The 144,179-nt window shown below is 39.1% G+C and overlaps 1 protein-coding gene and 1 long non-coding RNA gene across 2 annotated transcripts; both read right to left on the reverse strand.

Annotated features, from left to right (window-relative positions):
* Positions 1-24,683: 24,683 nt before the first annotated feature.
* Positions 24,684-116,386, reverse strand: LOC105493776 (uncharacterized). The gene is made up of 3 exons (XR_011618461.1): positions 105,128-116,386; positions 89,422-89,508; positions 24,684-27,443 (listed from the first exon to the last, which is right to left on the reverse strand). It is a non-coding gene; the product is annotated as an uncharacterized lncRNA (long non-coding RNA).
* On the reverse strand, positions 73,105-75,915 carry LOC105493775 (phosphoglycerate mutase 1-like). The gene has a single exon (XM_024796555.2). It carries the CDS (start codon positions 74,993-74,995, stop codon positions 74,570-74,572), a length of 426 nt encoding a protein of 141 aa, XP_024652323.1. The 5' UTR covers positions 74,996-75,915; the 3' UTR covers positions 73,105-74,569.
* Positions 116,387-144,179: the final 27,793 nt, after the last annotated feature.

Consider the following 144,179-nt stretch of genomic DNA (forward strand, 5'->3'; position numbering starts at 1 on the left):
ATCTACAGATTTAATGCAATCCCTATCAAAATCTCAATGACATTCTTCACAGAAATAGAAAAAAATAATTCTAAAATTTGTATGGAACCACAAAAGACCCAGAAAAGCCAAAGCTATCCTAAGCCAGAAGAACAAAACTGGAGGAATCGCATTACCTGACTTCTAATTATACTACAAGGGTATAGTAACCAAAACATCATGGCACTCACATAAAACATACATATAGACCAATGGAACAGAACAGAGAACCCAGAAACTAATTCACACAACTACAGTGAACTCCTTTTCAACAAAGGTGCCAAGAACATACATTGGGAAAGGAGAGTCTCTTCAATAAGTGGTGCTGGGAAAACTGGATACCCATATGCAGAAGAATAAAACTAGACCTCTATCTCTCACCACATATAAAAATCGAATCACAATGGACTAAAGACTTAAATCAAAGACCTCACACTATGAAACTACTACAAAAAAATTTGGGGAAAATCTTCAAGGCATTGGTCTGGTCAAAAATTTCTTGAGCAATATCCCACAAGCACAGGCAACCAAAGCAAAAATGGACAACTGGGATCGAATTAAGTTTAAAAGCTTCTGCACAGCAAAAGGCACAATCAGCAAAGTGAAGAGACAACCCACAGAATGGGACAAAATATTTGCAAACTACATATCTGACAAGGCATTAATAACCAGAATGTATACAGAGCTGAAACAACTCTATAGGAAAAAAATCTAATAATCCAGTCTAAAAGGACAAAAGATTTGAATAGACATTTCTCAAAAGAAGACATACAAATGACTAATAGACATATGAAAAGGTGCTCAACATCACTGATCATCAAAGAAATGCAAATCAAAACTACAATACTTCAATATGATATCATCTCACTCCAGTTAATATGGCTTTTATCCAAAAGACAGGCAATAACACGTGCTGATGTGGATGTAGAGAAAAGGGAACCCTCATACCCTGTTGGTAGGAATGTAAATTAGTACAACTACTTTGGGGAACGGTTTTGAGATTCCTCAAAAAAATAAATATATAGCTACCTTATGATCCAGCAATCCCACTGTTGGGTATATACCCAAAGGAAAAGAAATCAGTACATCAGGGGTGCGTCCAAGATGGATGAATAGGAACAGCTCCACCCTCCAGCTCCCAGCATGAGTGACACAGAAGATGGGTGATTTCTGCATTTTCAACTGAGGTACCGGGTTCATCTCACTGGGGCATGTCAGACAGTTGGTGCTAGTCCACAGGTGCAGCCCAACCAGCGAGAGCTGAAGCAGGGTGAGGCATCACCTCACCTGGGAAGTGCAAGGGGGAAGAGAATACCTTTTCCTAGCCAAAGGAAATTGAGAAACACAACACCTGGAAAATCGGGTAACTCCCACCCTAATACTGCACTTTACCAAGCGTCTTACCAAACAGCACACCAGGAGATTATATCCCACACCTAGCCCAGAGGGTGCCATGCCCACAGAGCCTCCCTCATTGCTAGCACAGCATTCTGAGATCTAACTGCAAGGCAGCAGTGATGCTGCAGGAGTGGTGCCTGCCATTGCTGAGGCTTAAGTAGGTAACCAAAGCCACCGGGAAACTCGAATTGGGTGGAGTCCACCACAGCTCAAGGAGGCCAACCTGCCTCTATAGACTCCTCCTCTGGGGACGGGGCATAGCTAAACAAAAAGCAGCAGAAACCTCGGCAGAGGTAAATGCCCCTGTCAGACAGCTTTGAACAGAAGAGTCGATCTCCCAGCATGGAGGTTGAGATCTGAGAACAGACAGACTGCCTGCTCAAGTGGGTCCCTGACCCCTGAGTAGCCTAAATGGGAGACATCCCCCGCTAGGTGTAGATCAACACCTCACACCTCACACGGTGGAGTACACCCCTGAGATGAAGCTTCCAGAGCAAGAATCAGACAGCAACACTCACTGTTCAGCAATATTCTATCTTCTGCAGCCTCCGCTGCTGATACCCAGGGAAACAGGGTCTGGAGTGGACCTCAAGCAAACTCCAACAGACCTACAGCTGAGGGTCCTGACTGTTAGAAGGAAAACTAACAAACAGGAAGGACACCCACACCAACACTCCATCAGTATGTGACCATCATCAAAGACCAAAGGCAGATAAAACCACAAAGATGGGGGAAAAGCAGGGCAGAAAAGCTGGAAATTTAAAAAATAAGAGTGCATCTCCCCTCCAAAGGAACCCAGCTCATCGCCAGCAATGGAACAAAGCTGGATGCAGAATGACTTTGACGAGTTGAGAGAAGAAGGCTTCAGTCCATCAAACTTCTCAGAGCTAAAGGAGGAACTACATAACGAGCACAAAGAAACTAAAAACCTTCAAAAAAAAATGGATGAATGGATAACTAGAATAATCAATGCAGTGAAGACCTTAAAAGAACTGAGAGAGATGAAAACCATAACCTGAGAACTATGTAACAAATGCACAAGCTTCAGTAACCGACTCGATCAACTGGAAGAAAGAGTATCAGCAATTGAAGACCAAATGAATGAAATGAAGCTAGAAGAGAAGTGTAGAGAAAAAAATGGTAAAAAGAAATGAACAAAGCCTGCAAGAAGTATGGGATTATGTGAAAAGACCAAATCTACGTCTGATTGGGGTGCCTGAAAGTGACGGGGAAAATGGAAACAAGTTGGAAAACACTCTGCAGGATATCATCCAGGAGAACTTCCCCAACCTAGTAAGGCAGGCCAACATTCAAATTCAGGAAATAGAGAGAATGCCACAAAGATACTCCTCAAGAAGAGCAACTCCAAGACACATAATTGTCAGATTCACCAAAGTTGAAATGAAGGAAAAACTGTTAAGGGCAGCCAGAGAGAAAGGTCGGGTTACCCACAAAGGGAAGCCCATCAGACTAACAGCAGATCTCTCGGCAGAAACTCTACAAGCCAGAAGAGAGTGGGGGCCAATATTCAACATTCTTAAAGAAAAGAATTTTAAACCCAGAATTTCATATCCAGCCAAACTAGCCTTCATAAGTGAAAGAGATATAAAATCCTTTACAGACAAGCAAATGCTTAGAGATTTTGCCATCACCACGCTTGCCCTACAACAGATCCTGAAGGAAGCACTAAACATGGAAAGGAACAACAGGTACCAGCCATTGCAAAAACATGTCAAAATGTAAAGTCCATCAATGCTAGGAAGAAACTGCATCAACTAACGAACAAAATAACCAGTTATTATCATAATGGCAGGATCAAGTTCACACATAATAATATTAACCTTAAATGTAAATGGTCTAAATGGTCCAACTAAAAGACACAGACAGGCAAATTGGATACAGAGTAAAGACCCACCAGTTTGCTGTATTCAGGAGACTCATCTCACATGCAGAGACACACATAGGCTCAAAATAAAGGGTGGGGGAAGATCTACAAAGAAAATGAAAAACAAAGAAAAGCAGGGGTTGCAATCCTAGTCTCTGATAAACCAGACTTTAAACCATCAAAGATCAAAAGAGACAAAGAAGGCCATTACATAATGGGAAAGGGATCAATTCAACAGGAAGAGCTAACTATCCTAAATATATATGCACCCAATAAAGGAGCACCCAGATTCATAAAGCATGTCCTTCGAGACTTACAAAGACACTTAGACTCCGATACAATAATAATGGGAGACTTCAACACACTACTGCCAACATTAGACAGATCCAAGAGACAGAAAGTTAACAAGGATATCCAGGAATTGTACTCATCTCTGCACCAAGCAGACCTAATAGACATGTACAGAACTCTCCACCCCAAATCAACAGAATATACATTCTTCTCAGCACCACATCACACTTATTCCAAAATTGACCACATAATTGGAAGTAAAGCACTCCTCAGCAAATGTACAAGAACAGAAATTATAACAAACTGTCTCTCAGACCACAGTGCAATCAAACTAGAACTCAGGACTAAGAAACTCAATCAAAACCACTCAACTACATGGAAATTGAACAACCTGCTCCTGAATGACTACTGGGTACATAACGAAATGAAGACAGAAATAAATATGTTCTTTGAAACCAATGAGAACAAAGACACAACATACGAGAATCTCTGGGACACATTTAAAGCAGTGTGCAGAGGGAAAATAGAGCACTAAATACCCACAAGAGAAAGCTGGAAAGATCTAAAATTGACACTCTAACATCACAATTAAAAGAAGTAGAGAAGCAAGAGTAAACACATTCGAAAGCGAGCAGAAGGCAAGAAATAACTAAGATCAGAGCAGAACTGAAAGAGATAGAGACACAAAAATCCCTCCAAAAAATCAAAGAATCCAGGAGTTGGTTTTTTGAAAAGATCAACAAAATTGATAGACTGCTAGCAAGACTAATAAGCAAGAAAAGAGAGAAGAGGCCGGGCACGGTGGCTCAAGCCTGTAATCCCAGCACTTTGGGAGGCCGAGACGGGCAAATCACGAGGACAGGAGATAGAGACCATCTTGGCTAACACGGTGAAACCTCGTCTCTACTAAAAAAAATACGAAAAACTAGCCGGGCAAGGTGGCAGGCGCCTGTAATCCCAGCTACTCCAGAGGCTGAGGCAGGAGAATGGCGTGAACCCAGGAGATGGACCCTGCAGTGAGCCGAGATCGCGCCACTGCACTCCAGCCTGGGCGACAGAGGGAGATTCCGTCTCAAAAAAAAGAAAAAGAAAAGAGAGAAGAATCAAATAGACACAATAAAAAAATGATAAAGGGGATATCACCACCGACCCCACAGAAATACAAACTACCGTCAGAGAATACTATAAACACCTCTACACAAATAACCTAGAAAACCTAGAAGAAATGGATAATTTCCTGGACACTTACACTCTTCCAAGACTAAACCAGGAAGAAGTTGAATCCCTGAATAGACCAATAGCAGGCTCTGAAATTGAGGCAATAATTAATAGCCTACCAACCAAAAAAAGTCCAGGACCAGATGGATTCACAGCTGAATTCTACCAGAGGTACAAGGAGGAGCTGGTACCATTCCTTCTGAAACTATTCCAATCAATAGAAAAAGAGGGAACCCTCCCTAACTCATTTTATGAGGCCAACATCATCCTGATACCAAAGCCTGGCAGAGACACAACAAAAAAAGAGAATTTTAGACCAATATCCCTGATGAACATCGATGCAAAAATCCTCAATAAAATACTGGCAAACCGGATTCAGCAACACATCAAAAAGCTTATCCACCATGATCAACTGGGCTTCATCCCTGGGATGCAAGGCTGGTTCAACATTCGCAAATCAATAAACATAATCCAGCATATAAACAGAACCAAAGACAAGAACCACATGATTATCTCAATAGATGCAGAAAAGGCTTTTGACAAAATTCAACAGCCCTTCATGCTAAAAACGCTCAATAAATTCGGTATTGATGGAACATACCTCATAATCATAAGAGCTATTTATGACAAACCCACAGCCAATATCATACTGAATGGGCAAAAACTGGAAAAATTCCCTTTGAAAACTGGCACAAGACAGGGATGCCCTCTCTCACCACTCCTATTCAACATAGTGTTGGAAGTTCTGGCTAGGGCAATCAGGCAAGAGAAAGAAATCAAGGGTATTCAGTTAGGAAAAGAAGAAGTCAAATTGTCCCTGTTTGCAGATGACATGATTGTATATTTAGAAAACCCTATTGTCTCAGCCCAAAATCTCCTTAAGCTGATAAGCAACTTCAGCAAAGTCTCAGGATACAAAATCAATGTGCAAAAATCACAAGCATTCTTATACACCAGTAACAGACAAACAGAGAGCCAAATCAGGAATGAACTTCCATTCACAATTGCTTCAAAGAGAATAAAATACCTAGGAATCCAACTTACAAGGGATGTAAAGGACCTCTTCAAGGAGAACTACAAACCACTGCTCAGTGAAATAAAAGAGGACACAAACAAATGGAAGAACATACCATGCTCATGGATAGAAAGAATCAATATCATGAAAATGGCCATACTGCCCAAGGTAATTTATAGATTCAATGCCATCCCCATCAAGCTACCAATGAGTTTCTTCACAGAATTGGAAAAAACTGCTTTAAAGTTCATATGGAACCAAAAAAGGGCCCGCATCTCCAAGACAATCCTAAGTAAGAACAAAGCTGGAGGCATCACGCTACCTGACTTCAAACTATACTACAAGGCTACAGTAACCAAAACAGCATGGTACTGGTACCAAAACAGAGATATAGACCAATGGAACAGAACAGAGTCCTCAGAAATAATACCACACATCTACAGCCATCTGATCTTTGACAAACCTGAGAGAAACAAGAAATGGGGAAAGGATTCCCTATTTAATAAATGGTGCTGGGAAAATTGGCTAGCCATAAGTAGAAAGCTGAAACTGGATCCTTTCCTTACTCCCTATATGAAAATTAATTCAAGATGGATTAGAGACTTAAATGTTAGACCTAATACCATAAAAATCCTAGAGGAAAACCTAGGTAGTACCATTCAGGACATAGGCATGGGCAAAGACTTCATGTCTAAAACACCAAGAGCAACGGCAGCAAAAGCCAAAATTGACAAATGGGATCTCATTAAACTAAAGAGCTTCTGCACAGCAAAAGAAACTACCATCAGAGTGAACAGGCAACCTACAGAATGGGAGAACATTTTTGCAATCTACTCGTCTGACAAAGGGCTAATATCCAGAACCTACAAAGAACTCAAACAAATTTACAAGAAAAAAACAAACAACCCCATCAAAAAGTGGGCAAAGGATATGAACAGACATTTCTCAAAAGAAGACATTCATACAGCCAACAGACACATGAAAAAATGCTCATCATCACTGGCCATCAGAGAAATGCAAATCAAAACCACAATGAGATACCATCTCACACCAGTTAGAATGGCGATCATTAAAAAGTCAGGAAACAACAGGTGCTGGAGAGGATGTGGAGAAATAGGAACACTTTTACACTGTTGGTGGGATTGTAAACTAGTTCAACCATCATGGAAAACAGTATGGCGATTCCTCAAGGATCTAGAACTAGAAGTACCATATGACCCAGCCATCCCATTACTGGGTATATACCCAAAGGATTATAAATGATGCTGCTATAAAGACACATGCACACGTATGTTTATTGCGGCACTATTCACAATAGCAAAGACTTGGAATCAACCCAAATGTCCATCAGTGACAGATTGGATTAAGAAAATGTGGCACATATACACCATGGAATACTATGCAGCCATAAAAAAGGATGAGTTTGTGTCCTTTGTAAGGACATGGATGCAGCTGGAAACCATCATTCTTAGCAAACTATCACAAGAACAGAAAACCAAACACCGCATGTTCTCACTCATAGGTGGGAACTGAACAATGAGATCACTTGGACTCAGGAAGGGGAACATCACACACCGGGGCCTATCATGGGGAGGGGGGAGGGGGGACGGATTGCTTTGGGAGTTATACCTGATGTAAATGACGAGTTGATGGGTGCAGCACACCAACATGGCACAAGTATACATATGTAACAAACCTGCACGTTATGCACATGTACCCTACAACTTAAAGTATAATAATAATAAATTAATTAAAAAAAAAAAAAAGCTCATATGGAACCAAAAAAGACCCTGCATTGCCAAGACAATCCTAAGTCAAAAGAACAAGGCTGGAGGCATCATGCTACCTGACTTCAAACTATACTACAAAGCTACAGTAACCAAAACAGCATGGTACTGGTACCAAAACAGAGATATAGACCAATGGAACAGAACCGAACCCTCAGAAATAATACCACACATCTACAGCCATCTGATCTTTGACAAACCTGACAAAAACAAGAAATGGGGAAAGGATTCCCTAGTTAATAAACGGTGCTGGGAAAATTGGCTAGCCATAAGTAGAAAGCTGAAACTGGATCCTTTCCTTACTCCTTATATGAAAATTAATTCAAGATGGATTAGAGACTTAAATGTTAGACCTAAAACCATAAAAACCCTAGAAGAAAACCTAGGTAATACCATTCAGGACATAGGCATGGGCAAGGACTTCATGTCTAAAACACCAAACGCAACAGCAACAAAAGCCAAAATTGACAAATGGGACCTAATTAAGCTAAAGAGCTTCTGCACAGCAAAGGAAACCACCATCAGAGTGAACAGGCAACCTACAGAATGGGAGAAAATTTTTGCAATCTACTCATCTGACAAAGGGCTAATATCCAGTACCTACAAAGAACTCAAACAAATTTACAAGAAAAAAACAAACAACCCCATCAAAAAGTGGGCAAAGGATATGAACAGACAATTCTCAAAAGAAGACATGCATACAGCCAACAGACACATGAAAAAATGCTCATCATCACTGGCCATCAGAGAAATGCAAATTAAAACCACAATGAGACACCATCTCACACCAGTTAGAATGGCAATCATTAAAAAATCAGGAAACAACAGGTGCTGGAGAGGATGTGGAGAAATAGAAACACTTTTACACTGTTGGTGGGACTGGAAACTAGTTCAACCATTACGGAAAACAATATGGCGATTCCTCATGGATCTAGAACTAGAAGTACCATATGACCCAGCCATCCCACTACTGGGAATATACCCAAATGATTATAAGTCATGCTGCTATAAAAACAGCTGCACACGTATGTTTATTGCAGCACTATTCACAATAGCAAAGACTTGGAATCAACCCAAATGTCCATCAGTGACAGACTGGATTAAGAAAATGTGGCACATATACACCATGGAATACTATGCAGCCATAAAAAAGGATGAGTTTGTGTCCTTTGTAGGGACATGGATGCAGCTGGAAACCATCATTCTCAGCAAACTATCTCAAGAACAGAAAACCAAATACCACATATTCCCACTCATAGGTGGGAATTGAACAATGAGATCACTTGGACACAGGAAAGGGATCATCACACACTGGGTCCTATTGTGGGGAGGGTGGAGGGGAGGGATAGCATTAGCAGATATACCTAATGTAAATGACGAATTACTGGGTGCAGCACACCAACATGGCACACGTATACATATGTAACAAACCTGCACGTTGTGCACATGTACCCTAGAACTTAAAGTATAAAAAAAAAGAAAGAAATCAGTACATCAAAGAGATATCTGCACTCCCATGTTTGTTGCAGCAATATATTCTCAGTAGCTAAGATTTGGAAGCTATGTGTCCATCAATAGATGAATGGATAAAGAAAATGTTGTGCATATACACAATGAAATATGATTCAGCCATTAAAAAGAATGAGATCCTGTCATTTGCAATAACGTGGATGGAACTGGAGGTCATTGTGTTAAGTGAAATAAGCCAGGCACAGAAAGACAAACATCACATGTTCTCAATTATCTGTGGGCGCTAAAAATTAAAACAATTAAACTTGGAGATAGAGAGTAGAAGGATGGTTACCAGAGGTTGGGAAGGGTAGTGGGGGGTTTGGGGGGTAAGTGGGAATGGTTAATGGGTACCAACAATAGTTAGAGAGCCTGAATAAGACCTACTATTTGATAGCACAATAGGGTGACTATAGTCAATAATAACTTAATTGTGCATTATATAATAATTAAGAGTACAATTAGATCGTTTGTAACTCAAAGGATAAATGCTTGAGAGGTTGGATACCTCACTCTCCATGATGTGTTTATTTCACATTGCATGCCTGTATCGAAATATTTCATGTACCTGATAAATACATACACCTACAATGTACCCACAAAAAATTAAAAATTAAAGAATACAGAGACTCATGGATACACAATAGAGTGCAGAGATTCAGGGGCATGCAAAGACTTGGCGATGCCTAGAGACAGAAACACACAAACTGGAACACAGAGCTTCATGGACATCCAGACACAGACAGACACTGCATCAGATGCAAAGACTCAGGGACATGTAAAGGTTCAGGGATATGCAGACTCAGGGATGTGCAAAGATTCAGAGACATGTAAAGAATCAGGAAGACACAAAAATTCAATGATATACAGAGAAAGGGTGCACAAACATTTGAATACAGGGGCTCATTGGATTCCCAGATACTGAGGCAGAGATTCACAAGCACACAGAGACAAGGAGACACAGACACTAGAACAGAGGCTCAGGATATACAAAAACTCAAGTACGTTCAAGGACAAGGATGCACATACATGAAAACATAGAGGTCAGGGACGTGCAGAGAAAATGGCAAAATCAAGGGACTACAGAGACCCAGGGACATCCAGAAATGAGGATGTACAGACCCTGAAACACAGAGATTAATAGAATGTATAACATAGGAATGCATAAGGAATGGGACACGGGAACTCACAGATTTACAAAGAACAAAGGACATGCAGGTACTGGACAATGATATACAGAAGAAACAGAAGACACCAGAACACAGAAACACTGGGACACATAGACCCTGAGAAACTAGAATATGTAAACATTGGAACACTGCCAGACACTTGCCATACAGATATTAAGATGCATACAGCCGGCTGGGCACAGTGACTCATGCCTGTAATCCCAGCATTTTGGGAGGCCAAGGAGAGCAGATCACCTGAGGTCAGGATTTCAAGACCAGCCTGGCCAACATGGTGAAACCCTGTATCTACTAAAAAATATATATAAAAATTAGCTGGGCATGGTGGCAGGCACCCGTAATCCCAACTACTCAGGAGGCTGAGGCAGGAGAATCGCTTGAACCCAGGAGGCGGAGGTTGCAGTGAGCCTAGATCGTGACATTGCACTCCAGCCCGGGCAACAAGAGCGAGACTCTGTCTCAGAAAAAAAAAAAGATGCATACAGCCATTGGAAAACATAGACACCCACTAAAACACATAGAGGCACTGGCATGCACTAATATTTAACACACATAGACATTAGAACACATGTCAGAACACACAGGGACACTGACATACAAAGATAGTTGGACCATACACTAGTACACAGGTACAGGTATACACAGACACTGCAATACACAGACAGAGGAATATACAGAACCTGAGACACACATGCCACTGGGATGCCAGAAACTGAGGTACAGAGACTGAAGCACACAAAAACTGGAACTCAGAGACACAACTACATGCTGACGCAGAGACACACAGAAACTGAGTCCCACAGTGAGAAGGGCATGAAAAAAAAACACTGAGATACACAGACACTGGGGCTCACAAAGAGTGGAACAAGCAAATACTGGGATATACATACAGTGAGGTACACTGGCACTGGGGCACACAGAAACTGGGACGTACAGTCATTGAGGCATATGCAAACAGTTATGCATGCAGACTTGGGACTACATAGAAATGTGCTATACAGATACTGGGGCAAACATACATTCTGACGCAGACACTGGGATACAAATACAGAGGAACACAGAAACACTGATACTAAGAAACACAATGCAACATGCAATGGTCACTAAGGTATACAAACACTGGGACATACAGACACTGAGGAACATAAATACTGGGGCAGACACAGACATCAAGACCCACAGACACTGAAACATACAGTCATTAGGACATAAACATACTGGGACACCCAGGTATTAGAATACAGAGAGGCTGTGATCTGCAGACACTAGGAAATATATAGACATTGTGACACACAGGCACTGAGACCCATAGACACTGGGACACACAGACACTGGACACATACACTGAGACTCATAGATGCTGGGACACACAGACACTGCGACACATGGGCACTGAGAGCAGATACTGGGACACACAGACATTGGGAAACATAGACACTGGGACTCATAGACACTGAGACACACAGACACTGGTGCACAGTCAGGGACAAAGACAGAGCTAGAACTGATAGACATCAGGGTATACAGACAATGGGATACATAAACATTGGAACATATAGGTGCTTGGGTATATAGACACTGAGACACATGGAGACTTGAATGTACAGAAACACTGGAGTATGCAGTCATTGGGACACTCGGACAGTGGGAGAAAAAGACACTGGTGCACCAACACTGAGACAGTCACTGGGATGTGCAGACACTGAGACACGTAGACGGACACATACAGACATTGCAGCACATGGATACTGGAACATGCAAATACTGGAGTACTAAGAAACTAAGACATACAGACACTGGAAAATATTCAAACGCTGTAATACACAGTCACTAGAATACATAGACACTGGAGACACAAACACTGGGACATATAGACACTGGGGATATGCAGAAACAAACATACAGAAACTGGGGTACAGGCAGCAAGACACACAAAAACACTGAAAATACAGACACATGCTTACTCTGGAACACCCACTCACTGAAACACACAAGCACTGGGATCTATTGAAATAAAAGTAAACAGGAAATGGGACACATACAAAATCTAAGAAACACAGATACTGGGACATACACAGATGCTGAGATACACAGACACTGGCATTCCAGACACTGAGACATAGAGATGCTGGGGTCAAAATTACTGGATACACAGACACTGAGACATACAGACAGTTGGACATAGACACAGGTACACACATGTACCACTGATACTGGTACACAGTATCAGTGACACAGGCATACAAACAGTGAAGCACACAGAATTACTGAAACTAGAAACAATGCAACATGCTGCCGCTAGAATGCACAGACAGTGGGACACACTGACACTGAGAAACACAGATACTGAAACATACACAGACCCAGAAACACAGACACTGAAACATACACAGACCCAGAAACACGGACACTGAAACATACACAGACCCAGAAACACACAGGCACTGAAACATACACAGACCCAGAAACACAGACACTGAAACATACACAGACCCAGAAACACACAGGCACTGAAACATACACAGACCCAGAAACACAGACACTGGGACATGAGAGAGACACCTAAGACGCAGACACTGGGGTACATCGACACTGATATATAGAGGCACTGGGACACAGACACTTAGCAACATTGACACTGAGACATACACAGACACTGGGACATGGAGTTAAATCAACATTGGGAGATATACATCTGGTACACATAGACCTTGGGACACACAGATACTGGAATACACAGATATGGAGACACACAGACACTAAGATGCAGAGATGGAGACATACAGAAACTGAAGCTGAGACTTCAGTTGCAACATGCTGACACTGGGGCACACTGATAATGAAAAATACAGATACTGTGACATACACAAGCTCAGAGACACATAGGCACTGGGACACACAGATGCAGGCACAAATGGTCTCTGAGAAATACACAGACACTGTGACTCACAGCCAGTGGAACATGTAGACACTGGGCCATACATACACTGAGGTACATGCACAGGCACTGGGACACATGTAATCTAAGGAACACAGACACTTTGACACACACACCAAGAAATGCAAGCACAGGGATATACATTCATTGGGAAGCATATAGATTCTGAAACATAAAGACACTGTCATATATACATATAAAGATATGCAGGCCAGGTGCAGTGGCTCATGCCTGTAATCCCAGTGCTTTGGGAAGCTGAGGCAGGTGGATCACCTGAGGTCAGGAGTTAGAGACCAGCCTGGCCAACGTGGCAAAACCCCATCTCTACTGAAAATACAAAAATTAGCCAGGAGTGGTGGTGCATGCATGTAATCCTAACTACTCAGGAGGCAAGAGAATTGCTTGAACCTGGGAGGTGGATGTTGCAGTGAGCCTAGATCATGCCATTGCACTCCAGCCTGGGGGACAGAGTGAGACCCCATCTCAAAAAAAAAAAAAAAAGATATACACACTCTTGGGCACAAAGATGCTAGGATATATAGACACTGAGACACAAAGACCCAGAGACACACAGACAGTAGGGCACACAAACATGGGACGTACAGATATTGACACAGGCACTAACTGGAACAGTCATCGGGACATGCACAGATTCCAGAACACATAGACACTGGAAGTTACAAACATGGGAATACACAGACATTGGGACATACAGACACTAGGACACACAGACTAAGATACAGATGCTGAGGTATACAGAAACACTGAAACTCAGATCCACAGCCCAAATGCTGCCACTATGACACACACATGCTGGGGGCACACAAACTCTAGTGCACTCATCTACATAAAGAGAAATTGGTATACACAGACACTGAGACACATACATAGCCCTTAAGACAGATAGGCACTGGAATATACAGAGACATGGGGATCTATAGTCACTGAGACCCTCAGACACTAGGACACAGGTACTGGGATATACAGGCTCTGGGACACACAGATAATGGTGCACACACACGGGTTCCACAGGCATTGGGACACACCAACATAGGGACATTCACAGACTCTGTGACACACAAACACTAGGAAACACGGGCATTGGGATGCACAAATAATGGGGCATACAGACACTAGGGCACACAGGCTCTGGGACACGGAAACTCACACACACAGACACACACACTTGGACTTGCACAGACACCAAGACACTCAGACACGTGGACATGCAGTCACTGGGAAATAACAACACTGTCACATACAGAAAATTGGATGTACAGACTCTGGGAAACAGGCATTAGGAGATACAGACAACGGAATGTATTGACTGGAACATACAAACCTCACCACACATAGTTAACAGACACACACAGACACTGTAACACACACAAACACTGGGGCACACAGACACTGAGATATGCAAACATGGAACACACAGACTGGGACAAACAGTTATTGAAACACACCCAGACCCTACAATACACAAACACTCAGAAACAGACACTGAGATGCACAGTCACTGGGACATACTGAAACTGGAAAAACAAAGACACTGAGATATATACACAGACGTTGAGACACCGGAACACTGTCCAGTACAGTCACTGGGACATCACAGACACTGGGGCACAGAGACATTGCCACCTACACATAGAGGTAAATATAAAGACACTAACCTGACCCTAAGACACATAGACACTTTGGCATAGAGAAAAGCTAGATCATACAGTCACTGGGACACTGAGACGCTAGAACACAAAGACACTAGGATGCACAGAAGCAGAAACATGCTGACACTTGGACACACAGTCACTGGGATATACTCAAACATTGTGATACTCAGACATTGGAACACAAAGACACTGGGATACACAAACAATGGGACATACAGACAGTAGGGTGCACAGACAGTGGAACACAAAGAATCTGAAATACTCTTGATGCCAAGCCTGACAGAACCAGAGTGCTCTACCATTATCAAAGAGGAGAAAAGGAGAGAATAGGGAAGAAAGGGGTCTCATCCTGAGTCCTGAAACAGGAGGGCATGAGAGTGTTCTGTGTGAGGAGAGTGCTGGCTGAAGAGGAAGACGGATGACAGGGAGAAACAAGTGAAGTGGAAGGAGGGAGTATCGATGAGAATGTGAGCTTTCTTCCAGTTCCAGTAGAACCAGTAAAGCCTGAGGCAAGAAGTGGATGTATTTGGAACTAGACTTGAAGAAGAAAAGATAAGGGAGAAGGCTGGGCTTTGCTGAGGAGTCAGTGGTTAGGAATGAATCAACACAAAGCCTCCATTCTTGACTCACATGTACACCTTTCATTCAATAAACTTTCACCACAGGCTCTCTGTGCCTGACCTTATGCTGGGCCCTAGGAATAAAACAGATAATGTGACCTAGCTTCTGACTTCCAGGAAAACCGTACCTACATGGTGATACAGATGTTGAAGCAATGACAATACAATATGACCAGTGCTAGCACAAAAGTGAGCACAGGGATCTGTAGGAGCCCCAGATATTCAAGGAATCCAGCCTGGGAGTTAGAGGGCAGGCTTTCCAGAGAGGGTAATATCCAAGCCTAGTCTAAAAGGACAAAGAATTAGTCAAAGAGGAGACAGCATCAGAGAAGAGCGTCTCAGACATAGGGGTTATCTTGAGCAAGGGCTGAAAGATTCATTCTTTTATTCATTCATTAATTCTACTAACATTGTTGAGCTCCTAGCATGTACCAAGCACTTTTGTTGCATGCTGGGAATTCAGAAGGGAACACCTGGACATGGTTCCTTCACTCATAGAGCTGACCTGCTACAAGGGAATAAATAAAACTGCCAAATTTTGTGCAGGAAACAGTTCAGCATAGCGAGAGTAGAGAATTCAAGGGCAGGAGAGGAGGATGAGATGTGAGGGGAGCAGGAGCCAGATCACGGAGGTTCTTGTGAACCATGGTATTAGGACTAGAACAGTGGCAATGAATTGGAGAGATGAGGGCAGACTGCAGAGATAACAAAGAGGTAAAAAGCAGATGTTATGATAACTGATTTGATTAGAGGTAAGGGAGAGAAAGGAGTCTAGCATGACTTCCATGTTTATTTCTGGCTTGGGCAGCTGAGTGAATGTTGGAGCCATTTCCTAAGATGGAGGAACACAGGAGAAACAAGCTTTGGTAGGGAACATATATTAGTGTAAGATGTCTGTGGGCCTCCCAAAACATTTATTCATTAATTAATCTCACCTCTTTCTCCAAACATCTTGAGATTTTATAGATCTTTTTGTTAGGATGCTTTTGATTGCAAGTAACAGAAAATCCAATTCAAATTGCTTTAGTAACGAGAATGTATCAGCTTATGTAACTGAAAAGGAATCCAGAAGTACAGTGGGCTTCAGATGAATGCTAAACAAGTCCAGCTGCTTAATCATGTCATCAAGGATCCAGCTTCTTTCCATCTCTCCATTCTCCCTTCCACAAAGCCACTCTATATTAAGCTTGACACTCCTGATCACAGGGTGACTACCATTAGCAACAACCACTGAAGAAAAGTTGATGTTCACTCTAATTTGGGTGCATGTCCATTTCAAAACCAATCATTGTGTCCTAGGATATGAGTTTGTGCTAACTGGCTTAGGACAAATATGGGCCCATTCTTGGATGTAAGGGTTATGTCAACCCCACCTAACTGCATAGCTGCTGTATATTGGATGAGGGGTAAAATTGATGCTGGATAGACCACCAAGCATGTCACTACATTAGAATAAATGGTTTCGCTATAATAAACACTGTAAACCAGTTCAAAGGAATAAGTACCCAATAATAATGGAGTAGCACTTGTACCAGAAGATCAAGTCAAGATAAAGCTATTGCAATGCAGCCAAAAATCTTGACCTTCCTAGAAGCCATGGCACAAAATGACAACACAGTGATGAGCTCTGACAGATCCTCATGTAGCTGTTTCTTCACAACAATCAATGATAGATGTCAAAACAATCACATCCCCTTCGCCTTTATGTAAGTCAGGTGGAATCTGCAATTTGGCAACGCCATTGTGAACAGACGATAAAAATGAGGCTGGCCGGGCGCGGTGGCTCACGCCTGTAATCCCAGCACTTTGGGAGGTTGAGGTGGGCGGATCATGAGGTCAGGAGATCGAGACCATCCTGGCTAACACTGTGAAACCCCGTCTCTACTAAAAATACAAAAAAAAGTTAGCCAGGTGTGGTGGCGGGTGCCTGTAGTCCCAGCTACTCGGCAGGCTGAGGCCGGAGAATGGTGTGAACCTGGGAGGCGGAGCTTGCAGTGAGCTGAAATCCGGCCACTGCACTCCAGCCTGGGCAGCAGAGCGAGACTCCGTCTCAAAAAAAAAAAAAAAGGCAAAGAAAGTGTGCACGATTTAATTTGGAGGACAGAACAAGTCAATGGCAGAACCAGGACTAGAATCCCCAATGTGTCAGTTCTTGGTTATAAGCAATAGAAATAAGCTCTGACTGATTTAAGTAGAAAGGAATTTGCAAAACAGGTATTAGATAGTTCACAGAGTCTGAAAGAGCTGGAGAACCAGGTACAGAAGCAACATAACCAGGAATGATGCCCAAAATCTCACCTCAGAAGTTTCCAAGAGGAAACACTGTTCACAACACCACTAGAAACTGGATGCCACCATTTGTAGTGGTGGACTGGACACTTCCATTGCCTCTGGAAACCAGATTGTCCCATCTTCAGCTGCATTCACCCATCACCAGAATAGATTCCATGCATTCCCTCCTTCCTTCAGCATCAACTCCTGATTCCAAGGGATATATTAATGTAACTGGTGGAGTCTGGTCATGTGCCGAAGCCCTACTTTCAAAGAAGTTTGAGTAGTGAATAGGTGGCTTTTTCAGCTTCTCTGGTGGCAGATAGGCTCTACCTCATAAGATAGTGTATTACCAAGCACAAGAAAAGAATTGGTGACCAAAAATAGAAGTAAAATACCCACTATATCTGGCCTTAGTATCACTCTATCCAGGGCTTCTACAGTGGAACCACATACTCTGCGACCAGTTGCTCAATAAGCATTTCCCAAGTATGGTAAACTAGCAACACTAGGAGAAAAATGTGGAGATTACAAGAGAGATGTCCTCCTCCCTGTTCTCCTTCAAGGCTGATTGGAGTGAGTGCTTCACCCACATAGGAATGCTTAGGAAAATAGCACCAAATCCTCTGGAACAAGTTTTAATATTGGGAGGGATTCCAGAGGAAGTGAAGCTTCTGGACCTTCAGAGATGGATAGACTTCAAAAAGCAAGAGAAGAGGAAGAGAGCATTGCATTCAGTCTCTACCCTTAATCCTCTTCTTTCTTATCTGGTCCCTACGTAGTCACTAACTGTCTGTTCACATTAGACCCAGAAAATTCTTAGGATGCATAGGAGATGGTTAAACCTGTGCCTCCAGGGTTCCAGGGCTACAGCTCAAGGACCACTAGGGCTAAGAGCAAACAGATATATGGTACAAAAGACTGATGGTACAAAAGACTGATGGTACAGAACAGAGTGTCCAGTCTCCTCTACTGTCATCCACTTGAGTAGGTGTGGGCACACATCATTTCCTTCTCCCCTGCTGTGTGACTCAGTCAGCTCTCCCTGCTAAGTCTGTCTCTGCTTTGTAAAATGGAGAGAATCAGTCCTATTTTGCAGGGTTTTAAGGATGAAATATATGTATTTATATGCACATATACATATTCATAGTACCCAACTCAAGTTCCAATACATAAATGGTATTTAATGTTATTATTATTCCTTACAGACAAGCAGAGGTAGGAGGTACCTTAAAGACTCTCCACTCCAATACTCTCCTTTCTCAGATGCAGTAGCTGAGGCCTAGAGAGGGAAAAGACTTTGACTGGGATCTCACAGTAAGTTAGTGGCAGAGAAACTTGCCAAGTCCTTCTTCAAGGCTGTTATTCACCCTGTCTAGCTGAGTCATGTTGGGGATAATCCACACTGTGGGGGTAATGTCAGTGGGTCACACCTCCAGTGGGTCTCTTCCCCAGTTGGTGGATTCATTCATCTTAACATTTACAGAAAAATTCTCTGTGCTAGGTTATTGCTGGAGAAGTTTGGGAACCAGAGAGCACTCAGACCTCGTCCCTAGGCCTGAGACATTCCAAGACCTGAGAGGAGATGGATATAAACAGACAATAGAAAACAAAAAAGAGAGATTTGTGTGTATACCAGGTAATATAGGGGCTTAGCGGTGGCTTTGTGGAATATTAGCCTTTCCCAGTATAAGCTCCATCAACTGCTCATCCATCCCATATAAATTGAATGATAATTAATTAAATTCTTCAACATAAATAACTGCAGTTTCTCAATTTTATGTAGTGTGACTAAAATAATCCTGAGAAATTTCCTGCTATGGCTAAATAGGGAGATCAGCAAATCTTGCTACCAAAAAAAGTAACTATAAAGCTAGACAAAATTGATAAAACACAACTTTTTCAGAGCCCAAAGGCATACGACAATCTAAGAAGTGTTTATACTTTAAAAACTGCTGAACTTGGAACAAGAACAGTGAGAATCTATCGCATTCTGACCTTGGGTTGCTCCTATCCCCATCCCTTAGCTAGACAAGTGAAGAAGTTCTGCAAGGGTGGTACAGGCAATGAGCACCTGCAGTTTCCCTACCACTGTCAATGGGAGCTCACTTGACTTGGAGCAGTAGACAATGCCCATGATGAGCATCATTGTCAGTGGAAGTGACTGCTTGACAGTGGGCAAGTGGGTGAGAACCTAACAATTCAGGCTTTACTATCCTGAGGTTGTAGTCATGGTTGGGACAAGCATATTCCTGGGTGGAACCTGAGAGGTCACAAGCCTCCTGCCCTGTCCTGAGGCTGTGTGCATGTGCCTAGGTGACTCAAAAGAGAAATTAAAACCTGGAGCAGCTTTGGAAACAGTCTGAACTTTGCTTTATCTAATTAGTTTTTACATGTATAATTGACACGTAATAATTGTACATATTCTGGCATACAGTGTGATGTTTCAATGCATGTATACATTGTATAATGATCAAATGGGAGTAATTATTGGGGTAATTACTATATCCATGACTTTGAACATATATCATTTCTTTGTTGTGAGAACATTCAAAATCTTCTCTTCCAGCTATCTTGAAATACATACTACATTGTTATTTGCTATAGTCACCCTACTGTGTTATAGAACACCAGAACTTATTCTTCCTGTCTAACTGTAAATTTGTACCCATTGACCAACTTCTCCCGGCCCCGCTCTCTACACTTCCCAGCCTTTGGTAATCACTAGTCTACTCTCTACTTCTATGAAATCAGCTGTTTTAGGTTTCACATGAGTGGAATCATGCAGTGTTTGTCTTCCCATGCCTGGCTTATTTCACTTAACATAGTGTCCTCCAGGCTCATCCATGTTGCTGCACATGACAGGATTTCATTCTGCTTTATGGCTTAATAGTATTCCATTGTGTGTGTGTGTGTGTGTGTGTGTGTGTGTGTGTGAGAGAGAGAGAGAGAGAGAGAGAGAGAGAGAGAGAGAGAGAGTGTGTGTGTGTGTGTGTGTGATATTTTATCCATTCACTTCTAGATGGGGATTTGGGTTGATTTCTTATCTTGGCTATTGCGAATAGTGCTGCAATAAACATGGGAGTACAAATGTCTCTGAAATACTGATTTCATTTCCTTTGGATACACACCCGTAATGGGACTGCTGGGTCAAATGGTGGTTCTATTTTTAATTTTTTGAGAAACCTACATACTGTTTTCCATAATGGTTGTACACATTTACATTCCTACCAACAGCGTGTAAGAGTTCCCTTTTCTCTGCATCCTCACCAGCATTCATTACTTTTTGTCTTTTTGATAATAACCATTCTAATGAGGGTAAGGTAGTATCTCATTGTGGTTTTGATTTGCATTTCCCTGATGATTACGGATGTTAAACATTTTTCACATAGCTCTTGATGATTTGCATGTTTTCTTTAGAGAAATGTATATTCAGGTATTTTGAACATTTTTTATTTAACTTTTAAGTTCAATGGTACATGTGCAGGTTTGTTACATAAGTAAATGTGTGTCCTGGAGGTGTGTTTTACAGATTATTTTATCACCCAGGTACTAAGCTTAGTACCTAACAGTTATTTTCTGCTCCTCTATCTCCTCCCACCCTCAAGTAGACCCCAGTGTCTGTTGTCATCTTCTTTGTGTTCATGAGTTATCATTTAACTCCCACTCATAAGTGAGAACATGCTGTATTTGGTTTTCTGTTCCTACATTGGTTTGCTAAGGATAATGACCTCCAGCTTCATCCATGTCCCTACAAATTACATAATCTCATTCTTTTTTATGGCTGAATAGTATTCAATGGTATATATGTACCACATTTTCTTTATCCAGTCTATCACTGATGGGCATTTAGGTTGATTCCACGTCTTTGCTATTGTAAAAAGTGCTGCAGTGACATACATATGCATGTGTCTTTATAACAGAAAAATCTATATTCCTTTGGGTATATACCCAGTAACGGGATTGCTGGATCAAGTGGTATTTCTGTTTTTAGGTCTTTGAGGAATGGCCACACTGTCTTCCATAGTGGTTGAGCTAATTTACATACTCACCAACAGTGTATAAGCGTTCCTTTTTCTCTGCAAACTTGCAAGCATCTGTTGTTTTTGGACTTTTTAATAGTAGCCATTCTGATTGGTGTGAGATGGTATCTCATTGTGGTTTTGATTTGTTTCTCTAATGATCAGTGATGTTGAGCTTTTTTTTTTCCATATAATTGTTGGCTGCATGTATGTCTTCTTTTGAAAAGTGTTGGTTCATGTCCTTTGCCCACTATATAATGGGGTTGTTTGCTTTTTCTTGTAAATTTGTTCAAGTTCCTTGTAAATTCTGGATACTAGACATTTTTCAAACGGGTAGATTGCAAAAATTTACTCCCATTCTGTAGGTTGTCTGTTTACTATATTGATAGTTTATTTTGCTGTGCAGAAGCTCTTTATTTTAATTAGATCCCATTTGTCAATTTTTGCTTTTGTTGCAATTTCTTTTGGCATCTTCGTCATGAAATCTTTGCCTGTGCCTATGTCCTGAATGGTATTGCCTAGGTTTTCTTCTAGGCTTTTTATAGTTTTGGGTTTTACATTTAAGTCTTTAATTCATCTTGAGTTAAATTTTGTATATGGTATAAGGAAGCAGTCCAGTTTCAATTTTCTGCATATGGCTAGCCAGTTATCCCAGCACCATTTATTGAATAGGGAATCCTTTCCCCTAGCTTGTTTTTGTCAAGTTTGTCAGATATCAGATAGTTGTAGGTGTGAGGTGTGAGGTCTTATTTCTGCGTTCTCTATTCTGTTCCATTGGTCTATGTTTGATCACTTTAAATTTGATTATTTGGTTTTTGTGCTATTGAAATGAGTTTCTTATATATTCTGGATATTAACTCCTTGTCAGAGGCATAGTTTGCAAATACTTTCTCTCATTCTGCAGGTTGTCTCTTCCCTTTATTCATTGTTTCCTTAGCTGTGCAGAAGCTTTTCAGCTTGATGTAATCACATCTGTCCATTGTCTATTTTTTGCTTTCATTGCTTGAGATCTTACTCAAAAAATCCTTGCCCAGTACAGCAATTCCACTGCTTGATATACTGAAAAGAAGCTAAAGCAGGTTCTTGGAAAGATATTTGACAGCCATGTTCACAGCAGCATTATTCACAATAGCCAAAAGATGAAAGTAACCAAACTGTTCACTGACAAATGAATGGATTAACAAAATGTGATATATACATACAATGAAATGCTATTCAGTGGCTAGCCATATGCAGGAGAATAAAAGGGGACTCCTACTTTTCACCATATACAAAAATTAAGTCAAGATGGATTAAAGACTGAAATATAAGGCCTCAAACTGTGAAAATCCTAGAAGAAAACCTAAGAAATACCCTTCTTCACCTCAAGCTTGGCAAGGAATTTTTGGCTAAGGTCCCAAAAGCAATTGCAACAAAACCAAAAATTGACAAGTGCGTTCTAATTAAATTGAAGAGCTTCTGCACAGCAACAGAGTAAACAGACAACCTACAGAATCGGGGGAAAATATTCACAAACTATGCATCCAACAAAGGTCGAATATCCAGAATCTATAAGGAATGTAAACAAATCACCAAGCAAAAAACAAATAACCCCATTAAAAAATGGGAAAGGACATGAAAAGACACTTCTCAAAAGAAGGCAACCAAGTAGCCAACAAACGTATGAAAAAATACTCATCATCTTCATGTCCTTTGCAGGGACATGGATGAAGCTGGAAACCATCATTCTCAGCAAAATATCACAAGGACAGAAAACCAAACACCACATGTTCTCACTCATAAGTGGGAGTTGAACAATGAGAACACATGGACACAGGGAGGGGAACATCACACACCAGGGCCCGTTGTGGGGTGGGGGCTGGGGGATTGATAACATTAGGAGAAATACCTAATGTAAAAGACGAGTTAATGGGTGCAGCAAACCAACATGGCACATGCATACCTACGTAACAAACCTGCATGTTGTGCACATGTACCCTAGAACTTAAAGTATAATAATAAAATAAATAAATAAATACTCATTATCACTAATAATCAGTGAAATGCAAATGAAAACACAATGAGATACCATCTCACAGCAATCAGAATGGCTATTACGAAAAAGTTAAAAAATAACAGATGCTGTTGAGGCTGTGGCAAAAAAGGAACACTTACACACTGTTGGTGGGAATGTAAATTAGTTCAGCCAATGCGGAAAGCAGTTTGGAGATTTCTCAAAGAACTTAAAACAGAGTTACCTTTAGACCCAGCAATTCTGTTACTGGGTATAAATCCAAAAGAAAATAAATCATCCTACAAAACAGACATATGCACTCATATGTTCATTGCAGCTCTATTCACAATAGCAAAAACATGGAATCAACCTAGGTGTTCATCAATCATGGATTGGAAAAAGAAAATGTGGTACATATATACCATGGAATACTATGCAGCCATAAAAAAGAATAAAATCATGTCCTTTGCAGCAACATGGATGGAGCTGGAGGCCATCATCCTAAGTGAATTTAAAAAGGAACAGAAAACCAAATACCACATATTCTCACTTATAAGTGAGAGCTAAACATTAGGCATTCATGGGCATAAAGATAGCAGCAATAGACACTGGGAGGGAGGGAGAGGGGTAAAGGTTGAAAAACTGACTATTGGGTATTATACTCATTACCTGAGTGATTGGATCATTCACATCCTAAACCTCAGGATCATACAATACACCCCTGTGACAAGCCTACACCTGTACCCACTGAATCTAAAATAAAAGTTGAAATTATAAAAAGGAAATACTATTCATCAATAAAATAAATAAAGTACTGATACACACAAAAGATTACATATTATATGATTTATACAAAATTCAGAGAAAGGGCAAATTTATAGAGATGAAAATCAGATCAATCATTGCCTTGAGCTGGAGGTGGGAGTTCAGATTAAATGTAAACAGACAGGAGGGAATTTTTGGAGGTGATGCAAATGTTCTGAAACTGGATTGCAGTAATAATTATACAACCCTATAAATTTACTAAAATTTTTGCATTGTACATGTATAACGTGAATTTTATGGCATGTAAATTATACCTCAATATAGCTACTTCTTAAAAGTCATCCTAAGAAGACTTGGCTGAATTTTCAAGTCAGTAATATCCCAGATGAGTAAATCTAGTGGCTTTGGTGTACATATACAACTATAAGAAAGTCTTAACACACTCCTCCTGCCAACTAGATTGCTGTTCATAAACCACACGGTTCTCTACAGTCAGGAAGGAGGAGGGGTTTTCTCAGTGCCAAGGCAAAGGAATGGTATCCCAGGCAATGGAAACAACATGAATGAAAGTATGTGGGCTTTCAAAAGCCTGGAGGATCCAAGAACTGTATGCATTTTAGTACGTCTGAATTAGAGGGTTCAAGTTGGGGAGAGGGGAAGGGAAGTCAAAAACAAGCTGTGGACTGTCCATACCCACAGTTCCTAGAGAGCCTTGTACACTGGACTGAGAAGCTTTGACTTTATCCCAGGGACAGTAAGAGAGCCTGTAAAGATTTTAGGCGGAAGATTGACATCGGATTTGCAGATTAGGAACAGCTCTTTGGAGGCTGCTGTAGGTGGATTGGAGGGGACTAGCCTGGAAGCTCCTAGCATGTTCTGTGCATTGTGCTAGCCTCTGGGGTTAGAATAGTGAACCAGACAAACAAAAGTCCTGTGCTTATGAAGCTAGTGGCAGGGAGAACAGTAAATAACCACATAAGAAAAATAAAGATAATTAATTTCAGAAAGCAATAGATGTTATGGAGAAAATGAAATAGGGTAAAAGAAGAGTGACTGCTGGGGCTTCTTTGGATTGGTAAGTCAGGGAAAGCCTCCCTGAGGAGGTGATATTTCAGTTGAGACCCGAATGAAACAATGGGCCCACCCACAACTAGATCTGGGGACAGAATGTTCTAAGCAAGAGAAAATAAATAACTAAAGCAAAAACCCTGAAGCTAGAACCAAATTGGAGCATGATGAGTTTGATCTGTTTTAACAGTCAATGCTTTAGAGGTATTAAGGCCTAATCTGGAACAAGGACAATGGGATTTAAAGAAGAGAGGAATACAAGAGGTATTAAGGAGGTCGGATTGCCAGGATAAACAGCTCAAAATTACAGAGTGGAACCTAAGCCGTATTTACATTTAAATGACAGGTCAAACCCTGTTAACAGGACACCTGGCAGAGTAAGTGATCGCCAGTAGCCATGACAGGTAGTAAGTCCTCCAAGCCTTGGAGTTCAGCAATTTTTTAAAAAACAACAATGTCTCAAGCTTTCTAGAAGCAAACTGGACGAATGTCAGGCAACAGTAGGTATCGATTGCTTGTTATGTATCAGGTACTGTTCTATGTGTTAGGGATATATTAGTGACAAGACAGAAAAAAATTCCACCTTCATAGAGCTTACATTGCAGCCAGGGAGACTGAAAATAAGCAAACAAACAGAGCTGAAATGGAAAAATAAAGTAAGGTAAAACAAAAGAGATTGTGGGGAAGGAAGTGTGCATTATTTTAGATAGAGTGGCTGGTCAGGAGAAGCCCTCCATTAAGTAGACAATTGAGCAACTAGAGTGATCAACCATCTGGTTTTCCCAGCACTGTCTTGGTTTTGGCACTGAAAATCTCATGCCCTGGGAAATCCCTTGGTTCTAGGCAAACCAGGGCAGTCACTCACTCTAGGAAAGAAAGGAGCTAAGGAGGGGAATCGCTCAATTATCTGAGAAAAAAATGACCCAGATAAAAGGAATAGCCCCATTCCACCTCACACTTTCCCTCTTCCACTGCAGCAGAATGTGGAGGTAGCTTTTCCCTCACAGCACTTCTACCTACATACAACCCAGCTAAAAGGGAAGGAAATTGGAAGGAGTGAGTCTGAAAAGATTGGTGAACACAAATGGTGCCTAAGCTCAATGTAATGTGTTTGTGCCCTCTCTCCTTACACTGGTGCTAGAATAGCTCAGAATTGAATAAATGCATAGCAAAAAAAGAGTGCATTCATACACCTGATGTTCAGCAAATCTATAGATAATTACTCAATGCAATGTTGAAATAAATTATTGGCTGGCATCTTTGTGGCACTTTTGTAAACTTGCATCCATGGACATATGTTCTCCCTTTGCTATGCCCTTGCATGAATGCCAGGTTAAAGAATGCGGATATTACTCTGTCAGCAATGAGTCACCACTAAATGGTTCTGAACAGGGGCAGGCTGTGATGGCAGAGAAGAGTTTTCAAGGGAATCAGGTGGTTTTGTGGATGACAGGATAAGGACTTTAAAGCTCAAAGAAGACAGATCAATCAGGAAAAATCATAGATGGGAGTTCTCAGTTGGCAGTCTGTATTACTGGATCTAACCAAACACAAATCTGGAAGCCAACTCCGTGTCAGCCTAAGGCCCTGACCCCTGGAATGATGGTTTCCATCCACGGAGCTATATAGAAGTATGGATTATTCCTTGACTGGAACCTTGCGGGAGGAGTGGAAGGCAGTCCTTCTTTGGGTAGGCAGTTGGTTTCACATAAATTCCAAAGTCTTTTCCAGTCTTGAGATGCTGGACTGATGATGTTGTCAATTGGTCTTTCCTCCTGTCTGCCCCTAAAAAAAGATTGGAAGCTCTGTTATTGATCTTGATGGGGTCTGTTAACCTACAGGACCTGGCAGAGGTTTTGAGTTGTTACTCCCACTGGGCTATACCCTACCTGGGACCTGGGCTCATCTTACTACACCATCTGCTACCCTTCTAACCTCTGATGCCGTTCAACTTCCTTGAGGAGCCCCTGGAGCAAGAGAGGGAAATGCAACTGCATGACTGCTGAATACCCAGAAGATACTCTATGATTCATGACTCTGACATGGGGGATGGGGTGGGGCAGCTCAAGGAATGGATTAATTAATATATTTGGAGCTTGCTTTCCCTGGTACCTAAGTTGGAAGGGACCTCAACAAGTAACTGAATATTCTCGTTATCCCCACTCCAGAAACAGAACAACTGGGAAAGAAATGATAGGCTATATCCAAGGCCAAGAGAAAAGGAAAGGAAGTTGTAGATGATGCCTCTGGATGCAAAAACTTGGAAAATGATTCTCAGCTATAAAAGGGAGACTTAATATAAATTATAAATAGTGCATTGGATCAACCTATAGTGCTATTGACTCCAATAAATTATTTGCATTTATTCACAAGATTTGCAGTTACTCAAGCATCATGCATTCACTCAGATTTCATACATTCTGATCTTACACACACTCCTTCAGATGTCACACACACACACATTCTTACATATTACTCACACTTACTTAGACATCACACACATTCATTCAGACTTAGTCGTGCTTAATCAAATGTCATGTCATTTCTCCCTTATCTGGTTGTCACCAATGATCACTTAAATTCCACATATACAGACCTTGTCAGATGCCACACAGTTACACAGATGGTGCCACATCCAAATGCTACCTGTTCTTCATCATGTATCATAAACACTCATCCAGGCATCCTCCAATCCCTTGCTATTCAAAGTGAGGTCCCCAGACCAGCAACATCGGCATACCTGGGAACTTTTAAGAAATGCAGAATCTCAGATCCCACCCAGACCTGATGAATTAAAAGTCTGCATTTTAACAAAATTCCTAGGTGATTCATATGCACATTGACATTGAGAAGCACTGACATCAGGACTGAATCCCATTAACTGTCATATTCCCGGTGCCTAGACAGCAGCTAGGCATATTAGGTGCTCAATAAATGTGTTTTGTTTTGTTTTGTTTTGTTTTGTTTTGTTTTGTTTTGTTTTTGAGATGGAATCTCGCTCTGTCGCCCAGGCTGGAGTGCAGTGGGTGACACATCCTGACATCTTTCATGCTCATCAAAATGTTTCTTCATGCAATACCACTCTGAAGTACATTTTCTAAAGAAACCCTTGCTCATATATACAGGTGGAAAGGTAAAGGAATGCTCAGTACAGCAATAGTTGATACAGGGAAAATTGAAAACAACCTAAATAAGCCAGGGCATTAACAAATAGAATGTGATCCATGCATTCAGTAAACAGCAGTGAAAAATAACAAATGAAGGCTACAGGCACTGTTAAAGATAAAACAAAATTATAGATGACACAAACAAATGGAAAAACACCCCATGCTCAATGATTGGAAGAATGACAATCATTAAAATGACCCTACTGCCAAAGCAATCTATAGATTGAATGCAAGGAATGGAGAATTCCATTTTCCCTCTCAAAATACTAATACATTTTAATGATTTTCCCTATCAAAATACTAATGTCATTTTTTTACATAATTAGAAAGAACAACCCTAAAATTCATATGGAACCAAAAAGCCCAAATAGCCAAAACAATTCTAAGCAAAAAGAACAAAACTGGAGACATCACATTACCTGACTTCAAATTATATTACAAAACTATGGTAACTAAAACAGTATGGTATAAAATAGGCACACTGATCAATGGAACAGAATATAGAACCCAGAAATAAAGCTGCATATGTACAGCCAACTGATCTTTTACAAAGTTGACAAAAATATATGCTGTGGAAAGGACATCCTATTCCATAAATGGTCCTTGGAAAATTGGCTTGTCATATGCAGAAGGATAAAATTGGGCCCCTATATCTCACCACATAGAACAATTAACTCAAGATGCATTAAAGACTTAAATGTAAGACCTGTAACTGTAAAAATACTAGAAGAAAACCTAGGAAAAACTCTTCTGGATGTTGGTCTAGGCATCTACTCATCTGACAAAGGGCTAATATCCAGAACCTACAAAGAACTCAAACAAATTTACAAGAAAAAAACAAACAACCCCATCAAAAAGTGGGCAAAGGATATGAACAGACATTTCTCAAAAGAAGACATTCACACAGCCAACAGACACATGAAAAAATGCTCATCATCACTGGCCATCAGAGAAATGCAAATCAAAACCACAATGAGACACCATCTCACACCAGTTAGAATGGCGATCATTCAAAAGTCAGGAAACAACAGGTGCTGGAGAGGATGTGGAGAAATAGGAACACTTTTACACTGTTGGTGGGATTGTAAACTAGTTCAACCATTGTGGAAGACAGTATGGCGATTCCTCAAGGATCTAGAACTAGAAGTACCATATGACCCAGCCATCCCATTACTGGGTATATACCCAAAGGATTATAAATCATGCTGCTATAAAGACACATGCACACGTATGTTTATTGCGGCACTATTCACAATAGCAAAGACTTGGAATCAACCCAAATGTCCATCAGTGACAGACTGGATTAAGAAAATGTGGCACATATACACCATGGAATACTATGCAGCCATAAAAAAGGATCAGTTTGTGTCCTTTGTAGGGACATGGATGCAGCTGGAAACTATCATTCTCATCAAACTATCACAAGAACAGAAAACCAAACACCGCATGTTCTCACTCATAGGGGGGAACTGAACAATGAGATCACTTGGACTCGGGAAGGGGGACATCACACACCGGGGCCTATCATGGGGAGGGGGGAGGGGGGAGGGATTGCATTGGGAGTTATACCTGATGTAAATGACGAGTTGATGGGTGCTGACGAGTTGATGGGTGCAGCACACCAACATGGCACAAGTATACATATGTAACAAACCTGCACGCTATGCACATGTACCCTAGAACTTAAAGTATAATAATAATAAATAAATAAATAAATAGATAAAAATTTAAAAAAAGAATTCACAACTAAGAACTCAAAAGCAAATGCAATAAAACCAAAAATAAGTAAATAGGACTTAATTAAACTAAAAAGCTTCTGCACAGCAAAAGAAATAATCAACAGAGTGAACAGACAACCTGCAGAATGAGAGAAAATATTTGCAACCTATGCATAGGACAAAGGACTCATATCCAGAATCTACACAGAACTCAAACAACCCAATAACAACAAAAAACGCCAAATAACCCCATTAAAAATTTGCAAATGACAGGAACAGACATTTTCCAAAAGAAGACATACAAATGGCCAACAAGCATATGAAAAAATCAGCATCACTAATCGTCAGGGAAATGCAAATTAAAGCCACAATGGGATATCATCTCACACAAGTCAGAATGGCTATGATTTAAAAGACAAAAAATAACAGACGTTGGCGAGGATGTGAAGAAAAGGGAATGCTTATCCACTTTTGGTAGAGATATAAAGTAGTACATCCTCTATGGAAAACAGTATGGAGATTTCTCAAGCAACTAAAAATAGAGCTACCATTCGATCCAGCAATTCTACTACTGGATATCTACCCAAAGGAAAAATTCTACTACTGGATATCTACCCAAAGTATGTTTATATCAAAAACACACCTGCACTTATGTATGTTCATAGCAGCACTATGGAATCAACAAGCAAAGATATGGAATCAACCGAAATGTCTATCAATGGATGGTTGGATAAAGAAAATGTGACATATATACACCATGGAATACTATTCAGCCGTAAAAAGCATGAAATTTTATATATATGTATATATAATATATATACGTGTATATATATTATATATACATATATATACACACACATTTTTTTTTTTTTTGAGATGGAGTCTAACTCTGTCGCCCAGGCTGGAGTGCAGTGGCGTGATCTCAGCTCACTGCAAGCTCCGCCTCCCGGGTTCAAGCCATTCTCCTGTCTCAGCCTCCCGAGTAGCTGGGTCTACATGGTCTTGATCTCCTGACCTCGTGATCCGCCCACCTCGGCCTCCCAAAGTGCAGGGATTACAGGCGTGAGTCACCGCGCCTGGCTGAAGTTATATCTTTTGCAGCAACTTGGATAGAACTGGAGGCCATTATCATAAGTAAAATAATGCAGACACAGAAAATCAAATGCCGCATGTTCTTACTCATATATGAGAACTAAATAATGTGTACATATGGACATAGAGAGTGGAATAATAGACATTGGAGACTCAGAAGGGCCGGTGGGTAGAAGGGAGTGGATGATGAGAAATTACTTAATGGGTACAATGTACATTATTCAGCTGATAGGTACACTAAAAGCCCAGACTTCACCACTACACAATATACTCATGTAACAAAACTGCACTTGTACTCCCTACATTTATATTAAAAAGGCAAAAATCCTCAAAACTATAATCTTGTTTATAAGCAAGTTACAGAGTGATATATTTACTATGATACTATTTATACTTAATTATAAAACCTATAAAACAATATTCTATGTTGTCAATGAATAGGTTAATATGTAGCAAAAGTATAAGAACTTCCAAGGAAATAACAAACAACAAATTCAGAATAGTGGTGACCACCGGACAGAGAGAAAGAGAAGAGAGGAAAAGGATTGGGAGGAGTACACAGAGATTTTAACTGTATCTGTAATATTTTATTTCCTAAAAAGAAAGATATCTGAATCAAATTAGGCAAAATTCCAAGATTTGACAAATCTGAGTGGGGAGTGTAGCATTATTCCCTGTGCTTTTGAATGCTTGAAATATTTTATTGAACAAAGGAAAAACATGAACAAGGAGATAAAAGAATTTGCTACTCTTGGAAGCTTCATCTTCTCAACAAGGCAGCATTTCTTTTTCCTCTATCTTTACCAGGAACATTTCATTTTCTCAAACTAGTTTCATGGTAGGTCTTTCTTCATTTACAGGTCAGCACAAGCTCCCACAAACACTTGACCCATCTGGCTTTGAGCTTAATCCTTAGTGGGAGTAGTGGTGAGCCCTTTTGTCTCCTATTGACCCCTGATAGGCTAGCATCAACCAGGACACTGTCACGTAATTGCTAAATAAAACAGATTTCAGAAGATGTTGGTTTACAGATCACTATTTCATGACTAATAATTCATACTCACATTCAGGTCTCACATACTTATGTACAAGGCAAAGCACATAAGTTTTTATTGAACTCTTCTTTATTTTACATTTATCTTAGAGCCCTATTTGACACAACTCCTTTTTGCTAACTGCCTTTCAGCTATTAAAAAGCTGCATATCCTTTGGGTATATACCCAGTAATGGGATGGCTGGGTCATATGGTACATCTAGTTCTAGATCCTTGAGGAATCGCCATACTGTTTTCCATAATGGTTGAACTAGTTTACAATCCCACCAACAGTGTAAAAGTGTTCCTATTTCTCCACATCCTCTCCAGCACCTGTTGTTTCCTGACTTTTGAATGATCGCCATTCTAACTGGTGTGAGATGGTATCTCATTGTGGTTTTGATTTGCATTTCTCTGATGGCCAGTGATGATGAGCATTTTTTCATGTGTCTGTTGGCTGTATGAATGTCTTCTTTTGAGAAATGTCTGTTCATATCCTTTGCCCACTTTTTTTTTTTTTTTTTTTTTTTTTTTTTTTTGAGACGGAGTCTCGCTGTGTTGCCCAGGCTGGAGTGCAGTGGCCGGATCTCAGCTCACTGCAAGCTCTGCCTCCCGGGTTTTTACGCCATTCTCCTGCCTCAGCCTCCCGAGTAGCCGGGACTACAGGCGCCCGCCACCTCGCCCGGCTAGTTTTTTTTTTGTATTTTTTAGTAGAGACGGGGTTTCACCGTGTTAGCCAGGATGGTCTCGAACTCCTGACCTCGTGATCCGCCCGTCTCGGCCTCCCAAAGTGCTGGGATTACAGGCTTGAGCCACCACGCCCGGCCCCTTTGCCCACTTTTTGATGGGGTTGTTTGTTTTTAAAGGATTATAAATCATGCTGCTATAAAGACACATGCACACGTATGTTTATTGCGGCACTATTCACAATAGCAAAGACTTGGAATCAACCCAAATGTCCATCAGTGACAGACTGGATTAAGAAAATGTGGCACATATACACCATGGAATACTATGCAGCCATAAAAAAGGATGAGTTTGTGTCCTTTGTAGGGACATGGATGCAGCTGGAAACCATCATTCTCATCAAACTATCACAAGAACAGAAAACCAAACACCGCATGTTCTCACTCATAGGGGGGAACTGAACAATGAGATCACTTGGACTTGGGAAGGGGAACATCACACACCGGGGCCTATCATGGGGAGGGGGGAGGGGGGAGGGATTGCATTGGGAGTTATACCTGATGTAAATGACGAGTTGATGGGTGCTGACGAGTTGATGGGTGCAGCACACCAACATGGCACAAGTATACATATGTAACAAACCTGCACGTTATGCACATGTACCCTAGAACTTAAAGTATAATAAAAAAAAAAAAAGGCTGCATATCAGAAATGTTATGCTCCTTCCTTGGTGGCATCTCATATGCTGCAAGCCAAACAGCTTTACCTCCACTTTTCAATATACACTTTTCAGTGAACAAACATCTGAAGCTTGTCCTTAAAAGCTGTTAATACACACAAGCTCATTTTATACTGGGATGCATTTCTCTTATTTCTCTTTGTACAGTTACAAATCTCTAAATATTCCTCAGAGGTGGAGGATCAGTCTATTGGTTGGTTCATTTGATGCCATGCTCTAGTCATCTTGCATTCCTCTGCCCTCCCAATCTAAGTCCATTAATGAGGTCAGACTTACATCATGTAGTGCCATTACCCAAATTGATTTGTGTCAGAATGGTCTTAAATTATTCCCTATTATATGGTTGAGGCGAGAGAAGAAGACCTCAGTGCAAAGCTAAGAAACACTAGTATGTTACAGTGGTTTCCATTTTCCAATTCTGTTCATCTGAGTCCTGAAAATCTTAGCTCTAAAGCTCGCTGTCAGCCTATGTTATCAATATAAGCTCATGGATTATGTAGCACAACCTGAAGCTTGAAAAGCATTTCCATTTAAATGCCAACTTTCAGTCACTTGTTTCCAATGATTCTCGTTAATATTCCAATGATCCTAGTTAATATTATCTGGTTAATATTATTCCACATACTACAACTTTCCTGGTATCAAATGTTTAAGGTTGTTGATATATTTTTGAGCCAATGCATCTACATTTTCATGGCTCCTGAACTTATCTATTTTAATCAATTTATTGGTATCTAGTACATTTAGAATAGCAGAACCAATGCAATTTTCATCCAATGTCTTTGTTTTCATCCAAGAAGTTCGGATTTTGACCCAATGGCTCATAAAGCTGTACTTTATTGAGTTGATAACAGAAACATGTACATTTTTAAATTAGCATTAAGTATCATTTTTCACAGAATGCAAACAACATATCAATATAATTATAGAAGGTAAAACTTGTATTGCCTGCTAAGATCTATGCTTTTGGGAATAACTATGATATATCAGTTGTGTTCTTGGCAGAGCAGAGTGTATCTGATCAAGGACAAGTTTGAACAGTTATCTCTAGGAAGTCTTCATTGTCTGGACTTTTGTCTGCGTTAAAATTGACTCTTCATCTTGAATTTATACAGATGTTCCCTATTTGTGGCAGTTAGTTCCCATACCTTATGTTCTTTTCTCTAGTCAGGCCAATTGATAAATCCACTACAGAAACTCCTTTTGAATATAATCACTGTCAACAGAGAACAAGCGAGGATCTTCTAGGGTTGTTGGATCAAGCCTGAAATTCTACCACTTGGCAATTCTCCATCCTGTCATCTGCTTACTGGATAAAATGCTGAATGCATCCAATTTCCAGTGGAAATTAGAGGAAAAAGCCAAATAGGCTAGCTTAAGAAATTAAATCTGCCCTAGATAGCATAAAGTTGTTTACCAGGAATATGTCTCAATATAACAAAGTTATTTCTGTTCATCACAAATATTGATGATATATCCAAACTCTTCTTTAGTTAAACAAAATGCCCACATGCATCACATGCTCAGGACTCTTCACACACTATTCCTCAGACAATTGCTTGCACAATAAGTAACACTTGCATAACAAAAGTACTCCATGAGAAGCTCCCAGCAGATAAAGTTGAACCCAATTAAACCTGATAAACAATATTATACACTTTTTTTAATAGTTTGATGTACAGCCTGACTTTTTTATCATGCTTACACCAACCAGATGTGAGAAAACAAATTCTGATAGAACTTACAGAGAGTTTAATAACTGCTAAATTCAGAGAAACAAATTCACAATTCAGCCTTTTCCCCAATATGCTGTTATTCTTTTTTCCCAACATTTTTGTGATCTCTTGGAACATTCGTTTCCTTCTTTGATCCAACAAACCTTAGTCACCCATCCATGCCAGCCACTCTACTAGGCACTACAGTTGCAGATGCTGATTGGACCCACTTCCTACCCAAGCCAACTGGCCCACTGGGAATGACAAACATCATGCCAAGGGCTGCTTGAGCTCTTCAAAGGGCTCTGAAAGTGTTTGAGACCTAAAAATAAATGTGCTCACTCCAACATATGAAAAAGAAAACTGGAAAGTCAAAAGTAGTAAATGTGAAACCAAATGTTTTCAAATGTAATATTAGGTCAGTTTTATTGTTTACTTTAGAATTAATAAAATTCGGAGTATCCATTACATTTGAAAACTATTTGTAGATTAAATTTTCTCACATCACAAAAGTTCCCAAGCAAGCAGCATTTTGTATTGCTACGAAATCTTAGCCACTTGTAAGTTGAATGAGGTACTTGTAGGCAAGTATTTTCAAAAAGCAAAGTTATAACAATCCCCTTCCAATGTTTTGCAGCAAGAAGCTTATATTTAATGAGAGATGTGAAAGCATTTTAATTTGTTTGAAAAGTTGTGGGGTGGAGGTTTCCAAAAGCAAGACAGCCTAGGATCCTCTATATAGATTTTAGTGTGGTCCTGGCTCTAACTTTTAAGAGACTCATAGGCCTCAGGCAAGCATGATGCCCTGCTGACATTTTGCTTACATATGCTCCAAAATGATTTTGAAAAACTGTGTATGACTTTGCATATTTTAAAATTGACACCTGAAATTTTTCATTATGTTTAATTAGTTTCAAAAGATGTCACTTTCAGCTCACTGTAAGCATCATTCTTCCAAATCTACCCAATGGAATCTAAATAGCATAGTCATGTGACCATCAGAAATTTTGAACTTGATTTACTTTTCATTTCTCCAAAGAATTTTGTCTTAATGAATTTTTTATATTTGACATCATTTCTTTTTAAATTTTTAATTTTTGTGGGCACACAGTAGGTACATATATTTATGGGGTATATGAGATATTTTGATACAGGTATGTAATGTAATAATCACATCAGGGTAAATGGGTGTCTGTCACCTCAAGCATTTATCCTTTGTGTTACAGACAATTCAATTATACTCCTTTAGTTATTTTTAAATGTACAATTAAATTATTTCTTACTACAGTCAACCTGTTGCACTATCAAACATTAGATCTTAATCATCTTAATCATTCTATTTTGTGTGTGTCCATTAGCCATCTCCATGTCCCCATCACCCCACAATTACCCTTACCATCCTCTGGTAACCATTCTACTCTCTAACTCCATGAGTTCAGTTGTTTTAATTTTCAGCTCCCACAAATAAGTGAGGACATGTGATGTTTGCCTTTCTGTGCCTGGATTATTTAATGACCCCAGTTCCATCCATGTTGTTGCAAATGACAGGATCTCATTCTTTTTATGGCTGAGTAGTACTCCACTGTGTATATGTACCACATTTTTTTATCCACTTATCTATTGATGGACACTTAGGTTGCTTTCAAATCTTGGCTATTGGGAATAGTGCTGCAATAAATATGAGAGTGTAGATACCTTTTTGATACTTTTTTGGTATTCTTTTTCCTTTCTTTTGGGTACATACCTCGCAGTGGATTGCTGGATCAGTGGCTCTATTTTTATTTTTCAAGGAACCTCCAAACTGTTTTCCATAGTGGTTGTACTAATTTACATTCCCACCAACAATGTACAAGGGTTCCCTTTTCTCCACACCCTCACTAGCATTTGTGATTGCCTGTCTTTTGGATAAAAGTTATTTTAACTGGAGTGAGATGATATTTCATTGTAGTTTTGATTTTTACTTCTCTGATAATCAATTATGTTGAGCACCTTTTCATATACCTGTTTGCCATTTGTATGTTGTTTGAGAAACTGGCATCTTTTCTTGATTACTTTGTCATACTTCTCGCAATAAAAATCTATATATAGACTGAAATTAAACATTTTTATCTCTCAGAGCTATAAGGATCTAAGTATTAAAGTTTTCTTCAAGATTGAGTTATAATTATTAGTATGCAATTGATAAAAAACATAAATTACATATTTGAAAAACACAGAAGGTAAAATTTTATTGGAAACATATCCCCTAATGAGATCAATGGAGCTTCTAAAATTGGCTGATGTATCCACAGATCAATATAATTTACCGTTCAAATGAGACAGCATTAAGAGACACTGCTCTTCCTGTTTTTCATTTATATAGATTTAAGCACTGGGAAATAAATAAGTAGATAAGAATGAATGAACGTTTTGTTATAACAAAGTCACTCAGTTCTTTGAACTCCTTATGAATTACATGCTAAAAATCACGTACGATTCATCATCAAAATTATTCTTAATGATTTACCAGCTGCCAACTCCATTACATTCTTCTTACCCACTTTGTTGAAAGCAAAGAATTAGAAAGCATCTGGTTCACAAAAGGATTTATTTCCCAGTAACACAATCACTCACTTTCTTAACAACAGAACCAGTATTTGGAATTTCCCCTTTGTTAGATGCCTGGAGGTTTTTGACACTCTGTGACTAGTGCTCTAGGGTAGTATGAGGCTTGCCTTTCTTTTGTAAACAGAAAGGATTGTAAAAGTAGAGGTGGTGAGGGAGAATGGGTACTTGGGCAGGTCAGTTTTAGAAAAGAGTAAATATTGAAGCTGAGGATCTGGAAATTGATTCCCTTAAAATGACATGTTCCTATATAATCTCTTTGTGTGCCACCAGGAGTAACTATCCCCCAGTTCGAAGGCTGTGTGCCTAATAGACTTAGTGTAACTCCTAGATGATCAATATACTGTTAAAGAAAATGCATTTGGTTTTCCAAAGTGTTCTCTCATACATTTCCTTCTTGCCACTGCCCAGGGAGCTATTTATGGCTGGCAGGATTGACATTGCCTGTGGTAGATAAAGAACTTGTGGCCCAGAGAGAGGGAAGAGTGATTTGTCCAAAAAGTCACAGCCAATGTTTCTGATCCCTTGTCTCCGGGGTCTGAGCTTTTGGGACCACTCCACATTGCCTTGCAAGCTCCCGTCCTAATCAGTCAGACACCAGCAAGTACTTACTGAAGACTTCTTGGCTTCCCAACATCCTGCCAAGCAGCCCCATCCCCCATCCTCTGTCCTTTCCTTTTCCACTAAACTTCTCACTCACTATACTTGTCTAACTCCCGCTAATTTGCTGACATTTACTGAGCACTCATTGCCAGTCAATAGTGCTTTACATATCTTACTTAACCCTTACAAAACCACAATGAGGTTGGTACTATGTTCACACTGTTTTAAGGGTCTGCCCTTAAAATTAAGGATGACAGTCCACCATAGATGAAACACAATTTTTATTTTTTCACCACAGTGAAATAGAAATTACAGGACACCAGGACACCAAGACAGTAGGCACAAACAACTATGTGGAAGCAGGCCAGAGAGTAAGCTGACTTGATTAAAGCTGAATATGCTGCAAGCTTGGTTTATTTTACTTTTTCCCCTCCCTTCTTCCCTAATTTTATGACGTTTATAGGGGAGGTTTCAAGGGTTGAAGATTGCCTTTTCACTTTGCCTTTTGTTTTCTAATTTTGGCAACTCCAGCTATTACCCTTACTCTTTGCCTTGAGATACTCAGTCTCAGGCCCTAGACCAGGTTGGTGTAGGTCATTCTGGATTGAATACAGAGAGCTCAGTTTCAGAGTCAACCTGTGTCTGAGCACCAGCTGACCTGAGGGGGAAACATTCAGGGTGGCCCCAGGTCAAGTTTGTTATAGGGTTGTGAAATTTGTGCAGGGCACAAAGTTGCAGACTCAAAAGTACAAGTTGGGGCTGAAATCCAGGCTATGCTCTACTTGTCAAGTGTCACCCACACAGGGCTGCAGTCATCCAAAAAGGAGGCTTTTTCCATATTCATCTGTCTAAAATGGGTCACCTTTCTCTTAGGTACACAAGAGCATCATATAGGCTGTCAGATATCCTGGTAATGTTCTCAGTCTCTGTTGATTCATTTTGCCAATAATGTAAATGATGTGCACTGGTTTTCAGCTTTAGAATCAATCCGTATACAAGGCCTGGTAGACCTAGTTATATTTACAGAACAGAATAGAAATGTTATCAGCATTGAAAATGTAACAGCAAAAGAATGACTGTCAGAAAGTGATAGGTTAAAAAAAAAAAAAAAACCTCTAATATCTTCATCTTATGTAGATACTGATTCCCAGCGATGAAACAAACATAAATGAATTATGCTTTTAAATCAATAAGTTAGAAAACAGTTAAACCGCTGGGTGCAGTGGCTCACGCCTGTAATCCCAGCACTTTGGGAGGCCGAGGTGGGTGGATCACGAGGTCAGGAGTTCAAGACCAGCCTGGCCAATATGGTGAAACCCTGTCTCTACTAAAAATACAAAAAAATTAGCTGGGCGTGGTGGTGCATGCCTGTAATCCCAGCTACTCGAGAGGCTGAGGCAGGAGAACTGCTTGAACCCAGGAGGTGGAGGTTGCAGTGAGCCGAGATCACACCACTGCACTCCAGTCTGGGGGACAGAGCAAGACTCCATCTCAAAAAAAAAAAAAAAAAAAGGAAAAAAGAAAAGAAAAAGAAAACAGTTAAACATGAGAAAGCAGGACAGAATGCTAAAGATTACAACATAAATTAATTAGATGAAAAATTAAGGAAAAAAGGCATAGAATTCATAGTTACAAAGGCAACAAGAAGAAAAACAAAATAATAATATATGTACGTTACAGCTTTGCCTTTGTCCAGTGTAGAGCCCAGGGCACATCCCTTCATAAGCTCTTTTGACACCCGCTTACCCTCCACTCAGTCTCCCCTGCCTCCTTCCCTGAAGCATTCAAACAATGCAGACAGGGCCTTCTCCCTATTTTTCACTATCGTTATCTTCATTCTCTGTATCTTTATTTTCTGTCCCTTCATTATCTCTTTATTCTCTGGGTCATTATTTTCCATCTTTCTAAATATTTATATCACTCTACATCTCTGTTGCTTTTTCAATTTCTCTCTGTGTCTTTCCGCAATTTTGGCTCTACCTTTCTGGCTCCTTCCCCATCGGTTCCAAAACTGCACCATGCTGTTTGCATAAACCAAATACCTGTTCCTGGACTATGCATACCTTGCCAGCATATTACCCTCACCCAATCTCAACACAGAGCATAGCCAAATTTCCCACAGGAGAGATGTACACTCTGGAGATTGGATTCATCTCATCTCTGCTTCAACCCTTGAAACCTCCCCTATAAACGTCATAAAATTAGGGAAGAAGGGAGGGGAAAAAGTAAAATAAGCCAAGCTTGCAGCATATTCAGCTTTAATCAAGTCAACTTACTCTCTGGCCTGCTTCCACATAGTTGTTTGTGCCTACTGTCTTAGAATCACGTAGACCCTGTTACATGATTACAGTTCCTCTTAACTGCTCTACAGATAACAATTTGAACATTGTGAAATGTTGTTTTCCCTTTGAGATATTCCTTCATGTTCTGCATACTGAAGAAACTACTATTTCAGCTGGTCTGAAGGACCCCACTGACGCCAGCTGACTTGAACGACTCCATGAAAAGCTGACTCACCAAAGTATGCAGTTTCCATTTCCTGACGATTTCATCCCCCTTACCCTGACAAAAACAACCCCTCATCTTCCACGATCCCCTTAATAAATAACTCCAGCCCGGAACTCCTTGGGGAGATGGATTTGAGGTTCTCCTCCCATCTCCTGCTTGATGTGGTGCCCTGTGATGATTACATTCTTTTTTGCTGCATTTTTGCTGTCTTAGTGTAATTGGTTAGTTACTGTGCATTGGGCATATGAGCCTGTTGGTCCTATAACATCTTCATCCCACTGCCAGCAGCCTCTCCCTGATTCCTCTGCTCAATCTACTCCAGGACAGGTAGTAAGGGCTCCTTGGTCTCATACCCATTAATTCTTTCTTCCTGAGGGACCCTCTCATTCCACGCTTTTCCTTTTTCTCTCATTCTCTCTCCTTCTTTCTTCTCCCATCCCTTTTTCTCCCCCTTCTTCTCCCCCCAGCATTCTCTCCCCAGCCCCTCACCTCTGCCCAATCCCACCACTGAAGTTCCTCAGGGCCATGCCAGAGCTTCTTTTTCTTCTCTCCTCTCCCCACTCTGCACTATTCCCCTGGGTAACCTCATTTGCCCTTGTTGTCTCAACCACCAGCCTCAGCCATATTCTTACTCCTTCAAACTCCGAGGAAGCTGCAGCCCCAACCCTCTTCACCCTAAAAAACACACCTCAGGGCATTCTGCCCTCAATTTGGGTGAATCATGACCCCTGATGTTTGTTCATGGACATAGGACCACCTATCCAGCTCCTCCCTTGAAACCCTGTCTTCCTCTGCTTGCCAGAACAACCTTTGCTCCTGCCTTTCTTTTACTTCTTTGGCAGCTCCTTCTCAGGCTCCTTGCTGGCATTCTTGTTTGCTTGTTTCCGCCTTAAACATCCACATTCTCAGGGCCCTGACCTCTTCCTCTCCAAACACCCTCTGAGGGAGGTCTTAAAATTTATAGCCATGGCTTGGGAAAGGAGGAGCCACGGAGTGGGTCTTGAAAGATGCACAGGAAATTTCTGTGGCAGCTGTAAAGTTCATAGGCATGAAGCAGATGACCTTGCTGAGATAAGGCCAGGCCACAGCCTCCTGGACCCAGAGAGACGTTGGAGAACTTGGCAGGGCTGCAGACAGAGGACTTTAAATACATATCCTGCATTCAGTGATTCTATTCTGCATGCTGTATTGACTATCAAGATCTTCTAAATGTGCCAGATTCAGTTTTTTTATAAATAAATTACTAAAAACTTGGTAGTTGGAGTTACTTTTCAGCCACAGTAATTGGCTCTTAAATTGTTTAAAGGGTAATACTACTTTTTGCAATGTAAAAAAAAAAAAAAAAAATCCTACCTCTCCAAATAAAGACAATCTATAAATTGTTCAGACAGTCCCATATGGTCTTTCTGCAGGTTTGGCTGAAGGAAGACCAAAAGGAGTGAAAGAATTAAAAGTACTTTAAAAAATTTTTTTTGATGGAGTTTCGCTCTGCCGCCCGAGCTGGAGTGCAGTGGTGCAATCTTGGCTCACTGCAACCCCTGCCTCCTGGGTTCCAGTGATTCTCGTGTCTCAGCCCCCGAGTAGCTGGGATTACAGGCATGTGCCACCTCGCCCGGCTAATTTTGCATTTTTAGTAGATACGGGGTTGCACCATGTTGACCAGGCTGGTCTCGAACTCCTGGCTCAAGTGATCCTCCCACCTCGGCCTCCCAAAGTTCTGCGATTACAGGCGTGAGCCACCGCACCTGGCCTAAAAGTATTATTTGTCATATTCAAGAAAGGAAAAGACTGTTCTTTGGCCAAAGTCTTTTTTTTTTTTTTTTTTTTAAGACAGAGTCTTGCTCTGTCACCCAGGCTGGAGTGCAGTGGCATGATCTCGGCTCACTGCAAGCTCCGCCTCCCAGGTTCACGCCATTCTCCTGCCTCAGCCTCCCAAGAAGCTGGGACTACAGGTGCCCACCACCACGCCTGGCTAATTTTTTGTATTTTTAGTAGAGACAGGGTTTCACCGTATTAGCCAGGATGGTCTCGATCTCCTGACCTCGTGATCCACCCGCCTCGGCCTCCCAAAGTGCTGGGATTACAGGCGTGAGCCACCGCGCCTGGCTTCTTCGGCCAAAGTCTTAAGCTGTGAACAGTATTAATTAGTGATAACTCTGTGTGTGTGTGTGTGTGTGTGTGTGTGTGTGTGTACACTAAAAGTCAGTCAATCAGCAAGTGATAGCCTCACTTCAGTAACTGCAGTTCTGAGAGCAAATCAATGACAGCCCCAAACTTCTGAAAGTCTATCAGAAATGCCCAGTCCTACAACTCAGTCAATCAGTGATAACCCCCCAAAGTCAGCCAATCTGAGACAGCCCCACACTTCCAGACATCAGCCAATCATTGAGCACTCGATCCAGCTGCCATGTTCTAAAAGCCACTCCTTGACAGCAGCTTTAGTCCAGTGAGCACAGCAATGCACCGAAAGTCTGTCAGGCCCTCCACACTCCTGCTTATCAATGCTAGTCAGTCCATAAACTCCAAGCTTCCCATAATGTTCCGAAAGCTCTGGCTTTGTTCTGGAAGACTGTGACTTATGATCTGTTGTAGGCATACAGGAAGTTAATCTTTTTTGCATCAGATATCGAGTTCAATTTATTGTTGGTTCACAAGTTCACATCCCATTCAACAGCCCAACCTCTATATACAGTTGGTTATAAGTTACAACTTCCTAGTGACAGACCTACTTTTCAATTATTATAGTGGTTGCTTTATCTATTTTTAAAATTTGTGTATATTTGAATCTCAAAATGGCAAAACACAAGCTTAAATTCCATGATATATTTAAGAGTGTACATTTGTTAAATGAGGGAAAAGTCATTTTGAAGATCTTGGTTTAGTATACAATTGTTCATTCAATATCAAAAATGGTAGAAAATCAGATATAAACCAGCATATAACAGCTAAGCACAAGATGTATGATTTCGTGAACTGGTACCAAAGAAAATAATGAAATAGCAGACATTTGTTAAGAAAAAATCAGGTGAAAAAAATAAAGCAGAAGCTGTAATGGTCTTCTACTCTGTTTATTATCATCAATCTTGCATCTCAAATGACAATTTGAACATACTGCTACCAGTGTGTTCAAATTTTCTGATTCCAAAATTAAAAGCATATTTTCAAGTGCCAAGATGAAATCTACTGCAATAATCTAAAATGTAATAACTCCATTTAATATTACAGAGATGATCAAGATCTCAATGTCTCATCATTCTTACAGCAAAGCTACTGAAGCACCTGTTCTCAATACAGAATAAAAGCCTTTCCCTTTGCTTATGCAATATTTTTCTTGGGGTAAAGTCTTGTGAGTATAATTCCTTCCAGATCAAACTTCAGAAACAAGGGCAAATTTTTGCAGAGACTCTCTTATTGAGTTAGGAGTTAATGAGAAAAATGTTCCACTTTTGGTGGAAATGATACAAACTTTAGTGGATGTTTGCATAAAGGTGCAGACTATATTTATTCAAGGTTGGAAAAAAGCCTGCATGATTCTAGGGAAGACATCCTGCCCATATTTTGCATAATGACACTCTACTAGCATCTGATGTCCTTTCTGTTAACATTGAAGTAATTGTCATGAAATTCTTCTCTTACTTTGGCATTTACACTGTTCAAATTTAGCAAGTACAAGATTTTAATTTTTTTATTATATTTTATTTTATTTTATTTTATTTTTAGACAGGGTCTTGTTCTGTCGCCCGTGCTGGAGAGCAGTGGTGCAATCTTGGCTCACTGCAGCCTAGACCTCCCAGGCTCAAGCGATCTTCCCACCTCAGCCTCCTGAGAAGCTGGGACTACAGGTGCATGCCACTGTGCTCAGCTAAGTTTTGTATTTTTTGTAGAGATGGGGTTTCATCAAGTTGCCCAGGCTAGTCTCCAACTCCTGGGCTCAAGGGATCCGCCTGCCTCAGCCTCCCAAAGTGCTGGGATTACAGGCATGAGCCTCTGCACCTGGCCATGATTTTTTTTTTTAATTAAAAAGAAATTATTGGCATCCAGTATTCTTCAACTCTCATGCACTCAAAAATCTGTTGGCTCTCTTTTACAAATACAGTTGAGAAAATCTTCAGTTTATTTGAAGCCCTTAAACCATACTTTAATTTTGAAGAAGAGCCCTCCCCCAAATTCTTGATGCCAACTTACTTTGTGTTCATAGTTGTCAATATCTCTATAACAATAGAATTGCAAATTGAAAGAAGAGCAGATAGTGTTATTGAAGTAATACATTGCTTAAGGGATTTGATTTCATTAAATAAAAATTAATCAAATTAATCAAAAACTTTTCCATTTATGTTTCAAGGTTATTCTTGAAAGGGATAATGTTATCTATAAATAGGAAAAAATATGACTTGAAGGGGATAATTATTATAGTACTTGCCATGACTATCTTTTGAGATTAATTTCATCCCCTGAAGAATCTGATTCTTTTACATGGATATTACCAAATACTCTTCCAGCACAGGAACAAGTGGAGTCATCATATGTAGTCTTGAGGAAGGGAATAAAAATTGATGATAATGCTATTTTTATCAATGGACAACATTTTAAAAAATTGTTGATTAACACATGCCCTTTAATCCTGAAAAATGGAAAAACAAATTATGCTGTGAAAGATGGTATTATGCACTTCATACATCTTCATTATGCATGAAGTACATAATACTTCAACAAATGAAATTTGAAGAAAAATTATCAGAGTTGTTAACTTTATGCCAGTCCATGTTCAGTATACTGGTTCACAATGCTAACATCTAGTGTGTTTTCTCATTAAAGAATGTTCAATTAACAAAAGAACAAAATAAATTAGATGTGATCAGTGTAGAAGCCATTTTACAACACATACACATTTGACAAACATTGGTATAAATGTAGCTCTAAGGAATCCTTTCTAACACTATCATGGAATTATGAAAATCAATTAGGGTTACAATAAGCCTACTGTTACTAATGTAGTAGTCTCAACTTTAAGGCAGTGAGGAGTCTACTTGAATTGAAAGGAATTACTCAGGTTGGAGCAGAGATATGTGGAAAGGTTTGCGTGAAGTAATGAGTAAACTCTAGTGTGATGAAGGCTGAGAAGACACTAGTCTGGGGAGGGGTGAGAAAGATGTTGACTCTATGCACTGGCAAGAGGGCATAAAGAACAGAGTCAAAGAGAAGCAAGTTTGAGTGAAGATGAGTTGTTATACTCCTACCAAATTAAAGATGTCTGTGGGACATTCAAGCAGAGATGTGTAGCAGGCAGTTGCAGTTGGATACATGGATTTGGAGCTAGAGAAGAGAAAGGTCTTGTGTTAAGAGAACTAGCGAGAGAGGTATTCCAGGGAAGAGAACTGGCATAGTCAACACTGAATAGATAACTGTCTGTATAGACTAGAAAGACTCTTGCTTCTGATGCTTTAAGTCTTACTATGTAGTTGCCTATATGTTGGGAAGGACGCTGGCCTGAGCATGGAAGATTCTAGGTGGGCTTTTAGGAATGGAATGTATCTTGATGTGGACTCAGGTTACTATATTTGTGTCTGTTCTGCCTGTGAGGCAGAAAAGGACCTCAGCCAGAGCTTGGCTGACTAGAAGCTTGAAAGTAATGAAGAGGACCCTGGGGTATGGGTAGGGGTTTCTGCTTAAATATGTGAGGAGTGGCAGGTTGTGTCAAGCAGGGTCAGGTTAAGTGTTGTCCTTATGTGTACTGGGTGAAGTAAGGGTTTTGGTATGTAACGGTCCTGAACAAAGAGTGTGTGTCTCTGGGTGTGACTGGGATAGTCATAGATATGAGCAGAAAAGAAGTAAAGGGCCCTTGATATGACTAGAGACTGTCCTGATGCATGTGAAGAACACTTCAGGGCCAGGTTTGTATGGAAGACTAGCTCCAGGACTGAGGGGCAGGGAGGAGGATACTGTGCTGGGCAAGGGATATTTACAAACTTCTACTGGAGATTTTTCAGAAATATCTGTGGATTGATGATGTGGTGTGAGCCACAGTAGTATCCAAAACTAAGAAATTTATCTCCATCAGGTTTCACCTCGACTACACATAAATGTGTGAATTTTTATCGCCACTAATCTGCTAAAGTTCATGGCTTGACAGGGAGAGACACTTCTTACTATCTGTAGTGCTGAGCTCTTATAAGTCAATGGTTTTCAAATTATCTGAGGTAAAAGACTCATTGTGATAGGATTCAACAAATATTACATAATATTTTGCAAAGAGTATAAACATTTTTTGTGCATGCTGTGTTTTCATAAAAGAGTGAATGCTGTTTTTTATGGATAATCATATTACTATGGTACCAAGGCTATCGTGTGTGAAACTTCTGTTTCTGTGTCATCCAATCTGATGGAGTAAGAAACCGTATCTCCCCCAGCCTTAGTCATATGCAGCTCAAAGACACACTATTAAAAAAATCATGAAAATTGTCACAGTGTAGCCAATTTAACTTCTGTGTAAAGGAGGTTGATATCAACATAGACACATCATCAGTTTCCATAGAAACACAGAATGTCAGAGTTACAAAGAACCCGCAAGTTGAAACCCCTCACTTTTCAGATGAAGAGACAGGCCCAACTTCACGTGTTCTTACTTAATTGTGAGAGTTAAAAATTAAAGTAATTGAACTCATGGAGATAGAGACTAGAAGGATAATTACTAGAGGCTGGGAGGGGGTAGTTGGGGGTGGTGGAAAAGTGGGGATGGTTAATGGGTACAAAATAGAAAGAATGAATAAGATCTGGTGTTTGATAACACAACAGGGTGACTATAATAAAAAATAATTTAAGTGTACATTTTAAAATAACTAAAAGAATGAAATTGAATTGTTTGTAACACAAAGGATAATAAATGCTTGAGTAGATGGATACCCTATTTACCCTGATGTGATTATTATGCATTGCATGACTCTATCAAAATTTATCATGTAACCCATAAATATATACACCTACTGTGTACCCACAAAAATTTTAAAAAGAGACAGGCCGGGTTTAGCTTTGCTTCACAAGCATTTACTGACATCTGTTATGTTCTGGGTGGTATTCAGGATGTATGGGCGACACAGATGATGCAGAGTCCCTGCCCTTGAGCAGCTAGTTCATAATATTGAGGGGGAAACACGTGGACAGATGATTTCAATCATAGCCTTGATCAAATCTCTAACTGGTGCTGGACTCTTTACATATGTCATCCCACAAAGATCCTGAGAGGTAGGTTTTGACCTTGTACAGATGTAGACACAGCTGATGGTGGTTTGGTTATTGATCTAGTAGGAGGTAGAGCTTGGAATATACACTCAGTTCTGTCCCACTCCAAAGCCAGTCTCTTACCACTTATCATGGCAACATTTCACTCGTTTTACAGATGCTGAGCTGTAGATGTCATTTCTGTTTACACAGCCACCCTGTCCCAACATGATTCACAGTAGGACAATCCAGCGCTCAGCAAGGCAGAACATCCTTGTGAAGTACTAAGTCAGAGCACGGAATCAGATCTCAGAGGATCTGTACTGACACCAACAGGACTGGGTTCCTGTCGTCTGGCTCTTTACGATGCTATAAGGACAGGCAGCTTGGAAAATGACAGCTTCAAGGAAGATAGGATCTTTCATAGCCTGAAGGGTTTTTAAGCTGGGGCTACCCCTACTGTTCTGGCCCTTTAAGTGGGATCTATTTCTTTTTTTTTTTTTTTCGTATTTTGGGAGAGTTCCTGAGGGTGATGGGTGATTGACATATGCAAGCTGGTATCCCTTCCCCAAACATGAGAACAAAGACTTCTTTCCTGCCTTTCCCAGCACTTTGTACACATATATTTTGGGTAGCACTTTTCTTTTTCTTTTTCTTTTTTTTAATTTATTTATTATTATTATACTTTAAGTTGTAGGGTACATGTGCATAACGTGCAGGTTTGTTCCATATGTATACTTGTGCCATGTTGGTGTGCTGCACCCATCAACTCATCATTTACATCAGGTATAACTCCCAATGCAATCCCTCCCCCCTCCCCCCCCCCCCATGATAGGCCCCTGTGTGTGATGTTCCCCTTCCTGAGTCCAAGTGATCTTATTGTTCAGTTCCCACCTATGAGTGAGAACATGCGGTGTTTGGTTTTCTGTTCTTGTGATAGTTTGCTAAGAATGATGGTTTCCAGCTGCATCCATGTCCCTACAAAGGACGCAAACTCATCCTTTTTGATGGCTGCATAGTATTCCATGGTGTATATGTGCCACATTTTCTTAATCCAATCTGTCACTGATGGACATTTGGGTTGATTCCAAGTCTTTGCTATTGTGAATAGTGCTGCAATAAACATACGTGTGCATGTGTCTTTATAGCAGCATAATTTATAATCCTTTGGGTATATACCCAGTAATGGGATGGCTGGGTCATATGGTACTTCTAGTTCTAGATCCTTGAGGAATCGCCATACTGTTTTCCATAATGGTTGAACTAGTTTACAATCCCACCAACAGTGTAAAAGTGTTCCTATTTCTCCACATCCTCTCCAGCACCTGTTGTTTCCTGACTTTTGAATGATCGCCATTCTAACTGGTGTGAGATGGTATCTCATTGTGGTTTTGATTTGCATTTCTCTGATGGCCAGTGATGATGAGCATTTTTTCATGTGTCTGTTGGCTATATGAATGTCTTCTTTTGAGAAATGTCTGTTCATATCCTTTGCCCACTTTTTGATGGGGTTGTTTGTTTTTTTCTTGTAAATTTGTTTGAGTTCTTTGTAGGTTCTGGATATTAGCCCTTTGTCAGATGAGTAGATTGCAAAAATGTTCTCCCATTCTGTAGGTTGCCTGTTCACTCTGATGGTAGTTTCTTTTGCTGTGCAGAAGCTCTTTAATTTAATGAGATCCCATTTGTCAATTTTGGCTTTTGCTGCCGTTGCTTTTGGTGTTTTCGACATGAAGTCTTTGCCCATGCCTATGTCCTGAATGGTACTACCTAGGTTTTCCTCTAGGATTTTTATGGTATTAGGTCTAACATTTAAGTCTCTAATCCATCTTGAATTAATTTTCGTATAAGGAGTAAGGAAAGGATCCAGTTTCAGCTTTCTACTTATGGCTAGCCAATTTTCCCAGCACCATTTATTAAATAGGGAATCCTTTCCCCATTTCTTGTTTCTCTCAGGTTTGTCAAAGATCAGATGGCTGTAGATGTGTGGTATTATTTCTGAGGACTCGGTTCTGTTCCATTGGTCTATATCTCTGTTTTGGTACCAGTACCATGCTGTTTTGGATACTGTAGCCTTGTAGTATAGTTTGAAGTCAGGTAGCGTGATGCCTCCAGCTTTGTTCTTTTGACTTAGGATTGTCTTGGAGATGCGGGCTCTTTTTTGGTTCCATATGAACTTTAAAGCAGTTTTTTCCAATTCTGTGAAGAAACTCATTGGTAGCTTGATGGGGATGGCATTGAATCTATAAATTACCTTGGGCAGTATGGCCATTTTCACTATATTGATTCTTCCTATCCATGAGCATGGTATGTTCTTCCATTTGTCTGTGTCCTCTTTTATTTCACTGAGCAGTGGTTTGTAGTTCTCCTTGAAGAGGTCCTTTACATCCCTTGTAAGTTGGATTCCTAGGTATTTTCTTCTCTTTGAAGCAATTGTGAATGGAAGTTCATTCCTGATTTGGCTCTCTGTTTGTCTGTTACTGGTGTATAAGAATGCTTGTGATTTTTGCACATTAATTTTGTATCCTGAGACTTTGCTGAAGTTGCTTATCAGCTTAAGGAGATTTTGGGCTGAGACAATGGGGTTTTCTAAATATACAATCATGTCATCTGCAAACAGGGACAGTTTGACTTCTTCTTTTCCTAACTGAATACCCTTGATTTCTTTCTCTTGCCTAATTGCCCTAGCCAGAACTTCCAACACTATGTTGAATAGGAGTGGTGAGAGAGGGCATCCCTGTCTTGTGCCAGTTTTCAAAGGGAATTTTTCCAGTTTTTGCCCATTCAGTATGATATTGGCTCTGGGTTTGTCATAAATAGCTCTTATGATTTTGAGGTACGTTCCATCAATACCGAATTTATTGAGCGTTTTTAGCATGAAGGGCTGTTGAATTTTGTCAAAAGCCTTTTCTGCATCTATTGAGATAATCATGTGGTTCTTGTCTTTGGTTCTGTTTATATGCTGGATTATGTTTATTGATTTGCGAATGTTGAACCAGCCTTGCATCCCAGGGATGAAGCTTAAGTGGGATCTATTTCTAAGAGACAGTAGCTCCCCAGAAACTGATGTTTACTAGGAAAGAGGAAGTGAAAAGCCTGCCTCCAAGCCATGTACCTCTCTCAACTGGGCAGAGATTCACCTGCAGAGTTCCCCCGTGGGGAGAAAAATATCAAGAGACTTCAAGTAATCTTTCCGTGGAACTTGTCTCCTAATGACAGTCTAAACATTATTTTGCAGATTTTAAGAAAATAGGGGCAAGTAGAGCCACAAGAAAAGAAGGTGGAGCCTGTGAAATAAAATATACAACATTATTATGAAAGAATGTGGTTTAATGGAAAGAGTGTGGGGCTGAGGAATCAGGCAGACCTAGAACCTTGGGACCTTGAGCAAGGAACCTAACCTCTCTGATCTTCAATTTCTTCATTGGTAAAATGGGGCTAAGGAGTTTAATTAAGTTTGTAATGGGACTAAATATTAATCAAAGGCTCCATAAAAATGTATTGCTAACATTTTCTAGACTTATACATATTATAGTGTAACAAGATCTGAAGACAAAATTTAAAATCTTAAGTTTGACTCACTGGGAGGAATCACAGGACTCAGCATATAGTCATACTTGTGGCTAAAATTTGTTACAGTGAAAGGATACAAACAAAATCAGCACAGGGAAAAGACATACAGAGTGCTCTCTGGAGGAAATCAGGTACAAGCTTCTAAGATTCCTTTCCCAGTGGTGCCATACAGGACACGCTTATTTCCTCCAGCAACAAAATGTGACAATACATGTGAAATCTTGTCTGCCAAGGATGCTCCTTAGAGACTCAGTGACCAGGGTTTTTATTGAAGATGGGTCATGTAGATATCCTCTGCTTAGCATGTACCAAAATTCCAGACTCCCATGAGGAAAACAAGTATTCAGCATAAAACCACACTGTTTATACAAACAATTTAGGCACAGTGAGCCACTCTTATCAATCCTAGGAATGGTGAAAAGACTGCTGAAATCCAAGTTTTCAGATGTCAGCCAAGGGCCAACCTTGCAATACGGCCTTTCAAAGGATTGTTGTCAGACCTGCTATGTTAACTCTTTTAACTCTGCCCACTTATAACTCTTTTAACTCTGCCCAACCCTGGTGGCCACTCTGAATTCCCATATATCCAACTGCCTACTTGATAACTCTACTAAATTCTCAAACGTATTTCAGATTTGACATCATAGCTACTCATTAGTAAAAATTTACTCTGTCCCTAGTGCTACTCTAAGCACTTTACATATACTAAGTTATTTAATCCTCAGGGAAATCACATAAAGCAGTATTAGCTGCGTTTTGCAGATAAAGCTCAGGCACAGAGAGGGTTAACAACTCACCTCTAGATTATGCATGTAGTAATTTGTGGAACCAAGATTCAATCCAAGCCAATCTGACTCAAGAACCCATGTTTTGTTTTGTTTTGTTTAACTTTTATTTTAAGTTGAGGGGTACATGTGCAGGATGTGCAGGTTTGTTACAAAGGCAAACCTGTGTCATTGGGGGTTTGTTATACAGATTATTTCATCACCTAGGTTTTAGGCCTAGCATCCACTAGTTATTTTTCCAGATCCTCTCCCTCCTCCCACCCTCCACCCTCTGGTAGGCCCCAGTGTGCATTGCTCCCTTCTATGTGTTCATGTGTTCTCATCATTTAACTCCCACTTATAAGTGGGAACATGCCATATTTGGTTTTCTCTTCCTATGTTAGTTTGCTAATGGTCTCCAGCTCCATCCATGTCCCTGCAAAAACATGATCTCACTCCTTTTATGGGCTACATAGTATTCCATGGTGTATATGTACTATATTTTCTGTATTCAGTCTATTATTGATGGACATTTAGGTTGATTCCATGTCTTAGCTATTGCAAATAGTACTACAATGAACATACATGTGCGTGTGTCTTTATAATAGAATGATTTATAGTCCTTTGGGCATATACCCAGCAATATGACTCCTGGGTCAAATGGTATTTCTGTCTCTAGGTCTTTGAGGAATCACCACACTGTCTTCCACAATAATTAAACTAGTTTACACTCCTAACAGTGTAAAGGCATTCCGTTTTCTCCACAACCTCACCAGCACGTTATTTTTTAACTTTTTAATAGCCATTCTGACTGGTGTGAGATGGCATCTCATTGTGGTTTTTGATTTGAATTTTTCTAATGATCAGTGATGTCGAGCTTTTTTACATGATTGTTAGCCACATGTATGCCTTCTTTTGAGATGTGTCTTTTCATGTCCTTTGCCCACTTTTTAATGGGGTTGTTTTTTCTTGTATATTTGTTTAAGTTCCTTATAGATGCTGGATATTAGACCTTTATCAGATGCATAGTTCGCAAAAATTTTCTCCCATTCTGCAGGTTGTCTGTTTATTTACTCTGTTGATAGTTTCTTTCACTGTGCAGAAGCACTTTGGTTTAATTAGATCCCAATTATCAACTTTTGCTTTTGTTGTGATTGCTTTTGATGTTTTTGTCACAAAATCTTTGCCCGTGCCTATGTCCTGAATGGTATTGCTTAGGTTTTCTTCTAGGATTTTTATAGTTTTGGGTTTTACATTTAAGTCTTTAATCCATCTTGAGTTAACTTTTGTATACGGTATAAGGAAGGGATTCAGTTTCAATTTTCTGCATATGGCTAGCCAGTTATCCCAGCACCATTTATGAAATAGAGAATCCTTTCCTCATTGCTTGTTTTTTTCAGGTTTGTCAAAGATATGATAGTTGTAGGTGTGCTGTCTTATTTCTGGGTTCTCTATTCTGTTACATTGGTCAACATACCTGTTATTGTACCAGTACCATGCTGTTTTGGTTACTGTAACCCTGCACTCTACTTTGAAGTTGGGCAGCATGATGCCTCCAGCTTTGCTCTTTTTGCTTAAGATTGCCTTGGCTATTCAGGATCTTTTTGGTTCTGTATGAATTTTAAAATAGTTTTTTCTAGTTCTGTGAAGAATGTCAATGGTAGTTTAATGCAAATAGCATTGAATATGTAAATTGCTTTGGGCAATATGGACATCCTCAGGATATTGATTCTTCCTATCCATGAGCATGGGATGTTTTTCCATTTGTTTGTGTCATCTCTGATTTCTTTGAGCAGTGGTTCATAGTTCTCCTTGAAGAGGTCCTTCACTTCCCTTGTTAGGTGTATTCCTCAGTATTTTTTTTTTGTGGCAATTGTTAATGGGAGTTCATCCATGATTTGGCTCTCTGCTTGACTGTTGTTGATGTATAGGAATGCCAGCGATTTTTGCACATTGATTTTGTATCCTGAGATTTTGCCGAAGTTGCTTATCAGCTTAAGAACTATTTGAGCTGAGATGATGGGGTTTTCTGGAATTGGGATTAGAAAATAAAAGCCATAAACATCTGCAAACAGGGATAGTTTGACTGTCTCTCTTCCTATTTGCATACCCTTTATTTCTTTCTCTTGCCCAACTGCCCTCACCAGAACTTCCAATACTATGTTGAATAGGAGTGGCGAGAGAGGGCATCTTTGTCTTGTGCCAGTTTTCAAGGGGAATGCTTCCAGCTTTTGCCTATTCAATATGATATTGGCTGTGAGTTTGTCATATATGGCTCTTATTCTTTTGAGGTATGTTCCTTTAATACCCAGTTTATTGAGAGTTTTTACCATGAATGGATGTTGAATTTTATCAAAAGCCTTTTCTGCATCTTTTGAAATAATCATATGCTTTTTGTCTTTACAGAACCCACGTTCTTAATGACTAATCAGTATTATCTCAACATATTCAAAATCAAACTCATGATCTTTTCCCTTAACTCTGTTCCTCTTCCAGCTTTCCCTGTCTCTATGACAATCATCACCATCTACTCTTACCAGGTAGAACACATCCTTGGTAACTTTCTGTCTCTCACCTCATCACCCCTCATAACCAATCACCAGTAAGTTATGTCTATTTTTCTCTTAAACATCTGTTGAATCTATTCAGGTTTCTCCATCTTTACCTTCACTGGGCTAATCCAAGCTAACATCATTTGTATCAATACAATAGCCTCTGCACTGATCCCTAATCTTATGGACCATTTGCATGTAGTCAATTGCCTAAGGATTGTAGAGTAACAAGACAGAGGAAACCTGAGCCCCAGATAGACTTCACAGAGCCAACCTGCCATATCAGCTTGGAACTTCTACATGACAGAGAATTCGATTTCTGTCTTGTTTAAGTTTCTATTGTTTTGAGTCTTTGTCAAATGTAGTCATAGTTATATTCTTACTGATATAAAGTGTTTGTACCTTCTGGTACACATGCTTGGGATAGATCACAGGATTATGCATTAAGAGGCATTAAAAATATTATGTTTACATGATAATAACACTGATATAGCATGAAGGAGAATACAAAACTTAAATAAATTTTTAAGATAAAACACATGATCTCGAAGGAACCGAATTTCCCACTAGTATCAGGCTCCTTCTAGCTCTATCCCCAGAGTCTCCTAGGTATCAATTCACTCTGCTCATTCGTCATCATGGTAAAGTTTGAGTATCCTTTTTTGGGGCACAGAGTTATCCGTACCTGAAGGCCACACAGGCTCTTCCTCTAACCACTGATTTGGAGATAATGAAGCCACTTAAATAAGTTTAGTAAAAATCAGATTTCTTGGGTAGCATTGCTAAGTATGGAAATATATTAAAATAAGAAGAAACTGTCAGATTCAGAACAAGTACTTGTAAGAGATTCTGTGTAATCAAGCATTTTGAGAATGTTTCATACATTATGTTTCACTGGCAGAAGCAAAAATATATTGATTTGGGGGGGATTGGATGAATATGATTTGGTCAACAAGAACATGTCTCAAAGCAATAAGATGTTTGGAAATGCAGGATTGATGAAAGAATAATAACAATAATAAAAGAGCCAGCCTAGCATGGAAGTTGTCACTCCATCCTAACAAAAAGTAAACAGCTGAACAAATGGAAAAATCACCAACTCATCTTAGATCTTTCAGAGAAGTTAAGTTAGACAGCAAATCATTTTCCCAAAAATTGGAGTGACAGACAGGCAAGGACAAAGAACCACAACTTACCAAAGCAGAAAACCATGAGCTGAAACCTCCACGGGAACCAATACAGGGGTAGAAAAACCTGAATTTTAACTGACTAATTGCTAAAGTTCAACATAGACAAGTTTGAAGTAAAAAACCTGAGAGGGGCCCAGGTACAGAGAGGATTCTATACTTTTGTGAGTTTTACCTCCAGAAACTCGACTGGATTAGCCTCCATAATCACATGAGCCACTTTCTTATAATAAAGCACGCGTGTGCACGTGTGTGTGTGTGTATCTCCTATTGGTTGCTTCTCTGAAGAACCCTATTACCGATGCTAAGGGCTCTAATGGGTATAGTACAAAGCATGCAGGAATAGATGAGCAATGCAAGTACAGAAAAGGAAATTCTAAAAAAGAATTTTAAAAAGCTAAAAATAAAAAAAAAAACTATAGCAGAAATAAAAAATGTCTTTGATGGGCTCATTAGTAGACTGGACATGGCTGAGGAAAAAAATTCTGAGCTTTAGGATATATAAATGGAAACTTCCAAAATGAAAAAGCAAAGAGAAAAAAGACTTTAAAAAGAACAGAATATCGAGGAACTGTGAGACAACTACAAAAAGTGTAACATACACATTAATAAGTATGCCAGAAGGACGAGAGAAAGTGACTCAATAAATATTTGAAACCATAATGATGGAAAATTTCCCCAAAATTAATATGAGACACCAAACCACAGGTCCGGGAAGCTCAGAGAACACCAAGCAGGATAAAAAACTACACTCAGGTATATCATATTCAAACCGGAGAAAATCAAAAATAAAGAAAATGCCAGAAAAAAAATATTACTTGTAGAAAAGTTAAGAGTTATATCTGACCTCTCAGAAGCCATGCAAGCAAGAAGAGAGTAGAGTGAAATGTTTAAAGTGTTGAGAGGATAAAACAACCACCTAGAATTCTTTACCCTGTGAAATTATCCTTCAAACGTAAAGAACTTCTCAGACAAAAAGATATGAAAGACATTTGTTGCCAGTAGACCTGCCTTGCAAGAAATCTTAAGAGATATTCTTCAGAGACAAAAAAAAAAAAATGATCTAGGTCAGAAACTCAGATCAGCATTTTAAAAAAGGAGGAGAACTGGAGAGGGAATAAGTAAAGCTAAAATAAAAACTTTTTTATTCTTAATTGATTTAACTAATAAAACAGTTTGTTCAAATAATAATTGTAACAATGTACAGATGGTCCCCAACTTAGATGGTCTCATTTATGATTTTCAATTTTATGATAACATGAAAGTGATATACATTCAATACACTCAAAACATGACCCCATCATAAGTCAAGGAGCATCTTTATTTGATTATGTATGCTTGTGTGTGGGGGTGGGTGTATGTGTGTGTGGGCATGCATATGTATAAGTGAAATGAATGACAGTACTGACACAAAGAATGGGAGGGAGGAATAGCATTTTTATTTTATTTCATTAGAAGGTATTTGCACTACCTGTGAAGTGGTATAATGTTATCTGAAAATGGACCTGGATTAGTTTTAAATGCATATTGCAAAGTCTAAGGCAACCACTTGAAAAAGCAAGAAACAAAATGGTATAGCTGATATACTAAGAAAGTTGAGAAAATAGAATCATCAAATGCTCAATTAGTAGTGCAAAAGGCAGAAAAAGAGTAGAAGACAACAATAGGAACAAAGAGCAAAAGCAACAAATAGAAAATAGTTTTAAAAAGTGTAGATATTAATACAAATATATCAATAATTACTTTAAACATCAACAGTCTAAATATATCAATAAAAGAGATATTAAGCACGGATCAGAAAATAAGGCCCAACTATATGCTGTATACAAGAAACCCATTTTATTTTTTTAATTTTTATTCTAGGTTCAGAGGTACATGTCCAGATTTTTTATATAGGTAAACTCATGTCATGGGGGCTGGTTATACTGATTATTTCATCACCCAGGTACTAAGTCTAGCACTCAGTAGTTGTTATTTCTGATCCTCTCCCTCCTCCCACCCTTCACCCTCTGATAGGCCCCAGTGTCTGTGGTTCCTCTCTTGGAATGCATGTGTTCTCATGATTTAGCTCCTACTTATAAGTGAGAACATGTGGTATTTGGCTTTCTGTTCCTGTATTAGAGAAACCGACTTAATAGATTTTTTAAAAGGGATGGAGAAAGATATACCATGCTAACACTAATCCAAAGAAAACTGGAATAGCTATACTAATTTCAGACAGAAAAGACTTCAGAGAAAGAAAAACTATCAGGGATAAGGGGGAATATTACATATGATAAAGAGGTCATTTCTTCAAAGAGACATAACACAATCCTTAATATGTATGCACTTAATAACAGAGCATCAAAATATATGAGGAAAAACTGATAGAACTGCAAGAGAAATAAATGACTCCACTGTTATAGTTGGAGACTTCAACACTCATCAGAAATGGACAAACTCAGCAGATAAAAAGTCAGTAAGGATGGAGTTAAACTCAACAGCACCATTAATTAAGCTGAGCATGACTGACATCTATCAAGTTTCATCCAGCAACAGTGGATACATTCTTCCCGAGTTCACATGGAACATTCTTCAAGACAGACCACATTCTGAGCCATAAAATACATCGTGACAAATTTAAAAGAATAGAAATCATATAATATCTGCTCACAGACCACAATGGAATTAATCTGGAAATAAATAAGGAAAGATAGCTGGAAAACCCCCAAATACTTAAGAGATTAAATGACCTAGTTCTAAATAATACATAGGTCAAAGAAAAAATTCCAAGATAGATATAAAAAGTATTTTGAACTAAATGAAAATGAAAGTACCACATATAAAAATCTGTGGGGTGCAGCAAAAGCAGTACCTACAGGGAAACTTATTAACATTAAATGCATATTTTAGAAAAGAAGATCAAGATCAATAATCTCAGTTTCAACCTTAGGAAACTAGAAAAGGAAGAGTAAATTAAATCCAAAGTAAAAGAAGATAATAAATAATTAAAAATTAGAGCAAAACCAATGGAATTGAAAACAGAAAATCAATAAAGAAAATCAACAAAACCAAAAGCTGGCGTTTTGAAAAAATAAATAAAATAAGTCTCTAGCTAGGTTAAGAAAAAAAGAAAGAAGACACAAATCACTAATACCAGAAATGAAAGAGGGAACATCACTACAGACACCATGGACATTAAAAGGATAACAAAAGAAATATTATGAGCAACTCTACATCCACAAATTTGGTAGCCTAGATAAAATGGACCAATTTCCTGAAAGACACATCTACCAAAACTCACACAAGAAGAAACAGGCAATTGGCATAGACCTACATCTATTAAAGAAATTGAATAAAAAAGTAATAACTTTTTAAAACAGAAAGTACACAGATGGGTTCACTGGTGCATTTTGCCAAATAATGGTGAAAAAATTACAGCATTTCCTTACAATCTATTCCTGAAGACAGATGCAGAGGGACTACCTTCTAACTCATTGTAAGGTCAGTATTACCCTAACACCAAAAATCAGACAATGACATAGAAGAAAAAAAACCCTACAGACCAACATCTCTTATCAGTTTTATCTTATGAACATAGATACAGAAACCCTCAACAAAATATTAACAAATTGAATCCAACAATGTATAAAAAGAATTATACATCATGACCAAGTGGGATTTATCCCACATATGCAAGGCTGGTTTGACATTTGAAAATCAGTTTTTGTAACTCATCACATCAACAAGTTAAAGAAGAAAATCACATGATCATATCAATAGATGCAGAAAAAGCATTTGACAAAACCAACACTCATTCATGAGGTTTTTTGTTGTTGTTGTTTGTTTGTTTGTTTGTTTTTGAGACAATCTTGCTCTGCCACCCAGGCGGGAGTGCAGTTAGCATGATCTCGTCTTACTGCAACCTCCACATCCCGGGTGCAAGTGATTCTCTTACCTCAGCCTCCCAAGTAGCTGAGACTACAGGTGTGCACCACCATGCCCGGCTAATTTTTGTTTTTTTTGTTTTTTTTGTTTTTTTGAGACGGAGTCTCGCTCTGTCGCCCAGGCTGGAGTGCAGTGGCACAATCTCGGCTCACTGCAAGCTCTGCCTCCCGGGTTCACGCCATTCTCCTGCCTCAGCCTCCCGAGTAGCTGGGACTACAGGCACCCGCCACCACACCCGGATAATTTTTTTGTATTTTTAGTAGAGATGGGGTTTCATCATGTTGGCCTGGCTAGTTTCAAACTCTTGACCTCAGGGGATCCATCCACCTCCACCTCAGCCTCCCAAAGTGCTTGGATTACAGGCATGAGCCACCAAACTCAGCCCCATTCATGAGTTTTTTCAAAAAACTCTCAGCAAACTAGGAATAGAGGGAAACTCCCTTAATTTGATAAAGAACATCTACAAAAAGCCTACAGCTAACATTATGCTTAAGGGTGAGAAACTAGAAGCTTTCCCACTAGGATCAGTAAAAAGGCAAGGATATCCCTTTTCACCACTCCTTTTCAATATTATGCTGGAAATCAGTATTGTTGAGGCAATAAGATAAGGAAAGAAAATAAAAGGCATACATATTGGGAAGGAAGAACTAAAGCTGTCTATCTTCACTGATGATGTGATTGTCTATGTTGAAAATCCAAAAGACTCATTAAACAATCTCCTGGAACTAGAAATTGTCAAAATCCTGGGAACTGATGAAACAAAATTCATAGCAACAAGAGGCTGGTGTGACAGTAGTGTTTAGCAGTACTATTATTAAGGCATCAAACATCGTTTTGTCCAAAGCTCCCCACTGCCATTAAACAGAAGACACTGTTGGAGTACTCTGTCAAAAAGTGCTGCATAACCAGTACTCTTGACAACACCGGGGGAGACACTGTGTGAAAAAATATAGACATCAATGACTGTGGTTTGAAAAGTGAGTAAGAAGAGTTGGACTCAGAATATGAAGTTATAATTATGACTTAACCAATTTATTTCATACATTTTCTTTACATATGCACAAGATTGATGTTATAAAAATCTGTTTAACTCAAAGTGCTGTTTCAATAAATATAAAATAAATATTTTCTGTGATACAAAAAAAAGCAGTCTCCTGGAACTAATAAGTGATTACAACAAGGTTGCAGGATATAGACTTAATATATAAAATTCAATCATTTTCCTATATACCGACAATGAACAAGTTGAACTGGAAATTTAAAACACACCATCATTTACATTGGTACCCAAAAGAATGAAACACAGGTATAAATCTAACAAAATCTGTACAAGATCTGTATAAGAAAAACTGCAAAATCCATGGCCAGGCATGGTGGTTCATGCCTGTAATTCCAGCATTTTGGGAGGCAGATGTGGGTGGATCACTTGAGTTCAGGAGTTCAAGACCAGCCTGGCCAACATGGTGAAACCCTGTCTCTACTAAAAATACAAAAATTAGCCAGGCATGGTGACACACACCTCTAGTCTCAGCTACTTGGATCGCTAAGGTACAAGAATACTTGAAGCCAGGAGGCAGAGGTTTCAGTGAGCCTGGATCACGCCACTGCACGCCAGCCTGGATGACAGAGTAAGAATCCAAAAAAAAAAAAAAAGAAAGAAAGAAAAGAAAAAGAAAAGAAAAGGAAAGAAAGAAAGAAAGAAAGAAAGAAAGAAAGAAAGAAAGAAAGAAAGAAAGAAAGAAAGAAAGAAAGAAAGAAAGACGTCTAAACCCTGATGAAAGAAATAAAAGAAAAACTGAATAAATGAAGAAATATTCCATGCTCTTTGGTAGGAAGACTCAATATTGTGAAGATGTCAGTTCTTCTCAAATAGTTCCATAGGTACAAAGCAGTCCTAATGAAAATCTCAGCATTTTATTTTATGGTTATTACTAACCTTATTCTAAAAATTTTATGGTGAGGTGAAAGATCCAAAATAGCTAGCATAGTATTAAAGGAGAACAAAGCTGGAGTACTCACGCCACTAGACTTCAAGACTTACTATAAAGCTATAGTAATCAAGACTGTGTGGTAATGATGAAAAAATAGACAAATAGATTCATGGAATATAATGGAAAGCCCAGAAATAGACCCACATATAGTCAACTGATCTTTAACAATGAAGCAAAGGCAATAGAGTGGAGCAAAAAGGGCCTTTTAAACAAATAGTGCTGGAACAACTGGACACCCATATACGCAAAAAAAAAAAAACCCACAAATATAGATGTAAACCTTACATCTTTCACCAAAAAAAAATCTCAAAATAAATCATAAACCTGAAAGTAAAATGCAAATGCAAAACTCCTAGAAGATAACATAGGAGAAAATCTAGGTGACATTGGGTATGGGGATGACCTTTCCAGTACAAAATCAGAGGTATAATACATAAAAGAAATAACTGATAAGCTTGACTTCATAAAAATTAAAAAATTCTGCTCTGTGGAAGACATTGTCAAGAGAATGAAATGACAAGTCACAAACTGGGAGAAAATACTTGTAAAAGAGACTGTTATCCAAAATATGCAAAGAACACTTAAAGCTCAACTATAAGTAAATGAGTAACCCTACTTTAACAATGGGCAAAAGACCTGAACATATATCTCACCAACAAAGATATACACATGGCAAATAAGCTTATGCAAATATGCTCAATATCATAGGTCATTAGGGAATTACAAATTAAAACAACAATGAGATACCATTATACCCCTATTAGAATGACCAAAATACAAAACACTAACACTATCAAATGCTGGCAAGGATGTGGAACAACAGGGACTCTGATTCATTGCTTGTGGGACTGCAAAATGGTACGGCCACATTGGAAGACAGCTTGGCAGTTTCTTCCAAAATTAAACAAACTTTTACCATATGATTCAGGAACTGTGCTCCTTGGATTTAGCCGAATGGGTTGAAAATTCATGTCCACACAAAAACCTGCACACAAATATTTATAGCAGCTATATTTATAATTGTCGATACTTGGAAGCAGTCAAGATGCCCCTCAGTAGATGAAAGGATAAATAAGCTGTGGTAAATCCAGACAATAGAATATTATTTAGCACTAAAAAGAGGTAATCTTTGAAGTCATGAAAAGATATGGAGGAACCTTCAATAGATACTGCTAAGTGAAGGAAACCAATCTGAAAAGACTACCTACTATATGATTCCAACCATATGACATTCTGTAAAAAACACAACTATAGAAACTAAAAGATCAGTGGTTGCCAAGAGTTCAGGGAAGAGAGATGAATAGGTGAAGCACAGGGAATTTTTAGAACAGTAAAATTATTCTGTATGATACTTAATGTTGGCTATATGACATTATATGTTTGCTCAAACCCATAGAATGTACAATACAAATAGTGAACTCTAATGTAAACAATGGACTTTAGTTAATTAAAATAAATAAGCCAAAAATTGGGAGCTCATCAAAAACCTCTGCACATGAATTATTTTTGAAAAGAGGTAAAGGAAGCATCAGCAATCTGCCTTTTATCAATGGTTTGTCATGAGGAGTAGTTTAGGAAAAAAGTTTGTATAAACAGAATGGATTCCCTATAAGGGATTGAAACTAAAATCATTCCACTGATATAAAATGTTCTCTATCTCCACACATTTAAACTCTTTATTTAATGCTTTTCCAGTACAAGACTTAAAGATGGAATTTAATGGCTTGGAGGTAATAGTAAATGTCATGAGAGTAGAAAAACTTGCATATGCAGGGAGGCGCTATGAAAAAAAAAATCAAACACTGGCATTCCCCATATTAACAAACTGAGAAAAATCACATGGTTATACTAATAAATACTGTAAAAGCATTTGATAAAATCAAACATTCATTTCTGTTTTTTAAAAACTCACAGAAAAATAAGAATAGAAAGGAATTTTCTCAAACTGATAAAGTACGTCCTCGAAAAATCTGCAGCCAACATCAGGACCAATACAGGGATGTTTACTTTCACTACTTCTTTCCAACATTGTATTGAAGGTGGTAGCAAGTGCAATCGGGCAAGAAAAAGAAATAAAAGGCATCCAGATTAAAAAGAATTTAAAATGTATTAGCAAATGATGCAATCATCTACACAGAAAATTCGATGCACTTTATAAAAGAACAACTAAAACTAAGATGTGAGTTTAGTGAAGCTGCAAAATACCAGGTTAATACTGAAAAAATGTTTTTCAGAGGGGCCAAGACGCCAACTGGAAGCAGCTGCACTCTGCAGCACTCACGAAGAGGAATGAAAAGAGTGAGTGATTCTGTTGAATTTTAAAGTAGATTTTTCTAATTCTGTGAAGAATGTCAATGGTAGTTTGATGGAAATAGCATTGAATATATAAATTACTTTGGGCAGTATGGCCATTTTCATGATACTGATTCTTCCTATCCATGAGAATGGAATGCTTTTCCATTTGTTTGTGTCCTCTTTTATTTCCTTGAACAGTGGTTTGTAGTTTTCCTTGACAAGATCCTTCGTGTCCCTAGTTAGCTGTATTCCTAAGTATTTTATTCTCTTCATAGCAATTGTGAATGGACGTTCACTCATGATTTGGCTCTCTGCTTGTCTATTATTGGTGTATAGAAATGCTTGTGATTTCTGCACATTTATTTTGTATCCAGAGACTTTGCTGAAGTTGCTTGTCAGTTTAAGGATTTGACTTCCTCTCTTCCTATTTGAATACAGTGTATTTATTTCTCTTGCCTGATTGCCCCGGCCAGAACTTCCAATACTATGTTGAGTAGGAGTGGTGAGAGAGGGCATCCTTGTGCCAGTTTTCAAAGGAAATGCTTCCAGCTATTGACTATTCAGTATTGGCTGTGGGTTTATCACAAATAGCTCTTATTGTTTTGAGATATGTTCCATCAACACCTAGTTTATTGAGAGTTTTTAACATGAAGGGATGTTGAATTTTACAAAAGGCCTTTTCTTCATCTATTGAGATAATCACGTGGTTTTTGTCGTTGGTTCTGTTTATGTGGTGAATTATGTTTATTGATTTGCATACGCTGAACCAGCCTTGCATCCCAGGATGAAGCTGACTTGATCGTGGTGGATAAGCTTTTTTATGTGCTACTGGATTCAGTTTGCCAGTATTTTATTGAGGATTTTTGCATTGAGGTTAATCAGGGATATTGGCCTGAAGATTTCATTTTTGTTGTGTCTCTGCCAGGTTTTGGTATCAGGATGATACTGGCCTCTTAAAATGACTTAGGGAGAAGTCCCTCCTTATCAATTGTTTGGAAATATTTCAAAAGGAATGGTACCAGCTCCTCCTTGTACCTCTGGTACAATTCAGTGGTGAATCCATCTGGTCCTGGGCTTTTTTTTGGTTGGTAGGCTATTTGTTACTGCCTCAATTCCAGAACTTGTTATTGGTCTATTCAGGGATTTGACTTCATGGTTTAGTCTTGGGAAGGTGTGGGTGTATGTGTCCAGGAATTTATCCACTTCTTCTAGATTTTCTAGTTTATTTGCATAGAGGTGTTTATAGTATTCTCTAATGGTAGTTTGTATTTCTGTGGGGTCAGTGGTGATATCCCTTTTATCATTTTTTGTTGCGTCTATTTGATTCTTCTCTCTTTTCTCCTTTGTTAATCTAGCTAGTGGTCTCCCTATTTTATCAATTTTTTCGAAAAAACAGCTCCTGGATTCATTGATTTTTTTAAGGGTCTTTCGTGTTCTATTTCCTTCAGCTCCTCTCTGATCTTAGTTATTTCTTGTCTCCTGCTAGCTTTTGGATTTGTTTCCTCTTGCTTCTCTAGTTATTTTAATTGTGATATCAGGGTGTCGATTTGAGGTCTTTCTAGCTTTCCAATGTGGGCATTTGGTGCTATGAATTTCTCTCTTAACACTGCTTTAGCTGCATCCCAGAGATTCTGATATGTTGTGTCTTTGTTCTCATTGGTTTCAAATAACTTCTTGATTTCTGTCTTAATTTCATTATTTACCCAGGAGTCATTCAGGAACAGGTTGTTCAATTTTCATGTAGTTGTGTGGTTTTGAGTGAGTATCCTAATCTTGAGTTCTAATTTAATTGCACTGTGGTTTGAGAGATTGTTTGTTATGATCTTCATTCTTTTGCATTTGCTGAGGAGTGTTTTACTTCCAATTATGTGGTTGACTTTAGAGTAAGTGCCATGTGGCGCTGAGAATAATATATATTCTGTTGTCTTGAGGTGGAGAGTTCTGTAGATATCTATTAGGTTCACTTGAGCCAGAGCTGAGTTCAAGTCCTGAATATCCTTGTTAACTTTTCTGTCTCACTGATCTGTCTAATATTGACAGTGGCATGTTAAAATCTCCCACTATTATTGTGTAGGAGTCTAGGTATCTTTGTAGGTCTCCAAGAACTTTATGAATCTGGGTGCTCCTGTATTGTGTGCATATATATTTAGGATAGTTAGCTTTTCTTGTTGCATTGATCCCTTTACCATTATGTAATACCTTTCTTTGTATTTTTTAAAATCTTTGTTGGTTTAAAGTCTGTTTTGTCAGAGACTAGGATTGCAACTCCTGATTTTTCTGCTTTCCATTTGCTTGGTAAGTTTTTCTCCATCCCTTTATTTTGAGCCTATGTGTGTCTCTGCACGTTAGATGGGTCTCTTGAATACAGTCTGTATAGCCAAGACAATCTTAAGCAAAATTAACAAAGCTGGAAGCATCACGCTACCTGACTTTGAACTATACTACAAGGCTACAGTGACCAAAACAGCATGGTACTGGTACCAAAGCAGACATATAGACCAGTGGAACAGAACAGAGACCTAAGAAATAACACCACACATATATAACCATCTGATCTTCGACAAACCTGACAAAAACAAGCAATGGGGAAAGAATTCCCTATTTAATAAATGGTGCTGGAGTAACTGGCTAGCCATATGCAGAAAACTGAAACTGGACCTCTTATTTACACCTTATACAAAAATTAACTCAAGATGGATTAAAAGCTTAAATGTAAAACCCAAAACCCTAGAAAACTTAGGCAAAGATTTTATGATGAAACCACCAAGAGCAATTGCAACAAAAGCTAAGATTTACAAATGGGATCTAATTAAACTAAAGAGCTTCTGCACAGCAAAACAAAAGTATCATCAGAGCAAACAGGCAACCTACAGAATGGGAGAAAATTTTTGCAATCTACCCATCTGACAAATGTCTACTATCCAGAATTTACAAGGAACTTAAACAAATGTATAAGAAAAAAACAACCCCATTAAAAAGTGGGCAAAGGACATGAACAGACACTTTTCAAAAGACATACACGCAGCCCAACAAACATATGAAAAACAGCTCAATATCACTGACATTAGAGAAATGCAAATCAAAACCACAATGAGATACCATTTCATGCCAGTCAGAATAGAGATTATTAAAAAGTCAAGAAACAACAGATGCTGGCAAGGCTGTGGATAAATAGGGATGCTTTTACACTGTTGGTGGGAATGTAAATTAGTTCAACCATTGTGGAAGACAACGTGGTGATTCCTCAAAGATCTAGAACCAGAAATACCATTTGACTCAGCAATCCCATTACTGGGTATATACCCAAAGGAATATAAATCATTCTATTATAAAGATACATGCACACATATGTTTATTGCAGCACTATTTACAATAGCAAAGACATGGAACCAACCCAAATGCCCATCAATGACAGATAAAGAAAGTGAAGTAGCTCAGGAATGGAAAACCAAATATTGTGTGTTCTCACTCATAAGTGGGAGCTAAGCTATGAGGATGCAAAGACATAAGAATTATACAATGGACTTTGGGGACTCAGGGGAAAGGGTGAGAGAGGGGTGAAGGATAAAAGACTACAATTTGGGTTCAGTGTATACTGCTCAGTGATGGGTGCACCAAAATTTCACAAATCACCATTAAAGAACTTACTCATGTAACCAAATATCACCTGTTCCCCCAAAACCTATGGAAATTTAAAAAAATATATTTTTAAGATACCCTTAGGAATTTAGTTCCAAGGATGAAGTGTTGAGGATAAGGGGGAAATGAGTTGGCCTGTTACAAGGAAACTCTCAAGGAAAAGTGGAGAAAATCTCTGACATTTGTTGATGACATAGGGCCCACAAAGCAAGGAGAACTACATATATTAAAACAAAATAACTATAGAGAACTGTAAGGGGAAGTGATGAGGATAAACAATAAATGATGTTCCAGCTCTTCTGACCCTTCTTTAAAGAAGCAACGAGGTTCTTAAACTGTGACTATTTCTGAGTACTAGAAATCATTATAAACATTATTTTATTGAGAGTAACCCTGTTTTTAAAGTGTGTTCTTAATTTTTATCTGCTTGCTAGCAAGTATCTAGGTCTTCTAAGTATAAGAGTAAATATAACAGGTTCTGACATTGAGTTTGTGCCATGTACAAAAGCAATTGAAACTAATTAATTGGGTTAAAAGAATAGTGTTCATAGGCTTCAAAGTATCTACATTAATCCTTTGCTTGGAAAGGCATCTCTTAAGCAAACAATTAATAATATTTAACTGAGAACACAACATTTTCATCCTTTTTTAATTTAACTTTTAAGTTCAAGGGTACATGTGCAGGTTTGTTATATAGGTAAACGTGTCATGGAGGTTTGTTTTACAGATTATTTCATCACACAGATATGAAGCCTAGTACCCATTACTTATTTTTCCTTATCCTTCCCCTCCTTCCAGCCTCCCTCTTCCAGTAGGCCCCAGTGTGTGTTGTTCCCCTCGATGTGTCCATGTGTTCTCATCATTTAGCTCCCATTCATAATTGAGACCGTGGTATTTGGTTTTCTGTTCCTGTGTTAGTCTGCTAAGGATAATGGCCTCCAGCTCTATCCATGTTCCCACAAAGGACAAAATATTGTTCTTTTTTATGGCTACATAGTATTCCATGGTGTATATGTACCACATTTTCTTTATCCAGTCTATCATTGATAGCCATTTAGGTTGATTCCATATCCAGTAATGGGATTGCAGGTCGAATGGCATTTCTGTTTTTAGATCTTTGAGGAATGGCCACACTGTCTTCCACAATGGTTAAAGACAGTGTATAAGCATTATTTTTTCTCTGCAACCTCACCAGCATGTTATTTTTTGACTTTTTAATAATAGCCATTCTGACTTGTATGAGACAGTATCTCATTGTGGTTTTGATTTGCATTTCTCTAATAATCAGTAATGTTAAGCTTTTTTTCATATGATTGTTGGCCACATGCATATCCTCTTTTTAAAAGTGTCTTTTCATGTCCTTTGCCCACTTTTTAATTGGGTTGTTTGAGTTTTTTACCTGGTACATTTGTTTAAGTTCCTTATGGATGCTGAATATTAGACCTTTCTCAGACGCGTAGCTTGAAAAATTTTTCTCCCATTCTGTAAGTTATCTGTTCACTATGTTAATAGTTTCTTTTGCTGTGCAGAAGCTCTTTTGTTTAATTAGATCCCATTTGTCCATTTTTGCTTTTGTTGCAATTGCTTTTGGTGTCTTTGTCATGAAATCTTTGCTTGTTCCTATTCCAGAATTGCATTGCCTAGGTTGCCTTCCAGGGTTTTTTATAATTTTGGGTTTTGCATTTAAGTTTTTAATCCATCTTGAGTTAATTTTTGTATATGGTGTAAGGAAGGGGTCTGGGGTCTGGTTTCAATCTTCTACATGTGGCTAGCCAGTTATCCCAGCATCATTTATTGAGTAGGGAGTCTTTTCCCCATTGCTTGTTTTTGTCAGCTTTGTCAAAGATCCAATAGTTGTAGTTGTGTGGCCTTATTTCTGGGTTCTTTATTCTGTTCCATTCGACTTTGTGCCTGTTTTTGTACTAGTACCATGCTGTTTTGGTTACCATAGCTCTGTAGTATAGTTTGAAGTCAGATAGCATGATGCCTCCAGCTTTGTTCTTTTTCTTAGGATTGCCTTGCCTATTCGGGCTCCTTTTTGGTTCCTCATAAATTTTAAAATACTTCTACTTCTGTAATGAATGTCATAGGTAGTTTAATAGAAATAGTGTTGAATCTATAAATTGCTTTGGGCAGTATGGCCACTGTAATGATGTTGATTCTTCCTATCCATGAGCATGGAATGTTTTTCCATTTGTTTGTATCATCTCTGATTTCTCTGAGCAGCGTTTTGCAGTTCTGCTTGTAGAGATCTTTCACTTCCTTGATTATCTGTATTCATAGGTATTTTACTTTGTGTGTGTGGTAATTGTGAATGGGATTGTGGTCCTGATTTGACTTTCAGCTTGAGTGTTGTTGTTGTATAGCAGTGCTAGTGATTTTTGCACATTGATTTTGTATCCCGATAATTTGCTTAAGTTATTTATCAGCTTAAGGATCCTTTGAGCTGAGACTATGGGGTTTTCTAGATAGAGAATCATATCATCTACAAACAGGGGTAGTTTGACTTCCTCTCTTCCTATTTGGATGCCCCTTATTTATTTCCCACTCCTAATATTATTTCAGAAACTGTTTTTTGAATCTTCTTTTTGAAATATGTGTGCTTGCCGGGCACGGTGGCTCACGCCTGTAATCCCAGCACTTTGGGAAGCCGAGGTGGGCGGATCACAAGGTCAGGAGATCGAGACCATCCTGGCTAACATGGTGAAACCCCATCTCTACTAAAAATACAAAAAAAAAATTAGCCGGGCATGGTGGCGGGCACCTGTAGTCCCAGCTACTCGGGAGGCTGAGGCAGGAGAATGGCGTGAACCCGGGAGGCAGAGCTTGCAGTGAGCCGAGATCACGCCACTGCACTCCATCCTGGGTGACAGAGCAAGATTCTGTCTCAAAAAAAAAAAAAAAAAAAAAAATGAAATATGTGTGCTTGGCCAGGCGCGGTGGCTCAAGCCTGTAATCCCAGCACTTTGGGAGGCCGAGGCGGGCGGATCACGAGGCCAGGAGATCGAGACCATCCTGGCTAACACGGTGAAACCCCGTCTCTACTAAAAAATACAAAAAAACTAGCCGGGCGAGGTGGCGGGCGCCTGTAGTCCCAGCTACTCGGGAGGCTGAAGCAGGAGAATGGCGTGAACCCGGGGGGTTGGAGCTTGCAGTGAGCGGAGATCGCGCCACTGCACTCCAGCCTGGGCGACAGAGCAAGACTCCGTCTCAAAAAAAAAAAAAAAGAAATATGTGTGCTTAACCTAGAAGGGTTCTATGCATGGAAAGTTACAAAGTTATAAGCCCTACCAGTTATGCTATGATCCAGAAATACCTAAGTTATTGAAGTTGATTAATTGTGTGACAATTAAACTAAAGTGTTATCAGAAATAAAGTTGTGGAATTTTGTATTTTAGTATTTTTTTTTTTTCAGAGAAAGATTTGGCCATACTGGGATGGGAGCTAGTAGTGTGTCAACAAGTTGTGTAATTTTCATATTTGGGGCATTGATTTTTCTTTTGAAGAAAGATATGACCTTGCTGGACTGAAACTCATAATACTTCAACAGCAGATAAAAGAGAAAGATCCATAAGTGATAACATGCTCAGAGTTGGGGCTTTTAACAGTTCTTTTCCAAGGCTAGGGTTCTGAGTTTTTTCCTCCTCTCATCTGAGCCCATTTTAAATCTTTACTAGAAGTCACTGCTTCTGTGCTGAGAATAGGGCTACATAGTTCCCATATCTTTGGTAAATATCCTTTATTAAGTGATTCTTAAAGATGTACATTTATACATAGACAACTGGAAATTTTCATACTAAAAACCTTTTCTTTAGACAAAACCAATAAAGTATGAAAAAAAAAAAAAAAAACCTTGTTAGGTGCATAAATCTTTGGGGGTTGGCTTTAATTCTTCAAAAGTAACTATAGGTTTTATCCCTATGGTAAACAAATAATAATGTCTACATCTATCCACAATGCAAAGCTGGGGATACAGTTCTAGAATATTTAGCAAAAATATGGATATTTGCACCAAACCTGGAATGGCTGAGGTTCTCTATAATTGTAATTTTATCATTTTTCCATTTGCTTTCATGTGGGAAAAAAATGCCAGCCTCAGTATATGCCAAATATGACTGAAGTTTATTTGAAATGTTGTCAAGAGTTACCTGGGCATATTAAGAATGTAAAATTGTAACTGTAATGTGGATAATTCAATTGTGCTTTTGTCTTTTGCGAATTGGTCTTCATGAAGCACACCCAGTATTGTGAAAATTATGGGACGTTATTGAAATTGAGCCACATGAGGTTAGTAAGTAGATTTTAAAATTATTATTTGGCACATTTTCTTCACAATTTTGTAATTGTACATCACTCCTTTATTATACTGATCTGGAAAAAAATATTTAGTATATTTATGCCCAAAATGAGTACTGGGCCCATGTGGCAGGGCCAAGCAACTAGAACATGATTCAGAAATCAGGCAATGAAAAGGCATAAGAATGACATAATGGACTTTGGCGACTCAGAGGGGAAGGTTGCAAGACTACATATAGGGTACAGTGTACACTGCTCGGGTAACAGGTGTACTAAAGTCTCAGAAATCACCACTAAAGAACTTATCCATGTAACCAAAAAATGCCTGTACCCAAAAAACAATTGAAATAAAAAAGAAAGAAAGAAAAGAAATCAGGCCATGAAAAACACACTGGAACATGATCAAGAAGCATTTCACTGCCTCAAAACAAGGTGGTGGGGGGTGTATTAGTCTGTTCTCAAATTTCTATAAAGAACTACCTGAGACTGGGTAATTTATAAAGAAAAGAGGTTTAATTGACTCATGATTCTGCAGCTGTACAGGAAGCATGGCTGGGAAGGTCTCTGGAAACTTACAATCATGGCAGAAGGTGAAGGTGGAAGTAGGCACATCTTACACGGCTGGAGAAGGAGGAAGAGGGCAAAGGGGAAGGTGTCATACACTTTTAAACAACCAGGTCTTGTGAGAACTCACTTACTATCATGAGAACAGCAAGGGGGAAATCTGCCCCCATGATTTAATTACCTCCCACCAGGCCCCTCCTACAACATTGGGATTTACAGTTCCACATGAGATTTGGACAGGGACACAAATTCAAACCATATCAGGGAGGAATTCTAAAATACACAGCAGGATGCACTCCTATCCCTTACAGGTCAAGGAGATTATCTAATATTGGTGTGAGGAATGGCTTATTTTCTGATGACCACATGTGGGACTATTTCAGCCACCACTAGAAACCCCAGGAGGGTTTTTGTTTCATATTATTTCTATACATTTTTTTGTAAAAGTAAATGCAATAGAAATTTAATTCAGGATTGATCTCAATCTTCAAGTGGAGCCAGCTCCTCTGGGGTCAGGAAGGAAATGGGGTGTTTTATTTTTGTTTGGTTTGGGGGCTTTTTTATTTTACATCACCATGCAGGTTACATTCATCTTCCACTGGAATGACTAGAGTACCCCTGTAAGTGGCCTGACTACAGAAGAACACAAGATTGCCTCCTGACGGCAAACAGGCTCTCTTGCTTCTCCTCATCGGCCATGCCTTAGCATGGTTTCTCCCTATCCCTTACTAAATCAGGTCCTTTGCACACAAAGCCCTGGTTAAAACCCGAATCACTACCTCTCAACCCTCTTGGATAAGGGGAGCTTTCCCTGGGCTTGGACTGAGCCCCATGCCCCAGAGGTGCTATCCTGACTGGATTGTATGAAGAGAGTGGGTGCAGGAGACAAATGGCTGAAATGAAAATGGGAGCCATCGGTCCCCATCTGCATCTACAACTTCAGATGCCTACAGATGTGATCCATGTGACATGTGCAGGAAGGAGGGGCAGAAGAAGGGATGGGCAGGGAGGGTGTTTCTGGGGACAGTAGTCTGCCTGAAGGTCTTCACTTCTTGGCCTTGCCCTGGGCAGCCACAGCTTTCATGGCTTTACACATAGTCTCTTCATCCCCTAAGAACTGCATGGACTTGATGGGGTTCAAGTTCTTGGCCAATTCATAGGCAATGGGAATACCAGTAAGCAGGTTCAGCTCCATGATAGCTACTTCAGAGACACCCTCCAGATGCTTGATAATGCCTATAAGACTGTTGTCATGGGCTTCAATCAATATCCAATTCCTCTTCTTTATCTGGGGAACTATATCTTTATTCCAAAAGGCCAGAGCTCTGGCAATAGTATCCTCCAGACTCTCACAAAAGGGTAGTTGATCTCCAGTGAGGTCTGTATACCCACAATCCTTACTAATGCTGCTATAGAAGTGGTGGTAGGGCTCCATCGAAGGTGGTGAGACATCATAAGGGCATATCCACATCTTTACCTAGGCCTCACCATTCTTGCCAGCAGTTTCTGCTTTATGGAAGCTGGTCAGATCCCCATAGTGCCATTCAATGAGGCACCAAGCCCTCACTGCAGGCCACCACATTGGGTCAATAGCATGCACAGTGTCCAGAGATTCCAGATTGCTCTCTTCTGCACTGATGGGAAGCATATGTCAAACTCATAGCCAGCACCTGGCAGCACCTGCCCATCGTGATTGACCTCCTCATGGTCCGCTGGGTGCTCTTGCTCTGGAAACTGGACTGGCCATCGCAGCAGGCTCACAATTCTTGACAATGTATTTTCTGGGATTTTTTTACTGTCTTAGATGGCTTTAAAATAGGACAATCTTGAAGCCATTCAAGCCAACAAAGAAGTCAAGGTCCTATGAAAAATTGAAGTTCAGTGCTCAAACTGCCTATAACAAATAAATGAGCAGCAGCATCAGCGAAGAAAAACATGAAAAAAGAAAAAACAAGTTGAAGTAGTAAGGCTCAAAGGAAAAAAGCCAAGACTGTTTTGGCATGTGGGAAAGAAAAGCTGGAGGAAGGTTTTAGTTAAAACCTCACAAGCCAGTGTTTGCTTAGCTGTCCTTTCCATTAACTTCCATTAAGTGCATGGGGACTCTATTTTGATGCTGAGTGCCCTATACCCTCAGAATTCCCTGAGGTTCCATGGGCAGGAGGTTCAAATTTCTTTCCAGACAGCCAGTTCTGTGTTCGGATGGTGTGCTCATAAAGGATCATCTAAACTTGTATGCTTTGAAATCTATTTTGTCAGGGAGCAGAAAAGAAATAGGTATTTCTCAAGCTCAGAACAGTATTATAATTTAAACACATGGTTTGGCATGACAATATGCAGCATAATATATTTGAGTTAGTAGAAGAATATAAATAAAAGAGCATTAAAGATGGCAGCACAAATGAAAAAGAAAAAGAGAACAAATTATTTAAATTTCTCATAATAGTAAGAAAGAAAGGACTTGAAGTTAAACTGGAAACATCAACATGAACTTGCACCCTTAAAAAGTTTTCACTTTGTTACTTAAATCATTCAGATTGCCTCTCCCTACCAACAGTAGTCATGTAGAAAAATCTAAACCTCCCCCCCAAACCCCCCAGATCTACTTTTTTCTGCCAAACGGAATCAGGGTTCCTTGAGCAGAGGACAAAAAAAAGCAAAATGTTCCTACAAACATCTTATTGTCACAAAGCAAGGATGCTCTCACAAATATCTCTGGGACATTTCAAAAAGACAAAGACAAATTTTAAAGTTATATGTTGGATAGGCGCGGTGGCTCATGCCTATAATCCCAGCGCTTTGGGAGGCCAAGGTGGGTGGATCACTTGAGGTCAGGAATTTGAGACCTGCCTGGCCAACATGGTAAAACCCCAACTCTACAAAAAATACAAAAATTAGCTGGACGTGGTTGTGGGTGCCTGTAATCCCAGCTACTCGGGAGGCTGAGGCAGGAAAATTGCTTGAATCCGGGAGACACTGAGGTTGCAGTGAGCGGAGATCGCACCACTGCACTCCAGCCTGGGTGACAGAGCGAGACTCTGTCTAAAATAAAATAAAATAAAAGCTACATATTCTTTGAACCAACAATTGTACTTATAGGAATTTATGTCACAAATACACTCAAACATGTACAAAAGGTGAAGAAATTCACTGAAGCAATATTTGTAGTAGAAAATGTTGGAAACAACCTAAATGTCCATCAATAAGAAACTGGTTAAATAAATTGCAGTGTATTAATACAACAGAATACTATAAAACCACCAGAAGAAAAAAGGTAAGATCCTATGTGCATCGAAATGGAAGATCACCAAGATATACTGTTAAGTGAAAAAAGCAAGATGCATGTCAGTACACATAGAATATTGCCATTTCTGTGACAGTGAAAGGTATATATGCTTGAATATGCCTATAATATATCTGAAAGAATGCAAGAAACTGGTAACAGTAATTGCCTCTAAGGAAAGGAAGTGGGTAGCTGGGGGACTGGAGAGTGAAGGAGACTTATTTTTCAGTGAATACACTTTTGTGCTATTTGACATTTTTGTTACTATGTGCATGTATTACTTTTAAAAAATAAGATTAAAAGGTTTCTTTCTATTATGTCAATGATTTTAGTCTAGAGATATCTTCCAATAATCAAGTAGTAAACAACTTTAACATTAAAATAAATGATTGTAGTCAACAGAAACAGGAACTCTGCAAAAAGAGCCTTGAGTCCATCACATCAGCTAAGACAACTAAACCTCTTTGAAAATGATTATTTGGCGGGGCACAGTGGCTCACGCCTGTAATCCCAGCACTTTGGGAGGCCGAGGCGGGCCGATCACGAGGTCAGGAGATCGAGACCATCCTGGCTAACAAGGTGAAACCCCATCTCTACTTAAAACACAAAAATTAGCCAGGCGTGGTGGCGGCGCCTGTAGTCCCAGCTACTGGGGAGGCTGAGGCAGGAGAATGGTGTGAACCCAGGAGGCGGAGCTTGCAATGAGTTGAGATCCCACCACTGCACTTCAGCCTGGGCAACAGAGAGAGACTCTGTCTCGGAAAAAAAAAAAAAATGATTATTCATTGATGTGACCACAATCCAGATAGGTGCCAGAGCATAGTTTGTGCCAGTCACAATTTCATAGTTACATTACATTTATGTGTTTTTAATATGGCTAAATATCAATCCACAGGCAACTTTAACATAATCCCAAACTCTACTAAATGATAATAAAGGGGGAAAAAAAAGCCCATGGGGGTAAAGGGAGTGGGAAATAAAACAATAATAGATGAGATTTCAGCAAGTTCTGGAGAGATGAAAAGCAGATTGATAAGCAATAATTAACTTAGCAGAGGAAAGGAAGGAAAAATTTGAATGCCACCAAGAAACAAGTCATTCTGCTCCCATAGAACTGAGGAAGAATTAAGAGTTGGTGGCACAAAGCACTTTGGAAAGTGGAAATGGAGTGCGGGCCTGAAAACAAAGAAAATTGGTTGAAAATCTGTATACATAGCAATTGGACACTCGAATCCTGTCCCCCCAACATGTAAATTAATAAATACTATTTCCCCACTCCACAACATTCCTGAGATTTATTCTCAGAAGAAATAGAAGCTGAGAGGTTTTGGACATGGGGACATCAAGCACAGTATAGATTGGAGTGAAACACAGAGCTGCAAACAAAAGGATAAAATCAAAGCCAGCATCTGGAACAGTGGGATCACAGCCTCCTCCCATTTGCCTGCTTCCAGAATTCCAAAGCCTGGTTTAAATGGCTGAAGTAAGAGTCTAGAAGATTTTAGTCTGGTGAGATTAAAGACCTCAGAGGAAAAAAAAAAAAAAATCCTCCACATACAGATTTGAGTACTACCTTAGTGCAAAACTATCTTTTTGACATAGCATCCTCTGAATAAACCCAATAGTTGACAATTCTCCACAACTCACAAAGAAATTACGGTCAGCTTTTCAGTGCATCTCCTTGTAACAGTGACATGTTGAGGCTCTCCTAATATTACAGACAGACAAATACAGACAAACAGAAAAGTAGGCCAGGAGCGGTGGCTCATGCCTGTAAAACTTTGGGAGCCCAATCGGTCAAGAGTTCAAGACCAGCATGGCCAACATGGGGTGAAACCATGTCTCTACTAAAAGTACAAAAATTAGCCGGGCATAGTGGCTCATGCCTGTAATCCCAGCTACTCAGGAGGCTGAGGCAAGAGAATTGCTTGAACCCGGGAGGCAGAGGTTGCAGTGAGCCGAGATCATGCCACTGCACTCCAGTCTGGGCGACAGAGCAAGACTGTGTCTCAAAAATAAATAAATAAATAAATAAATAAATAAATAAATAAATAAATAAAAATAAAGCCAGAGGAAACAGGAAATTCAGGGAGCAGAAGAAAACTTTCTAAAATTTTAATAAATATCCTCATAGAGACAAGAAAAGACATTGAGCTTTTGAAACTAGATCTGAAAACACTTTATTTAAAAAAAATAAATTGTACTGTGTATATTTAAGGTATACTAGATACACTTTAAAGGAGCTATGGGGAACTAAAAGTAGAATTACCAACATAAAATATTCAATAAAAGGAAACATTTCAGAAAGTATAACAAAAGTAGTAAGTGGAAAATAGTAATAAGATCATATATTTAGGAAATGCATCAATTAACTAATAAACTTCCAGAAAAGGAGAACCAAAATAATGAAAGAAAGGAAAATACTAGAAAAGAATACAAAAAAATTTCCCAGAACTAAAGGACATGCATCTCCAGACTGAAATAACAAGATCCCAGAACAATAAATTTTAAAACACTGAAATCAGGTTATATCATGATGACATTTTTGAACAACAGAGTTAAAGAGAAGACCCTAAAAGATTCAGGTCACAAACAAAATATCATAAATTAGAATTCCATACAATTTTCCAAAACAACACTGGAAACAAAAAGATTATGCAGCAGTATCTTCACGATTCTAAGGGAAACATAATTTCCAACCCAGAATTCAAAGTGTCAATCCCATGAGAGTATAGAAACAATACATTTGTATTCTGGTAAGGTCTCAGATCATTTATTTTCCATGTGATCTATATTATTTTCTATTGCTACTGCAACAAATTATCACAAACGTGGTGTCTCAAAACAATGCAAATTTATTATCTTATAGTTCTAGAGGTCAGAAGCCTAAAATGGGGCAGCAAGACTGTGTTGCTTCCAGAGGCACTAGGGGAGAATCTGTTTACTTGCCTTTTCCAGTTTCTAGAGGCTGCCTGCATTCTTTGGTTCATGTCCTCTTCCTTCATCCTCAAAGCCAATAGTATAACATCTTTTCTCGTTTCTGACCTCCTGCTTCCTTGTGACTACATTGGGCCCACATAGATGATTCAGAATAATCACCCCATCTCAAGATGCTTAGCTTGAACACATCTACAAAGTCTCTTTTGCAGTGTAAGGAAACATACAGGTTCCTGGGATTAGGACATGGACAATTTGGGGGGGGCCCTTATTCTGCCTACCATATACTCCTTCTTATGAAGCTACTGAATCGTGTGCTTCATGAAAATGAAGGCATAAAGCAAAAAGGAGGAAGAAATTGGGTGCAGGAAAGAAGGGACTCAATAAGGAAGTGTAATGAAGACAGATCCCAAAATAACAGTGAACAACCAACTGTAGCAGGAGGAGAGATGACTGTGGGAGTGGGCTCTCAAGAAAAATTAACTGATGTGTTTGAGCATTTAAAAATATTAATAGACATGTGGCATAAATTTTGGAGCATTTGGAGTAACATTTAAGAATAAGTAGAGAAAACTTACTAGGTAAAAGAAATTCTTCACAGAATTGGAAAAAACTACTTGAAAGTTCATATGGAATCAAAAAAGAGCCCGCATTGCCAAGACAATCCTAAGCCAAAAGAACAAAGCTGGAGGCATCACGCAACCTGACTTCAAACTATACTACAAGGCTACAGTAACCAAAACAGCATGGTACTGGTACCAAAACAGAGATATAGACCAATGGAATAGAACAGAGTCCTCAGAAATAATACCACACATCTACAGCCATCTGATCTTTGACAAACCTGGGAAAAACAAGAAATGGGGAAAGGATTCCCTATTTAATAAATGGTGCTGGGAAAATTGGCTAGCCATAAGTAGTAAGCTGAAACTGGATCCTTTCCTTACTCCTTATACAAAAATTAATTCAAGATGGATTAGAGACTTAAATGTTAGACCTAATACCATAAAAACCCTAGAAGAAAACCTAGGTAATACCATTCAGGACATAGGCATGGGCAAGGACTTCATGTCTAAAACACCAAAAGCAATGGCAACAAAAGCCAAAATTGACAAATGGGACCTAATTAAACTAAAGAGCTTCTGCACAGCAAAAGAAACTACCATCAGAGTGAACAGGCAACCTACAGAATGGGAGAACATTTTTGCAATCTACTTATCTGACAAAGGGCTAATATCCAGAACCTACAAAGAACTCAAACAAATTTACAAGAAAAAAACAAACAACCCCATCCAAAAGTGGGCAAAGGATATGAACAGACATTTCTCAAAAGAAGACATTCATACAGCCAACAGACACATGAAAAAATGCTCATCATCACTGGCCATTAGAGAAATGCAAATCAAAACCACAATGAGATACCATCTCACACCAGTTAGAATGGTGATCATTAAAAAGTCAGGAAACAACAGGTGCTGGAGAGGATGTGGAGAAATAGGAACACTTTTACACTGTTGGTGGGATTGTAAACTAGTTCAACCATTGTGGAAAACAGTATGGTGATTCCTCAAGGATCTAGAACTAGATGTACCATATGACCCAGCCATCCCATTACTGGGTATATACCCAAAGGATTATAAATCATGCTGCTATACACATGCACATGTATGTTTATTGCGGCACTATTCACAATAGCAAAGACTTGGAATCAACCCAAATGTCCATCAGTGACAGACTGGATTAAGAAAATGTGGCACATATACACCATGGAATACTATGCAGCCACATAAAAAAGGATGAGTTTGTGTCTTTTGTAGGGACATGGATGCAGCTGGAAACCATCATTCTCAGCAAACTATCGCAAGAACAGAAAACCAAACACCGCATGTTCTCACTCATAGGTGGGAACTGAACAATGAGATCACTTGGACTCGGGAAAGGGGACATCATACACCGGGGCCTATCATGGGGAGTGGGGAGGGGGGAGGGATTGCATTGGTAGTTATACCTGATGTAAATGACGAGTTGATGGGTGATGACGAGTTGATGAGTGCAGCACACCAACATGGCACAAGTATACATATGTAACAAAACTGCACATTATGCACATGTACCCTAGAACTTAAAGTATAATAATAATAAAAAAAGAGAAAAAAAAAGAAAAAAATGAGGCAATCATAAGTGATAGGGAAAACGAAAAGTCCTACAAGAAAGGAGGATTATTCACAGTGCACTACATAACTCAACAGTAAACAGTATTTACATATTTACAGTAACGTAAACACAAGTTATTGACTTGATGAAAAATTAAGATACAACATTTTTGGAAGGATGGGAGGACAGGAAATAATGGGAAGGGTGGGATATACAAGCTCTTAGTTATTATGGATAAAGTCTAAAATTGATAAATCAAGAAATATAAATATACTCCCCAAACTAATACAGATTCATTGAAATACATATCCAAAACCCCAGCTGGAATTGCCAAAGCTAATTCTAAAATTCATGTGAAAATACAAGGAACACAGAATAACCAAGACAACCTTGAAAAAGAAGACCAAAGTTGGAAGACTCACACTTCGCAATTTTAAAACTTACTAAACAGCTACAGTAATCAAGACAATGTAGTACAGGCATAATAGCAGGCATATAGATCAATGGAATAAAAGTTGAGAGTCCAGAAATTAACTTACATGTTTGCGGTCAATTGGTTTTCAACAAGGATGCCAAGACAACTCAATAGGAAAAAATAGTCTTTCCAACAAATGGTGCTGGAGGAATTGGAGATCCACATTTAAAAATGAAGATGTATCTCTACCTCACCGCCTTTAAAACTTAATTCAAAATGGATCAAAGACCTAAATGCAAGAGCCAAAACTCCCAGAAGAAAATCTGTGCAAGAATCTTCACGACTTTGAACTAGGAAATGTTTTCTTAGATATGACATCAAAAGCAAAAATGACAAAAGTGAGATAAATTGCTTGGACTTCATAAAAACTTAAAATGTTTGTGATTCAAAGGATACCATCAAGAAAGTGAAAAGATAATACACAGAATGGGAGAAAATATTTGCATATTATACATATAACAAGGAATTTGTGCACAGAATATATAAAGCACATACCTTAACAATGAAGACATATCACCCAATTTAAAAATGGGCAAAGAATTTGAATAGACATTTCATCAAAAAAGATACAAAAAGATATCCAAATGGCTACAGCCATATGAAAAGACACTCAATATCATTAAGACATCTGGGAAATACAAATAAAAACCATAAAGAGATATCAGTTTACATTACTAGGATGGCTATAACAAAAAGGAGGAACATTAACTAGTATGGGTAAGGATAAGGAGAAACTGCAACCCTCATACATGGCTAGTGGAAATGTAAAATGGTGCAACCACTTTGAAAAAGTCCGGCAGTTGCACAAAAAAGTTAAACATGTTATCACCTGACCAAGCAATTCCATTCCTAGGCATATAACAAAAAGAATTGAGAACAAGTATTAAAACAAATACTTATACATAAATATCAAAGGCATAATACATGAAAAACATAATTGATAAGCTAGTATATATTAAAATTTAAAAGTTCTGCTCAGTGAAAGAAACTGTCAAGAGAATGAAAAGACAAGCCACAGACTGGGAGAAAATATTTGCAAAAGACACATCTGATAAAAGACTGTTATCCTAAATATACAATGAACTCTTTAAAATTCAACTATAAGAAAATAAACAACTTGATTACAAATTGAATGAAAGAACAGACAACTCACCAGAAAAGATACGCAGATGGTAAATAAGCATATGCAAAGAAGCTCAACATCATATGTCATTAGGGAACTACAAACTAAAACAATAATGAGATACCACTATACACCTATTAGAATGACCAAAATCCAGAACACTGACAACATGCTGATGAGGACGTGGAGCAACAAAATTCTCATTTATTGTTGGTGGAAATACAAAATGGTACAGTCACTGTAGAAGACAGTTTGGCAGTTTCTTCCAAAACTAAACACCCCATATGATCCAGCAGTTGTGTTCCTTGGTATTTACACAAATGAGTCAAAATCTTATGTCTACACACACACACACACACACACACACACACACATTTAAAAACAACAACAAAAAAAAAAACAGTTTTAAGGCCAGGTGGAGTGGCTCATGCTTGTAATCTTAGCACTTTGGGAGGCCAAGGCAGGTGGATCACTTGAGCCCAGGAGTTCAAGACCAGCCTGGGCAACATGGCAAAATCTCATCTCTACAAAAAATACAAAAATTAGTCAGGTATGGTGGTGCGTGCCTGTGGTCCCAGCTACTCGGAAGCTGAGGCAGGAGAATCGCTTGAGCCCAGGAGGCAGAGTTTGCTGTGAGCCAAGATAGTGCCACTGCACTCCAGCCTACTAGGTGACAGAGTGAGACATTGTTTTAAAAAATAATAAAACAGCTTTATTCGTAATTGCCAAAACTTGGAAACAACCAAGATGTCCTTCAGTAAGTGAATGGATAATTAAACTATAGTAAATCCAGACATTGGAATGTTATTCAGCACTAAAAGGAAATAAGTTTTCAAGCCATAAAAAGATACGAAAACCTAAAAGAAGACAATCAGAAAAGGCTATATACGATTCCAACTATACGACATTCTGAAAAAGGCAAAGTTATGAATACAGTAAAAAGATAAGTGGCTACCATGATTTGGGGGAAAGGGAACGATAAATATACAGGACACAGAGAATTTTTAGGGCAGTGGAAGTATTTTGTATGACACTATAGTGTTGGATATGTGTCATTACATATGTGTCAAAACTCACAGAATGTACAATGCCAAGAGTGAATCTTAATGTAAGCTATGGACTTTGGATGATAATAATGTGCCAATGTAGGTGCATCAGTTATAAAAATTGTACCACTCTGGAAGAGGATATTGATAATGGGAGAAGATAGGCAAGTGTGGGGACAGAGAGTAGGTGGGAAATCTCTTCCACTTAGTTTTGCTGTGAACCTAAAACTCCTCTAACAAATAAAGTCTATTAAAAAAAAAAAAAAACTAAAGTATATTAAAAACAAAAGAAAAATGGTCTAAGTACACAAATTAAATGGCAGACATTGAAAAAATGGAGGAAAATAACACAAATATCTGCTGATTACAAGAAACTGACTTGAAATATAACATCAGAGGCAAGTTAAAAGTTAAAATAGGGAAAATATAAAACATACAAATATAATGAAAGGAAGTGGTAGGATGAAATAAACAATAGAATGACAGAATCAGGACTTCCAAAAATCTGCTCACCATAAAAGCAACAAAAACTCCTCCAAAAATTATCAAAAGCAACTTTTTCTTAACTCTGGAAAATTTTTTTTTTAGAAAGGCATGCCAAGAATGATGGTTTCCAACTGCATCCATGTCCCTACAAAGGACACAAACTCATCCTTTTTTATGGCTGCATAGTATTCCATGGTGTATATGTGCCATATGCACATGTACCCTAGAACTTAAAGTATAATAATAATAATAAATAAATAAATAAATAAAAAGAAAGGCATGCCAACAGTTCGAGGAGCATTTATTTAAGAAAATAACAGAATCTTGGTAAGAACATTGAGCTGTGTGACTTTCTAACTTGCCCTATTCTCATCACCTTTCTCCAGCTCCACGGTAGCCTTGAAAACCAACAGCCTCCCAATCATTGTAGCCATGAAATTCAACAGCTTAGTAGCCATTTGATGAGAAATATAGATTTTTCTGCTCCCGAAAGCCCCATCTTAAGTGTATTGTCACTATTCAACCTGTTGGGACATTATCTGGAAACCCCAATTACAAGACTCTCTCTTATTTGACCTGACTCAGACCTTTCTTCATGTGTACAGCCTTTTCCTCAGTGTGTTTGTAGAAAACAATCAGCTGCAATTATTAAACATCATAGTTGTCTGAGGTGGAGAATCACAGTTGGGACAAACAAGCTTACTGAAAAACTTAAAAGGAAAACTTGGGAAACGAGATGTCCATGGAAGGCTTTGAGAAGCTCCAACATATTTCTGGGAATCTAAAAGGCTATGTGCATGTGCAGGGCTGCATGAATGTCCAGGAAAGACCTGAGAAATCTCTAATCTTTCACATCTGGTGTAAGTGGAGATTCTGTGTAATCAAAAAGTGAAGGCTAAGGCAGTGTTGTAAAGTGCCCGTTGGAGTGTTAAAGATATTCCCAACACTCAAACAGAGCTCCTTGGCAAGGTCTAGGAGACTTAGTGATGTAATGAATTTAAGAAAATCTCTGGTAAGTCATTACCTGACCATTAAGCTATCTGAGCAGAGATTTCAGTGGCCACACATGACAAAGAACACAAACTTTACAGAATTAGTTCAGGAAAGTCATTAAACAGACAAACAGCAACATAACCATCAACAACAACAAATAACAACAAAAAACCCTGGAAATAGGAGGGAGAAAAATCTGATTTACAGAACTGTCACTTTATTATTTGAAATGTCAAAGTTTGTTCAAACAATTATGAGACATGTAAAGAAACAAGAAAGTATGGCTCACACATAGGAAAAGGTAAAGTCAATAGAAGTTGACTTTGAGGACGCTTGCACTTAAAATTACTAAAGATTTTTAAACAGCTTTTATAAGTATGTTCAAAGAACTAAAGAAAATTACATCTAAAGAACAAAAGGAAAGAGAACAAGTAGAAAGGAAAATATATCAATAAAGAGAATTTTTAAAGGACCAAATAGAAATTCTAGAGTTGAAAAATAGAATAATCAAATTTTAAAATTCACTAGACAAGCTCAACAGCATATTTCAACTGGAAAAAAAGTAAAAAAAAAAAAAAAGTAAACTTGATGATGGGTCAACTGAAATGAACAGGAAAAAAATGAACAAAAACAAACAGAGCCTCAGAGAAATGTGGGACACCATCAAGATACAAACATTTGCATTCTTACCAGCAATATATGAGATTTCCAGAAAGATAAAGGGGCAGAAGGAATATTTGAAGAAATCATAGCTGAAAATTTCCCAAATTTGATGAAAAACATCAATCAACACATTCAAGAAGCTTCACAAAATTCACAAAATAGTCAAACTTTACAAAGTCAAAGAGAAAGAGAGCATCTTAAAAGTAGCAAGAGAGAAGCAACTCATCATGAACAAGGGATCCTGAATAAGATTAACAGCTGATTTCTCATCAGAAACTATGGAAGCTTGAGGAACTGAAATGACATATTCAAATTGCTGAAAGCAAAAGACTGTCCAACAAGATTTCCATATCCACCCAAACTATCTTTCAAAACTGAAGGAGATCAACAAACTAGGCATTGAAAGAACATACCTTAAAATAACAAGAACCATCTATGACAAACTCACAGCCAACATCATGCTGAATGAACAAAGGCTGGAAGCATTCCTGTTGAGAACTGAAACAAGACAAGGATGTCCACTCTCACTGCTCCTATTCCATATAGTACTAGAAGTCCTTGCCAGAGCAATCAGGCAAGAGAAAGAAATAAAAGGCATCCAAATAAGGAAAAAAGAAGTCAAACCATCTCTCTTTGCTGATGATATAATTATATAGCTAGAAAACCCTAAAGACTCCACCAAAAGGCTTCTAGAACTAATAAATAACTTGAGTAAAGTTTCAGGATACAAAATCAATGTACAAAAATCAGTAGCATTTCTATACACCAATAACATTCAAGCTGAGAGCCAAATCAGGAACATAATCCCATTTACAATAGTCACAAAAAAGTAAAATACCAGGAATATGTGTAACCAGGACAAAAAAGACCTCTACAAGGTCTACAAAGCACAGCTAAAAGAAATCATAGATGACACAAACAAATGGAGAACAATTCCATGTTCATTGATTGGGAGAATAAATATCATTAAAATGGCCATACTGCCCAAAGCAATCTACAGATTCAATGCTATTCCTATCAAACTACCAATATCATTTTTCACAGAATTAGGAAAAAACTATTCTAAAATTCATATCCAACCCAAAAAAGGGCCCAAATAGACAAAGCCATCCTAAGCATAAAGAATAAAGCCAGAGGCATCACATTACCCAACTTCAAACTATAAGGCCACAGTAACCAAAACAGCATGGTAATGGTATAAAAATAGACATAAAGACCAATGGAACAGAATAGAGATCTCAGAAATAAAGCCACAAACCTACAGCCATCTGATCTTCAATAAAGTCAACAAAAATAACCAATGGGGAAACAACACCCTATTCACTACTTGGTGCTGGGATAACTGGCTAGCTATATGCAGAAGAATGAAACTGGACCCCACCTTTCAATATATACAAAAATTAACTCAAGATAGATTAAAGACTTAAATGTAAGACCTCAAAGTATAAAAGTCCTAGAAGAAAACCTGGGAAATACCTTTCTGGACATCAGCCTTGGGAAAGAATTTATGACTAAGTCTTCAAAAGCAATTGCAACAAAAATATAAATTGACAAGTGGGATCTAGTTAAACCAGAGAGCTTCCACACAGCAAAAGAAACTATCAACAGAGTAAACAGACAACCTACAGAATGGGAGAAATTATTCACAAACTATGCATCCAACAAAGGTCTAATATCCAGAATCTACAAGGAATTTAAACAATTCAACAAGCAAAACAAATAACTCCATTAAAAACTGGGCAAGGCCAGGCACAATGGCTCACGCCTGTAATCCCAACACTTTGGGAGGCCAAGGTGGGTGGATCACTTGAGGTCAGGAGTTCGAGACCAGCCTGGTCAACATGGCAAAACTCCACCTCTACTAAAAATACAAAAAATTAGCCAGGCATGGTGGCACACACCTGTAATCTCAGCTACTTGGGAAGCTGAGACAGGAGAATCACTTGAACCTGGGAGGCAGAGGTTGCAGTGAGCCAAGATCGCACTACTGCACTCCAGCCTGGGCGACAGAGCAAGATTCCATCTCAAATAAATAAATAAATAAGTAGTGGGCAAAAGACATGAACAGATATTTCTCAAAAGAAGACATACAAGCAGTCAACAAACACATGAAAAATGCTCAACATCACTAATTATTAGAGAAATGCAAATCAAAACCACGAGATACTATCTCACAGAAGTTAGAATGGCTAAAAAGTAAAAAGCCAGCAGATATCGGTGAGGCTGCAGAGAAAAGGGAATGCTTATATACTGTTGGTGGGAATGTAAATTAGTTCAGCCACTGTGGAAAGTAGTTTGAAGATTTCTCAAAGAACTTAAAAAAGAACTACCATTCAACCCAGCAATCCCATTACTAGGTATATATCCAAAAGAAAATAAATCATTCTGGCAAAAACACATGCATTTGTATGTTCATCACAGCACTATTCACAATAGCAAAGACCTGGAATCAATCTAGATGCCCATTAACAATGGATTGGAAAAAGAAAACATGGCACATATACACCATGGAATACTACACAGTCATACAGAAGAACGAAATCACATTCTTTGCAGCATCATGAATGCCTCTGGAGGCAATTATCCAATGCAAATTAACACAGGAACAGAAAACAAAATACTGCATGTCCTCACATAAGACGGAACTAAATATTGGGTACTAATGGACATTAAAATGGCAACAATAGACACAGGGGAGGGGGCAAGGGTTGAAAAACTAACTGTTGCGTACTATACTCACGATTTGGGTCACAGGATCATTCGAATCCCAAACCTCAGTATCACGCAATATACCCATGTGAAAAAGCTGCACATATACCCCTGGAATCTAAAATAAAAGTTGAAATTATTTTTAAAAAGTGAAGCAGAAATTAAGATATTACAGGATAAACAAAAACTGAGAGAATTTGTTGGTAGCACACCTACACTGCAAAGAATACTGAAGGAAGTTCATCAGGCTGAAATAAAAGGATACTAAACAGCAATTCAAATCTATATAAAGAAATAAAGACCAGCTGGGTATGGTGGCTCACACCTGTAATCCCAGCATTTTGGGAGACCGAGGTGGGAGAATAGCTTGAGCTCAGGAGTTCAAGACCAGTCTGGTCAACATAGTGAGACCTCATCTAAGAAAAAAAAGAAAAAGAAAAAGAAAGACCACTAGTAAAGGTAACTACACAGGTAACTATACAAACTACACACACACACATATATATATTAGACTCGGGGTCTTGCTTTGTCACCCAGGCTGGAGTGCAGAGATCACAGCTTACTGCAGCCTCGAATTTCTCGGCTCAAGCAATCCTCCCACCTCAGCCTCCTGAGTAGGTAAGATTACAAGTGCACATTGCCATGCTCAACTAATTTTATTTATTTATTTGTTGTAGAGACAGGGTCTCCCTGTGTTGTCCAGGCTGATCTTGAACTCCTGGCCTCAAGTGATCATCCCACCTCAGCCGACCAAAGAATTAGGTTATACACATGAGCCACCATGACTGGTTTATTTTATACTTTATATAAATATACTTTATATATAATACTTATATATACAAAATTATAAAATGCCTGGTTTGTTTTGTACTTTATATATATGTATATAAAATATATTTAGTGTATATAGCAGGCATTTTATTTTTTATATATATATAGTTTATACTATCTCAATGATATATATATATAAAATATAGTATATATGCTATATATATAAAAAGGTTATATATGTTATACATATTAAAAGGCCGTATAGGCCAGGCATGGTGGCTCACACCTGTAATCCCAGCGCTTTGGGAGGCTGTAGCAGGCGGATCGCCTGAGGTCAGGAGTTCGAGACCAGTCTGGCCAACACGGCGAAACCCCAACTCTACTAAAAATACACAAAAATTAGCTGGGCATGGTGGCAGGCACCTGTAGTCCGAGCTATTCAGAAGGCTGAGACAAGAGAATCGCTTGAATCCAGGAGGCGGAGGTTGCAGTGAGCCGAGATCACACCACTACACTCTAGCCTGAGCGACAGAGCAAGATTCCATCTCAAAAAAAAGAAAGAAAACACTATGAAGAAAAATGAACAGAGCCTCAAAGAAATATGGACATCATCAAACACACCAATGTATGCACAACAAGAGTGCAAGAAGGAGAGAAAAGATAAAAAGGAGCAGGAAAAAAATACAATAAATAGAGGCTAAAAATTTTCCAAATTTGATGAAAAGCATTAATCTACGAACACAAGAAGCTCTACAAAATCCAAGTAGGATTAACTAGACATCCATACCCAGATACATATCAAAAATGTTGAAAAGATGGAGAAAAAGAGAACATTTTGAAAGCAGTAAGAGAAACGATGGAATGGTATTCCATTGTATGTATATACCACATTTTCTTTATTCATTTATCAAATGCTTTTTTAGCATCGATTGAAATGAACACGTGGTTTCGTCCCTCTGTTGATATGATGTATCACATTAATTAATTTGAATATGTTGGATTATCCTTACATCCCTCGGGTAAATCTCACTTGTTCTTAATGAATGTTCTTTTTAGTGTGTTGTAGAATTTGGTTTGCTCATATTTTGTTGAGGATTTTTGTATCAATATTCATTAGTGATATTGGCCTATAGTTTTTGTTTTATTTGCTTTTGTCTGGTTTGGGGATCAGGTTAACACTGGCCTTGTAGACTGAGTTTGGAAGTAGTCACTCCTCCTCTGTTTTTTTGGAATAGTTTGAATAGGATTGGTATTAGTTCTTCTTTAAATGTTTGGTAGAATTGAGCAGTCAATCCATCAGGTTCTGGGCTTTTCCTTGATTGGAGATGTTTTATTAAGGCTTTCATCTTGTTATTTATTATTAGTCTGTTCAGCTTTTGGATTTCTTCTTGTTTCAATTTTGGTAGTTTGTATGTGTCTAGGAATTAATCAATTTCTTCTAGATTTTCCAGTTTTATTCACATATAGTTGCTCATAGCAACCATGAATGATTATTGAATTTTTGCAGTATCAGTTGTAATATCTCTTTTTTCATCTATGATTTTATTTTATTTTATTTTATTTTTTTTATTTTTTATTTTTTTTTGAGACGGAGTCTCGCTCTGTCGCCCAGGCTGGAGTGCAGTGGCGCGATCTCGGCTCACTGCAAGCTCCGCCTCCCGGGTTCACGCCATTCTCCTGCCTCAGCCTCCCGAGTAGCTGGGACTACAGGCGCCCACAACCGCGCCCGGCTAATTTTTTGTATTTTTAGTAGAGACGGGGTTTCACCGTGGTCTCGATCTCCTGACCTTGTGATCCGCCCGCCTCGGCCTCCCAAAGTGCTGGGATTACAGGCTTGAGCCACCGTGCCCGGCCTCATCTATGATTTTATTTATTTGGGTCTTCTCTCTTTTTTTCTTAGTTAGTCTGGCTATAATTTGTCAGTTTTGGTTTCAAAATGTCAACTTTTTTTCATTTAATTTTGTATTGTTTTCTTAATTTCATATTCACTCATTTCTGCTCTGATTTTTATTTCTTTTCTTCTACAAATTTTGGATTTGGTTTGCCCTTGCTTTTCTAGTTCTTTAAGATGCATTACTACGTTGTTTTTAAAGCTTTTCTTCTTTTTTGATGTAGGCACTTATAGCTATAAACTTCCCTCTTAGTACTGCTTTTGCTGTATTCCAAAGATTGAGTATGTTGTGTTTCCATTATCTCATTTCAAGAAATTTATCCGTTTTCTCCATAATTGTTTCATTGACTCACTGATCATTCAGGAGCATATTGTTTAATTTCAATGTGTTTTTATAGTTTCCAAAAATCCTCTTCTTGTTGATTTCTAGTTTTATTCCATTTTGGTAACAGAAGATGCTTGATATTATTTCACTTTTTTTGAATGTTTTAAGACTTGTTTTTTGACTTAACATATGGTCCATCCTTGAGAATGATCAATGTGCTGAGGAAAAGAATGTGTACTCTGCAGCCACTGAATGAAATGCTCTGTGTCTATTAGGTCCATTTGTTCTATAGTATAGACAAAAGCCAACATTTCTATGTTGATTTTCTGTCTGGAAGATCTGTCCAATGCTGAAAGTGTGGTGTTGAAGTCTCCAGGCATTATTGTATGGAGTCTATCTCTCTTTTTATCTCTAGTAACATTTGCTATATAAATCTGGGTGCACTAGTATTGGGTGCATATATGTTTACAATTATTATATCCTCTTACTGAATTGACCCCTTTATATAGTGACTTTTTTGTCTCTTCTTATGGTTTTTATCTTGAAATCTGTTTTCTCTAATATAAGTACAGCTATCCCTGCTCTTTTTTGGTTTCCAGTGGCATGGAATATCTTTTCCCATCCCTTTATTTTCAGTCTATGTGTATTTTTTTTTTTAGACCGAGTCTCCCTCTGTCACCCAGGCTGGAGTGCAGTGGTGCGATCTTGGCTCACTGCAACCTCTGCCTCCTGGGTTCAAGCAATTCTCCTGCCTCAGCCTCCCGAGTAGCTGGGACTACAGGCACGTGCCACCATGCCCGGCTGATTTTTTGTATTTTTAGTAGAGACAGGGTTTCACCATGTTGGCCAGGCTGGTCTCAATCTCCCAACCTCATGATCCGCCCGCCTTGGCCTTCCAAAGTGCTGGGATTACAGGTGTGAGCCACCATGCCCCACCCTATGTGTATCTTTATCGGTGAAGTGTGTTTCTTGCAGGCAATCATATTGTTGAGACTTTTTTTTTATCCTTTCAGCCATTCTATGCCTTTTGATTGGGGGGTTAGTCCATTTCCATTCTATGTTATTATTGATAAGTAAGGACTTTTGTTATTTGTTTCCTGGTTGTTTTGTGGTGTTCTCCTTCTTTTCTTCCTTCCTGTCTTTCTTTTAGTGAAGGTGATTTTCTCCAGCAATATAATTTAGTTTCTTGCTTTTTATTTTTTATGTATCCATTGTATGTTTTTTTATTTGAGATTACCATGAGGCTTGTAAATACTATCTTATAACCCATTACTTTAAGCTGATAACAACTTAGCATTGTTTGCATAAACAAATAAGCAAAAAGAAAACTAAAAACTCTAACCCTTAACTTCATCCCCCTACTTTAGAACCTTTCGTTGTTTCTGTTTATATTATATTGTACTGTCTATGTCTTGAAAAGTTGTTCTAGTTTTTTTTATTGCTTTATCATTTAGTCTTTCTACTTAAGGTAAGAATAGTTTACACACCACAGTTACCGTGTTATAATAGTTGGTGTTTTTCTGTGTACGTACTATAATCAGGAAGTTTTGTACCTTCAGATGATATTGTTCATTAATGTTCTTTTCTTTCTGATTGAAGTACTCCATTTAGCATGTCTTGTGGAACAGGTCTGGTGGTGATACAATTCCTCAGCTTTTCTTTGTCTGGGAAAGTCTATATTTCTCCTTCACTTATGAAGGATATTTTCATTGGATACACTGTACTAGGGTAAAAGATTTTTCCTTCAGCATTTTAAATATGTTATGCCACTCTCTCTTGGCCTTTAAGGTTTCCACTGAAAAGTCTGCTGCCAGACATATTGAAGACTCATTGTCTGTTATTTGTTTCTCTTCTCTTGCTGCTTTTAGGTTCCATTCTTTATCCTTGACCTTTGGGAGTTTGGTTATTAAATGCCTTGAAGTAGTTTTCTTTGGGTTAAATCTGCTTGGTATTCTATAACCTTCTTGAACTTGGATATTAATATATTTCTCTAGATTTGGGGAGTTCTCTGTTATTATCCCTTGTTGCATTTTGCTTTTGTTTGTTGTTGTTTGTTTTGTTTTGTTTTTTCTGAGATGGAGCCTCGCTCTGTTGCCCAGACTGGAGTGCAGTGGCATGATCTAGGTTCACTGCAATCTCCGCCTCCTGGGTTCAAGTGATTCTCCTGCCTTAGCCTCCCAAGTAGCTGGGATTACAGGCGTCCACCACCATGCTCGGCTAATTTTTCTATTTTTAGTAGAGACAGGGTTTCACCATGTTGGGCAGGCTGGTCTTGAACTCCTGGCCTCATGTGATCTGCCCATCTCAGCTTCCCAAAGTGCTGGGATTACAGGCATGAGCCACCACGCCCAGCCTTTGGGATTTTATTATCCCTCTGAATAAACTTTCTACCTCTATCTCTTTCTCTACTTCCTCTTTACAGCCAACAACTTCTAGATTTGCCCTTTTAAGACTATTTTCTAGATCTTGTAGGTGTACTTCATTGTTTTTTATTCTCTTAGCTTTTGTCTCCTCTGACTGTATTTTCAAATAGCCTGTCCTCAAGCTCACTAATTCTTCTGCTTGAACAATTCTGTTATTAAAGGACTCTGATGCATTCTTCAGCATATCACTTGCATTTTTCAACTCCAGAATTTCTGCTTGATTCTTCTTATTTCAGTCTGTTTGTTAAATTTATCTAATAGAATTCTGAATTCCTTCTCTGTGTTATCTCGAATTTCTTTTAGTTTCATCAAAATAGCTATTTTGAATTCTCCATCTGAAAAGTCACATATCTCCATCTCTTCAGGATTACTGCCTGGTGACTTATTAGTTCACTTGGTGAACTCAATGAACTAATAAACCCTGGTGATTTATTTAGTTCATTTGACAAGGTCATGTTTTCCTGGATGGTCTTGATGACGTTTACAGATGTTCATCTGTGTCTAGGATTTTAAGAGTTAGGTATTTATTGTAGTTTTCAGTCTAGGCTTGTTTGTACCATTCCTTCTTGGGAAAGCTTTCCAGGTATCCAAAGGAACTTGGGTTTTGTGATCTAAGCTCTATCTGTATTAGGGGACACCCCAAGCTCAATATCACTGTGGTTCTTGCTGACTCAAAGAGATACTGCCTTGGTGATCTTGTTTAAGATCTGGAAGAATTCTCTGGATTACCAGGAAGAGACTCTTTTTGTCATTTCCTACTTTCTCCCAAACAGAATCTCTCTCTCTCTCTCTCTGTTCTAGGCCGCCTGGAGCTGAGGGTGGGGTGACACAAGCACCCCTGTAGCCACCACCACTGGGACTGTACTGGCCATACATGAAGCCAGCACAGCACTGAGTCTTGCCCAAGGCCCGCTGTAACCACTAACTGGCTACCACCTATGTTCGCTCTAGGCCTTGAGGCTCTACAATCTGCAGGTAGAAAATACAGCCAGGCCTGTGTCCTTCCCTTAAGGGTGATGAGCTCCCTCAGGCCCAGGGCAGGTCCAGGGGTGCCATCCAGGAGTCAGGGACTAGAGTCAACCTTAGAAGTCTACCTGGTACTCTATTGTATGGTAGCTGAGCTAGCACTAAAACCATGAGATGCCATCCTTCCCAGTCTTCCTTCCTGTTTCCACAGACAGAGGAGCCTCACCCCATCACCACCACCCCTACAGGCCCACAGAGAGTATTGCCAGACTACTGACAATGTTCCCTTAAAGCCCAAGGGCTCTTCAGTCAACTTGTGGTGAATACTGCCTAGCCTGAGACTCACCCTTCAGGGTAGTGGGCTCCTTTCTGGTAGAGGGTAGGTCCTGAGCCAAGAATTAAGGAATTTAAGAGCCAAGGCCAGGAATCAAGGATGCCAAAAGCCTGCCTGGTGCTTTGCACCCCCGTGGCTGAGCTGGTACCTAAGGTCCAAGACAACGTCCCTTTTCCTTTTTCCTTTGCTTTTCTCAAGCATAAGGAGTCTCTCTCCATAGCCCCACAGCTGGAAATGTGCTGAGTTTCACCTGAAGCTAGCAAGTCTCTCTGAGTCCCACCCAAGGCCCACAGCATACTACCTGGGTATCGCTGCTGGTTATTCAGGGTCCAAGGGCTCTTTAGTCAGCAAGTGATGGGTCCTTACAGAACTGGGTCCTTCCCTTCAAGGTAGCGGGTTCCTTTCTGGCCCAGGGTGTGTCTAGAAATTTAGGTTGGGAGCTACAGCCTGGAAAGGGGTCTCTTTTGGAGCCAGGAGCTGTGGAGTCTAGGGTTGGGATAGAGGGGATTCAAGTACTTTCTTAGCTGCCCAGTTGGTGTCTCCAGTAGGTCACATGCCTGCTCCCCATCGTCCACTGGCTCTGAACTCAGTTCAGCCCTAGGACTCACCTAGGAGTTGCAATGTTTGTGGCCTAGAATTGTCTTACAAGTTTATTTGGAGCCCCAGAGCACTTTAGCATGTAGTGGTGAGGCTTGCCAGAACTCAAGTTCTGACTGCTGGGATGGGCAATTCTCCTCTGGCTAGGACTGGTTTAAATACTCCCTCTGTGGGTGGGCATCAGCTGAGTGCAGCCTGGTTTTGCTTTCTGCTGTGAAAGGGCAGCACTGAGTTCCATGCAATGTCTCACAATTGTGGCACTGACCCTCTCCCAAGTGCTCAGATTCTCTCTTCATGCCATGCACCAGCTGCCAGGGGGTGGGGGATAAGTGGCAGCAGCAATTCAAGACTCTTTCCTACTCTCTTCCATGCCTCTTTCAGTGATGTGATGTTAAAACCGGGTACTGTGAGTGCTCACCTCATTTTTGGTTCTTATGAAAGTACTTTGTTTGCATAGATAATTGTCAAATCGGTGTCCTTGTATGGGGAACTATTGGTGGAGCCTCCTATTCTGCCATCTTGTACTGTCCCTCTTCCTTTCTTCTTTTTTAATATAGGCATCTACCACTATAAACTTACCTCTTAGTATAGGTTTTGCTGCATCCTATAAGCTTTGGTATGTTGTATTTTTGTTTGTTTCAAGATATTTTTTAATTTGGATTTCTTCTTTGACCCATTGGTTTTTTAAAAGTGTGCTGTTTAATTTCCACATATTTGTGAATTTTCCAGATTTCCCACTGCTACTTAGTTGTAATTTCCTTCCACCATTGTCAGAAAAGATACATGGTATGATAACAATCTTCTTAAAGTTATTAAGACCCATCTTGTGACAAACATATACTCTATCTCGGAGAATGTTCTATTTATACCTAAGAATTATAATTTCTTTAAAAATGAAACATACACCTACCATATAAACAAGCCATTCTACTCCTTGGAATTTATTCAAGAGAAATAACCAAATGTCCACAAAATGTCCACCAAATGTCTACTTGTTCATAACAGCTGTGTTTGTAATAACCCAAAGCTAGAAACAACCTAAATATCAATCAACAAGTGAATGGGTAAACAAATTTTGATATGGTCATACAATGGAACACTATTCAGTAACATGTGGAAATGAATTATTTATACACACAACAAACTCAATTAATCTCAAAATATTTATGCTGAATGAAAAAGCCAGATTATAAAACTCTAGAAAATGCAAACTAGTCTATTGTAACAGAAAACAAATTAATAAACCTTGGGAAAGTGTAGTAGAGCAAGAGGAAAGATTTACAAAGGGAAATAAGAAATTTTGAGAAATAATAATTATGTTCTTCATCTTTTTTTTTTTTTAGATGAAATCTGGCTCTGTCGCGCAGGCGGCAGTGCAGTGGCACAATCTCAGCTCACTGCAACCTCCACCGCCTGGGTTCAAGTGATTTTTATGCCTCACCCTCCCAAGTAGCTGGGACTACAGCGCCTGCCACCATGCCTGGCTAATTTTTGTATTTTTTGTAGAGACGGGGTTTCACCACATTGGCCAGGCTTGTGTCAAACTCCTGACCTCAGGTGATCCATCCCCCTCAGCCTCCAAAGTGCTGGGATTACAGGTGTGAGCCATTGCGCCCAGCATAATTATGTTCTTTATCTTAAATATAGTGATTGTCTTATGATATATATATTAAAACTGATGAAATTGCACACTTTAAATGTGTGCAGTTAAATGTATGTAAATAATACTTCAATAAAGCTGTTTCTAAAATAAACGATGCTAACAAATAACAAATAAGAACTCTTAGTCCAACATGGAAGGAGCTTGGAAGTTGTTGCCTCTGTCCTCACAACAAGAAAAAATCTGAACAAGCTGAAACTAAACAACTCTTCTTAGGTCTATCAAGGAATTGAGGTCACAGGGCAAACTGCTACTCCAAAAATTGGAGCTATAAGCAAATACAGAAAATCACAGCTTACCGGAGCAGAAGCCTACCACTGGAACCAGTATCAAGTTACTTTTACCCATTGCATCATGTTTAGCTTTAAACAAAAAATTATAAGGCGTACTAAAAAATAAAACACAGTTTGAAGGGACAGAGTGAGCATCAGAACCTGACTTAGATATGGCAGATATTTTGAAATCATCAGATCACGACTTTAGATTAACTACTGTTAATATGCTAAGGGCTCTAATGGAAAAAGTGGACAATATGCAAAAATGGATAGCTGAAGTAAGCAGGCAGATGGAAACTCTAGGAAAAAAGAATCAAAAGGAAATGCTAGAAATCAAAAACACCATAAGAGAAATAAAGAATTCCTTTGATGGGCACATCAATAGACTGGACCTAGCCAAGGAAAGAATCAGTGAGCTTGAAGATATGCCAATAGAAATTTCCAAGATGGAAATATGAAGAGAAAAAGGAATTAGAAAAATGAAACAAAATATCCGAGAACTGTGGGACAATTACAAAAAGGGTAACATATGCATAATGGGAATACCAAAAGGCAAACAGAGAAAGAAACAAAATAAAGCTTTGAGGTAATAATGATTGAGAATTTTTCAAAATTAATAACATATACTCAACCATAAATACAGGAAAACACTGTAAAGAAAATGAAACAAAAGCCACAGACTAGGAAAAAACTATTTGTAAAATACTTCTAATAAAGGACTTACATCCAAAACATACAAAGAACTCTTAAAACTCAGCTGTAAAAAAAAGGAAGCAATTAAAATTGGGACAAAAGATCTGAAGAGATGACTCACCAAGAAAGATACACAGATGGCAAACAAGCATATGAAAAAATGCTCAACATCATACGTCATCAGAGAAATGCAAACTGAAACAACAAGGCCGGGTGCGGTCGCTCACGCCTGTAATCCCAGCACTTTGGGAGGCAGAGGCAGGTGGATCACTTGAGGCCAGGAGTTCAAGACCACCCTTGCCAACATGGCGAAACCCTGTTTCTACTAAAAATACAAAAATTAGCCAGGCATGGTGGTGGGTGCCTGTAGTCCCAGCTACTCGGGAGGCTGAGGCAGGAGAATCACTTGAACCCAGGAGGCGGAGGTTGCAGTGAGGAGAGATGGAACCACTGCACTCCAGCCTGGGCAACAGAGCCAGACTCCTTCTCAAAAAAAAAAAAAAAAAAAAGAGATACCACTACACACCTATTAGAATAGCCAAAATTCAAAATACCAAAAACACCAAATGCTAGCGAGGATGTGGAGCAACAGGAGCTCTCATTCATTGCTGGTGGGAAAGCAAAATGGTGTAGTCACTGTGGAAGACAGTTTGGCATTTTCTTACAAAACTAAACATACTCTTACCATATGATCCAGTAATTGCACTCCTTGCTATTTACCCAAATGAATTGAGATTTATGTTTATACAAAAACTGCACAGAAATGCTTACAGCAGCTTTAGTCAGAATTACCAAAACTTGGAAGCAATCATGATGTCCTTCAATAGATGAGTGGATAAATTCTGGTACATTCATAGAATGGCATGTTATTCATCAATAAAAAGAAATAAGCTCCCAAACCACAAAACGACATGGACAAGCCTTAAATATATATTGCTAAGTGAAAATAGCCAATGTGAAAAGGCTGTGTGATTCCAACTATATGACATTTTGGGAAAAGCAAAAACTTCCCTCTTTCCAGGCAGTAAAACGATCAGTGGTTGCCAGCATTTCTGGAGGAGGGAGAGAAGGATGAATAGGCAAATCACAAGGGATTGTAGGACAGTGAAACTATTTTCTCTGACACTATAACAGTGGATACATGTCATTATACATTTGTCAAAACTCATAGAATATACAACACAAAGAATGAACCCTAATGTAAGTTATGGAATTTAGCTAATAATAATGTATCAATAATGGCTCATAATTATAAAAAATATACCATTTTGATCTAAATATCTAAATATTTTTAAATATATTTTAAAATAATATCTAAAATATTTTTACCTAAATGTCTAAAGCAACATATTAATCATAGGGGAAATTGGTGGGCAGAGGGGAGTGGGGAGAGGGGTCATATAGGAACTCTCTGTACTTTCCATTCTTTTTTTTTTTTTGAGATGGAGTCTCTCTGTCACCCAGGCTGGAGTGCAGTGATCTCAGCTCACTGTAACCTCCGCCTCCCAGGTTCAAGCGATTCTCCTGTCTCAGTCTCCCGAGTGGCTGGGACTACAGGCGCGTGCCACCACGCCCGGCTTTTTGTATTTTTAGTAGAGACGGGGTTTCTCGATGTTGGCCAGGCTGGTCTCGAACTCCTGACCTCAAGTGATCCGCCTGCCTCAGCCTCTCAAAGTGCTGAAATTACAGACGTGAGCCACCATGCTTGGCCACCATTCATTTTTTCTGTAAACCTTAAACTGCTCTAAAATATGAAGTCTATTATTTTAAAATAAATAAATAGCAATATATGCACATTATATAGAAATATGGACATAGTATGAGGGGAAATAGCTAGAACTGCATTTGTTGACATGGAAGGAAGAATAGGGTATGTGGAATGATAGGATGGAGGCTGATTTTTTTATTAAGTGTCTTTAATACTATATTAATTACTTAATATAAAGTAATACTTAATTACCCTTATAAATCATATTGGTTTTTAAAGAATAAACATAAAATAATAGAATAGCCATCATTTATCATTTCTCAGTAAATTCCATTGCAGTTTGTTTAAATAGCCTACTTGGATTAAACAATCTACGCTAGCATCTCCACATTTACAATTAATGATGTTTATTCCCATAGATACCTAAGGAGTATATAAAATCTCTCAGAAACCGTAATATGCAGCAAAGAAACATGGAAGGGATGGATGGTTGGCATTCAGTGGAATCCTCCCTTAATATAGGCACATCTTCAGTCCTTGAATGGTCAGGGACTACATAAAACAGTTCAGGATATGCGTGGACTCCGAACAAAGTTCACATGTAAGAAAGCCACAGACAAATCTCACTTATACATATTGATGTAAAATAAATAAAATATTAACAAATAGAATTCAGCAGTAAATTGAAGAAGTAAAAACTGTGGGGTCCATTCTAAGAGTGCAAGAGTTATTCAATATTAGGAAATACACAAAAAAAAAAGAAAAAAGGAAATACACATCATTCATTGTACTAATAGGCCAAATGAGAAAACTCACATGGTCATCTCAATAGATTCCCAAAAAATCAATTTAACAAAATTCAAGATGTATTTCTGATTTAGTTATCTAGGAATGGATACTTATTTGACATAATTTTTATACTCTGTATTTCTAACCAAAAACCAGTATCATGCTGAATAATGAAATCTGAGACTCTCCATTAAAGTCAGAGAAAAGGTGCAAGCCCCATTATCACCACTATTACTATTCTGAAGGCAATACATAACACAATTAGACAAGAGAATTAAATGAGGCACAAATTTGGGAGAGCTATTATAGGAGCAAAATAATCTCTATTTGTTGTTGACATAGCTGTATAACTTGAAAGCCTGAGGAAATTTATGGAAAACCTATTAGAAACAATAATAGGATTTAGTGACGTACTAGTAATTGCTTTCCCACAACCAGTTCAAAAAGATAAGGGAAAAATATCCCCTTCACAATAGCAACTAAAATAGGAATAAACCTAACAAGGAACATATAAAACATATAAAAATAAAACTTTAAAATTCTACTAACATAAAAAACTTGAATAACTAGAAAGCCATACCTTACTCTCCAATGGGAAGATTCAATACTATGAAAGACAATGATTTTCTCTAAATTAACCTATAAATTCAATATAACCTCGGTCAAAATGTCAATAGGCAATTTTATATTATTTTTACTTTCACAATGTGTGCTAAGGTTCACCTGGAGAATAAATATGTGAAAACAGGCAGAAATTTTCTGAAAAAGAAGACAAAAGAGGCTTTGCCCAACCAGATATGAAAATATATTTTGAAGTTACATTAATTACAACGAGATGGCACTGGTACAGGCATAGACATTCAGATCAATAGAATAAAAGAGAGTGCAGAAATAAACAAAAGCACATACGAAAACTCCGTATTTGATAAAGGTGACATTTCAATTCAATAAGTCAATAATTACTAGTCAATAGATGGTACGGAGACAGCAGACTTAGCATTTGAAAGGAAAAGAAGCTAGATCCCTGTCCTAAATCCTACCCCAAAATAAATTCCAGATAGATCAAAGATTTAACTGTAAAACTGAAACCATAAAAGTACTAGCAGACAACATGGATGAATCATTTTTAATATAAAATTTTGGAGTGGGTAAAGTTATCACTGCAGTTAAAATGGCTTTTATCAAAAGGACAAAAAAATAATGGACGCTGGCAAGGATGCTGAGAAAGGAGAATGTTTGTATACTGTTAATGGGAATGGAAAGTAGTACAGCCACTGTGGAAAACAGTATGGAGATTTCTCAAAAAAATAAAAATAGAACTGCCATATTATCCAGCAATCCCAGTGCTAGGTATACATCCAAAAGAAAGGAAATCAGTATATTGGAGAGATATCTGCACTCCCGTATTTATTGTAGCACTATTCAATATAGTCAAAATATAGAATCAACCTAAGTGTCCATCAATGGATGAATTGATAAAGAAAATGTGGTATATATACATAATTGAATATTATTCAGCCATACAAAAAGAGTGAAATCCTGACATTTATAACAACATGGATGACATTATGTTAAGTGAAATAAGCCAGGCACAGAAAACAAATAGCACATGTTCTCACTCATATGTGGGAGTTAAGAAAACACTGATCTTGTGGAGGTAGAGAGTAGTAGGATGATTACCAGAGGCTAGCAAGGGTAGTGGAGAGGTGGGGATAAGGAGGGGTTCGTTAACAGGTACAAAAATACAGTTAGATAGTAGGAATAAGATCTTGTGTTTGGTGGCACTATAGGGTGAATATAGTTAACAATAATTTATTGTATATTTCAAAATAGCTAAAAGAGTAGATTTGGAATATTCCCAACACAAAGAAATGATTATTGTTTGAGGTGATGGTTATCCCAATTACCCTGACTGGATCATTACACATCATAAACAGGTATAAAAATATCACATGTAACCCATAGGCATGTACAATCCATAAAAATTAAATTGTGTACCCATAAAACTTAAAATTAAATTATTTAAAAAGAAAACAAAATCCAAAAACCATAAAGGGAATGATGGGTAAACCTAATCATATAAGTTTAAACAAAGTTTATCTTTGCATATACCACAAGCAAAGCCAAAAGACAACAAATGGGTGTGGGGAACATTTGTGCAAATACATATATAATAAGAATATTTACTTCAATATTACATCACATAAAAACAAAAAATTAGAAAAAAATAACCACTAAAAGACATCCAATTAAATAAATTCTGGTAACTCCATACACTGCAATAATATGAATTTATTTTGTTTTGTTTTTAATAAGGTAGATGTATATGTATTGGTACAGAAAGATGTTAAGTGTTATGTGAAAAAGGCAATTATAGAACTTTCATTGGTGTAAACAAAAGCATATATTCATATTTATCTTTATGCAGAGAGATACATGCTTGTTTGTATATGCATGGAAAATGGGAAGATGTAGACAAAACTGTTAAAAGTTACTGTCTCTGCAGATTGGTATTAGGAGAGAAAAGCATTGGATAAGAACTTTGTTTTTAGTTTATACATTCAAACATTCCACAAGTATTGACTGAACTTATACAGCAGCACTGTTTTAGATCCTCAGGATACAGATAAGGCTTCTGTTCTCATTTTTAAAGAGGACGCAGACAATAAACAATTACATAAATGAGCAACGCAATTTCAAACAGTGACAAGGGCTATGCAGGGAATAAAAAGGAGTTATATGACAGAAAGCAGTGGGGCAAAGAGTTGTGTGGGCTATTTCATACTGCGTGGTTTGGCAAAGGCCTCTCTGAAGAAGTGACAATTAAGTGAAGACAATGACAAGAAGGAGCCAGCCACTGGAAAAGCAAGGGGAAAAGCATTATAAAGAGAAGGGACCCTCTGTTTAAAGCTGGCGAAGAAAAAAAAAATTTTTTTTTAAATAAAGAGAAGGAACACTCAGTGCAAAGGACCAAAGGTGAGAACAACCTTGGCGTGTTCCGGAAACAGAGGCCAATGTAGCTGGAGCTACATTCCTTTAAATTGAAAGGAAGTAAATGAAAGGAAGAGTCAAAGCAGCTGATTGATGTTCAGATCAGATTATGTCTGTATTGATTGCTTTTGTTTTTTTTATATGACAAGCTTGTGGTCATTTTTAAAAATAAAAATAACATATTAATGCTTTAAAAAAAAAAAGATTAAGAGCATCTGACAGACCAGCTCCATCACTGGCTGTGTCACCTTAGTCAAGTTAATCTCACTAAACTTCAGTTTCTTCACTTGTAAAATGAGGAAAAGTATACTCACCTCAGAGGGCCGAAGTGCAAATTAAATTAAACCTATTTAAAAGGCTGTTTTTGTTAAGACTCTTTTGGATGCAAGGAACAGAAACCCAGTGAAGCTAGATCACGAATCGGAAATCCAAGAGCAGGAAGTGAAGTACAGCTAAAGCTTATTAAGCCTGGAGCTGCAGGAAATTTCTGGATGAGGCATGGACCCTCTGCTCTGGAGCTTTACCATTAATATAATTCATCTGCACTACATGTCTGCTTCTCTCTGTACACCTGCCCCAGCTTCCTCATTCAGCCAACCACTTTGAACTGTTCCCCCAGGATTTTAACAGGCACTTGACCTGATTCATAATGCCGCACCCACCCACCCAGCATCCTGGTCTACTGGACCTGTCAGCTCAGCTACCGACAACTAACTGACAACTCTCCTCTGGATCTCCTATTTCACATTCCCAAGAGAGCAATCTGATTGGCCCACCTCATCTTCTAAAGCTGGGCCATATAACTCACAGGCTGTGGGCTGGCCATGGATCAGATGCTGTATCCTAAGGCAAGGGTGGATGTAATACATAGTTAGTCCTTGCTTGATCATTTGGTAGGAACTGTAAGTAGAGCCAATTCTCCCAGAAGGGGATGTAAAGATGGCCAGCAAGAAGTGGCATCTCTGATGCATGTGTGCAGCAGAGTGACTGGAATATGGTAGGTGTTCAACAAATAGTCATAATCATTCACAGTAACATTATGTCACCTCTTACAGGAAGCCTTCCCAGAACTCTCAAGCTTCCCAAACTTTTTCACCCAGATCAGAACCCCTACTGCAGGAATCATCCAATTAAGAAATCAATGAAATTTCATTATACAGGACAGAATCTTATGGCCTTCTAGGTATAAAGCACTGTACCGGGCACTGGGAGGAAGGATGCACAAATGAATGAGGCCCTTATCCTGGCCTCAAGGAGCTCTGAGGGTAGTAAAAGGTAAAAGGCAACCTGAGCCATGAGAAATCCACAGATAGGGAGCTCTGGGAGTTCAGAGAAGGGCAAAAACTGTTGTTTATCCATATGTATGCCTGTCTCCTGGATACCTTCCTTTAGATGTCCCAAAGGCACCTCGAACTAAACATATTTAAAACTGATCTCATCTGCTCCCTCCCAAACCTGTTCCTCTTCTCAGATTCCCTGTCTCAGTGAGGCAAGTTCATCCAACCCAGTTGCTCAAGCTTGAAACCTGAGCTGCACCCGCTCACAATGTCAGCTGTTGCAGTTGCTAAAGTTGTCCCCGAAACTTTGGTGTGTGTTTGCCTTGCCCCAAAGGTCAGAACTAATAATAAACTTGAGCATTGCTGCAGGATACGGAAATTAAAACCAGCCTGGAGACAGGCAAGACCCGGAGTCCACCAGGTTTGATTTCGGATTTGGCCTCTGATGTCAATGGGTATGATCCCTTTCAGGAAAGCGGGTCAACAAGAGCCTAAAGCATGTTTATGACATTTTCCCGGTAATTCTGCTCCTAAATCAATATCCACCCACCCCTACTCCCACAGGAAAAGCTCTAAGCACAAAATTATTCCTTGCAGAGATATTTTTTGATGGTCAAACACTAGAAAGTAGTTTTAATATCCAACAAGAGTTAAGTGAATTGTGGCACAGCTGTCTGATGGAACATTCTACCACCATTGCTGAGAGATGATGGCTGTGGAGATTCTACAGCAACAGAGAAAAATTATTATGCTATAACTAAGGATACAGGGTTATGTGTACACTCTGACTGCAACAACCTAAAAACTTCATGGCCTGAAGCTCTGCTGATGGACATTTAAAATTTCTATTACTAATTTTTAAAAAGGCCTTAACTTTATGTCATATATGGGTATCTCTGGGTTTGGGGTTTTTTGGTTTGTTGTTTTCGTTTTTTCAGTCTTTTCCCTCCGTCAATCAACCGCCTTAAAAATGTGTCTTCTTTGTACCTGGCCCTTCACTAGGTGAATCACCCACAACTCTTTCTCTGGGATGTCAGGGCAGAAGAAGAAACAGATATAAAAATAAATAGTTTCAAAAATATATGGGCCAGTCTTTATGGGCCCACTTGTGGACGTACGCAGGCACGGTCACCCCCTGGCGGCCACTCGACTACCCGCTCTTGGGTGGCTCTAACCTCTGGACAGCGGCTTCCACTCTCGGTGGCCAGCCCCTGCCTCTGTCTCTGAGAGAGTCCAAGACTCCTCCCTCTCCCTCCTGGGGCCCTCCATCCCCTAGCAGGCGTCTCAGCCCAGGCCTGGACAAATCCGACGCTTTTACTCGCACCGGAGCTCCTCCCTCCCCCAAAGTCTCACTTCCGCTGTGAGCGGCAAGATTACGTCATTGTCAGTGGTTCGCATGCGCCCTCACCACTGGCCAATTGGCGCACCCCTGCCGCAGGTGGGCTCCGGGGTTCGCCCTTTTCCTTTCCTAATGGTTTATTTAAAGTGGCGACACACTACTTGTAAGAGACGCTGGTAAACTCGTGGCTTTAGGAGGAAATGGGAGCCAAGAAAAGTTGCAAAGCTCAAGGCTCACGACCGCTTGGTCGCCATTGTCCCACTCACTTCCGAAATAGATAACGCCCCTTTCCGACTCCTTTGGCCTCCCCGCTCCAAGAGCGAGACTCGAAGCCCCGCCCCGTGTGCGTCTAGTCCCAAGATACCCAGCAGCGCTTGCGAGTGCAAGTACACTGGGGCGGGGCTGACGGGAGGCTGATGCAATCGAGTCGGGCGGGTGGGGCACGTCGGTGAAAGTGGGTACCGGAAGAGAAAGGGTTATTTCAGCAGGCTTAGCAACCCTACTCACAGTGAGACCTTAATATATAAGTAGAAGTTTGTGCCTGGTTTGGAGAGCTCTTTGACTTAATTTTTTCAAATGTAACGCCTGTAATCCCAGCACTTTGGGAGGCCAAGGTGGGTGGATCGCTTGAGTCCATGAGTTTGAGACCAGCATGGGCAACACAGTGAGATCCTCCCTATTTTATTTAAAAAAACATTATTTTAATTGTATATATCCTATCGGCACAGCAATCCCATTTCCATATATATACATCCAAGACTCCTAGAGAAGTGTATCCGGATCACCTACAGGGCTTGTTAAAACACAGATTGTTGTGGCCTGTCTACTATCAGAGATTAAGAACTTGTGTTTCTAACAACTTCCAGGGTATGCTGGGGCAAACTGGTTCAAGATCACACTTTAAGAACCTTAGATCTAGGGGACAAAAAACTGCAAGGAGCCTTATGAACAATTGTAAGCCGTGCTGATTTGTTGGCAATAATGAAAAACTGAAAGTATCAGTGGGGGCAGGAGATGGCTGATAATGATATGACTTATCAGTTTAAAATGGGCTATATATAGGCCAGGCGTGGTGGCTGACGCCTGTAATGCCAATACTTCGAGAGGCCGAGGTGGGTGGATCACCTGAGGTCAGAAGTTTGAGACCAGCCTGGCCAACGTGGTGAAACCCCGTCTCTACTAAAAATACAAAAAATTAGCCAGGCGTGGTGGCACGTGCCTGTAATCCCAGACACTCGGGAGACTGAAGCAGGAGAATCACTTGAACCCGGGAGGCAGAGGTTGCAGTGAGCCGAGATCGTGCCACTGCACTCCAGCCTGGGCGACACAGCCAGACTATCTCAATTAATTAATTAATTTAATGGGCTATATATAAACTGACATGGAAAAATATCGAAGGTGATGATGATAGTAGTGGGGGTGGTGATGAGGACACTTAACATTTATTGAGCACTTACACTGTATCAGGCACTGTGTGAAGGATTTTACATTTCTTATTTTCTACAGCAATTCTCAGGAGTGTGGACTGTGTCTAATTTGCTGTATATTTTTAGTCCAGAACAGGGTCTGGCACCCAGGATCTTGTCAGTAAATGTTTGTGGCCTCATGTGATCAGACCCAGTCCCACAAGTTCACAGTCCCAAGGGTTTAGGACTTCACAGCCCAAACAATATTTCAAAAAATTGCGAGGGATGGATAAAATATTGCAGAAGAAGGACACTAAAAACAAACTACTGCCTTCTATCACCATCATTTTAAGAAAAGACAATTACACATAATCCCCAAGTAAAGGACAAACTTTTAAATTTATCTTTAATATGAAAATTTTTAACATATGCAAAAGTAGAAAGAAGAGTAAATGAACCCCCAAGTACCTCTCAACCAGCTTCTCAATTATCAATTCCTGGCCAAGCATCTTACATCTCTAACCCCAACACACATCGTATCCCAGATTACTTTGAAGCAAATTCTAGACACCATTTTCTCCATAAATATTTGAGTTCATGTGTTTAAAATATAAGAACTCTTTTATAATAATAACCATAATACCACAGAATATCTAAAAATTTAATAATAATTTCCTAATATTATAAAATATCCAAGTATTTACATTTCCCTGATTTATACATATCTTTTGCAGTTTTGCACAAATTAGCAAGTAAATAAGATAAAGCAAAGGCCTTTAAATCAAATATACACTACAGTGTCCTTTTTATCTTCATTTTACTGCAGATTGGCAAAAACTATATCAGGCCCTTGCAGAAGATGACAGACCAGTATTGGGAACTACTGGCATAACATTCATTCAAAAGTAGATAGTGAGATATATATGTGTGTGTGTGTGCATGCACACGTGTGCACACGTGTGTATATGTGTGTATATACATACAAACTGCAAAATACATATGTGTGTATACACACACACAGCCTGACACTTCTAGCAGTACATAAGGGTAAATAAGACAGATGCAGTCCCTGTACTCCTGGAGCCAACATTCTACTGAGAGAAAGAGACAATAACAAAGTCAAGAAATAAATTCAGAATTTAATTTCTGGGTCATAATATGTACAATGAAAAAAATAAGGAAAGAAGGCAATAGAAAATGATGGAGGCAGTAGTACATTGGCAAAATGGTGAAGTAGGCAGCTCCACGCTCTTGTTCCCCTACCGAAACTGATAATCAAGCAGAAACTGACAGAACCAACTTTCTCAAAACTCTGAAAAACGATGAAAGGTTTATAGCAACCGAGCAAATGCTGAATAAAGAAAAAGGCGAGAACAGATGCCGGTGAGGTTGCAGAGAAAAGGGAACACTTATACACTTACAGTGGGAATGTAAATTAGTTCAGCCACTGTGGAAAGCAGTTTGATTTCTCAAAGAACTTAAAACAGAGCTACCATTTGACTGAGAAATCCCATTACTGGAAATCCCATATACCCAAAGGAAAATAAACCATTCTACTAAAAAGACACATGCATGTGTATGTTCATCACAGTGCTATTCACAATAGCAAAGATACAAAATCAACCTAGATGCCCATCAACAGTGGATTAGATAAAGGAAATGTGATACATATACACTGTGGAATACTATGCAGCCATAAAAAAGAATGAAATCATGTCTTTTGCAACAATATGAATGCAGCTTGAGGTCATCATCCTAAGCAAATTAACACAGGAACAGGGAACCAAATACCACATCTCACTTATAAGTGGGAGCTAAACATTGAGTGCACATGGACATAAAGATGGGAACAATAGACACTGGGGACTATTAGAGGTGGGAGCAGGAGGGGGCCAGGGTTGAAAAACTACCTATTGTATGCTATGCTCACTACCTGGGTGATGGGATCATTTGTACACCAAACCTCAGTGACATGCAACTTACCCATGTAACAAATTTGCATATGTACTCTCTGAACCTAAAATAAAAGTTAAAAAAAAGAAAGATAAAGGCAATTTCAAAATGGTAAGAAAGTTTTATGGCATTTTTACTTGCTCTTGCCGCACCCCCTCTCCAGTGCAGTCACGGTCTTGAATAGGAAAGTCTACATTCTCATATGGGAAACTTGTCCCTGATTCTGGAGGAAACAGAGCAGACCTTATTTGCAAATTGTTGTGTACGTATGTTCTAACCTGCCTTGGGGCTAAAAGACTGACATAAGGTATTCATCTGTGTTTCACTTCACTCAGAACTGAGGCTAGAAAATGGCAAGCTCAAAATCAATGCAAGAAAAAATGAGCAACATGCAGATACTCAGGGGAAAAGATTATGATCAAAACAAAATAGACCACCTAAGGACTGAGAGCAAGAGCTGGGGAGAGTTTATTTGGGAAATTAGGACATTCAAAAGAAGCCACGTATATAGGGGGATTTAGAAAGCCATGTGCAGGCTCCACACAAGACACATCCTCAGAAAAACAACATGTGAAAACTCTAACATTTCACCACGGGCTGAGTCCTATGCTTAGTGCAAGCCTAGTTAGGTGTTGAAAACAAATGTCTTAGAACAAAATGATTCTGCAAATATGAGTGGGGGAGGTAATTTTTTGTTTGTTTGATTTTTTTGAATTTTAATTTTTTTTTCTTTTTTTTTAGTTCTTGACATTCAAGGAAATCCTATCAAAACACTAGCTGAGTACAAACTGAAAAACAGAAATATCAATGATTACACACACAAAAAAAGTCTTCCTAAAAGTACTTTGGGAAAGTCACTAAACAAATGGACTACTATAGCCTTCACATAAATTAAATAAACAGCGAACTCAGAGGAAAAAGGAGAATTTAATGTACCCCATTAACATTTTGTGATATTCAAACATATAGCTTTCAACAAAAAACATCACAAAACATACAAAGAAATAGGAAATTATGGCCCATTTACAGAAACAAACTAAATTGACAGAAACTATTCCTGAAGAAGTCCGGGCATCAAATTTAATAGACAAACACTTTAAAACAATTGACTTAAATATGCTCACAGAACTAAAGGAAAACATGAACAAATAACTAAAGGAAATTAGGAATATGATGTATGAGCAAAATTAGAATGTCAATTTAAAAGACAGAAAGCATAAAAAAGAACCAAACAGAAATTTTGGAGCTGAAAAGTACAATGATTGAAATGAAAAACTGACTAGAGGTATTGAACAGCAGATCTAAGGAGGCACAATAAAGAATCAGTGAACTTAAGGATAGGATAATCGAAATTATCAAGTCTGAGGAGTAGAAAAGAAAAAGAATTGGCCAGGCACAGTGGCTGATGCCTGTAATCCCAGCACTTTGGGAGGCCGAGTAGGGTGGATCACCTGAGGTCAGGAGTTCAAGACCAGCCTGGCCAACATGGCAAAACCCTCTCTCTACTAAAACTACAAAAATTAACTGGGCATGGTGGTGGGCACCTATAATCCCAGCTACTCAGGAGGCTGAGGCAGGAGAATCACTTGAACCCCCAGGAGGCAGAGGTTGTAGTGAGCCGAGATCATGCCACTGCACTGCAGCCTGCGTGACAGAGCGAGACTCCATCTCAAAAAAGCTGGGCACAGTGGTTCACACCTGTAATCCCAGCACTTTGGGAGGCTAAGGCAGGCAGATCACAAGGTCAGGAGATCGAGGCCATCCTGGGTAACATGGTGAAACCCCATCTCTACTAAAAATGCAAAAAAAAATTAGCCAGGCTTGGTGGCATGCACCTGTACTCCCAGCTACTCGGGAGGCTGAGGCAGGAGACTTGCTTGAACCCAGGAGGCGGAGGTTGCAATGAGCCAAGATCGCACCACTGCACTCCAGCCTGGCAACAGAGCAAGACTCCGTCTCAAAAAAACAAAAACAAATACAAAATTAGCCGGGCATGGTGGTGCATGCCTGTAATCCCAGCTACTTGGGAGGCCCAGGTAACAAGAGCAAAACTCTGTCTCAAAAAAAAAAAAGGAAAAAGAATTAATAAAAGTGAACAGAGCTTAAGGGACCCATAGGACACCATAAGCTAACCCACATACATATTATTTGAGTCTAAGAAAGAGAGAACAAAATAATATTTGAAGAAATAATGGCCAAGGATTTCCCAAATGTGAAGGAAAATAAGGATCTACAAATCCAAGAAGCTGTATGAACTCCAAGCAGCATACTCTCAAAGAGGCACACACTGAGACACATTAGAGTCAAACTTAAAATACAAAGACAAAGAGAATCTTGAAAGCAGTGAAAGAAGTGACTCATTACATACGATCCTTGATACAACTGACAGTTGATTTCACACCAGAAATCACGAAGGCCAAAACACACTAAGATGACATACTTTAAATGCTGAAAGAAAAAAACTGTTAGCCAAGAATTATCTATCCAGCTGCAGAAGGCAGGAAGGAGTGAGGCCTGAAAATCCTGCTTGCTTTCTCAGCCTTGAAGCCAGAGGCAAGATCTCAGCCCTGCACACCAGAGACCTGGATATAAATTCAGCTCTGTTGGCTGTTGGGGGAGCATGGCGGGACTGAGACTGGCCTTGCTGGCTGTGTGGGAGTTGGGCGAGGCCTGTCACTGCTGGCTTTTCTCCCACTTCCCTGGCAGCCTGTATGAAGGAGCAGAGGCAGGGCAGCCATAATCCCCCGCTTGGAACATAACTCCATTGGCCTGAGAACCACCCCTGCCATCCCTCTCTTTAGCCACAGCAAGTCCACCCCCCAAAGACAGTCTGAGCTCAGACATGCCTAACCCTGCCCCCACCTGATGGTCTTTCTCTACAAGCCCTGGTAGCTGAAGACAAAAGACATAAAACTCATGGGTGTTCTATGGCCCTGCCCATCACCTGAGAAACCTGAATACTTATCCAGGTGACCTTAATGCAAGCTTGTATCTCCCTATACTACCACAGCTGATGCTCTCTTGAAAGCACCATCTCCTGGCTGTAGGCCAGTCAACTCAAGTCATTACAGCAACTCATAACAGAACAACCCTGCTATCGGGTGAATCCCACCCCCGATATTCAATGTGGGTTCTTTTCTATTTTCCTAAGCATCGGCTGGTCTGAGAAATAAAGGTAAAGAGTACAAAAGAGAGAAATTTTAAAGCTGGGTGTCCGGGGGAGACATCACATGTCAGCAGGTTCTGTGATGCTCCCTGAGCTGTAAAACTGGCAAGTTTTATTAGCGATTTTCAAAAGGGGAGGGAGTGTACGAATAGGGTGTGGGTCACAGAGATCACATGCTTCACAAGGTAATAAAATATCACAAAGCAAATGGAGGCAGGACAAGATCACAGGACCACAGGACGGGGAAAATTAAAATTGCTAATCAAGTTTTGGGCACGCATTGTCATTGATAATGTCTTATCTGGAGACAGGGTTTGAGAGCAGACAACCGGTCTGACCAAAATTTATTAGGCAGAAATTTCCTCGTCCTAATAAGCCTGGGAGCACTACGGGAGACCAGGGCTTATTTCATCCCTTTGTCTTCGACCAAAAAAGACAGCTGCCCCCAAAGTGGCCATTTTAGAGGCCTACCCTCAGGGGCACATTCTCTTTCTCAGGGATGTTCCTTGCTGAGAAAAAGAATTCAGCGATATTTTTCCTATTTGCTTTTGAAAGAAGAGAAATATGGCTCTGTTCAGCCTGGCTCACCGGCAGGCAGAGTTTAAAGTTATCTCCCTTGTCCCCTGAACACTGCTGTCATCCTGTTCTTTTTTCAAGGTGCCCAGATTTCATATTGTTCAAAAACACATGCTCTATAATTTGTACAGTTAACACAATCATCACAGGGTCCTGAGGTGACATACATCCTCCTCAGCTTACGAAGATGATGGGATTAAGAGATCAAAGTAAAGACAGGCATAGGAAATCACAAGGGTATTGACTGGGGAAGTGATAAGTGTCCATGAAATCTTCACAATTTATGTTCAGAGATTGCAGTAAAGACAGGCATAAGAAATTATAAAAGTATTAATTTGGGGAACTAACAAATGCCCATGAAATCGTCACAATTTATGTTCTTCTGCCATGGCTTCAGCCGGTCCCTCTGTTCAGGGTCCCTGACTTCCCGCAACACCCTGCTCCAAGGAAGGAGAAAACAATAGCTAATTCCACTGCCTGTAACATTCTGACTAACCAGAGGTCCAGAATCTGCCCATGTGACAACTTCATGGCTAGCAGAAACAGGATTTAAGAAAAACAGCACACTAAACAAAACTACAACCACTTCACTACCCTGCTACCTCCACTGCAGCAGGTGCTGGTATTCATGGCTAAGAGACCCAAAGATGGATCACATCACAGGACTCTGCAGACACTCCCGAGTACCAGCCCAGAGCCCAGTAGAAGAAGAGCAATAACAATCACTGCACTCTCACTCTCAGGAAGCCCCATCCTTAGGAGAAGGGGGAGAGCACCCCATCAAGGGACCACCCCATGGGACTAAAGAATTTGAACAGCAGCCCTTGAGTCACCAATCTTCCCTCTGACATAGTCTACCAAAATGAGAAGAAACCAGAAAAACATTTCTGGTAATATGACAAAACAAGGTTCTATAACACACCCAAAAGATCGCACTAGCTCACCAGCAATGGATCAAAACCAAGAAAAAATCTCTGAATTGCCAGAAAAATAATTCAGAAGGTTGCTTATTAAGCTACTTAAGGAGGCACCAGAGAAAAGTGAAAACCGATTTAAAGAAATTAAAAACATAATACAGGATATGGATGGAAAATCTCCAGAGAAATAGGTAGGAAAAATAAAAAACAAATCACAACTTCTGGAAATGAAAGACACATTTGATGAAATGAAGAATACACTGAAAAGTTTCAACAATAGAATCAAACAAGTAGAAGAAAGAACTTTACAGCTCAAAGACTTTTGAATTAACCCAATCCAACAAAGATAAAGAAAAAAATAATCCAAAAATGAACAAAGCCTCCAAAAAGTTTGAAATTACGTTAAAAAAAACAAACTAAGAATAATTGGTGTTCCTGAGGAAGAAAAGAAATCTAAAATTTGGAAAACTTATTTCAGGGAATAATTAAGGAAAACTTCCCTGGCCTTGCTAGAAATCTAGACATCCAAATACAAGAGGCTCAAAGAACACCTGGGAAATTTATCACAGAAAGATCATCATCTAGATACACAGTCATCAGGTTATCTAAAGTCAAGATGAAGGAAAGAATCTTAAGAGCTGTGAGGCGGCCAGGCGCAGTGGCTCACACCTGTAATCCCAGCACTTTGGGAGGCTGAGGTGGGTGGATCACAAGGTCAGGAGATCGAGGCAATCCTGTCTAATACAGTGAAACCCCATCTCTACTAAAAATATTTTTTTTTAAATTAGCCAGGCGTGGTGGTGGGTGCCTGTAGTCCCAGCTACTAGGGAGGTTCAGGCAGGAGAATGGCGTGAACCCAGAAGGTGGAGCTTGCAGTGAGCCGAGATGGCGCCACTGCACTCCAGCCTGGGCGACAGAGCGAGACTCTGACTCAAAAAAAAAAAAAAAAAAAAGCTGTGAGGCAAAAGCATCGGTAACCAATAAAAGAAAACTTATCAGATTAACAGCAGATTTTTCAGCAGAAACCCTACAAGCTAGAAGGGACTGATGTCCTATTTTTAGCCTCCGTAAACAAAATGATTATCAGCCAAAAATTTTGTATCCAGTGAAACTAAGCTTCATAAATGAAGGAAAGCAAATATCATTTTCAGACAAACAGATGCTGAGAGAATTTGCCACTACTAAGCAAGCACTGCAAGAACTGCTATAAGGAGTTCCAAATCTTGAAACCAAACAGAACCTCCTTAAAGCATAAATCTCACAGGGCCTATAAAACAATAACACAATGGAAAAACAAACAAGATATTCAGGCAACAACAGCATGATGAATAGAATAGTACCCCACATATCAATACTAATACTGAATGTAAAAGGCCTAGATGTTCCACTTAAAAGATACAGAATGGCAAATGGATAAGAATTCACCAATCAAGTACCTGCTGTCTTCAAGAGACTCACCTAACACATAAGGATTCACATAAACTTAAGGTGAAGGATTGGAAAAAGACATTCCATGCAAAAGAACACCAAAAGTTAGGCCGGGCGCGGTGGCTCAAGCCTGTAATCCCAGCACTTTGGGAGGCCGAGGCGGGCAGATCACAAGGTCAGGAGATCGAGACCACAGTGAAACCCCATCTCTACTAAAAATACAAAAAATTAGCCGGGCGCGGTGGCGGGCGCCTGTAGTCCCAGCTACTCAGGAGGCTGAGGCAGGAGAATGGCGGGAACCCGGGAGGCAGAGCTTGCAGTGAGCCGAGATCGCGCCACTGCACTCCAGCCTGGGCAACAGCGTGAGACTCCGTCTCAAAAAAAAAAAAAAAAAAAAAAAAAGAACACCAAAAGCGAGCAGGAGTAGCTATTCTTATATCAGACAAAACAGACTTTAAAGCAAAAACAGTTAAAAAAGACAAAGAGGGACATGACATAATGATAAAGGGACTAGTCCAACAGGAAAATATCACAATCCCAAATATATATGCACTTTTATATATAAGTGCTCCTAAATTTATAAAACAATTACTACTAGACCTAAGAAATGAGATAGACAGCAACACAGTAATAGTGAGGGACTTTGATACTCCACTGACAGCACTAGACAGGTCATCAAGACAGAAAGTTAACAAAGAAAAAGTGTACTTTAACTATACCCTCGAACAAATGGATTTAACAGATATTTACAGAACATTCTACCCAACAACTTTAGAATACACATTCAATTCATCAGCACATGAAACATTCTGCAAGATAGACCATATGATAGGCCACAAAACAAGTCTCAATACGTTTAAGAAAATTGAAATTAGGCTAGGAGAGGTGGCTCATGCCTGTAATCCCAGCACTTTAGGAGGCTGAGGCGGGTGGATCGCCTGAGGTCAGGAGTTATAGACCAGCCTGGCTAACATGGTGAAACCCCATCTCTATTAAAAATATAAAAATTAGCCAGGAGTGGGGATGGACGCCTGTAATCATACTCAGGAATATACCTAACAGAAGAGGTGAATGACCTCTACAAGGAAAACTACAAAACACTGCTGAAAGAAATCATAGATGACACAAACAAATGAAATCCCATGCCCATGAGTGAGTAGAATCAATATTGTGAAAATGACCATACTGCCAAAAGCAATCTACAAATTCAATGCAATTCCCATCAAAATACCATCATCATTCTTCACAGAACTAGAAAAAACAATCCTAAAATTCATATGGAACTGAAAAAGAGCCCACATAGCCAAAGAAAGACTAAGCAAAAAGAACAAATCTGGAGGCATCACATTACCTGACTTCAAACTATACTACAAGGCTATAGTCATCAAAACAGCATGGTAGTGGTATAAAAATAGGCACATAGACCAATGGAAGAGAATAGAGAACCCAGAAATAAAGCCAAACACTTACAGCCAACTGACCTTTGACAAAGCAAACAAAAACATAAAGTAGGGAAAGGACAGCCTATTCAACAAATGGTGCTATGATAACTGGAAAGCCACATGTAGGAGGAGAATGAAATGGGATCATCATCTGTCACCTTATAGAAAAATCACCTCAAGATGGATCAAAGACTTAAATCTAAGACCTGAAACCATAAAAATTGTACAAGATAACATCAGAAAAACTCTTCTAAACAAAGAGCAAAGAGTTAATGACCAAGAACCCAAAAGCAAATGCAACAAAAACAAAGATGAAACTTAATTAAACTAAAAAACTTCTGCACAGCAAAAGATATAACCAAAAGAGTAAAGAGACAACCCACAAAGTGGGAGAAAATACCTGCAAACTATGCTTCTGACAAAGAACTAATATCCAAAATCTACAAGGAATTCAAACAAATCAGCAGAAAAAAAAACCTGATAAATAATCCCACCAAAAAGTGGGCTAAGGACAGGAGTAGACAATTCTCAAAAGAAGATATACCAATGGCAAACAAATATATGAAAAAATGCTCAACATCACTAACTATCAGGAAAATGCAAATCAAAACCACAATGCAATATCACTTTACTCCTGCAAGAATGACCATAATTAAAAAATCAAAAAGTCATAGATGTTGGCATGGACGTGTTGAAAAGGCAACACTTTTACACGGTTGGTAGGAAAGTAAACTAGTACAACAACCATGGAAAACAGTGCCGAGATTCCATAAAGAACTAAAAGTAGATCTACCATTTGATCCAGCAATCTGACCCAGAGGAAAAGAAGTCACTCTATGAAAAGACACTTGCACATGCATGTTTGTATCAGCACAATTCACAATTGAAAAAATATGAAACCAGCCCAAATGCCCGTCAATCAACAAGTAAATAAAGAAAATGTTATATATATATGTGTGTGTGTATGTATATGTATATATATACACATATAACACACACACACACACACACACACACACACACCACGGAATACTACTCAGCCATAAAAAGGAACAAATTAATGGCATTTGCAGCAACCTGGATTGAGCTGGAGACCATTATTCTAAGTGAAGTAACTCAGGAATGGAAAACCAAACATCATATGTTCTCACTTAAAACTGGGAGCTAAGCTATGACGACATGAAGACATAAGAATGATACAATGAACTTCAGGGACTTGGGGGGATGGGAGGGAGGGGTGTGAGGCATAAAAGACTACACATTGGGTACAGTGTACACTGCTCGGGTGATGTATGCACCAGAATCTTAGAAATCACCACTAAAGAACTTATCCATGTAACCAAACACCACCTGTAACACCACCTGTTCCCCAAAAACTATTGAAATAAAAATAATAATAAAGATAATAAGAGGAATTTTGGAAACAGTAAAATACATGAAACAAATAACATGCTAATAAACAATCATTGAGTTAATGAATAAATTAAGACGAAAAGTTTTTAAATATCTTGAAACAAATGAAAATAGAAAATAGAAATGCAATATATCAAACTTATGGGATAGAGCAAAACACTGCTAAGAGAAAACTTGACAGCAATCAATGCCTACATCAAAAAAATAAATTTCAAGTAAACAATCTAATGATGCATTTCAAGGAACTAGAAAAGTAAAAACAGACCAAAACCATAATTAGTGGAAGGAAAGAAATAATAAAGATCAGAACAGGACTTCACAAAATAGAGGCTTAAAAAAAAAAAACTACAAAGGATCAACAAAATAAAAAGTTGGTTTTTTGAAAAGATAAACAAAATTGATAAATCACTTTTTTTTAGTTAGACTGAAAAAAAAGAGAGAAGACCCAAATAAATAAAGTCAGAAAAGAAAAAGGAAACATTACAACTGATACTTCAGAAATACATGAGGAATTTAATTTCTGCTGAGCGCAGTGGCTCACACCTGTAATCCCAGCATTTTGGGAGGCCGAAGCGGACGGATCACTTGAGGTCAGAAGTTCAAGACCAGCCTGGCCAACATGGTGAACCCTGTCTCTACTAAAAATACAAAAATTAGCCGGGCATGGTGGTACACACCTGTAGTCCCAGCTACTTGGGAGGCTGAAGCAGGAGAACCACTTGAACCCAGTAGGCGGAGGTTGCAGTGAGCCAAGGTCATGCCACTGCACTCCAGCCTGGGTGAGATTCCATCTCAAAAAAAAAAAAAAAAAAATACAAAAGATTATTAGATGCTATAAAAAACAACTATATGCTAACAAATTGCAAAACCTAGAAAAAATGGATATATTCCTGGACACATATAACCTATCAAAAGGGAAGCAGGAAAAAATAGAAAACTTGAACAGAACAATAACAAGTAACAAGATTGAATCAGTAATCAAAGTCTCCCGACAAAGAAAAGTCCAGGACCAAATGGCTTTATTGCTGATTTATACCAAACTTATAAAGAAGAATTAACAACAATTATTCTCAAGCTATTCCAAAAATCTGAAGTGGAGGAAATTCTCCCTAACTCATTGTACAAGGCCAGCATTACCCTGATACCAAAACCAGAAAGACACATACACACAAAAGAAAACTACAGTGCAATATCACTGATAAACACAGATAGAAATATCAAAAAATACTAGCAAACCAAATCAAGCAACACATCAAAAAAATACTTCACCATGATCAAGTGGGCTTTATCACAGGGATATAAGGATGGTTAAATGAATGCAAATCAATAAACATGATATATCACATAAACAGAAAGGACAAAAACCATGTGATTATCTCAATAGATGCAGAAAAAGCATTTGATAAAATTCAACATTCCTTCATGATAAAAACTCACAACAAATTAAGAATAAAAGTAACATACTTCAACATAATAAAGGCCATATACAACAAACCCACAGCCAACATCATACTGAATGGAAGAAAGCTGAAGGCCTTTCCTCTAAGAACTGAACAAGACAAGAATACCCACTTTCACCACTCTTATTCAACATAGTACTAGAAGTCCCAGCCATAGCAATCAGGCAAAAAAAATAAAAGACATCCAAATGAGAAAAGAGAAAATCAAATTGTCCCTCTTTGCAGACGACATGACCTCATATTTAGAAACCCCTAAAGACTCCACCAAAAAACTCCCAGAACTGATAAACTAATTCCATAAAGTTGCAGGATACAAAATCAACATATAAAAATCAGTAGCTTTTCTATACACCAATAACAAGCAATGTGAAAAAGAAATCAAGAAAGCAATCCCATTTACAACCGCTACAGAAAAATTAAATACCTAGGAATAAATTTAACTAAAGAGATAAAAGAGCTCTACAAGAAAAACTACATAACACTGATGAATGAAATTGAAAAGGACACAAACAAACGGAAAAACACCTCATGCTCATGGATCAGAAGAATTACTATGGTAAAAGTGACCATACTGCTCAAAGCAATCTACAGATTCAATGCAATCCCTATCAAAGCACCAATGACATTCTTCACAGAATTAAAAAAAAAATCCTAAAATTCATATGGAAGCATGAAAGTCCACAAATAAAGCAATCCTGAGCAAAAAGAACAAAGCTGGAGGCATCATACTACCTGACTTTAAATTATATTACAAAGCTATAGTAATGAAAACAGCATGGTGATGAGTATAAAAACAGACATAGAGACTAATGGAACAGAATAGAGAACCCAGAAATATTACCACATATTTACAGTCAACAGATTTTTAACAAAGGTATCAAGAACATATATTGGGAAAAGGACACCCTCTTCAATAAATGGTGCTGGAAAAACTGGATATTCATATGCAGCACAATGAAACTAGACCCCCATCTGTTGCCATATACAAAAATAAATCCAAATGGATCAAAGACTCAAACATAATACCCAAAACTATAAAAGTACTAGAAGTAAACATAGGGGAAACACTTCATGACATTGGTCTAGACAAAGATTTTATGGCTAAGACTTCAAAAGCACAGGCAACAAAAACAGACAAATGGAACAATATTAAATTGAAAAGTTGGTCAGGCACGCTGGCTCATGCCTGTAATCCCAGCACTTTGGGAGGCTGAAGCAGGCAGATCACAAGGTCAGGAGTTCGAGATCAGCCTGGCCAACATGGTGAAACCCCGTCTCTACTAAAAATACAAAAATTAGCTGGACATGGTGGCGTACGCCTGTACTCCCAGCTACTCAGGAGGCTGAGGCAGGAGAATCGCTTGAACCTGGGAGGCAGAGGTTGCAGTGAGCCGAGATCACGCCACTACACTCCAGCCTGGGCGACAGAGTGAGACACTGTCTCAAAAAAAAAAAAAAAAAAAATTGAAAAGTTTCTGCACATCAACCAACAGAGTGAAAAGACAGTCTGTAGAATAGGAGAAAATATTTGTAAACTATTCATCCAACAAGGGATGAAAATTCAGAATATACAAGGAAATCAACTCAAAAGCAAAAAAAAAATCAAATAATCCAATTCAAAAGTGGGCAAAAGAACTAAATAGATATTTCTCAAAAGAAGACATACAAATGGCAACAAACATATGAAAAATTGCTCAACATCACTAATCATCAGGTAAATGCAAATCAAAACCACAATGAGATATCATATCACCTCAGAATGGCTATTTTCAAAAAGACAAAAATAACAAATGTTGGCGAGGACGTGGAGAGAGGGGAACACTTATACGCTGTTGGTGGAAGTATAATTAGTGCAGACATTATAAAAAACCATGTGGAGATTTCTCAAAAAACTAAAAATATAACTACCATATGATTCAGTAACTCCACATTATTTATCCAAAGGAAACAATATCAGCTTATCAAAAAGATACCTGCACCCCTATGTTTATTGCAGCACTATTCACAATAGTCAAGATGGAATCAACTTAAGTTTCTATCAGTGGATGAATGGATAAAGAAAGCATGGTATATACACACAATAGAATACTACTCAACCTTAAAAAGAATGAAATCCTGTCATTCGTGGCAACATGGGCAAGCCTACAGCATATCATATCAAGTGAAATAAGTCAGGCATAGAAAGATAAATACTGCATATTTTCATTCACATGTGAGAGTTAAAAAAATCTGAGTCCATGGAAGTAGAGAGCAGAATTGTGAGTATTAGAGACTGGGAGCAGGAGGGGAGGCTGGGGAGGGTTTGGTTAACGGATACGAAATTACAGCTAGATATGAGGAATGAGTTCTATCATTCTGCAGCACTGTAGAATTAATATGGTTAAACTACAATTTATTGTATATTTTCAGAAAGCCAGAAGAGACTATGTTGAATGTTTACAACACACATTTATTTTAAGGGGATGAATATGTTAATCACCCTGATTTCATCATTATACATTGTATACACGTATCATAATATCAGTCTGTATCCCATAAATATGTATAATTATTACCTGTCAACTAAAAATAAAAGGAAAAATATATTGTGTTGAAACATATATGTATATATGCATATATTGTCATGTTATAAAAACTTTTTCTGCTTTGTCATTGTCCAAAAATTTTGATACAGTGGTTTAAAATGTTGTAATATAATCAAATCTATCCATATTCTTAACTATGACTTTTGGCTTTGATGTCATGCCATAATTAAAATAGTTCTCTACCATTAGATATTTTGGTTATTTCCAATTTTCCCCTATTATAAATAAGGCTATAATAAATACTACTGTGCCCAAAAAACCAAGAATATTACAGACCAAAATCCCTTACAAATATATATGCAAAAGTACTCAACAAAATATTACCAAACTGAATCCAACATCATATTAAAAGAACTATACACCATATCCAAGTGGAATTTATCCCAGGAATGCAAGGGAGGTTGAACATAAGAAAATCAAACAATATAATACACTACATTAATAGAACAAAGTTAAAGAAACGCATATGATCACCCCAAGTGATACAGAAAAGCTCTTTGACAAAATTCAACACCCTATCACGATAAAAACTCTCAGAAAAGTAGGGATAGAAGAGAACTTCCTCGACATGATAAATGGCATTTATTTAAAAAACAAACAAACAAACAAACAAAAATCCCAGAGCTGACATCAGACTGACTCAATGGTGAGAGACTGAAAGCTTTCTTCCTAAAATAAGGAACAAGACAAGAATGCCCTCTCTCACCACTGCTGTTCAATGTTGTACTGAAGTTCTAGTCAGAGCAATCTGACAAGAACAAGAAATAAAGGCATCCAGGCCGGGCGCGGTGGCTCAAGCCTGTAATCCCAGCACTTTGGGAGGCCGAGACGGGCAGATCACGAGGTCAGGAGATCGAGACCATCCTGGCTAACACAGTGAAACCCCGTCTCTACTAAAAAATACAAAAAACTAGCCGGGCGAGGTGGCAGGCGCCTGTAGTCCCAGCTACTCGGGAGGCTGAGGCAGGAGAATGGCGTGAACCCAGGAGACGGAGCTTGCAGTGAGCCGAGATCCGGCCACTGCACTCCAGCCTGGGCGACAGAGCGAGACTCCGTCTCCAGAAAAAAAGAAAAAAGAAAAAGGAATAAAGGCATCCAAATTGGAAAGTGTTATGGGCTCAGTTTTGTCCCCCCAAAATGCATATGTTGAGGTCCCAAACCCCAGTACCTTAGAATGTAGCTGAATTTGTAGATAGGGTCATTAAAGAGGTAATTAAGTTAAAATGAGCTAAGACGGGCTCTAACTCAATATGACTGGTGTAAGTATTTACTATAGCCTTACTTATAATAGGGGAAAATTGGAAATAACCAAAATATCTAATGGTAGAGAATTACTTTCATTATGGCATGATATCAAAGCCAAAGCTCTTATGAAAAGAGATTAGAACACAGATATACACAGAAAACAGACCATGTAAAGACACACAGAGAAACATCTACAAGCCAAAGAGAGAAGCCTCAGAAGAAATAATTCCTGCCGGGCGCAGTGGCTCACACCTGTAATCCCAGCACTTTGGGAGGCCGAGGCGGGTGGATCACCGGAGGTCAGGAGTTCGAGACCAGCCTGACTAACATGGTAAAACCCCATCTCTACTAAAAATACCCAAAAAATTAGCCAGGTGTAGAGGGTGCCTGTAATCCCAGCTACTTGAGAGGCTGAGGCAGGAGAATCGCTCGAACCAGGGAGACGGAGGTTGCAGTGAGCCGAAATCACGCCATTGCACTCCAACCTGGACAAAACAGCGAGACTCTGTCTCAAAAAAAAAAAAAGAAAAAAGAAAAAAAGAAATCATTCCTGCTAACTTTTTGATCTCAGACTTCAAGCCTCAAGAATTGTGAGAAAATAAATGTCTGTTGTTTAAGCCACCCAGCCTATGGTAGTTTGTTATAGCAGCCCTAGCAAACTAATACAGAAAGGAAGATGTAAAACTATCTCTATTCACAGATGACATGATCCCCTGTATGGAATATCCTGTCTGGATGCAGTGTCTTATGCCTGCACCCAGCCAGGATAATAATCTCAGCACTTTGGGAGGCCAAGGCGGGTGAATTGCTTGAGCCCAGGAGTTTGAGAACAGCCTGGACAAAACCCCACCTCTCCAAAAAATACAAAAATTAGTCAGGCATGGTGGCACACGCCTGTGATCCCAGCAACTCATAGGGCTGAGGCAGGAAGATCACTTGAGCCCGAGAGGTCGAGGTGCAGTGAGCTGAGCTCATGCCACTGCAGTCCAGCCAGGGTGACAGAGTGAGACCCTGTCTCAAGGGAAAAAAAAAAAATCCCAAAGAATCCACAAGAAAGCTACCAGAGTATATAAACAAATTCAGCAGTTACAGAGTATAAGATTTGCAAAAAATTAGTTGTATTTCTATGTACCTGCAATGAACAATCCAAAATGGAAATTAAGAAAATAATTCAATTTACAATACCATCTAAAAGAATAAAATAACCAAGAATAAATTTGGCCCAAAATGTGAAAGGCTTATACACTGAAAACTATAAAGCATTCCTGAAAAAAATGAAGACAGGTTCCATGTTAATGGGTCGGAAGATTTAATATTGTTAATACATCAATACTATCCAAAAGGATGTACAGATAATAAAACAATTCCTAACAAAATTTCAACACCTGTCTGGGTGCGGTGGTGCACACCTGTAATCTCAGCACTTTGGGAGGCCGAGGCAGGTGGATCACAAGGTCAGGAGTTCGAGACCAGCTTGACCAACATGGTGAAACCCCATCTCTACTAAAAATACAGAAATTAACCGGGTGTAGTGGCACGTGCCTGTAATCCCAGCTACTCAGGAGGCTGAGGCAGGAGAATCACTTGAACCCAGAAACAGGAGTTTGTAGTGAGCCAAGATCATGCCACTGCAGTCCAGCCTGGGTGACAGAGTGAGACTCCATCTCAAAGGGAAAAAAAACATATTTCAACACCCTTTCTTTTGCAGAAATGGAAAAGCCAATCTTCAAATTCATATGGAACTGCAAAGAGCCCTTAATAGTCAAAATGACCTTGAAAAAGAACAACAACATTGGAGGACTCATACTTCCTGATTTCAAAACTTACTACTAAAGTGATCCAAACAGTGTGGTACTAGTATAAAGATAGACATATAGACCATTGGAATAGAATTGAGAGTTCAAAAACAAACCCATACACCTATGACCAATTGATTGCTGACAAAGGTGCCAAGTCCATTAAATAGGATAAGAACAGTTTCTTCAACAAATGGTGCTGGGACAACTGAATTTCCACATGCAAAAGAATGAAGTCAGACCTGCTACCTCACATCATATACAAAAATTAACTCAAAATGGATCAATGACCTAAACGTAAGAGTTAAAACTATAAAACCCTTAGGAAAACACATATGGGTAAATCTTCGTAACACTGGACTTGGCAATGGATTGTAGGATATGATACCAAAACAGATGCAACAGCAACAAAAGAAAAAATAAATTGGATTTCATCAAAGTTTAAAAATTTCATGCATGAAAGGGCATTATCAAGAAAGTGAAAAGACAACCTACAGAATGGAAGAAAATATTTGTAAATTATGTATCTGATAAGTGTTTAATATTCATATTTAAAAACTCATGCAACTTGGCCGGGTGCAGTGGCTTATGCCTATACTCCCAGCACTCTAGGAGGCCAAGGCGGGCGGATCACCTGAGATCAGGAGTTCGAGAACAGCCTGGCCAACGTAGTGAAACTCCGTCTCTACTAAAAATACAAAAATTAGCCGGGCGTGATGGCACGTGCCTGTAGTCCCAGTTACTCAGGAGGCTGATGCAGGAGAATCGCTTGAACCCGGGAGGCAGAGGTTGCAGTGTGCCGAGATCATGCCAGTGCACTCCAGCCTGGGCGACAGAGTGAGACTCCATCTCAAAAAAAAACCAAAAAAAACAAAAAAAGAAACACTCCTGCAACTCAACAACAAAAAGGCAACTCAACAACAAAAAGACAACCCAATTTTAAAAGGAGAAAAGGACTTAAATAGATATTTCTCAACAAATAAACAATAAGCACGTGAAAAAATGCTCAACATTATTAGTCATTAGAGAAATGCAAATCCAAACCAAATCACTACATACCTATTAAAATGGGTATAATTCTTTTAAGAGACAGGGTGCCACTCTGTCAAATATGATAAGCACTCTAAAAGTAAGGTGGAATAAAAATCTTGTGCGCTTTGTAAGTTGAAATTATATTAGGCAATTGAAGTATAAACGTATATGTGTGCCACAAGAGAAACTGCTGAAAACGGAAGAATGCAAGAATTTTTTACATGGTTCCTGTCATTTTACACAAAGGAAGATAACTGGTGTGCATGTGATGAAAACTGAGATGTGGATGGAAATCCAAAGATTATTTTCCTACAATTTTTTATTTATTTTTATTGAGAGAGGCCCTCTCTCTGTTGCCCAGGCTGGAGTGCAGTGGCATGAGCACAACTCACTGCAGCCTCAACCTCCTGGGTTCAAGCAATTCTCCCTCCTCAGCCTTCCAAGTAGCTGGGACTATGGGTGCAGGCCATCATGCCCAGTTCATTTTCGTAATTTTTGCACAGATGGGATTTCACCATGTTGCTCAGGCTGTGTGTTCCTATTACTAGTGATGTGTAACAAAATATCCCAAAACTTAGTGGCTTAAAACAACCATTTTATTTTGCTCACAATTTTTGAGTCAGGAATTCAGGAAGGGCTCAGCTGGAAAATGTTCTCTTTGGGTCTTTCTGGCAGTTGTAGTTAGATGTCAGCTTGGGCTGCAGTCATCTGAAAACTTTACTGGATGTTCAAGAAGGCTCACTCAAATGGCTTATAGTTGATACTGCTTATCAGCTAAGAGCTCAACTGAGCTGCTGACCAGAGTTTCTACATTTGGTCTCTACAGCATGACTGTCTCAGTTGGACTTCTTACATGGCAGGTCAGGGCTACAAGTGTGACAGTTCCAATTAATCAGGCAAAAGATGCATCATTTTATATGACTTAGTCTAAAGGGTCACACAGCCATCATTTCTGCTATATGCTAATGACTGATAAATTCACAAGCCCACTCATATTCAAAGAGAGGAGAACTTGACTTCACCTTTTAATGGGGGAATGGTAAGGTCTCACTGTATTAAAGTATGTGGGATAAGTGAGATTGCTGCAGCCATTTATGAAAAAGATAACCTGTCATTGTGTAGAGATCTGTTTCCTGCCAGGACTAATAAAGTTTTTCTCCCAGAAAAGTTTTTCTTGATCTTTAAAAGAAACATAGAAAAAGGAAGGTCTACTTTTTACTTTGGACACAGCTTTCTTCACGTGTTGTCTGGAGCTGTGACAGCCATTGTGAAACCATGAGGAAGCTCACCTACAAAAAAGGCAGACAGGCTTTTAACCAAAAGACAGGCAATAACAAATGCGGGAGAGGATATGGAGAAAAGGGAACCTCAAAGGCTATTAGTGGGAATGTAAATTAGTACAACCACTATGGAGAACAGATTGGAAGTTCCTTTAAAAACTAAAAATAGAGCTACCATATGATCCAGCAATCCCACTGCTGGGCATATACTCAAAAGAAAGGAAATCATTATAAGGAAGAGATATTGCACTCCCATGTCTGTTGCAGCACTATTCATAATAGCTAAGATTTGGAAGCAGCCTAAGTGCCCATCAACAGATGAATGGATAAAGAAAATGTGGTACATATACACAACGGAGTACTATTTGGCCATAAAAAAGAACGAGAACCAGTCCATTTGCAACAACATGAATGGAACTGGAGGCCATTATGTTAAGTGAAATAAGTCAGGCACAGAAAGACAAACATTGCACGTTCTTACTTATTTGTGGGAGCTAAAAATTAAAACAATTGAACCCATGAAGATAGAGAGTAGAAGGATGGTTACCAGAAGCTGGAAAGGGTAATGGAGGTAGGGGGGTGGTGAGAGAGAAGTTGGGGTGGTTAATGGGTACAAAATAAAAATAGAAAGAATGAATAAGATCCAGTATTTGATAGCACACCAGGGTGACTAAAGTCAATAATAATTTAATTGCATATTTTAAAATAACTAGAGTATAATTGGATTATACTCTAGTATACTATACTCTATACTATATAGTATAGTATACTCTATACTCTAGTTTGTAACACAAAGGATAAATGCTTGAATGACCCATTTTCCATGATGTGATTATTACACATTGCATGCCTGTATCAGCAAATTTTATGTACCCCATTATTATATATACCTACTATGTACCCATAAAAAATAAAAACAAATAAATAAATAAAACAGGCAGACACATTTCAAACAGCCAAGTGAAAAGGTAGAAAAAACCTGGGGCCTTAATGTTTCTGCTAGTGAACAGCACCCCAAAAAATCTAACTTCTTTGTACCAGTGCCTGGTTCACTATAATCTGCATCATCCTCTAGCAATGCTAATGGTTGCCTCAGTCTTTCTGTGGACTTCCCAGATTATAATTGGCACCAGGTAACATCCACATCCCTAGACCTGTTTCCCGCCTAACCCCATCCCCATAAAATATTTCTACCTCGGGAAACAAAACATCCTCAATCGAGGGTATAGAAGCGTGTAAAACAGGCTGGGCACAGTGGCTCACACCCGCAATCCCAGCATTTTGGAAGGCCGAGGCAAGAGGATTGCTTGAGCCCAGGAGTTCAAGACCAGCCTGAGCAATATAGTGAGACCTTTTAAAAAAAATAAAAAAGAAGAATTGTGTAGAACAGAATGTATAAGCCCCTTTCCTCCCTACTTCTGTAACTCCTACTCCCACAGTTAATGTTTGTACCTATATTTCCAAAAGTTTTTATGTATATACAAAAAATAATTTTTACAGAAATGAGATTAACACACTGCTGTGAAACTTTCTTTTTGCTTAATAAATTGTCATCATCTTTCCATGTTGTATTCAACAGATATTTGATTCTTTTTAGAGACAGCTTAGTAATTTTTATGTATATACTGTATATACCATTACTTATTTAATAATTTCATTGTTGATAGATATTTAGATTGTTTCCAATTCCTTATTGTGAACAATAATGTAATAAATGTCTTTGTGTATATATATATACTTGTGTGTTACTGTAGAATAAAATCTAAAAGTGCATCAAAGGGTATACATGCTTAAAATTTTGATACATGCTGCCAAATCGCCTCCAAAAGGTTCTGCCAGTTTACACTCCCACCATCTGTGTATGGGTGTCCATTTCCCCTCATTAACCCTAGGTTTTAGCAAATCTGGGAAGTGAAAACTGGTATCATGGTGCTTTAATTTTTATTGTAATTATAAGTGAGATTGAGCCCCTTCTTAGATACTTATTGGCCATTTGTGGGTTTTTTAACAGGGTCTCACTCTGCCACCCAGCCTGGAGTGCAACGGCACAATCATAGCTCACTACGGACTTGAACTCCTGGGCTCAAGGGATCCTCCTGCCTCAGCCTCCCAAGTACATGGGATGACAGGTGTATGCCACCATGGTTGGCAATTTTTTTTAATTTTTTTGTAGAGGTGGTGTCTCACTATGTTGCCCAGCCTGGTCTCCAACTCCTGGGCTCCAACTCCTCCTGCCTCAGCCTCTCAAAGCACTGGGGTTACAGGCATGAGCCACCATGCTCAGCCCAGTTCGTTTGTGTTTCTTCTGGGAATCTTTATCCATTTTTCTTCTGGGAATCTTTATCCATTTTTCTATTGTGATCTAGTGCTTATTTTTGAGCACAGAAGTCATGTGATCAGAACTAGACTCCAAGAAGACCAATCTTACTGTAGGGAAAATGACAAGAGGCAAGATCACCATATCCCCTAGAACATGAATCTGTTGAAAAGACAGAATAAGACTTCAAAGGAAAGGGCTGACTCTAGGCTGATGCTCAAGTTTCTGTTTGGATAACTGAGCAGACAGAGGGGTTATTTGCTGACTTGGGAAAGCCAGGAGGAGGAGCAGGTTTAGAAGGACTAGGGGGATGAAGATGGTAAGTAGAGTTTAATACATGTTGAGTTTCAGATACTTGCAAGACTGCCAGGGGCAGATAATCAGGAGGTCTTCAAATATAAATGTCTAGTGCTCAACAGGGAGGAATGAGCAAGAGGTAGAGATCTAGGAGCCATCAGCATACAGATGATAACTGAAGCCAGTTCCTATATGTGACCTCTCCAGCATGGGAAAGCCAGGGAAATAAATGAGATTTTTTTTTAACTGAGAGCTAAATTTTTTTTAAAGTACTCAAATTTAGAGAATAGGAAGGAAAAGAATATATAAAAGAGACTGAGAAAGGCCCGTGAAGAAGACTGAAAGAGACCCATTGGAATAGTGGGAGAATCAGTGTCTTAGTCTGTTTGGGCTGCTACAACAAAACACCATAAACTGGATAGCTTGTAAATAACAGAAATATATTTCTTACAGCTCCGAAGGTGTAGAAGTCCAAGATCCAAGTGCTGGCAATTTCAGTGTCTGGTGAGGGCTCATTCCCCATAGATGGTGATTTCTAGCTGTGTTCTCACACAGTGGAAGGGGCAAACAATATCCCTCAGGCCTCTTTCATAAAGGTACTAATCCCATTTATGAGGTCTCCTCAAGATTTAATCACCTCCCAAAGGCTCTACCTCTTAATTCCACCACCTTGGAGGTTAGGTTTCAACATATGAATTTGGGGGAAGGGAGTACACATTCACACCCCAGCAACCAGAGAAGTTTCTGAAAGCCAGAGTAAATTTCTAGGGGGGGAAATTGTCAACAGAGATAAATGTAGTGACAAATTAAGGAAAGAAAAAACACAATTAAAAGCCACTGAATTTAACAAGTAAGAGATACATGGTTGATGTGGTAGATGCAATTATAGTAGAGGGGCAGAGGGAAAAGTCAAATCACAGTGGGTTGATGAGTGGGTAAAAGGTGAGGAAGCACAAGTGTGGACAACTCATTCAAGAAATTGTTTTGTGTAAAGGAGAAGGGTTATGGGGAAGTAGCCAAAGGGATGTGGGTTTCCTTTTTCCAATGGAAAAATATTGAACATCTTCCAATGCTAATAGAAGGTAGGTTGAAACTTCTGAAAAGAAAGGGATAATTGGTGAAGTAGCTAAAGAAACAGAAGAGGATGGGATCCAGGCACAAGTGCAGAAGTTTTCTTTCCCCAGATTCTTGGCACATGGACTTGAAATCTCAAGAACAGCCTCCTTCTTGGTTAAGAATGACCTTTTCCTTTTCCCACACAAATAACAAGCCAGTTTAAGTAGTGGACCAGTTAGCCAGTTGCTTCCCACTACACAAAAGGAAACAATATCAAGGGATTAAATCTATGCTAATTAACTCAGATTTCTATAAGAAACTTCTCAACTAACTGGTGAAGCAAAAATTGGTCCCATCCTCTCTACTGAAGTTAACTGACATGGAAATAAACGTAATAGTAACAAACCACTCACAAGCTCATACTATTTATGGAATATTTTTGCAATTGTGCACACTCATACCTACCAGGCCCTGAGGCTAACACTATCCAGCTGACGTGGGGAGAAGGAGCCAGGGTCAGCAGTAGCCTTACTCTCAAAGCCTAAAACTTAATAATATAAAGTGTAAGGCTGTCTACAACAAGTCATCTAGTTTATTATCAAAATAAAAATATTCTAATGTGCCTGTTAAGGAGTTGCTAGGTTCAAGGGAAAAAAAAACTAAAGTGGGAACAAAAACTACTTAAAAGTAGAAATAATTTTGCTGAAAGACTTTTCAAATATATTTAAACAAGACTTCCTGTCTCTATCCATGGGCAGTTAGTTACTTTTCCCCTTAGTGTGAGTGACTAACGCACTCCAATTACAAGCAATGGAAAAACCGTGAAATGAAAGGCAATTCCAAATAAGTTAAAATATTACGCTAAGTTTGGTGCATATAATATGTTCCTTATTTTGAACATCCAGAAAGGTATGCAATTTTTATTTTTTTAAAAAATCGGTTTTTCCTTTCTCCTGCCAAATAAACGCTGAACAAATATTTAAAGAATATCAGTTTGAAGGAGAACCCTTTCTGTAGCCTGCTTGTGGCGCCATTGGCGGGCACTGCCCTTGCCAGGCCTTCTCACTGTGCCCAGAGGACACTGAACCTCTTATTCACCACCTCTTGCCTACCCAGCCATATCATTCAATGAGTTCCTCCAGCCCTGTGCTAGATACCACAAGAGAGACAAACTGAAGCCATGATAATATTAAAATCACAGGAGAGTTGAGAAGTTTCGAAGTGATAACATCTGTGAAACAGCTAACAGACTGCCTGGCACATAACAAATGCTTACTGGAAATATTTTACTTTTTCAGTTATATTTCCCAGGTTTCAGAAAAGCTGTTGACACAGCCTTCTCCTGGGATTCAGAAGTACTGGCTTCTGGGCATGGTAGTGGGTGCCTGTAATCCCAGTTACTCGGGAGGCTGAGGCAGGAGAATCGCTTGAACCCGGGAGGCAGAGATTGCAGTGAGCTAAGATCGTGCCACTGCACTGCAGCCTGGGCAACAGAGTACTGGCTTCTGGGAAAATTCCCTTCATCTGTTTTCGAAGGTAAAGAAAATGCACAGACTAGATGAAAAGCAGAGGTGGAAATAATTAGTAGAGATAAAGGGGAAGACTGTCTCCAGTTAACTCCATTAACATCTCCAGCCTTTTATTGGGCTTTTAAAAATATTTTTTATTGTAAAGTATACACATAAGGTGGTGTGAAAAACAGTTTGACAGTTACTCTAAAAGTTAAACATGGAGTTGCCATATGACCCAGCAATTCCACTCCTACATATTTACCCAAAAGAAATGAAAACTAGTACTCAAATACATGTACCTGTATGTTCATAGCAACACTATTCACAATAGCCAAAAAGTGGAAACAGCCCAAATGTCCATCAACAGATGGAGAAACAAATTGTGGTATATACTTACAATGAAATATTATTCAGCCGTGAAACGGAATGAAAAATTGATACATGCTACAACATGGATGAGCCACAAAATCATTATGCTAGGTGAAAGAAGCTAGACACAAAAGGTCACATATTTAATGATTCTATTTAATATGAGGTATTCAGAACAGATAAATGCATAGAATAAGAATGTAGATTGGTAGTTTCCAGATGCTGGGGAAGTGGGGAATGGGAATCGATTTCTTGATGGAAATAGGGTTTTCGTTTGGGGTGATGAGAATGTTGTAAAACTGGATAGATGCAGTAGTTGCACAGTAATGCCACTGAAGAGGACACTTTAAACTAGTTTCAGGTGTTTGGCAATGATGGCGGACGGAAGGCAGGATTAGACTGCAGCTCTGGACAGAGCAGCTTGTGGAAGCTCGCGTTGTAAATTTCAGTTCCAGATCAACTGCAAGAACAAACCAGCAATCCCAAGAGGACCCACAGACCCTCTGAAGGAAGCAGACTGCACCTGCAGGACCCAGGAGATACCACAAATACTGTGAGTGCCCCAACTGCAGAAGTGGGAAAGGGAGACCCTCCTCTCCCAAACACACACTCCCACTGAAGAAGCTGAAGGTCTCTTTGAAGGACAAGTTTCTGACTTTACCTGGAGCTGAGTCAATTTAGAGAGCCGAGTGAAATATAGGGGTAGAAGCAGCAGCAAAAAGGCCCGGGGAGTTGGCTGCGTCCCCTCACAGGCTATTCCTGCCTGGCACCACAGGGATCCATCGGGAGGGTGACCAGAGGAGCAGGTGGTAAAGCTCCACAGGGAGAAGGAAATCTCTAGACGAACTTTGTAACAATTTGAACGGGCAAGAAGCCTCCTGATCAGAACTCAGGGGAGGGCACAAATCCGATGTGCAGACTCCACAAGCAAGGGAAGAACCAAGCCCCACAGCCGGAAGGTGAGTAGCCCAGGGCAAGTTTTCAAGCCTGTCATGTCCTCCGCCTGGAAACAGACTTGGGGTTGTTGTAGGGGCACGGTGGGAATGAGACAGGCCCTTCGTTTGCATGGGAGTTTGGTGAGAGCTGTGACTGCCGGCCTTCCCTCACTTCCCTGACAACCTGCATGACTCAGCAGAGGCAGCCATAATTCTCCTAGGTATACAACTCCAGTGACCTGGGAATCTCACCCCCATCCCCCACAGCATCCCCCACAGACCCACAACAAGACCCACCCAAGGAGAGTCTGAGCTCAGACACACCTAGCCCCATCCCTACCTGATGGTCCTTCCCTATCCAACCTGGTAGTGGTAGACAAAGGTCATATAATCTTGGGAGTTTTAGGGCCCCGCCCACCGCCTGTCCCTTTCTATATTCCTACAGCTGATGCTTTCTGGAAACCACCACCTCCTGACAGGAGGTCAACCAGCACAAAAAAAAAAAGCATTAAACCAACAAAGCTAAGAACCCTCACAGAGTCTATTGCACACCCCCCACCCTTCCCCCCTCCACCTCCACAGGAACAGGCGCTGGTATACACAGCTGAGAGACCCACAGATGGTTCAGGTTCACATGATATGACTCTGCGGACAACCCCCAGTACCATCCGGGAGCCAGGTAGACTCGCTGGGTAGCTAGACCCAGAAGACAGACAACAATCACTGCATTTCGACTCACAGGAAGCCACATCCATAGGAAAAGGGGGAGACTACTACATCAAGGCAACATCCCTTCAGCCCTAGACCTTCCCTCTGACAGAGCCTACCCAAATGAGAAGGAACCAGAAAACCAACCCTGGTAATATGACACAACAAGGCGCTTCAACACCCCCCAAAAAAATCACACTAGTTCACCAGCAATGGATCCAAACCAAGAAGTCGTCCCTGATTTATCTGAAAAAGAATTCAGGAGGTTAGTTATTAAGCTAATCAGGGAGGGACCAGAGAAAGACGAAGCCCAATGCAAGGAAATCCAAAAAAATGATACAAGAATTGAAGAAAGAAATATTCAAGAAAATAGATAGCTTAAACACAAAACAGTCAAAAATTCAGGAAACTTTGGACACAATTTTAGAAATGCAAAATGCTCTGGGAAAGTCTCAGCAATAGAATTGGACAAGTAGAAGAAAGAAATTCAGAGCTCGAAGACAAGGTCTTCGAACTAACCTGATCCAACAAAGACAAAGAAAAAAGAATATTATGGACAAAGTCTCCAAGAAGTCTGGGATTATGTTAAACAAACAAATTTAAGAATAATCGGTGTTCCTGAGAAAGGAGAGAACTGTAAAAGCTTGGAAAACATATTCAATGGAATAATCAAGAAAAACTTCCCCAGCCTTGCTAGAGACTTAGACATCCAAATACAAGAAGCACAAAGAATACCTGGAAAATTCATCGCAAAAAGATCTTCACCTAGGCACATTGTCATAAGGTTATCCAAAGTTAAGACGAAAGAAGGAATTTTAAGAGCTGCAAGACAAAAGCACCAGGTAACCTATAATGGAAAATTTACCAGATTAACAGCAGAGCAGAAACCCTACAATCCAGAAGGGATTGGGGCCCAATCTTCAGCCTCCTCAAACAAAACAATTATCAGTCAAGAATTTTGTATCCAGCAAAACTAAGTATCATATATGAAGGAAAGATACAGTAATTTTCAGACAAACAAATGCTGAGAGAATTCACCATTACCAAGCCACCACTACAGGCATTGCTAAAAAGAGCTCTAAATCTTGAAACAAATCCTGGAAACACATCAAAACAGAACCTCTTTAAAGCATAAATAACACAGGACCTATAAAACAAAACTACATGTTAAAAAGCAAAAACAAAAAACAAAAAATCAAAGTACATGGGCAACAAAAAGCATGATGAAAGTAACAGTACCTCACATTTCAATACTAACATTGAATGTAAATGGCCTAAATTCTCCACTTAAAAGATGCAGAATGGGTAAGAACTCACCAACCATCTGCTGCCTTCAGGAGACCCACCTAACACATAAGGACTAACGTAAAAGTAAAGAGGTGGAAAAAGGCATTTCATGCAAATGGATACCAAAAGCAAGCAGGGGTAGCTATTCTTATATCAGATAAAACAAATTTTAAAGCAACAGCAGCCAGAAGAGACAAAGAGGGACATTATATAATGGTAACAGCCTTGTCCAACAGGAAAATTTCACAATCCTAAACATATATGCACCTAACACTGGAGCTCCCAAATTTATAAAACAATCACTAATAGACCTAAGAAATGAGATAGACAGCAACACAATAATAATGGGGGACTTCAGCACTCCACTGACAGCACTAGACAGGTCATCAAGACAGAAAAGTAAACAAAGAAACAATGGATTTAAACTACACCTTGGAACAAATTGACTTAACAAATATATACAGAACATTTCATCCAACAACCACAGAATACACATTCTATTCAACAGCACATGGAACTTTCTCCAAGATAGACCATATGATAGGCCATAAAATGAGCCTCAATAAATTTAAGAAAATTGAAATTATATCAAGCACTCTCTCAGGCCATAGTGGAATAAGACTGGAAATCAACTCCAAAAGGAACCTTCAGAATTGTATCAAGCACTCTCTCAGACCACAGTGGAATGAAACTGGAAACCAACTCCAAAAGGAACCTTCAGAACCATGCAAATAAATAAAAATTAAATAATCTGCTCCTGAATGAGCATTGGGTCAAAAATGAAATCAAGATGCAAATTTAAAAATTCTTTGAACTGAGAGAATAATGACACAACCTATCAAAACCTCAGGGATACAGTAAAGGCAGTGCTAAGAGGAAAGTTCATAGCCCTAAGTGCCTACATCAAAAAGACTGAAAGAGCACAAACTGACATTCTAAGTTCACATCTCAAGGAACTAGAGAAACAAGAATAAGCCAAACCCAAACGCAAGAGAAGAAAGGAAATTACCAAGATCGGAGCAGAACTAAATGAAATTGAAACAAACAAACAAACAAAAATACAAAAGGTAAGTAAAACAAAAATCTGGTTATTTGAAAAGATAAATAAAATTGATAGATCATTAGCAAGATTAATCAGGAAAAGAAGAGAGAAAACCCAAATAACCTCACTAAGAAACCAAACAGGAGATATTACAACTGACACCACTGAAATACAAAAGATCATTCAAGGGTACTATGAACATCTTTATGCAAATAAAGTAGAAAACCTAGAAGAGGTGGATAAATTCCTGGAAAAATATAACCCTCCTAGCTTAAATCAGGAAAAATTAGATACCCTGAACAGACCAATAACAAGCAGCGAGGTTGAAATGGTAATTTAAAAATTACCAACAAAAAAAAAAGTTCAAGACCAGACAGATTCACAGCAGAATTCTACCAGACATTCAAAGAAGGGGTACCAATCCTTTTGACACTATTCCACAACATAGAGAAAGAAGGAACTCTCCCTAATTCATTCTGTGAAGCCAGCATCACCCTAATACCAAAACCAGGAAAGGATATAACCAAAAAAGAAAATTACAGATCAATATCCTTGATGAACATGGTTGCTAAAATCCTTAACAAACTACTAGCTAACAGAATCCAACAACATATCAAAAAGATAATCCAGCATGATCAAGTGGGTTTCATACCAGGGATGCAGAGGTGGTTTAACATATGCAAGTCAATAAATGTGATACACCACATAAACAGAATTAAAAACAAAAATCACATGATCACCTCAATAGATGCAGAAAAAAGCATTCAACAAAATCCAGCATCACTTTGATTAAAACTCTCAGCAAAATCAGCATACAAGGGACATACCTTAGTGTAATAAAAGCCGTCTATGACAAACCCACAGCCAACATAATACTGAATGGGGAAAAGTTGAAAGCATTCCCTCTGAGAACTGGAAAAAGACAAGGACACCCACTGTCACCACTCCTCTTCAAGATAGTGCTGGAAGTCCTAGCCAGAGCAGTCAGGCAAGAAAAAGAAATAAAAGGCATCCAAATTGCTAAAAAGGAAGTCAAACTGTCACTGTTTGCTGACAATATGATTGTTTACCTTGAAAATCCTAAGGACTCCTCCAGAAAGCTCCTAGAACTGATAAAAAAAATTCAGCCAAGTTTCTAGATACAAAATTAATGTACACAAATCAATAGCTCTGCTATATACCAACAGCAACCAAGCAGAGAATCAAATCAAGAACTTAACCCCTTTTACAATAGCTGCAGAAATAAAATAAAATACTTAGGAATATACCTAACCAAGGATGTGAAAGATCTCTACAAGGAAAACTACAAAACACTGCTGAAAGAAATCACAGATGACACAAACAAATGGAAACACATCCCATGCTCATGGATGGGTAGAATCAATATTGTGAAAATGACCATACTGCCAAAAGCAATCTACAAATTCAACACAATCCCATCAAAATACCACCATCGTTCCACACAGAATTAGAAAAAAACAATGCTAAAATTGATATGGAAACAAAAAAGAGCCCACATAGCCAAAGCAAGACTAGGCAAAAAGAACAATTGTGGAGGCATTGCACTACCTGATTTTAAACTATACTATAAGGCCATAGTCAACAAAACAGTGTGGTACTGGTATAAAAATAGGCACATAGACGAATGGAACAGAATAGAGAACCAGAAATAAACCCAAATACTTATAGCCAACTGATCTTCAACAAAGCAAACAAAAACATAAAGCAGGTAAAGGACAGCCTATTCAACAAATCATGCTGGGATAATTGGCTAGCCACATGTAGGAGAATGAAACTGGATCCTCATCTCTCACCTTATATAAAAATCAACTCAAGAAGGACTTAAACCTAAGACCTGAAACTATAAATATTCTAGAAGATAACATTGGAAAAACCCTTCTAGACATTGGCTTAGGCAAGGATTTCATGACCAAGAATCCAAAAGCAAATGCAATACAAACAGAGATGAATAGTTGGGACCTAATTTAACTAAAGAGCTTTGCAAGGCAAAAGGAAAACTCAGCAGAGTAAACAGACAACTCACAGAGTGGGAGAAAATTTATACAATGTATACATCTGACAAAGGACTAATATCCAGAATCTACAAAACTCAAATCAGTAAGAAAAAAACAAATAATCCCACCAAAACATGGGCTAAGGACATGAGTAGACAATTCTCAAAAGAAGATACACAAATGGCCAAGAAATACATGAAAAAAATGCTCAACATCACTAATGATCAGGGAAATGCAAATCAAAACCACAATGAGATACTGCCTTACTCCTGCAAGAATGGCCATAATCAAAATATCAAAAAACAGTAGATATTGGTGTGGATGCAGTGAACAGGGAACACTTCTACACTGCTGGTGGGAATGTAAACTAGTACAGCCACTATGAAAAACAGTGTGGAGATTCCTTAAAGAACTAAAAGCAGAACTATCATTTGATCCAGCAATCCCACTACTGGGTATCTACCCAGAGGAACAGAAGTCATTATTCAAAAGATACTTGCACACACGTTTATAGCAGCAAAATCCACAATTGCAAAATCATGGAACCAACCCAAATACCCATCAATAAACGAGTGGATAAAGAAATTGTGGTATATGTGTATAGGATGGAATACTATGCAGCCATAAAAAGGAATGAATTAACAGTATTTGCAGTGACCTGGATGAGACTGGAAACTATTATTCTAAGTGAAGTAACTCAGGAATGGAAAACCAAGTATCATATGTTCTCACTGATATGTGGGAGATAAGCTGTGAGGATGCAAAGGCATAAGAATGATACAATGGAGTTTGGGGACTTGGGGGAAAGAGTGGGGGGGGGCAAGGGATAAAAGACTACAAATATGTTGCAGAGTATACTACTTGGGTGAAGGGTGCACCAGAATCTCACAAATCACCACTAAAGAACTTGCTCATGTAACCAAATACAATAACTTACAGAAAAATAAAAAATAATAAATAAAATTGTTAGTTTATGGTTATGTGAATTTCATCTCAATAAAAAATTTTAGGGCCGGGCGCGGTGGCTCAAGCCTGTAATCCTAGCACTTTGGGAGGCCGAGACGGGCAGATCACGAGGTCAGGAGATCGAGACCAGCCTGGCTAACATGGTGAAACCCCATCTCTACCAAAAAAATACAAAAAACTAGCCGGGCGAGGTGGCAGGCGCCTGTAGTCCCAGCTACTCGGGAGGCTAAGGCAGGAGAATGGCGTAGACCCAGGAGGTGGAGCTTGCAGTGAGCTGAGATCCGGCCACTGCACTCCAGCCTGGGCGACAGAGCAAGACTCCGTCTCAAAAAAAAAAAAAAAAAAAAAAAATTTAATTTAAAAACTTAAAGTGTCATATATAAATGCAGTTAAAAAATAATGACATGTATCTCCATGTGGATAGTATCAGGCAAAAAAAAAAAGAAAATAGAAATACATGACTACCCAGGTACTCAATATTTTATTACCTTAGAAGCCCTTCCCAATACACACAGCACTCCCTCTATACAAAAACAACCACTACCCTAAATTTTGTAGTTTCTTGTTTCTATTTAATTTGTTAGCTATGTTTGTATCCTTATATAATATCTTTTGCCTGTTTTTGAATTTTATATAAAAGATTATTTTATGTTTTCTTTTAGGACTTGCTTTTTCAGTTAACATTATGTTTCTGAGCTTCATCCATGCTGGCCCATGTAACAATAAATTATTCATTTCACTGCTGTATGTGCTTCATTGTCTAAACAAACCACAATTTTATTTATTCATTCATTCTACTTCTGATGTACTTTTATATTGCTTCTAATTTTCTGCTATTACAAACGATGTCACAATAGGCATTTTTGTACATGATTCCTCATGTAAATATGTGACAGATTCTCTAGAGCTGTGCTATCCAATAAGGTAGCCACCAGCTACATGTGCCTTGCATTTATTTATTTATTGGAACAGACTCATAGATCCCTCTTTTATTCAATGGTTATAATCTGTTAACATTGTTATTTATTATGATGATCAAATTGCTTCAGATCTGGCCAGTGCAAACTCCTTCAAGGTGACTCCTATGTCCTTGTGACATGCACCTATCATCTGGAGGACATTTCCTTATAACTTCCCTGGTCCAGCCCTGGAATCAGCTATTACTCCAAGGCATTGTGAGTCTTTTTTAGTCGGAAGTAATACTTAAAATCCAAGATCTGGGTCCTAGGTGTGCCCATTGCTACAATAGGGAAATTTTTTCTTTCAATTCAGCAACAAAGTCAAAATGAGTAATTTTCCTTTCTGCCCTTCTGCTTGGCAGGGTTTATTTCTCCTTTACCCTTACACTAAGGTACAGTCTTTAGAAATTTCATCTTTTTTCTGCTCAGGGGTTCTCCTATTAGATTTCCAACACTGGGTAGGCTCCAAGCACAAATAACAGCTGCATGAATTTGCAAATATACTAAGATAGATAAATAGAGTTTTAAAACTCTAAGATAGAGAGATAGATAGATAGATAGATAGATAGATAGATAGATAGATAGATAGATAGATAATCTTCATCACTCAGAACAAGATATATAGAACAGTCAGGCATGGTGACTTATGCTTATAATCCCAGCACTTTGGGAGGCGGAGGTGAGAGGATCACTTGAGGCCAGGAGTTCAAGACCAGCCTGGGCAACATAGCGAAACCCATCTCTACAAAAACTATAAAAACTGGCCAGGCGTGGTGGCATGCACCTGTAGTCCCAGCTACTTAGGAGGTTGAAGTGGGAGGATCGCTTGAGCCCGGGAGACAGAGACTACAGTGAGCCAAGAGCACACCACTACATTCCATCCTGGTTGACAGACTGAGACCCTGCCTCAAAAAAAAGAATGGCCTGGCATAGTGGCACACACTTGTAGTCCCAGCTACTTGGGAGGCTGAGGTGGGGGTGTTGCTAGAGCCCAGGGGTTTGAGGTTACAGTGAGTTATGATCTCACCACTGCATTCCAGTCTGCAGGGTGAGACTCAGTCTCTTAAAAAAAAGAGAGAGACGGAACATTTCTCTCAGAAGTTTCCCTCATGCCCCTTCCCAGTCCTGCTCCCTAAGTGTAGACACTATCTTGACTTCTAACACCATAGGTTACTTTTACCTGTTCTTGAAGTTCATTGAAGTGGAATCAAATAGTATATACTCATCTGTGCCTGCCTTCTTTCACTTCGCACTAGGTTTGTGAGGTTCATCCATGTTGTAGCGTGTTTCCATCATTTGTCCTCTTTAATTCTCAGTAGAATCTCATTGTACGCATATACTCTACCTTGTTTTTTTTTTTGTTTTTTTTTGTTTTTTTTTGAGACGGAGTCTCGCTCTGTCGCCCGGGCTGGAGTGCAGTGGCTGGATCTCAGCTCACTGCAAGCTCCGCCTCCCGGGTTCACGCCATTCTCCTGCCTCAGCCTCCCGAGTAGCTGGGACTACAGGCCCCCGCCACCTCGCCCGGATAGTTTTTTGTATTTTTTAGTAGAGACGGGGTTTCACCATGTTAGCCAGGATGGTCTCGATCT

Source organism: Macaca nemestrina, chromosome X (assembly GCF_043159975.1).
Source record: "Macaca nemestrina isolate mMacNem1 chromosome X, mMacNem.hap1, whole genome shotgun sequence".
Taxonomy (NCBI): Eukaryota; Metazoa; Chordata; class Mammalia; order Primates; family Cercopithecidae; genus Macaca; species Macaca nemestrina.

Coding starts and splice junctions, on each gene's coding strand:
- LOC105493775 (XM_024796555.2), bottom strand. CDS start 74,995: ATGTGGATATGCCCTTATGATGTCTCACCACCTTCGATGGAGCCCTAC.